This window comes from Brassica napus, chromosome C9 (genome assembly GCF_020379485.1).
Source record: "Brassica napus cultivar Da-Ae chromosome C9, Da-Ae, whole genome shotgun sequence".
Lineage (NCBI taxonomy): Eukaryota > Viridiplantae > Streptophyta > Magnoliopsida > Brassicales > Brassicaceae > Brassica > Brassica napus.
In genome coordinates, this window is record NC_063452.1 from 47,405,267 (window position 1) to 47,539,454 (window position 134,188).

A 134,188-nucleotide genomic window follows, 5' to 3' on the forward strand; every position below is an offset into this window, starting at 1 on the left:
AGCCAATTTTGTGAAAAACCATTCTCAAGAAGGTTCATCTTCAGCATCTACGATCCCCAAAGCCAATGGAAATATCTGAAAATTCTCATCTTGTGCGGCTGCAACTAACATAACCCCTCCATACTTCCCACTTAGGTGAGTTCCATCCACCACAATGACCCGTCTCTGATACTTAAAACCTTTGATAGAAGCTCCAAACGAGAGAAATAGATACTTAAATCTGTTAAAAGAATCAAGTTCTATAGCTGTGATAGAATCGGGATTTGCTAAGGATATTTGCTGGATATATGATGGCAGACGCGAATACCCATCTTCTGATGATCCTCTCACCAATGTTTGTGCATATAAAAGTGCTATGTATGAAGTGGTGTAATCAAGATTCATGCCAAACATGTTCTTCATTGCATCAGTGATATGCTGCAGATTCAACCCATCAATGATTCCAACACGATCAATGAAAAGCCTACCACTGTCTCCGCTGAGCGATTCGATCTCCCACTGAGCATGTATATTTTTCCACATACTTTGTTACCCAAAACGTGTTTGTCCCATGTTTCACACTCGCTCTGATCTTCCATTCACAACCACTTACCGGACATGTTGTCACAAGGAGAGTTTCCGTTGACTTGTATATTCTGAAGGAGAACCTAAGCCTCACTGATGTCAACCGCGGCTCTGAAAGCAGTGTATCCTTGCTAACAAAACTCTGGTTGACATAGATACTGTTACCATTCGATCTTCCTCCTTCAATCTTTTTGAAATCTTCAAAACACATATCATCATCTTCCTCATCCTCATCTTCAACATTTCCATAAACACTGTAATCCTCACCATTCTCGTCCGCTTCAGCAACAATAGAGATATCAGCATCCTCCTCCCCATCATCCTCCTCCCCATCGTCCTCCTCCCCATCATCCTCCTCCCCATCATGATTTTCATCTTCAACCAAATCATCATCATCATCTTCAAAACATTCATCTGCTTCATCAGCTTCATCATCTTCCTCCCTGAACTCTGAAACCGTTTCCACCTTGCTACGGCTTGATACACAAAGCCGTACTCCATGCGTTTTGGTTATCTCGAGCAAGTTTCGAACTTGTCTATCACTTGTAACATGAATAGGAGGGGTGTCTGGAGCCAGCATCATTTCTGCTGGTAATGAGTAGGTTATCTCCACAGATTATGTGCTCATGTCCAGGTTATAATCTTCTTGAGCCATTGCAAGAAGTTCAGCATGTGTCGAACCTTCACTCAAAAAAACATTCTCGCTCCTTTGACATTATCAACCACAAAATCCCAACAGCAATCTTTCAACAACCATTCTCCATACACTGCATGTAACTGACGCATCATCTGCAAAATTCTAAATAAAACACATTAGTAAACATAGAGAAAATGAAAGTTTACTAAACATTGACGCAGACGACATACCAGTAAGTCGTCTGGACGACATACCAGTAAGTCATCCAAACAGGTCATTTTTCCAATTGAATTTTAAATATGACGATTTTCAAGTAAGTCATCCAGCTTTGTTTGTTAAAAAAAAAACTCTAGACGACTTACCAGTAATTCGTCTGGGATAAAACGGGTTAGTTTTGCATTTGACCGAATTGTGTCAGATATTTGACTTTTCCTGGACGACTTACCAGTAAGTCGTCTCTGGGTAAACAAAAATTTCAATATTTTATTAAAGCTAGACGACTTATTTGTAAGTCTTCTCAGGTTTGTTTGCAATTCAAAAAAGAAACTTAAATATTTAACTTTACCCAGACGACTTACTTGAAAGTCGTCCAGGTAGATGACTTACGAGAAAGTCGTCAGAGATAAGCAAGGTTTGACCATAATCTAGGAAATAAATCTGGCGACTTTGCTTATCCTGGACGACTTTCAAGTAAGTCTGACGACTTCAAGTAAGTCTGACGACTTTCAAGTAAGTCGTCTTACTTGACGACTTCCGCGTAAGTCATCTGGGAAAAGTTAAATATTTAAGACTTATTTTCCAATTGCAAAAGTAACCTGAGATGACTTACAGATAAATCGTCTAGCTTTAATAAAATATTGAAATGTTTGTTTTCCCGGAGACAACTTACTGGTAAGTCGTCCAGGAAAAGTCAAATATCTGATACAATTCGGTCAAATGCAAAACTAACCCGTTTATCCTAGACGACTTACTATTCTCTAGATTTTATTTAAGAAACAAAGATGACGAGTAAGTCGTCCGTTTGACCAGAAGACTTACCTGTAAGTCTTCTACAGCCAGACTACTTACGGGTAAGTCTTCTACGCGAACAGATCTGGAAAAAAATCCAATTTCATACCTTAAACTAGTGAGATGACTTCCTTAGCACACAGAGTCTTCTCCAACCACCAAGAACCTCAAACGAAAGTAACCCACCAAGAATAGTATGCTTGAATGGCTCTATCAACCATAAAAAAATTTGAATCAAAAGCTTGAGATTTTTGGATGAATATGGAGGAAAAGTGGAAGAGATGTTGTTTTTAGTTCACAACAAGTGAGAAAGAGAGAGTGTAAATCGATTTTATGTGCATTAAGAGCTTCAAATTGGTTGTTCATGGTGGTTGGAGTATTGATGACAATGACAATCTTGTAATTACTTGAAGATGATGAGGGTGAGAGAGTAAAAAATTTATTTTCGGAAAAAAAAAATATTTGATGGCATTTTCGTGAATTATATGAACTTGTGGGGTGAATAGGGTAAAACCAATTTCCAAAAAAAAAAGGTTAGTTTTGTGTTTGAATTTGAATTCTATGTCAATTTTGCAAAAAATCCTAAAAATTATTGTATTACTAGTGGTGTTTCCGCGTTACGCGCGGGGCGTTTGTCTATTGTTTTTATAAATATTTTTTTATGTTGTACAATTTTTTATTATGGAGATTAGTATTTTGTGTTTTAATTCTTCATGAAATTAGCAGACAACATTTTGCCATATGTGCTGATGATGAGCTCGTTGTGGTTTGAGTAGTGAATATATATTTAACTTAGAGAACATAAATATACTATTAATAAGTATTATTTCGATAGCACATAATATTTACTGCATTTTAAATTTTGTTACTGAGATTACACTGAATTAAAACGTTTCAAATGAAATATGCGAACATTATGTGAATTTTACACTGAATTTGTTCAGGATGATCAAACATGATGAATGTTATTATTGTATCGAGGGATGTGTCCACTCTTTGGACGGAAATTAATTAATTATTTAAGTTTTTCATTTCACAAATGTCTAATATGGATGTTACTTTTTTTTTTAATTTTGTATCAATCAATTATTCTTATATGAACTTTTTTTATTTGGGAAAATCGCATAAAAAACTTTCAAGGTAGCAACCACTTACACTTTAAACCCTGAAAATATTTAACAACCAATTTAAACCTTCAAAGTGACACTTTTATCAAAATAAACCTCCAACTTGGCTTACTTGTACATCAAGTCAAAACGGTAACCGCTACTGTTCAAAATCGATGCCGTGTCGATTTTTTTTTTGATTTTTTTTAAATTATTTTATTAATAAAATAAATATTAAAATAAAGAAAAAATAAAAATTCATAAAACAAAATTCAAAACAAATCATAAAAATCACCAAAAAATCAAAATATTCACCATTTTTTTTTAAAACTATTTTATCAATAAAATAAATATAAAAAAACAAAAATTTTAAAAATTCAAAACAAATCATAAAAAGTAAATAAAATTCACAAAATTCAAAAAATTCACAAATAATATTTTATCTTATTTTATTAATAAAATAAATATAAAAATAATCATAAAATTTACGAAAATAAAGATTCACAACAATATTTATATTATTTAATTAATAAAGTAAGTACAAAATATAAAAATCCATAAAAAATTCAAAACAAATCATAAAAATCACTAAAAATTCAAAAAAATTAAAATATTCACAAAACAATAAATTATTTTATTAATAAAATAAATATAAAAATGCAAAAATATAAATAATTCATAAAAAGTCAATACAATTCACAAAAATTCAAAAAATTCACAAAAAATATTTTAAATTATTTTATTAATAAAATAAATATAAAAATACAGAAGATATTAAAATTCATAAAAAAATTTAAAACAAATCATTCACGAGAATCTTTTGAAGATAATGAAATTTTCTAATCTGAATTAGAGTAATCATAACCCAGAGACTGACTGTTATTTTGGATTTTTTTAATCTTTTATGTTCTATGTGTGTGTTGGTTAGATTTGGAAAAGTTCAGGATTGTTAAAGGGAAGAATGTATATTAATGATAGCTTGAGGGTACCCAGTTTATAGCACTCAATGCATGTTATTCCTTAGTCGCTTTTATAAAACCACATATAATTGTATTCTTGATTTCTGTGAATTTTTGTGATTTGTTTCAAATTTTTTAATGATTGTTTTATATTTTCTATATTTTATACTTATTTTATTAATAAAATAATATAAATATTGTTGTGAATCTTTTATTTTTGTAAAATTTTATGATTATTTTTATATTTATTTTATTAATAAAATAATTTAAAATATTTTTTGTGAGTTTTTTGAATTTTTGTGAATTTTATTGACTTTTTATGATTTGTTTTGAATTTTTTATGAATTTTTTATATTTTTATATTTTTATATTTTTATATTTATTTTATTAATAAAATAATTTTAAAAAAATTTGGTGAATATTTTGATTTTTTTGTGAATTTTAAGTGATTTTTATGATTTGTTTTGAATTTTTTTTATGAATTTTTATATTTTCTTTATTTTAATATTTATTTTATTAATAAAATAATTTTAAAAAAATTCAAAATAAAAAAGAGAACCGACACGTCATTGATTTTGAATAGTATCGGTTACCGTTTTGAGTTGATGTACAAGTAAGCTATGTTGGAGATTTCTTTTGATAAAAGTGTTACTTTGAAGGTTTAAAGTGTTTGTGAAATACTTTGAGGGTTTAAAGTGTAAGTGGCTGCCAACTTGAAGGTTTTTTATGCGATTTTCCATTTTTTATTTATTGTCATTCATTAGCATCATATTTATTTGATTAACGAAAACATAACTTAAGTTATATATTTATATTTTTGAATAAATAAATGGGGTATGTTTTAGATAGTTAAATGGAAAAAATAACTTTAGATTAGCTCTTTACATTATTATATTTTTCTATTTCTAGAGTTTCTTACTATTCATGAAAATGTATTTTTTATATTTTTATTGCTTGTTTCTGACTTCTCAGGTTTTTGTTTTAGTTATGCATTATTTTTGGTGATGGTTTTCAATAATTTCTTATTAGTTTTTCTTTGCCTAAAAATAACTAAGAAAAAAGAAAAATCGATGAGTTAAACTATTTTTAATTTTAATTTTTGTTCACCTTGGTTTGATGCAATGCAAAAAAAAAATTATGGTAAACGGCTTCGTGTATTCTTTGTTGTTATGAATTTCTCCAATTTTTTCTTAAAATTTATGTATTCAGTGTTATATTATGTATGTTTTGGATAAATTATGTGTTTTCGATAATTTTATTATTATATTTGTTATATCTTTTTTTGTCTGTAAAACTAATTTTTATTTTGATTATATATCAGTCATTTATTGAAATTTCGTTACCTTTTATTCATTTTTCAAAACTTGTGTTTAGTGATTAAAATGGGGGAAGTTATGTCAGCTTAAATTCATATATATTTTAGTTGTCTTGAGTTTGATAAAATTTGAAAATAATATTATAATGTATTTTCATCTTTTTGTTTTTCTTTGTGAAAAGTATTTATTGTACGCAGAGGGTAATCTGTTAAGTAATTAATAAATTTACAATAATTTGCAAACCATCTTAAACTATGGTTAGGAGTGGTAGAGAAGAGTATCATAACTTTGGAATAGCTTAACCCTAAGACTGGAATACAAAGGGCACATCAAGAACATACATGAAGAATTGGACCTCTGAGGATCGATAAGCAAATCCTAAGATAGGGGTGGCCACTTTATCCGATATCCTAAGCCGTACTCGAACCCGATCCGAAAAACCCGAACCGAAATCCGAACCGAAGTAGCAAAATATCCGAACGGGTATTGAATTAGGAGAGATTGGATATCCGAACCCGAACGGGTAATATCCGAACCCAAATGGATATCTGAAGATAACCGAACATATGTATAATTAACCTTATATTTCTAGTTTACATCTCTCATTTTATATAAAATATTTATATTGATACTACATATACTTTAAGTTCATATGATATACATATAATTACAAAGAAAATGATTTGCTACTCACTTAAAATGCATGTCAAATTTTTTATTTCTAGAATTAACAAAAAGTTACATTCAAAATTTAAAAAGAATAACCAAATTAATGTCTTTTTAGTTTCAAAATGTTATGTCGAAATCTATTAACCATTCAATCTATTAAAAATATAAAAAAAATAGTTAAGTGAAAGTTATATTTTTAAATACAAGAAATTTAAGAAATTAAAAATTTAATATTTTTTCAAAATTTAAATATCCGAACCCGATCCGAAATAACTGAATTCGAACTAAAAATACTTGAACCCGACCCGAAGTACAGAAATACCCGAACGGGTTCTACACCTCTATACCGAAATACCCAAAAATCCGAAATACCCGATTCGAACCCGAACGGGTACCCGAACGTCCACCCCTATCCTAAGAGATGAATTCGTACATAACATGAAAAGACACTAAAATGAGGAGATTAAAACGTGAAACAGAGAGTAAAGAATATTGAACAATAAATCTATGTGGTTTGAGATTATTGTGCTGCACATGCAAACGCATCCTCTTATGAATCATGAAAACCATATGAATCAAGTATGCCTCAACTCTCTTCTGCTGCAAAGGTAATTACTAAAGCTCTAACCTTGATGCAGCCGTGATGGCAAGTGGTATTGAATAGATTATCGTAAATGTTTGGAGACTGCACATAGATTGAATAATATTATGTTTGGAAAATTCAAGACTGAGAAGAAAATGAAATATATATGCAACGGAAATTACCCGACAGAGAGTACAGATGTCTTCAGTTCTGGATTGGTAACAGTGATTAATATTATAAGTTCATATGACCACCACTATAGACAGAAACACATGAAAATATTTTATAACAAAACAATGTGGTGGCATCGAGAATCTGAAAGGCACATTGAAAAGAGAAATACCAAACCATAGTGCTAGAAAGAAGAGCACATCAGAAGAACTCTCCAACACCATTAAATATATCCACCATAGAGGGGGGAACTTGTCTCAAAACATGAAGAGGAGAACCACATGATAGATCCAAGAACGGCACAAAGCCAGCTTGACAAACCCTTAGCCAAGGCTCCTCCGAGAAAACCAATCCCTGACTTGTAAACCAGAAGCCTACATAGAGGAACGTGGAGACATAACACAAATTTAGAGGTAATGAGGAGGGGTCTGATCATTCTCTGGTTCCGGAAGTAGCGAGCGAGGGGCTGTAGAACAGGGTAAGAGAAGAGCCCATGGATGAGCCAGACAACATATCTGCCGGCTTGGACAAGGAAAACAAAAAGCACTATGAGTCTACACTTATAAATAAGGGTTCTTGAATATCTGGTCGTAAGCCAAACCGAACGAGATTATATGCCAATGTTCACTGTTATCCCACCTGAGTCTTGTTTGCTATCAATCAAAAGTCTTCACCTTTCATCGGTTCAATTCTGGGGGGATGAATATGTTGCAACGCTTTTAAAAAGGTGTGCAGCTCTTGAAGATATGGTTATAAGCCGAACCAGATATGACAATGTGAAGTTATATAGTATCAATGTGCCTACTTTGAAGAGCTTAACTATTAATAACTCCAGAGAGAAACGTGCCGACGACGACAAGGAGAATCATGGGTTTTGGATAAATACTCCTGTTTTGCAGACTTTGAACATTAAGGATACTGTCAGTAACTTTCTAATGCTTGAGTTTACGCCAGAGGTGACAAAAGCGAATATCCAACCAATCTGACAAGTTCATTGGATCTCTTACCTCAGTCCAACATCTTTCTCTATGTTCTCCAACCTCCGAGGTAAGAAAACTTTGTTTTCTTCTTCTATGTTTGGTTATTCTCATTCTCAGCACAGTAAATCATATAACTTCATTTGCAAATTCCACATCGCCGTGGCTCTGTCTTTCCCTGTCTTGAACATCTAGAGCTATATATGTACATGTTCTGCGGATGGGTCAATCTTCTTGCTTCTATACTCAATGAGTCTCCAAGATTCCAATCTCTCAAGCTTATGTCGGTATGTAGTAATAGTATAGACTTGTTTATTTTACTAACATGTTAATTAGATTTATAACGATGGATATAATTGAATGCATAGAATACTAGTATACCATTAATCCATTTTATGTTTATTTTTGAACGATCTACACTTGTGAGTCTTGGGAGCTACCAAACTGCTCTAGAAGTTCTTCATAAATTAGTTGGAAGAATGAAACATGTAGGTAGTTCCCACAAAGGGCGAACACTAACTCACGTAATGTTTTTTTTTGGTGGTCTCAGAATCATAGTGCCCAATACAATGATCCGATGAACTTTTGGGACGAACCAGCAGTTGTTCCCGAATGTTTATTGACGCATCTAGAGATCTTTGAATGGAGACAATATGAAAACACAGTGCAGCATAGGAAAGTGGCTGCGTGCAGCGCTACTTGTCTAAAGATGGCAACATTGTCAGCAAGAAGTAGAAACAGAGATGATCGCATGGTCATGAAGTTAAAGAAACTGAAAAGAATTTCGAAGACATGCCGGTTAGTTTTTGAGTAAACACTCTTATAATGGTGTATGTAGGCCTGGGCGTTCGGGTACCCGTTGGCATTCGGGTCGGGTTTTTCGGGTTTTCGGATTTTCGGGTTTACGCTTTTAGGTTCCATACTAAAATTTTATTAGTATGGGTCGGGTTCGGATAATAACACTTCGGGTTCAGTTCAAAATTGTATTGCATCATAAAACCCATAAAGTAATCATATATCGTACGGATTCGGGTTATATCGGTTCGGTTCGGATATAACCAAAGTAAAAAAACAAAATTTTGAAGTAAAACATAAAGAAAAACATCTAAATTAAATAAAAATTAATCTATCATATATAAAATTGATAAAATAACAATAAAATGTTAAATCAAGCATGAAAACAAACATCATTTGTAAACAATATGTATTGCCTTATAGAGAGTAGACTTTTTATTTCAATGAGCAAATTATAAAATACTTATTTATAACTAATTGTGTACTTAAAGCATTTATTAGAATTTTAATATTTATTATTATATATAATATTACCACAAATATTGAATTTAATAATTGGAATACTTATATATATTTCAAAATATTTATATTGACTATTAATTTCGGATTTTTCGGGTTATCCGTTCGGGTTCGGTTAATAACACTTCGGGTTCAGATATTTTTTGTACCACCCTACAAGACCGTTCGGGTATTTTTACGTTTCGGGTCGGATAACAGGTCGGGTTTTTCGGTTCGGGTTCGGTTCGGATTTCGGATTCCGGATTTTATGCCCAGGCCTAGGTGTATGTCTCTAGAAGAGATAAAAGTTTCTTCTTCCTTTTTTCTCTGGCTCTACTTTTTATGTTTGTGGGATTTTTTCCCGAATCTCCATATCTTCTTCATATTATGAAAACAAAGCCAGTCTTTGATTAATGTTTGAAAAGGTGCACACTCTTTATGCATCTCAAGAAGGTACTCAGAACAAAGAAATTCGTATAATTAAAAATCACAAAATTGATGGGATTTTTGCAAAGATTTTGTAGAATATATGAAATATTTATACCCTTGTACAAAGTCATATGAAAGACTGTGAGCAAGAATTTTCTTGACCAATTTCATTAGTAAGTAAATAATCATTTGACTTATATTCTAATAAACATGAATCGGTTTTTGGAGTATGGACTCATGAGAGTGTCTATGACTCATCATCTCCTTGGATAGGATCTCTCAATTACATTTCTCGTGTCAACACTATGTTATATAGTTAGCGTTTGATTTAGTCTTTATGAAATGTCATAATCTTGGAGAACAAATAAGTTTGACTCATGAGAGTGTCTACCACGTATTCAACAAAAACCTGAATATTGCATATTAAAGAAGGCAATGAATAATAAAAGGGAAAATCTCATCCATTTTTGTTCATTAAGTAATAATAATCTTTTCCGACACTCGGACACATTACATATCATGTATCTTATCATATCATATACAAAATGCAGAAGAAAAAGGAGGGCTTACTTATCTAAGGCAGTTAACAGGTGGTTCCAGAGTTCCAACAAGTACCCCGAGATCAATATCCATGTCCTCAAACTTCTTTATGAATGGATGAGACTGGGAGCATTAAAAAAAACCGGATGTTTCATCAAAAGATCCTAAATGTTGTTACCAAGAGAGAAAAAGAGAGTCGTGAGTAAGAATTACTTACCAATAGGTCCAAGGATGATGCTCTTGCTGGAGGATCCTTTTGTAAGCTGTTTGAAATGTAAAGAAGAACCATTTTAACCATTACGATATTGCAAAGTATACGAAAAAGCTAATAATGAATTACCACTTACCAGGCTGATACAAAGGAGCAAAATTCAGGTGAGAATTGAACAGAAGGAGCAGTTGGTGGTGGACTCTCTATGATTGCTGCCAAAAGCTCATAAAAGCTAGGCGGGTTTTGCTGGTCTTCAGATTCCAAGTATGGGAATCTTCCTATTGCACATTCTAACACTGACATCCCCAAACTCCAAATGTCGCTGCTGTAGTCGTATGTGCTTCCACTTATCCTCTCAGGCTGTAAAGTAAAGGAGTAAAAAAAGACATGGTCATGTATGTTCACATCTCCTTTATGATTCACAAGAAGGTTTGATGGTTTAATGTCTCTGTGTATGACATGTCTTTCGTTGTGCAGGTACACAAGGCCCTGCAAAACCTGTTTACAAGAGAAAATAACTAAGATTGATAAACTCATGAGAATGATGGAAGTATCTTTAGTAATGGTTTGAATCAGTGGACCTGTTTACAGACAACAGCAAGGTAAGGCTCAAGGATAGTCTTCACTTGTCTTATGACATCAACAAGAGAGCCACGGTCCATGTATTCGAGCACAAGGGAAAAGGCTCCATTGTGATAGAAAGAATGGTAACAGACAGCAACATGTGGACACTGAGACGATGCTTGGTTTATTTTGAGCTCCTGGACAATTTGCTTGCGGATTTTCTCTTGTATGTTCATTTGTATGACCTGTAATTCATAAAAATGAACACTCAAACCTCAAATAAACAATGTCCATGTGAATTCTTTAACAAGTTGATCATATCATCAAAAGAGCAAAAAAATTGCACTAGCTATGTTTATGAATCCCTAGGGGTAAAATGGTGCCACATACAGTGCAAACTCTCGAAGATTCAAAGAAGAGAACAATTACTTATCAGTGAATCAAAACACTTACCCTTCATAGCAAATAACTTGCCAACCCATTTGTGTCTAACCAATTGTACAACTCCACTGCTGCCTTTGCCGATGACTCTCATAGTCTCCAAGTCTTCAGCAGTGATTTCAAAATCAAGCTCTTTGCAATCAGAAGGCTATAACCAAAGACAAACACACACACACACACAAGAAATTGATTCTTCTCTAGAACATTGATTGGTCTCTTAAAAAAAGATTAGGGTTTTAGATAAGTGAGATTACCCTCTATTGCTTATCATCTGACGTCAGCTTTAGCCCCTTCTGGTTTAGAAGAAAATCTCCATCGTGAAACGTTCCACTTGCAGTCCTGTATGCATTCACCAATTTTAACCCAAACACGTTTTACACTATGAGATCAAGGCGATTCAGTTCTTTCTTCTGGAATTTCAAATCGAAGATTCGATCAATTTCTCAGATGCAGGACATGACTCAATTCAAATCCAAATCCAAGAAAATGGTTCAAAATCAATTAACCTTTGTTCGCAATCAGAGATTCAGAATCCAATAAGATTCTCGAAGGAAGTGATAAACAATAAGATGTGTGCGATTAAGAATAGCGAAAACTGTGACAAATTCACAAGCTGATCACATTGAAGCCGATTTAGCTTTACCATTTTGCTTTCGGTTTAATAACTTGGGTTTTGTCCCATTTGCCTTACTTTTGCTTTCGCTTTTGACAGCTATTGAGTCATATGTGACCGTTGCTGATTTCCCTTTATATACTGCGTGACTGCCTTAGACAGAGTATCAATCAGAATAACAACTTAATCTTATCTTCTTTACTCTCTCATACGTTCTAAAGCAAACCCTAGTATCATTGAGATCATGCTCCTCCAAGGTGATCTTTCTTCTTTTGATCACTTTCTAGGCTTTATTTCCCCTACCTTAAACTCTTGGTGAGTTCTAGGCATGTTATCTACTCTGTGCTAACCCACACTGTTACATTAGTATCAGAAGTCATTGGTTCTCAGATCTACAACGATGGTAAAAACCAGACTACAGGAGCGTTCCCTAACAGAGCAAGTCGACGAGATCCGGTCCTTACACGATCTCCTCGCCGCCGAACTCAAATCTAGAGCTGACTCTCTGGACCTACGTTTCGACAGACTCGAAGCGCTGTTGTTCAACAACTCGACTCAGCTTCAAGCCGCCAGAAAAGCCCCAATGGACCCTGGTCCCTCACACCCACCCACTCCCATCTCAAACACCCACCACCACACACCAAATCAACCCCCTGACCCTCCAGATACGACTGGTTACTCCGACCGTCGCGATGGAAGAATCCCTCCTCCCCCCCCCCCCCCACTGGCTTAGCTTCTCGCCTCTCCAAATAAAGTTCCCTTCTTTCGATGGTTCACACCTCCGAGATTGGATCTCAAACTGCGAGCAGTTCTTCGACTTGACGGTACCGCTCCGGAGATAAAGGTTCGTTTAGCTCGATGCATCTTACCGGTAAAGCCACCCCTCTCACAACCAATAAACCACAAAAAAGCCAATACCTTTCCCAATGTTAACGATAAACAACCTGAGAAGTACTCTTATCAGGAGATGCAAGATAGGAGAGCTAAAGGTTTATGCATGTTCTGTGATGAGGTTTACACCCCAGGTCATAGCCAAAAGCACAAACGCTCTCAAATCTTTGTTATGGAAGGTGATGACGAGGAAGAATCACCATTCTCTGACACTGAAGATGAAACTGACACACTGGCCGTAGTTACTACCGAAGACAAAGTAGAAAATACACCAGTAATCTCAGTGAACGCCTTAAATGGCTCCTCTACCTTTAATTGTATGAGGGTGATCGGTCAGTGCGGTAAACACAAGCTCTACATCCTCATCGACAACGGCAGTACCCACAACTTCATTGATCTGAACGTTGCCAATGAGATAGGCTGTCTGTTGGAGACAATCACACCAATGGCCGTCACAGCAGCTAGCGATAGCACAATGATGACACGATACAAGTGCATCGACTTCAAATGGAGAATGCAGGGTTACAACTACTCTTCGGAGGTCCGTACCCTTCCACTAGAATGTTGCGACCTTGTCCTCGGAGTTCAATGGCTTTCAACTCTTGGACCCATACTTTGGGACTTCCTTAACCCTCGAATGTAATTCAATCTGAACGGCGTAAAGAACGTCCTACGAGGAGTCACCAAGAACGGTTGCAAGGTGATCAAAGGGAGTAGCCTCAACAAATTGATGTTGCACGAACCTCAAATTGCTTTGCTCTAGGTCGTTGAGTTATCAGCTGAAAACAATCACTATCTCCAACCTGAAGCTCTACTGTCACATATCTCCACTAGTGGTACTGATATGACAGATGATCAAGACCTGCAACACCTCTTAGGTGACTTTGCTGTCTTATTTGATGAACCCACATAGCTGCCACCTTCCCGAGATGGGTTCGACCACTGTATCCCTCTGGAATCAGGAGCTAACCCAGTCAACCTCCGCCCTTATCGTTACTCATCCCTACATAAGGACGTCATTGACACTATGGTTCGGAAGATGCTTGATGAAGGGATAATCCAAGCAAGCTGCAGCCCCTACGCATCCCCCATCGTTTTAGTCAAGAAAAAAGACGGCTCTTGGAGGCTCTGTGTTGATTTTCGTGGTTTGAACAAACAGACCATCAAAGACAAGTACTCTATTCCCTTGCTTGAAGACTTGCTTGACGAGCTAGGTGGAGCAAAATACTTCTCTAAACTTGATCTGAGGTCTGGCTTCCACCAACTACGGATGTCACCTGATGATGTCTACAAAGCTGCATTCAAAACCCACCCAGGCCACTATGAGTATCTCGTGATGCCCTTTGGCCTCACCAACGTCCATGTACCTTCCAAAGCCTCATGAACAAAGTCTTTGAAGGAGTCCTCCGGAAATTCCTACTAGTGTTCTTCGATGACATTCTCATCTACAGCTCTAGTTGGGAAGATCACCTCAAGCACCTCTGCGAAGTCTTTCAGGTTCTCCAACAGGCACAGCTCTATCCGAAACCTTCAAAATGTACGTTTGGTGCCACAGTGATCGAGTATCTAGGCCACTTTATCTCTGCAGAGGGTGTGAGCACTGATCCTAGCAAGATAAATTCCATCGTGCAATGGCCTACTCCGACAACTCAGAAGCATCTTCGCAGCTTCCTCGGTTTGGCTAATTACTACCGCAGATTTATCAAAGATTACAGTTTGATAGCGAGACCACTCACTAACCTACTCAAGAAAGATGGCTTCTCATGGAGTCCAGATGTTCTTACTGCCTTTGAAGCACTGAAGAAAGCTCTACCTAGTACTCCAGTCCTCGCATTACCTGATTTCGAGAAAACATTCACTGTGGAAACTGATGCTTCAAACACAGGAATCGGCGCGGTACTGATGCAGGATAACCATCCTATCTGTTACATCAGCAGATCTTTGGGCCCTCGACATCAAGTGTTATCAGTGTATGAAAAGGAATTGTTAGCTGTTGTTCACGCTGTGCAAACGTGGAATGCGTACTTAGCTCACAAACCCTTCATCATTCGAAAAGACCAAAAGAGTCTAAAGTTTCTAATGGAGCAGAAGATGACAACCCCCTTTCAACATCTCTGGGTCTCCAAACTGATGGGTTACACTTTTGAGATCCAGTATAAACAAGGAAAAGAGAACGTTGCAGCCGATGTGTTATCTAGGGTCTCCGGTGCTGAATTCCTTCATATCACACTGTCTCAGTCTCACGAGGGTTTCTATGATTCCATCAAGAAGCTTTGGGAAACAGGCACCAACTTGAAACGTATAATCTCCAAGCTGAAGGAACGTAAATCATCACATCCTTCTTTCACTTACACAAACAACGAGTTGCGAAGAAAAAGGAAGTTGGTTGTTGGAAATGATACAGAAGTCAAGATGCACATACTGAGATGGTTACATGACTCGGCAGTAGGTGGTCACTCAGGAAAAGACGCTACCCTCCAGCGTATCAGATCTTCGTTTTACTGGCCAAGAATGTATGTGGAAGTTCAGAACTATGTCAGGAACTTTTCTGTGTGTCAGCGAAACAAGAATGATCTAGCAGCTAAACCTGGTATGCTGAATCCTCTACCTGTTCCTAATGGTGTTTGGGAATCGATCAGTATGGACTTCGTGGAAGGTCTTCCCCCCTCATCTGGAAAACATTGTATCATGGTTGTCATCGACAAGTTGAGCAAGAACGCTCACTTCATCCCTCTGTCTCATCCTTACACCGCAATCGAAGTGGCCCAGTTCTACCTTGACAACGTTTTCAAGTTACATGGACTACCACAAGACATCATCAGTGATAGAGACCCAACGTTCCTCGGTGAAGTGTGGCAGGAGTTGTTCCGCGTCCAGGGAGTTGACTTAAAGCACTCCACAGCTTACCATCCCCAAACTAATGGACAAACCGAAACTACAAACAAGACGCTCGAAACATACCTACGGTGCATGACAGCTGAGGCACCTAAGACTTGGAGCAAATGGCTCCCACTTGCAGAGTGGTGGTACAACACAACATACCACTCCGCAATCAAGTGCTCCCCTTACGAAGTGATCTATGGCCAGCCCCCTCCAACTCACTTGCCTTATCTCCCCGGAGAAAGCTCTTCTGCAGTGGTTGATCGAAGTATGCAGAAGCGTGAGGAGATCATAAACATGCTCAAGTTTCATCTCCTCCGTGCACAGAACCGAATGAGGCAGTATGCTGACGCTCACCGTTCCCACAGAGAGTTCAAAGTCGGAGATCATGTCTACCTCAAGCTGCAGCCTTATAGACAACACTCCCTCGAGAACAGACAGGTACCTCACAAAATGTCGCCTCGCTTCTACGGCCCTTTCCATGTGTTGGAACGAGTAGGCTCTGTCGCTTACAGACTCTTACTCCCCCCCTGATGCGGTTATTCATGATACATTCCATGTCAGTCAACTCAAGCTCTGCCCCAACCACTCAGTTACGGCCCCTGTCCTCCCACAGTACTGCCAAGATTTGGGAAAGGCTAAGGAACCGGAGTGTATACTGGAGAAAAAGGTGGTTAAACATCACAATACCGTAGCAACAAAGGTCCTCGTTCAGTGGAAGGGTTACCCACCAGACCAAGCTACTTGGGAGGTTTACAAAGACTTCATCACCAAGCATCCAAACTTTGATCCTTGAGGACAAGGATTTTCTGAAATGGGGAGTAGTGTGACAGATTCACAAGCTGATCACATTGAAGCCGGTTTAGCTTTACCATTTTGCTTTCGGTTTAATAACTTGGGTTTTGTCCCATTTGCCTTACTTTTGCTTTCTGCTTTTGACAGCTACTGAGTCATATGTGACCGTTGCTGATTTTCCTTTATGTATTGCGTGACTTCCTTAAGCAGAGTATCAATCAGAATAACAACTTAATCTTATCCTCTCTACTCTCTCATGCGCTCTAAAGCAAACACTAGTATCATTGAGATCCTGCTCCTCCAAGGTGATCTTTCTTCTTTTGATCACTTTCTAGGCTTGATTTCCCCTACCTTAAGCTCTTGGTGAGTTCTAGGCAGGTTATCTACTCTGTGCTAGCCTACACTGTTACAAAAACTTACAAGAAGGAAGAGATCGGAGTTTGCTGAGCTGGAACAGAGAGCTTAAGCTGCTTCAAGTTCGATTATCGCTCTCTCTATCTCTCTCTCTAGGGTTTCTAAATAAACAAACTTCTAAGAAAGAGAAGCAGAAGATTATTCTTAGTGGTAACGGACATAATTTTGAACGCGTGAGACCGGGAAGATAAAATATTATATTAATTAATAAATACGAAAAAAAAAACTAAATGTATGGGCTGACTAAATACGATTTAAATGGGCCCTAAGTCGGCTCATTAGTGTAAGGACGGTTCGAAATAATTCCTAAGCTATTTTATCGGTTACCTCCGGTATGTTGGATAGCTGGTAGAATAATTGATGTACTTGCTTTTTTTTTTTGAATCCAAAGAAAGTGGTAATCTTTTACATTTATGGAATATTTTGCTGTAAGATAAGCATATATTTATGATCGAAATTATCATCTTATTTCGAGAGCGTATAAACATAAATTACATGGGACCGGTCTCTTTTTCTTTCTGGGTCATATGGGACCGGTTTTGCTTTATAATGGGGTAGTTTTTGTGAATACGCAAATAGCGGGGGACAGAAATTAAAGTTGTGGAATACTCTCAAAGCTTAGCGGATTCGCAAGAAGTCTATCAAATCGAGTTTATTATACAGTCTGTGGCCCGGTTTGTTTCCGACCAGAGTCCCACTTCTGACAAGAAAAAAACAATATAGAAAAAAAACTAAAACTTTCTTGGCGGAGAGAGAGAGAGAGAGAGAGAGAGAAAAAGCTTTACACTTTTCTTTTTTGAGCAAAAAAGCTTTACACTTTATTCACAAAGATTGAAGAAGCTCGAAGAAGAAGAAGAAGAAGAAGCTTCCTTCTTTGAAGCTTCCTTCTTTCGAGAAAGGAAGCAAGATAGTGCATTCATTCATCAATGGAGAAGCTCATCTTCTCCATTTCTCTCCTGCTTCTGCTTCTGGGTTTGCCTCTCTCTCTCTCTCCCTCTACTATTCAGTGAACCCTTAAACCAAATGATTCTCCACTTCAGTGAACTTTATGAGACTTTGTTTTGCTACATATTCATTAGTTTCGAGCTTCGATTCATATCAATAGAGAATTTGATAGATACCATTATCTTCTTGTAATCTACTGTAGAGCTTGAGCTTATGTACAATTGCAGTTCTTGGAACACTGACAAATTTGGTCGGAAAAGAGAAACAATTGATTCTGTCTTCTTCTTTTTTTTGCAGACGGTTGCTACGGTGGCAAGGTCGGAGTATGTTACGGAAGAAGCGCCGACGACCTTCCGACACCAGCCAAAGTAGTCCAGCTGATAAAACAGCACAACATCAAATACGTCCGTATCTACGACTACAACTCCCAAGTCCTCAAGGCATTTGCCAACACAAGCATCGAGCTCATGATCGGAGTCCCAAACTCCGACCTCAAACCCTTCTCCCAGTTCCAATCAAACGCAGACACGTGGCTAAAGAACAGCGTCTTACCCTACTATCCAACCACCAAGATCACTTACATAACAGTCGGAGCTGAATCCACCGACGATCCACACACCAACGCCTCCTCCTTCGTCGTCCCCGCGATGCAGAACGTGCTGACCGCTCTCAAGAAAGTCGGTCTGAGCAGAAGAATCAAAGTCTCCACGACGCTCTCCCTCGGCGTCCTCTCAAGATCTTTCCCACCTTCCGCTGGAGCGTTCAACAGCAGCTACGCGTATTTCTTGAGGCCGATGCTCGAGTTCTTGGCGGAGAATCAGTCTCCTTTCATGGTCGATCTTTACCCTTACTACGCTTACAGAGATTCTCCCAACAATGTGTCTTTGGACTATGTGTTGTTCGAGTCTTCCTCTGAAGTGATTGATCCCAACACCGGTTTGCTCTACAAGAACATGTTCGATGCTCAAGTCGACGCGCTCTATTACGCCCTCACGGCTTTAAACTTCAGGACGATCAAGATCATGGTCACGGAGACCGGATGGCCGACCAAAGGCTCACCCAAGGAGAAAGGCGCTGCCTCTCCTGACAACGCGGAGACGTATAATAGTAACATTATACGCCACACGGTTACAAACCAAGGCACACCTTCGAAGCCAGGAGAGGCCATGGACGTTTATATCTTCTCACTGTTCAACGAGAACAGGAAAACTGGTTTGGATTCGGAGAGGAACTGGGGGCTGTTCTATCCCGACCAGACGAGTGTTTACCAGCTGGATTTCACGGGGAAGAACGGCGGGTTTCGGTCGAATTCGAGTGGGGGAAACTCGAGAGGGAGGAGTGAGAGCTGGTGCATTGCTTCTTCGAAAGCTTCGGAGATAGAGCTGAGAGGTGCTTTGGATTGGGCGTGTGGTCCTGGGAACGTTGATTGCACGGCTATTCAGCCGAGCCAGCCTTGTTTCCAGCCAGATACTTTGGTTTCTCATGCTTCTTTTGTGTTTAATAGCTACTTCCAGCAGAATGGGGGTACAGACGTTGCTTGTAGCTTTGGAGGAGTTGGTGTTAAGGTCAACAAAGACCCTAGTAAGTAAACAAAAGTCTCCAGCGTTCGTTTTTCCAAAATCACGAATCAACAGTCTTGGTTTAAATTGAATCTGGTTCTATGTTGTTACAGGTTATGACAAATGCGTATACATAACCGCAGGCGGCCGGTATGTCATTAAAAACAAACTTTGTTTCAGATTTGCAGATTGAAGAAACTATGCATACATATATGCTTACTGATGTTGTTGAAATCTCTTGTACAGGAACAACACCAAGGCGACGAATGCATCTGCATTGAATTCCTCTGCTTCTACTTCACATGGAAACGAATCTCTAGTATGGAATTTGAGTCTCTGTCTCGTGATCTTGTTGTCGTTCAGTTTGCAAACTACAAACTCACAGGCATTGTGACCCAGAATCTGAAAGAAAAGTGAGTCAGTGTTGTAGCAGGAATGTAGCAATAGTGAGAAAAGGTAAGATTTGTTCCTCAACGTTTGGTCTAGAAATTGTTACCATCTAAGGTTTTGTCTATCTTCCTGAAGTGAGTTGTTGTACAGACATTTTATCTGAGAACTTGTAATGCAATCACCTGTGTCTATGATCTAGTGATTGGAATCTATTTTGGTTCCAATTCACAAAAAAAAAAAAAAAAAAAAAAAAAAAATCAATCTGGGACCACTCGAACTCTAAACAAGCTATGCTACCAAACTGCCATTCACTAAAAACAATTTCAACTCGACACAAACGAAGAAAATACCAAATTTTATTATAAAATCATACAACCCCTGGTAAGGGGTAATACACAGTTGGACTATTAAAACGATTTGATCACATTCGATATATAAATAGGTTTTCTCTCAATATAAAGACAACATGAGCGACAGGAACATAGCAGCAGCAGCATGGGTTTCAGAGCCCTGATTCAATCAGGTAGTCACCAAGCCTCTCAACAACCATATTGCACTGTCCAGGAGTCATTGGCTCTTCGTAGATACCAAAGACCATGGCTTGTGTGGTCTTCTTGATGGTAACACCACCAGCTCCCTACAAGGTAAACCAAAAAGTAGCACTGGTTCATAAACAAACAACTGTCTTGGGAACAAAAAGGCAAGAGATTCAAGTTACCTTCTTCCCTCGAATAACAGCATTTGGTTCTCCTTGGATGACCATGTACTTTGTGCCACCGATGAACAATCCCGTTGGGGCAAGCGTTCCAGGCTCATTAAAGTCTTTGTTGATGCCATTGATTTCCTCAGGCTTCAACTAAAACAAAGCCAATACTAAAACGGGGAGAGAAACATTGACCAATACAAATGCTTAAACTAAAGTTGAGTGAACACTTCACTCTAAGAACTAAAACAGCTATGAACAAGTGAATCAGGTGACCAAGCTCAAACACAAGGAGATTCCCTATTTTCGAAGTCAAAAACTTTTTGCTTAAAAAAGCTTTAAAATTTGCGAATCGAACTTCTTCTACTGAATCTTACGAACATATGAAGCAGAGAAAACCAAATCAGGAAAACGTAAAAAGAGAGCTTAAAAGAGAGTTTCCAGGTATCAACACAGATCGAACCAGGAACAGCAAAGTCTAGACGAATCAAACGCGCATAGCTAATAACAATCAGCTATAGGAGAAGAAGCAAACCCTAACCTGAGGGAAATTTGCGCTCTGAGCCCAGACGCTACCGTCTTGACCAAGAATTGCGGCGGCGGTGAGGCGGTTGCCTTCGACATCGCACATCAAGTGATCGTCTACATAAGTCTGCCACGACATCTTCCTCGGCTCTGCTTCTTCTGTGGATAATCGGAATGTTCCAGAGATAGCGTCCAAGTGTAGCAGTGGCATATACAGAGAGATATACGTGAACGACACGTGCCGGTATGTCTTAATTTGATTAGTCAAATGGGTCTTCTTAATATGTCAGATCTTTCCTTTTATGGGCCTTTTAGATTTTTATATAGGCCCAATAGGACTTAAATTTACTCAAATGGGCCTCATTCGTCTTGGATGTTGAAGAACACCACTTTGCTTTTTCGAGTTTGACTTTGGAATCTCCGGCGGCAATGAAAGATGAAACAGAGGAAGATGACGAGACGCAGCGATCATCCCTAGACGACGGCGTTTCGAAAAATCACAAGAAGAAGAAGAAGGGTATAGGTTTCAAGGGTGATAAAGCAAAGAGAGCTGTAATCGGAGCGGGTGGTCGGATCCTATTCTACCCGACTCTTCTGTACAACCTCCTCCGCTTCAAACTCCATTCTCAGTTTCGATGGTGGGATCAAATCGACGAGGTTTCTTTTCTTTTTTTTTCTCTTTAATATTTTCATTTGAGCTAGCAAAAGTCGGAGTATTTATTATTGATTTGATGTTTGGAGCAGCTGAGAAATATCAGTTCTTCTTATTGCAAATGAATCAGCTTCTCGATCTTGAACTGTTTCTGTCTTGATAGCTTTTTCGCTCTAAACTGCTAAAACGTGAGCTCTTTTTCAAGTATCAGTTGTTCATTTGGAGTCTATTTCTGATGGAGAAATCATTTTATTTTATTTTATCAGTTTCTTCTGATGGGAGCGGTTCCATTTCGTAAGGACGTTCCGCGACTAAAACAACTAGGCGTTGGTGGCGTGATCACTCTTAATGAACCTTTTGAGACTTTGGTTCCATCTTCTTTGTACAATGTTGGTAATAAACTTCCCCAATCTTTTTGTCTACTTGTGGAGTGTTTGATGGTTGCAGATTTTTGTTTTAGGCTTATCAAATGGACCATCTAGTGATACCAACACGAGATTACCTCTTTGCTCCTTCCATTGAAGACATAACCCGAGCTGTTAACTTCATTCACAGTGAGTAAATGTTATGCTCTCTTGAATTTTACCTTTTTTGTCTGTTGCTTACTATTATGCATTCTCTTTCGTGTAACAGAGAATGCTTTTCTCGGTAAAACCACTTACGTCCATTGCAAAGCTGGACGTGGAAGAAGTACTACCGTTGTTCTCTGTTATCTGGTAAGTCCATTGATTAAATTTCATATCCCGCTAATTAGCTTAGGTTGGTCCATTAAGGAATGTTGTATTTCTCAGATTGAGCACAAGAGTATGACCGTAGCTGCAGCTTTTGAACATGTCCGCTCGATAAGACCGCGGGTGTTACTGCATCCTTCGCAGAGGAAGGTAAGTCTATGAGACAGATCCTGAAGCTAACAAAAAAACATGATCTACTTGTGTGTTTTTTTAATACAAAGTCTAGGCTATTGTTTCTGACAGATTGTCACTTGTGGTATAGATTGTTGAGGAATTTAAAACGATACAAAGTCTAGAGACCTCTGATGCCGTAACTTAATGGCAGAGACTATATATAGCTAAGCATTTCCAGCATTGATCGAAAGCTAAGCCCATTGTTTGCAAGACTTCTCTGCTTCCTTCTGGTTCGGTTAAAATCTCCGGTTTTGACCATCTGACTCGGTTTGGTTCCTGCGAAATTGTGACCGGTCTAATGGTTAATTTATGGAGTATATTCATTGTCTCAGTTGTCCCCAAGAAAAAGACAGTTACGTGATTGACCTCTGGTTGATTAAAAATTGTTTGTAATATTATTCTATTTACGGTATATGTTAATATCTATCATTTTAATAACTTTGGTCGTACCAGGATGGTGGAAACGTTAACCAGTCTGCGTTTTGCTCTGGAATTGCTTCTGAATTTTCCTACCAAGTTTAGACATTTGTAATTATAACTGGCCTTATTGTAATATGCCAAACACGGATCAATAATCACTTAGCCATAGCTTATACACCTATCTCAAAATTAATTGATTAAATATTTTATTAGAAGCTTACCTCTTCTGTGCAAGTAGATGTGCAACCCATGATTAAGTCTTCTAATCCCGAACCAGATGATCGACCCCTTAATTGTTGCTGCTGTCATTATTAAAAAAAAGAAGGAAAAAGATACAAGTAACATTACTTTATAGCAAAAATAAACAATTCACATCCCACCAATAAAAGGGTAGCAACATAAAGATCGTATACGTATGTGGTGGTTTTAATACATACTATACATACGTTTCCACTACCCATGTATACTTTACGTGTTACTTTTGCAAGCTAATTTACTTTTTATAAGATATGAATAAGATTGAGTTTGTGATAGATTGCATGATTAACTTTTTGCATGAGCCTGTAGATCCAACATCATTATAGCTTTTATTTAAATGAGTTGTCATGATTAAATGTCCAAGAAGACAAGAAACACTTCCTAACATATTTACCAAAAATGCTTTCGGAAAAAATAACATATTTACCAAAAAGAAGTCAAGAAACACTATACTCCTACTATGTATATCCATCCATGCACGTTACACTATATTCCTACTATGTATTTCCATCCACGTTCGCGACATATATACAAAATATATTTGGAATTTAATTTCGGGTTTCATTATCAAGAAAAATGAAGTAACGGGAACTTTACCTGAGACGGCACAGTACTTGTAATGTTGAAGATTGACTCATGATATGATGACGAAGATGGTATGTGAAATTCTCTTATTTCTCCAATCTGATGATCATGTTGATTATGATCATGAATCATATGATATGAAGTTGATGACGATGATCTTATGATCCCATCATGTACTTCCTCGCACGTGCCGGACACAAGCCGGTTTTCTCTTCCCTTCGAAGCTTCGGCTGTCCCCTTAATTACATACACATGTTAATTACAACACACACAAAAATATGGCCATTTATTTTTATGTAAAACTTGAGCATAAGAGAGAAATATACAGGAAATATCATATACCTCATCGAAGGCTCTTGTAAAGGGGTTCGTATTAACCCTAGAAATAACGTCACCGGAGCCAAGACTCTGCAAGGCGGCAGCAACGCCGCATATTTCATCTCCGGCACCAATTCCTATCAAGCCCTTGGAACTAACATTTTGTTCCGACCAATTAATATTACCAACACATTGTCTAGGTTGTGTCTGATAAAAGATCTTGGAGACCACAAGCTCTCCTTCTCTTTCTTCTTCGTTAATCCCTAAATGATATTGATGCATCACCCAATTTGTTTTTTCTGGTCGTCGATTTTTGCCGAAGTTTGTGTATAGTACTAATATCTTCTTGCATCCCCTTTGTCGACCGTTTATCATAACCGGTCTTGTTTTGCCGGTTTTGTGCCATCTCGTTTCGGATGACGATCCGTTTAACTCGGAGTCGTGTTCCGTTTGGATGATTTTGCGTCGTTTTCTTGTTCCGGTTGTGTAAGCTCTTGATGGTTTGTGGAAGAAATGTTTGCTTAAACCATCTTTTGTTACCCCTAATATAAAAACATGTAATATTTAAATTGACGTCAATTAGAAATTTAGAACTCTGGAGAACTAATGTAAGAGTAACAAGTTATTACGAAGAATGTGGTTTTCTTTCCAAACTTAGGTTACCAAACATTATCCAAGAGCCCTATACTACAACTTGCATGCACATTCATTGCTATATATATATATTATGAATAACTAAGAAGTTATCCAAGAAAATTAATCTGCCAGGTTCATTAAAGACTGAATTACCTATGTTGATAATTTAAAATTAGTTAAATATGTATCATTATTGTATTTCAGAATACCTTTTCTTTTGAAACTTTTTTTAACCATGTTCGATGTAGATGTTTCAAAGAAATATTTATCCTTTTCAATTAATTATTTATAATCTACATATTTAGCTAAAATATCAGAACTACATTTATTTTTATATATAACACGGAGAACATGCAAAAATATTCCAAAACTTCGTAGTACTCTCTCCGTTTCAGATTTCTTGTCGTTTTAGACTTTGGCACACAGATTAAGAAGACATTTGATTTTGTATATTTACAAAATAAAAAAACCATTTTCTTTACACATAACCACATTTCAACCAATTAAAAAATAGATAAAAATATAAAATCAATAAATTTTGCATTGAAATTATAAAACGACATTTATTTTGAAACAAAAATTTTACCCTACAACGACAAGTAATCTGAAACGGAGGGAGTAATAGTTAAGAATGATTAGGATATATATATATATATACATAAATAGAATGAATTTCAAAATGAATTCATAGTTTTATTAAAAATTAAGGCTGGTGACAAAAAAAGGTAAAGTTTTGGGTTAAAAAATAAAATATAAAAGAAGGCTAGGAACTAATAAAGGAGTGGTGATTTCTAGATTGATTTATAGTACAAGAAATATATGTCACCTCTAAACTATATAAATATCAAATCAGTTCATACTGTTTTGTGCTGATGATACGTACAGATCAAACTTCTGGATTTTGTTTTAATAAAACTTATAAAGTTTGTTGCATCAAAAAGATAACTGAACCTGGAAGCTTCTGTGGGTGAGTGTAACAGATCCCATCTTCTCCGTCAATGGTTGGGATGAACTCATCTATAAGTGGATGAGACGGAAACCATTTCTTATTTCCTTCTTTTCCCTTCACTTTTGCTTCTAAATGCTCAACAAGCTCTTGATCCGTCGGATCAAATTTCACTCCCGCCGGCAGTCCAAACCAATTCTTAAAAAAAAGAGAGAAAAGGGAAAGAGGATGAATGATGATGAAGAGCACATTTAAAGAAATAAAAGTTAAAGAGAATATCTTTTATTTATATTTCTGGTTTTTTGATGAGTATATGTGTTATGGAATAGGAATATTACTGGTTTAGTAGCGGCTTGAATCATGCGGCCACATCCAGGACAATGCTTTGATCCGCAAAGATAATGATGTTCCTCGAGCTTTGAATCAATGAGGTTAAATGTGTTCTTCATTTCCGTGTTCGAAAGCTAAGATGAATGATCTAATTCAGTACGAGAGATTGATCTGCAAGTTCATCAAAAATAAAGCTTCGACTCAACACATTGCTTGAAGAATAAAAACACACATATATATATATATATATATAAATATTCAACGCATAACAGTTAGTACAAAGTAGTAAATATATATTCAGATGACCAGATATATACGAGATCTACTGAAACTAGAAATGGAAAGAAAGAAATCAGATTAGCTGAGATTGATCTCAACATGTAAAGCTTGAGATTAATTAATGATCTCAGATTTTAAAAAAAAATCTAAAGCAATATTTTTTTTAAAAAACATGACCCAAAAAAGGTGAAAAACAAAATCAAAGGTACCCGAGTCATATCAGATCGACTGAACTAAAAGTGGAAGAGTAGTAGAAGAATTTGATAAAGACGGGAGTGATCTCAATATATATAGCTAGAGATTATAATATATGTTTTTATATGAACAACTTATTGTAAGTGTATATTTATGATTTGAACAAAGTTTAATTATTATAACTATTTCTTTTTGGTTGCAGAAGAGACACAGAAACACATGTGGATACGACTTTAAGTACTGGAAAATCTATGTCAAGTAGATAAAGAAAGGAAGAAGAAAGAGGAAGAAGAAGAGTAAAGGAAATAAAAGGAGTTGAGACTGAAAAGGTTAAACCCTAATTTTACTCTGTCTTGTCGTCTGCGAGTCCTCGATGACTTGACCAAACCTATTTTATTTTCTTTCTGTTTTTATTTTTATTTTCTTTAACGACGTAAAGTAGTGTGATCGGTGACTAAAAAATAAGAACGAACATTCAATTTCTTATAATTCCCATAAAAATACATCATTCATAAGGAATTAATTTTTTTTTTCTATTCTTTATCATTTTTTTGTTTTTGTAGAGAATAACAAAACAAAATTATTCTTCATTATTGAGGAAAAACAATCATTCTCATGCATTCTTTTAATTTTATTCATCTTCGTTCTTTTTTTTGTTTCTAGTGTTTCTCAAATGGTCACCAGTCACACAATACATTCTACAGCCATATATATGTACAATAGTTCTTGCGCAAACAATGCAAGCTGAGGATATTGTGAATAAAATAAATATTATAAACTGATTAAGATTTAATTTTGTTTTCAGTATTCTATTTTTTAAAGAATCGCTATTTTCTACTACAATCTCCATCATCGTTCATAAAAGGACTAGGTTATTTACCCGCACTTGCGGGATTAATAATCTTACTAATATTTGTAAATAGATATATTTTAAAGTTTTTATAAGGGATAAAGTTTTTTTATTTTAATAAAATATATTTTATTACGTAAAATAAATTTGAAAACATTCATATATATACATAAAACAATATACATGGATTTATATTTATTTTAAAAATATTATGATGTAAAGTATTTTTGGATAACATAATATATAATCTTTTTAATTTATGGTAATTATATATTAATAAATTAATCTAATATAATTATTTATTAAGGATAATGAAGATTTTAAACGCTCTAACTTTCAACGTGAGAAAAAAAATCACTTCGTAAATAATATATAAGTATTTTTGAAAATTTGCCAACTTTTGTCAAAAATTATCAAAATGAGTGATTTTGATTCTCTTAATAAATTTATCTTAAAAGATAGATGATTCATTATATCTTATATGATATATATACTAAAATTAAAACCGATTTAATATTACTAAACCAAATATAATGTAAACATATATATAATATTTTAATATTATTAAAGTAAATATAATATAAATTTAACTATGATATTATTGTTACAATTTTTTAGTTATTTTGAAGATAATGATAAATTATCAGCTAAATTACTAAAACTATTTATTAAAATTAATAATAGAGCATAAAATATAACTAAACCTAATCCAATGTGTATATCCTCGTATCCAGCAAATGAGAAATATGTTTTCAAGCAACTTAAGTAGAATCATGATTCACTAAATAGGTTTTAAAGAAGTATTGGATTTAAGTTACAAAAAAAGAAGTATTGCATTTCCACATTATTTTAAAATTATGAAGCGTTAACCTATAACTTTCTCCTACATATCAATATGAAATTTTTTGACTCCAATCACTTTCATTCAATTCACTCGATATATTAAAACATTAGCAAATTCCTTTTTAATACCATCAACAATATTCCTTGTTAATGTATGATCTATCTTCTCACCGTGTACTATTAGAAAACAATCAATATTTCAAAACTTTATAATATAAAAGTATAACTAACTATTAAAACTCAACAATCAATAAACATGTCAATATGTATTGCAAAATCAAGGGTTTTAAAATAGTCAATGAACATCAATACATATTGCAAAATCAAAGGTTTCATTATGTCCATCAATAAACAACAATACGTATATACATGTATCCACCAATATAAAATCAAGGGTTTCATTATATCCCAGTCCCTTAGCATGGTTAAACTTTTGTAATAGTTTAAAGCAAATTTCCCATATAAACTTAACAGCAAATATTATATAATCGGCAAATTCAAACATTATGCATTTAGTTTACAATAAATAAAATAATATCAAATATTTATATAATGATGATTTTTAAGTTTTAAATAATAATATAGATCGATTATTTAAACATAGATTCAATTAAAATAATTAAAATATGACAATAAGAAAATTATTAATTAAAAGTGTTGAAAACATGAAAAATAAGCAAAATATCTTAAAATCATGGAGAACATGACAAGTCAAATTTCCCATATAAACTTAACATCAAATATTATATAATCAGCAAATTCAAACATTATGCATTTATTTTAGAATAAATAAAATAATATCAAATATTTATATAATGATGATTTTTAAGTTTTAAATAATAATATAGATCGGTTATTTAAACATAGATTCAATTAAAATAATTAAAATATGACAAATAAAAAAATTATTAATTAAAAGTGTTGAAAACATGATAAATAAACAAAATATCCTAAAATCATGGAGAACAAGTAAGCCAAATCACTTCAATGGTATAGATAGATATATTTGTTTCTCAATATTGTGATTGAGATGTAAATTCTTGTATTTTTGTATTAAAAAAAAAGAGATTTTGATGAATAGGGGACCTTCGGAGATTCCACATCTCGTTTTACGTGTTTACGTTAAATTTGAGTTAGGACATTTTCATTAGTTAATTGATTAAATCATTTGACATGACGAACTTTTGAGCTTAATTCCGGATTAATTAATAAAACAGCATATTATATTATATAAAAAATAGATTATATTCTAAAGAATGCAGTAAAGAACATAGGAAAAAGCATTTAAGGATAATCTATTTGGATTATAAGGCAAACACATGTTTTACGAATCTTTTTCCATTTTACTTTGGCCACGTTATTTGATTTACTGTATACAGGAGGAAATTAATTTGTTTTGGTTTCTTTGGACTTCATACATTGATGTGGGTCCAATGATAATGTCGGGAGATGGGGCCCATCCGCAGATTTGTTTGAACAACGTATATAACGGTTATGATTTATTTGATCTCATGTTATTTTTTTTTTTGGTAAAAATCTCATGATTATTAGGTTTCACATTTTGCTCCCTTTGTAAAAGAGAAAGAAAAAAGGAAAAAAAAAATCCGCTCGAGAGACGAGAATAATTTATTAGCTGTAGTTCAATAAGATTAAATTTTTTTTTTTTTTGCCATCTATTATTTTATTAAAGGACTAAGCCCAAAGAGAGTCCACCTACATTCATAAAGCCAAAAACAAAAGGCCAAACTAAAGAACAAAAAACATTGGGCCAAGCCCAACCCGATAAACGATCGGCGCCATCCGTCGCCACGCGTACTGAAGCGTGCATGGACGCCCACGTGTTGAAACCCACCCCTTCCAGAGACACGCGTCACCTGGTCACATCACCGTGACCGACACCAAGAAGACATCGCCGGCGAAGACGAAACCACCTGTAGTTTCGCCGGAACACGCCGGAGTCTGAGACCATCTCACCCATCTGTTTCACCTGGACTCTTCAACGGAGAGATGCATCGAGACTATCTCGAGATCTCCTCTAGAGCCATCGAAACTACCACTAAGCAAATTAAGAACCGCATCCAACTCATCCTCCTTCACCGCTTGAGACCAAGGGTAGTCAAATCGACATCAATCGAATCACAACTGCGAGATTCGAGAGTCAATTGAGCAAAAAAAGCACAGAAGGCCTTGATCGGACGGAACCGGGAAAAGGACCCGGAGAAAGCGAAGAAAACGCTTCCCGGAAATAAAATCCGGCGAAGAAGAACTGGAGAAGCTTCTTCTTCCCAGAGTCGACAGCCCGATGAACGGGAACAACTCTGGCGAACCAAACCCAAAGCTTTCTCTCTCCTCTGTGTAAGATTTTTAGAGAGGGAACAGAGCTGAGAGATAATTTTTTATTTAACAAGAGCTTATCCAATAAGATTAACTTAAGAATTGAAAGATTATTTCGTTTATAAATTAAATCTTCTCTGGAAACACATGCATTCCCCATCATTTCAATAGATTTGATTAAGTTTTCGGTTTCTCATATCGTAATTCTGTATTGTACTTTGTTTCAACTTTCAAATAATGTCTTCGGTGTTGTGTATGTAAATGTTATTGGAAAAGTTAAGATTTATTTATATGTTGGAATAGAATAAGTTATCATATTATGAAAGCAATAGCTCGGTATTTATTATACAAGGTAATGAACCTAAGTTGATAAAGATGTAGATTAATATAATCATTATCTTAAACTAACTAGGAATTATCCCCAATACTCCTCCTTAAGTTAGAAGTGTGAGATTACGAACACCCAACTTGGATACTAATTCTTCAAAGAGAGAGCGAGGTAACGCCTTAGAAAGAATGTCAGCGAGCTGGTTCCTGGAAGACACATGCTCGGTATACATAAGCTTGGACTTAACAGCATCCCGAACATGATGACAATTCCTCTCGATAGGCTTAGTTCTTTCATGAAAGACAGGGTTGGCATCAATGTGAAGAGCAGACTTGTTGTCGCAATATAACTTCATTGGAGCATGATAAGAAATAGAGAATGACTGAAGAAGACCTTTCAACCACTTCAGTTCCTTAAGAGTATCATACATAGATCTGTATTCAGCTTCAGCGGATGAGAGTGCAACAACATCCTACTTCTTTGTCCGCCATGTTACGGTAGACTCACCAAGGAAAACGATATAGGCGCTAAGGGAATGTCTAGAAAGAGGGCATCCCGACCAGTCTGAGTCACAATACGCACTGATCTGAAGATTATCTTTAGCATTTAAGAAGATACCTTGGCCCAGACATCCTTTTAGATAACGAACCACCCGCAAAGCAGCATCCCAATGTGGTAGTAATGGCTTTTGCATGAACTGACTCAGAATGTGGACAGTGTTTCCAAGATCATGCCGAGTATTTTTCAAATAAATAAGACGCCCAACTAATCGACGGTAATATTGTGCATTAGCTAGAGGTCCTTCGGCTTTTGCCAGCTGATGATTGATTTCGATAGGGACTGGTGACGGTTTAGCGCCAAGAATACATGTCTCAGTAATGATATCAAGCGCATACTTGCGCTGAGAAATATAGAATCCAGACGCGTTGCGTGCGACTTCTAGACCAAAGAAGTACTTAAGTGTACCTAAGTCTTTCATACGGAAGCATTGTTTCAGATACTCTTTAAATTCTTGAAGAGCTTTAGTATCATTGCCGGCAATGACAAAGTCGTCAACATAAACCAGAATATGAATGCAGACATCACCACAGACCTTAGAAAACAATGATTGATCAGCATATTCATGTGAAAACCCAAAGTTGAGAAGTGTCATCGGTATTTTTGAGTACCAACACTGTGGGGTTTGACGAAGTCCATAAAGAGACTTCTTGAGACGATAGACCTTCGTAGGATCAGAACATTTAAACCCTTGTGGAAGTTTCATGTATATTTCTTCCTCAAAATCGCCATGTATAATGGCATTACTGACATCCATTTGATGGACAAGTCAGTTCTTCGATGCTGCGAGTTTTAGGATAATGCGAACTGTAGCTAGCTTCGCAACGGGGGAAAATGTTTCATTCAAATCTTCTCCTTTTGTTTGATTGTTGCCAAGAACCACAAGACGTGCTTTGCGTCGTCTTAGAGTATCGTCTGCATTGTACTTATTTGTGTAGATCCATTGGGTGCCCAAAGCTTTCTTGCCAGGAGGAAGTGTTGTAACGTCCCATGTATCAGTGATCTCGAAAGCTTGTACTTCATCTGACATAGCCATAATTTAACTATAACATCCTCTTTGTATGAGCGGGGTGCATCATCATGAACAATTGATGTCATGTACACACGATGCTTGTTTGAAAAGACATGGTCAGAAAGATAACTTGATATTGGGTAAGGATTCATACCTGAGACCGTTTCTTGAGGACCGAGATCGGGCAAGGAGAGAGTGCGAGAGGGTTTATTATTATCACTGCTAGCAGACGATGCAACAAAGTCTTTGAGCAAGATTGATGGAGTCTTAGTTATGTGTCCTCAACCAAGTACTTCTGGTATACCTGGTGATGTTGTTTCTGCGATGTCTGTAACTGGTGCAGAAGTTGTAGTAGAAGTTAAATTGCAAGGTGGAGAGGTTGGTTTCGGTATGGAAGGTGCCTCTGTGTCAGGTTGTGGTGGTGAGGTTACTTGTGGAGCAGGGGAAGAGGTCGTATCAACAATATCATTCGGAGGAGTAGAATTGTTCCTCCTTGAGTCTCTACCAGGGAGTAGTCAGTCATCGATCGTCGAGTCATAATGGTTGAGTGGTGGTGCAACGTAGTCTTCTGTGTCCACGCCTGGAAATTTTGATTCAGAAAATGCTACATCTCGACTATAGAAGAACTCACGAGTGTCCAGATCATACGGCAGCCTTGCCTTCTTCCCATATGGATATCCCATGAAGATGCAACGTCGACTTCTATCGCCAAACTTATACTTGTCTCTTGATTTTCGATTGGCATAACAAAGACAACCAAACACCCTTAATTGATCGTAATCAGGTTTCTTGCCAAAGAGTAACTCATACGGTGATTTCCCTTGTATCACCTGAGATGGTGTGTAGTTGATCAAGTGAGAAGCAAGCAGAATGCTCTCACCCCAGAATGTAGAAGGTAGTCGTGCTTGAAAGAGACATGCGTGAGCTACGTTTAGGATATGACGATGTTTCCTTTCAACACGGCCATTTTGTTGTGGTGTATCCACACAAGAAGTTTGATGCATGACCCCAAGTTTCTTGAAGAATGGCGAGAGTACCATAAACTCGGACCCATTGTCAGTTCGAATCTGTTTTACTGTCGTACCAAACTATTTTTCGCAGAGAGCAAAGAATTCTTTTAGAATTGTTTACACCTCTGATTTTTCTAACATAAGGTATGTCCAAATTGCCCATGAGTAGTCATCCACAATTGTAAGAAAGTATCTAGCATTACATGAAGAAGGAGTGTGATATGGCCCCAAACATACAATGTATTAAACAAAACGGTGCCGAAGCCTTATTAGAACTTTCAATAAAACCAAAATGTGTTTGTTTAGCACAAAAACAGGTTTCACATGAAGAAGAAGACTGATCAGAATCAAAACACAACTTGTCTAAAATAGGCAAAGATGACAAAACACGAAAAGAAGGATGTCCAAGCCGTCGATGCCATAGTTCTGATGTAGAAGCAGTCCTACCAGCAGTCTTATTAACACTTGCAGCTTTGACTCCAATAAAATAATAAACCCCCTCACGTTCTTCACCTGTTCCAATCAGGGTCTTCGTAAAACGGTTCTGCAAGACACATAAAGTATCAGTAAATATGGCAATACATCTCGTTTGTCTGAGCAATCGAGAGACAGAAATCAAAGTGCAGTTGAAATCCGGAACGTATAACACATCATCTAAGTAGTAATCTCGACTAAGAACAAGTTGGCCCTTTTTAGTAGCTTTAGACCCACGTCCATTCGGAAATTTAACTGAAGATGGAAGAATATCCATGATATTGCTCGAAATAAACACGTTTCATGTCTATGGTGTGGGGCTCCTATATCTATAATAACATCAGTTAACTTTGCTTTACCAGACAGACGTTCAAAAGAGATGTTTGAACGGGAAGACTGCAGAAGTTGAACCAGCTGTCCAATTTGATCATTCTTGATGGACGATGTAGTATAGGCATTGTTAGCTGAAGGACGTGTGGAGTTTTAACGGCCATGTCCATGGTTGCTTGAGTTTGAGAAACGACCACCACGTCCTCGTTGAGATCCTCCAGTATTGGTATTGTTCCTATGTTGTTCGTTCCACCATTCCGGTAAGCCATGTAAAAGAAAGCACTCAGTGACATCATGACCTTTCCGTGAACAATGTGTACCTGGCCTATTTGGGTCACGACTCCGAACTGCAGAAATTTGAATTGTCTCTTAGGTGTATCTGCTTGAGTATTAAACCCAATAGCTTCTCCCTTAAGCTCAATTGATTTGGTTGTATTGTTGTGTTGCTCTTCGCGTATGACTCGGGAGTAAACATTATTGATGTCAGGCAGAGGATCCTCATCAATGATTTGAGATCTTATATTACAAAAACGAGACTCGTCGAGACCAAAGAGAGACTTATGGACTCGAATCTCTGCATTCTCCTTTTCAATATCAGCTGAAGCCTCGCACGTACACGGTCGCATTGTGCGCAAGTTATCCAATTCTTCCCATAATTTAGTGAGTCGTCCATAATACTCAATCACAGTCTGGCCGTTTTGTAGACAAGTATTGATGGATTCGCGTAGTTGATGGACACGAACACCGTTTTTGACAGAGAAACGTCGTTGAAGACTTTCCCATAGTTTGTGTGCATCTTGGACAAAGGCTACTGTTGATCGTATCATTGGGTCAATAGATGTACGTATCCATCCGACCAACATTGAATTAGTTGCCATCCATCGAGATAGATCTGGTTCTGCGGATGGTTTGGTAATGGTTCCATTGATGAAACCAAGCTTTTGTTTCGCCTGAATTGAGTTAGACAATTATGTTGTCCATTCTGTATAGTTATCATCTTGAAGTAGAACAGAGGTAATAAGAGCACCCGGATTGTCTAACGGATGTAAGTAGTAAATAGAAGAAGTATTTGAGTTGATGATCTAGCTCAGACTTGAATTCGAAGATGAATTCGTACCTGACATGTTCTTCATGAGAACACGTTAGAGAAAAAAAATTAATAAGATATAGGTTCCAGAATTTTACGCTCTGATACCATGAATAAATTGGAATAGAATGAGTTATCTTATTATGAAAGCAATAGATCGGTATTTATACAAGGTAATGAACTTAAGTTATATGACGCAGAATAATATTATCATTATCTTAAACTAACTAGGACTTATCCCAGTAAATATAACATAGCTATCCATGCGGTGGTGTGTGGTAAATAATGTATACAACAACCATGATATGTCACCTGATCGATCATATCCCAGATACTAAAAATTCTTAGTTGATGATCAAAGGACTAAAAATTTAATAAATCCACCAAACATTATACGATTTTAATTTACCATTTCCATCACACTTGGCATTTTTTCAACTTCTGCTTTTGGAATTTGACTATTGGCAAAAAGAGTTAATGAAACTAGTTATCAATGGTTTCAACGTTCGTTTTTTCATCCTTCATTGTCACCTTTCCTTTCACTTTCTAGACCATACATACACGAGAATACTGCATAGGCTGTCCCAATACATATACATATACATGTAAATGTGCGACAGTGAGAGTGTATGTATGTACGTATGTATGTATATTCTTCTCTTTCAGGAAAGGGAAAAAGAAAAAGAAGCAGAATTTCCGCTAGCAATCTGACAGACAACCATGAAATGCTATTTTACCTATTTAAGAAGGATTTTTAATGTTAATTAAAACCTCTCCATTAAGTTTGTTTAGAGTAAAAATCCACAAACTAAATATTTAACGAAAAACCTCCAAACTAATTTTATTTAATGAATTAAACTCTAACAGATCATAATTACCATTACTACCGGTAAATTTTTAGTTTATGAGTTTCTACATTAAGTAAACATAATTAAGGGGTTTTACCATTTAAAAAAAAATTAGTTGAGAGATTTTAACGTTAAAATCTATTTAAGACCATTATTTTATTTAAGCAAAAAAAATTAGTTTGTTAAGTACTTAGTTTGAAGATTTTACCGAAAACAAATTTAGTTGAGAGATTTTAGCGTTAATAATTCATTTAAGAACATTATTTTATGTAAGCAAAAAAAAAGAACTTGGTATGAAATACACATAAATAATACGCAAGCATGAAGCAAGGAAATTACTATTTCTCATCGTGCCTTCCGATTTGCTTTTTTATATCACACTTTTGCTAAATGTGTCGTCTATCAAAGTCTGAATTGATTCGTATGCATGTTTCAACTTATGACTGAACTTGGCAAGTGGGCATTGGACTTTGCTTCATGGACCTTATCGTTGTCCATATGTCATCCTTTAATTAATGCTCTGCTATCGCAATAGCCCATGTAATTTCGTTTTGTTTCTAACTTATGGTTCACGTCAGTAGACAATGCAGGACATAACATCGATCTACCATTTAACTTTCATTATTTTCCGTTGACCGTCGATCAATGGATATGATTGGCTGCTCTCGTCGATTCCAGAACACTCGAAGAATCAGGCGACTACACGTGTATAGCTTTATTTAACACGACGTGAGCTGATTCCAAAAGTAAAATATTTTTATAATAAAAATGAATAAGCGAGTATGTCATCTGATAGCATCATGAACTTATAGGCTGTTTGTCAACTTCTTATTGTGCATTTTGAAAATATTAAAACCATGCTCTCTCTTCGCAACCAGCAAATAGATTTAAGAAAAACTATTAAACAAAATATTCAAACACATAAAATAGATATAACCGACACACAAACTGGACTTGTCTTTCTCTCTTTCAAGAGATTCTGTGTTTCGGTTTTATTAATTTAAACGTCTGAATATTCTTCAGATATAAAATATGATAAGTAAAATTTTGAAAGGAAATATGGTTTTTACAAAAAAAAAAAAGAAATTTGAAAGGAAATACCGAATAGATGTAAAAATCATTTTAAATAATCATTTTCTTGACAAAAACATTAATTTATGAATTACTTCTTTGCCAAGGCCCAAATCAATAAACGGAAAGTTAAAAAGATTCTAGAATAATACAAATCATCTTCTCCAAGTTTCAACGTTCTTTTATTTTTTTTCCTTCCACCACTATTTTCATATATATACCCGAGAATCATGTAGCGAAGTGGGTATACATACACATGTATATCTGTGTATGTATATATTATTCCTCCGTTCAAATTTTTTTATTTAGGTACAAAATCATTGATGCCTACCACCTGTTCGATTAAATTCCCCATCTAAAAAAAAGAGCGAGAAAGTTCTTCGTCTTTATTTTGGGTCTCTCTCTATCTTACCACTCCTTCAAAAACGGGTTCTCTTTTATAGGATTTGACTTGTTTTTGATTCAACCTCTCTCATTTTCCTTCTTCCTTTCAAAGTAGTTTCTGTCTGATTTGATCAACGTTATGTCTAATCCAAAGAGTAACAAGCCAAAGATCGTCAACGGTCCTGGTGGTTATATACTACAGGATGTTCCTCATCTCGTTGATTACCTTCCTGATCTTCCTGTACGTTGATCTCTGATTGTTTTGCTTAATTTGATTTGAGATTAACAAAGGTGGAATCTTTTCCTTTTGGGTTTCAATGTTTTTGATCTGTTTCGTGGTTTGTGCTTTTTGCAGACTTACCCAAATCCATTACAAGACAACCCAGCTTACTCTGTTGTTAAGTAAGTATCTTCAACTCTCTTGCCATTGTCTTAAGGGTTGAAAGTTTTGCTTTTGTTCACGTGAGTTTCTTCGTTTTATTCAGGCAGTACTTTGTTGATGCGGATGATAGTGTTCCTGAGAAGGTACAAATCATCTTCTTTTCTTGAATTGTTTGAAGGATGGTGTTAGATGATTATGTTTCTTGTTATTCAGATTGTAGTCCACAAGGATGGTCCAAGAGGAGTCCATTTCAGACGCGCTGGCCCGCGCCAAAAGGTTTACTTTGAGTCCGATGAAGTCCACGCTTGCATCGTCACATGTGGAGGTCTCTGTCCTGGTCTCAACACCGTAATTAGAGAGATAGTGAGCAGCTTGTCATACATGTATGGAGTAAAGAGAATTCTTGGAATCGATGTAAGCTTTTGTGAATCTCTTTTCATTTACGGTTTAGAGTTTTTGTTGACTATTGTTCTTATGATTGTTATTTGTCACAGGGTGGATACAGGGGATTCTATGCCAAGAACACTATCCCCTTAAACTCCAAAGTTGTGAACGATATCCATAAACGCGGAGGAACGATCCTCGGGACCTCACGAGGTGGACATGATACCACGAAGATTGTTGATAGCATCCAAGACCGAGGAATCAATCAGGTTTACATCATTGGTGGAGATGGAACACAGAGAGGAGCTTCAGTTATATTTGAGGTAACTCACATTGTGAAATCATACGACACAATATTAGCAATCAATAGCTGAATTAGATAATATAAAACCATGTAGGAAATTAGAAGGCGTGGACTCAAAGTTGCTGTGGTTGGAATCCCTAAAACAATCGATAACGACATACCAGTGATAGATAAATCTTTTGGGTTTGATACTGCTGTGGAGGAGGCTCAGCGAGCTATCAACGCAGCACATGTTGAAGCCGAGAGTAACGAGAATGGTATCGGTTTCGTTAAGCTTATGGGTCGCTACAGTGGTAAGTTTTTGCTTTGAACGTTACAGTTTAAGAACCTTTGGAGCTGTTACTGATTAAAGGCTATTCAATGTGATTTAACTACAGGATTCATAGCGATGTATGCTACATTAGCTAGCAGAGATGTCGATTGCTGTTTGATTCCCGAGTCACCGTTTTACCTGGAAGGAGAAGGTGGACTGTTGGAGTTCATTGAGAAACGGATCAAGGAGAATGGTCACATGGTGATTGTTCTTGCTGAAGGAGCAGGGCAAGAGTTGATGTCCAAAAGCATGGAATCCAACACTGACGCCTCTGGTAACAAGCTTCTTAAAGATGTCGGCTTGTGGCTATCCCAAAGCATCAAGGTAAACAAAACAAATACAAAAGACTCAAAACTTTCTCTTAGTCCATTCCAGAAAACTCATCTTAGTGTTTTTCTTCTCTGGTGATAGGATTATTTTAAGAAGATTAATATGGTGATGAATCTCAAATACATAGATCCTACATACATGATCCGGGCTGTTCCAAGCAATGCATCAGACAACGTTTACTGTACACTTCTTGCTCAGAGCGCGGTTCATGGTGCAATGGCCGGTTACACTGGCTACACCAGTGGTCTTGTCAATGGAAGACAAACATACATTCCTTACTACGTAAGTACCACCTGACACATATCAAATGCATTTTTTCTGGCTTTCAATCCCGAGTTTTGACTATGATAGAATGTGGATGTTGTTGCAGAGGATAACAGAGAAGCAGAACAATGTGGTGATTACGGATAGAATGTGGGCAAGGCTGTTGTCTTCTACGAATCAACCAAGTTTCTTGGGCCCTAAGGATATACCTGAGGAGAAGAAAGAGATGCCGGAGAAGTCAACTCTTGACGGCGAAAACTGTGACGGAGTTGTCGATATTCCTCCGGTGACTAAAGAGATCACTAAGTGAACGTCAAATAAAAAAGCTTTGGTTAGAAAACTTCCAGGCATATATATATATATATATATATATATTCCTGAAACGAGACCGTTTTGAAGGAAAGTGAAATAATTGTTTATTCTGACGATATCGCCTTTCTGTTTGGCAAACGCAAGTTTTTGGTTTCTTTTAGATGTTTAGTTTTGTGTAACCTTTTTGCACCTTCCACATCATATGATTATGAATGTATGAAGTTATCTTTTTTTTCTTGGTTTGTTGAGATTTTTTTTTATCATTTTTTGATTTTTGTTTTGCTTTATTTTATCCCAAGTGTCACTGCCCCAACCAAAAATTGAAGGGATATATTTTTTTTACACGAACTTTTTAGGCTCCCCATTTAATACACAGACTAAATTGCATTACCCAAAAAATACATCAACTTTTGAATTTCGGAAGTTTCACACCTCGATTCTAACAGCGTTAACTCTGTTTAACAGAGAATCAAGACGACGTTAATTTTTTAATTAGACACGTGATTGAACCGTAAAATCCTCGGGTTCCTTCATCAAAAGCCCCAAATTGAAAGAAGAACAAACCCTAATTTCATTCAACTCTTTATTTCCCATAAATCCCTCAAATCGATGGCTAAGAGTGAAGGCTCGAGTTCTAGTGCAAGGTCATCCTATAAGAAGAAGGTCGACGGTCCGTTATGCTACTGTAATAAGAGATCGACTCCGGCGAAGGCATGGACAGATGAGAATCCGGGTAGAAGATTTTGGTGCTGCGGTTCTCATGGGTTTGTCGATTGGATTGATAAGCAGGAGCAAAATGAATGGCAGAAACAAAGTTTACTGGAGGCGAGAGGCGTGATGGATCGCCAGAGAGAAGAAATCAGAAATCTGAAACAGTTGCTTAGCACAGCTTCTCAACCAGCCACATCTGAAGATTCAACTGCATTATTGTTGGAGGAAGGGGACAGACTCGCAGAGGAGAAGAAAAAACTTGAAATTGCTCTTATCACATCAGTTGGAAAGGAGAAATTGCTAAGGCAATTCATTGCTCTTTCGATGGGAGGCTTCGCTGTTGTCACAATCATCCTTGTCATTACCATTCTGAAGAAGTAGTTATGGTTTGTCTCTTTTGTTGTAATGTTTCATTAGGATCTGTGTTTCTGTTTTGTTTTGTCATGTTTGTGTCTTTTGCTGGTCTTTCTGTTTCGGATTGTCATGGTTTGTGTGTGTCTTTTATTGTAATGGCATCATTTTCATCTCTCTTTGATCAATGAATTTTATGTTTGTTGTTGTTACATTTTGAGTCTTCTTTCTGTATAATTTCTTAAAAATACATATCATAGATCATCCAAACAAAAGATCATCCTACAGAGTTTTAAAACATCCAAACAAAAGAAGATCATCCTAGAGAGTTTTAAAACATCCAAATAAAATAAGAGAAGAAGATTATGAAGTTATAGAGCCTAAGAGTCTTCAGGTTGTTGTTGAGAGGCTTGTGAATTCTGATCACTCACAGCAGCAGACCCCCATACCTCAAATACACGACCAGAGTAAGGAGCAATATAGCAACCAGACTCTCTTGGAACAGGAGGCACACACTCACGTCCACGGCCTCGAGCACGCCCTCTCTCCCTTCCCCGTCCACGGCCACGGCCTCTAGCAGTTGGAGCAGTTGGAGCAGTTGATGGCTGTGGATCAACACAAGGTTGTGTGCTCACCGGATTTGGTGTGGACTGGCTTTGAGCATTCCTCCTCTTCGGTGCATTTCTGCCATTCATTTTGCTCCTGCTTATCAATCCAATCGACGAACCCATGAGAACCGCAGCACCAAAATCTTCTACCCGGATTGTCATCTGTCCATGCCTTCGCCGGAGTCGATCTCTTATTACAGTAGCATAACGGACCGTCGACCTTCTTCTTATAGGATGACCTTGCACTAGAACTCGAGCCTTCACTCTTAGCCATCGATTTGAGGGATTTCTGGGAAATAAAGAGTTGAATGAAATTAGGGTTTGTTCTTCTTTCAATTTGGGGCTTTTGATGAAGGAACCCGATGTTTTAACGGTTTAATCACGTGCTTAATTAAAAAAATAACGTCGTCTTGATTCTCTGTTAAACAGAGTTAACGCTGTTAGAATCGAAGTGTGAAACCTCCGAAATTCAGAAGTTGATGTATTTTATGGGTAACGCAATTTAGTCTGTGTATTAAATGGGGATCCTAAAAAGTTCGTGTATTAAAGTAGCAAAAGAAATTCAGTCTGGGTATTTTTAAGGAATTTTCCCATTATGAATGTATGAAGTTATCTTTTTTTCTTGGTTTGTTGAGATTTTTTTTTATCATTTTCCGATTTTTGTTTGCTTTATTTTATCCCAAGTGTCACTGCCCCCAACCAAGAATTGAAGGGATATACTTTTTTATTTTGTCACGGCAAAATTGAAAGGATATACAATCAAGTAAATAGAATGTGAGGCAGTCGAAATATGATGGAGATCTCAAAAACATATTTGCTAGTCATCTCTCTTGTAGACATGATTTGTTACTTGCAAGTCAAAGCAACGGAGAGTGTTGTAGTTATAAGTCTTACCGTCGACGTTACCGCCAATACATTGTCCTGAAAATTTGAATTCCAAATACATTTTTTATGAAGATTGCCATAGACCCATTTGAAAATTATAATGCCGAAATAAGTATTCATCATCAAGTTTCATAGTGTCTATTGTACCAAAGATCATTGTTTTGCATAGTGCGGAAACCAAACTGCAATAGACTTGGCTCAACCTGTTATGATCAACAGTTCATTGGAGTGCTTTAATGCAAAGGGTAATTAAGAATTTAGTCTACTATCAGATTATGACCTTTTCAGAACAATAGTATATTCGTCGGTCTCATACCGGGTACTTGTGCTAGAGAGTTTACTTGGATTAAAACAACGAAGTTTTCTATTCAATTCACACAACTGGTCCTTTGTACTGAGATGATAGACTCCACAGAGAAGTCTTCGACTCTTCGAGTAAATATGTAATCTAGTTCTCAAGTTCTTTTAGAAGTGACCGTTCTTGTCGCACCGGAAACAAGTGATCTTGGGACAGATCACGATCACAATCCTAGTTGTAGCATCCATGGCCTCTTCCCTGTTATAGTATCGTTCACCTCGTCCCATGCCTCTACATTCGTTATATTCTCGATTTGATTGATTCTATTGAGTTTCTTGGTTTGCATACATCAACTTGGTTTGATTGTCTTGTGCTTCCCTTTCTTCTTCAGTTACCCGCTCCTCATATGTCTTAAGACGTCCAATGATCTCTTCAAACATTGTGGTTTTAAGGTCGAGTACCTGTTCTAAGGAAACAACAATATGTATATATTTTCTCTGTGAAAGGATTTTAAGAAACTTCTTGACTAGCTTGGATTCTTCGATATTATATCCTAGTGCTGCAGCTTTGGATGAGATTTCAGATAATTTGCCAACGAAATCATCAAAAACCATAAGAGTTTGCAAACGAGCTTCTCGAACCCTTTCTGCTCCCATATGTCGTGCTTTGATTGCCTCCCAAACTTGTTTTGCTGTGTCTAATTCTCCTACCTGCAAGATTAGGGCTTCAGATATGGACTGGAAAAGAAGAGCTGTAGCCATGTCATTCTTATCGCTATCTTTGGATTCATTATCGATAACTTCCCACACCTTGTGGACTTTTAATAACACATTGATCCTCATAGCCCAAACTGTATAATTAGTTGAATTTAACATTGGACAACTAATTGATGAAGGACCTCCTCCTTCCTTCGGTTTTGTGGTCGTCGTTGTAATATCTCCTATGGTGGTCGCTTGTTATGATCGTCTCTGCTGGCTCTGATACCAAATCTTGTTCTCAAGATCATATAAATATAAAGTATAACTCACTTTATTATGCTTAAGAAAATCACTCAAAACTTAAGCTCTCACAACATATAATCTCTCAAACTCTCAACACAATGTCATTACTCGACATTGCTTATATTATCTAAATCCTATTTCTAATAGTAAACTCACATGATATATGATTCTTATCTCTTAAGATCATAATCCTATTAGAATTGGGGTTCCTTATCACAATATATTGTGCACAAAATTGGACTTGAGACCATAAACAATTTTAGATTAATACTAATAAATAAATAAATTTGATGATTTGGAAACTGTGCAACCTAACATATATATAATAATTTAACAAGTTAAGAAACCAAGATGAATGTTTTATCTGACTATGCTTAAAAGATCTAATTGTGCACATGTGGAATATGTCTCGAGAAAGTAAAATGCCGCGAAAGTTCTATTCAAACTTGTGTCTGGATGATTGTACATTTCTTCGCAAGGAAGTGTATCATCCTATGCGGCACTGCACAATATGATGCTAATTTATGTCTAGTTCACTACTATATTAGTGAACTAGATATGAATGCGCAAGAGTAAACTGGTGGAAGAGGAAGTAAATTGAAGGCTGTCCTTTTTTAACTATCGGATATTTAGCAAATAATAACTTTGAAACTAAGATTATTACTATTGTTAATTTGTGGATGTTTAGTTCGTTGTGCAATGGTTCCTGTTACTCGAGAAAGTAAAATGCCGCCAAAGTTTTAAAAACGTTATTTAAAGAAAGAATAATGTGTGTAATAGCTTTCCGATAAAAAAGTAAGGGGGTGGTATTCAATCTAAAATTTGAGGTGATTTGATTTTTAATGAGGTTTTAAACGATTTGAATGAATTGTAGAGATTAAAATGATTTTTATTAAACCACTTTACAATATCACCTAAAACCATGAGATTCGAGTTTTAATTTTTTTAACTAATAAACTTCACACAAACATTCTAAAATCACTTGAAAACTTTAAAACTCCACAACTTAAAATATTTTTAATAACAATGAATTTCAGATTACTTTATAAAATAAAATGTAAATGAGTTTTTAAAATTCATATTTGAGTAACAGCAGATTTGTTATTTTGATACAAATCACATAAATCTCTCAATTGAATACATTTCCTCTTAAAATTAGGAAAGATGCGAAATGACGAAATGTGTTACTTTTTAATTAAACTAAATCGTTGTCCCGATGTTATAATTGACAAGTTTTTCATGTCGTTGATCTAACAACAAGATCCATGATACTATTTCAGTGAATAAAGTTAAAGAGCTTAATGTTAAAATATTAGGCCCATTAGTGTCATAGTCTCCATTAGTCCCGGGTATATTATATGTAACTCGAAATCTGAACCGAAACCGAATTCTGGATCTTATAAGTTGGTACAAAATATATCTGAACCCGAAGTGTTATTAACCGAACCTGAACGGGTAACCCGAAAAACCGAAAAAAATCGAAAAATCCAAAAAAATATCTGAAAAAACCGATCCGAATGTCCAAAATAATATACAATATAATTATATAAAACATGAATATATACTTCAAATATTCAATTTCATATTTATTTTGATATGTTATATAACAATAAGTATTTAAAATTTAAATAACTACCTTATTTATAAATTTAATTATATATAAATAAATATATATTTCTTATGTTTTACTTTAAAATTTTAGATTTTATTTCAGATAACCGATCCGATATAACCCGAATCCGAATAATATATGATTACTTTATGGGTTCTATGATGTGATACAAAACCGATCTGAACACGATGTGTTATATCCGAACCCGACTCGTACTTGCAAATTTACTAGAATAGGACCTATGAGGTGTTATAAAAGAGAACCGAAATCCGAAAAAACAGATCCGAAGGCCAACGGATAACCAAACGCCCTGGCCTGGTCTCCATCTACTACATTGATCGAGTGGCGTCAACAGTTAATCACAACTCACTGTCTTCTCCTTCTTCTTCTTCCTCATCACATGGCTAATCTCAACAACCTTTTGCTCTTCACTTTGACTTTCCAACTTCTCTTCTCACTTCACGTTTCATCGGAATCTTCACACACCACCGGCGATGCATCTCAATTCCCGAAGAAGTTCCTCGAACTCGCGAAAACTCCGGAGGTTTTCGATTGGATGGTGAGAATCAGAAGGAAGATCCACGAGAATCCGGAGCTGGGTTACCAAGAATTCGAGACCAGCAAACTCATTCGATCAGAGCTGGACATCATCGGAGTCAAGTACAGGCATCCCGTCGCTGTGACCGGCGTGATTGGCTACATCGGCACCGGAGAACCTCCGTTCGTTGCGCTGAGAGCTGACATGGATGCGTTGACTATGCAGGTGTACGATCATTGATTCGAGAATGTTTATAAGTGTATGATCTGATTGATAATCTTTGAAAATTCAGGAAGGTGTCGAGTGGGAGCACAAGAGCAAAGTTGCTGGTAAGATGCACGCTTGTGCACACGACGGCCATGTTGCTATGCTTCTTGGTGCTGCCAAGCTTCTTCAACAACATCGCCACGTGTTACAGGTTTATTTAGTGTACCTGGTTCTCTATTCAAGTTTTATACGTATTCCGGGGTTCGGTTAATAATACTTTGGATTCGCTCTTAACCGCACTTTTGACTTAAATAAGACATAATCAGTATTTTTCTTTTGGTAGGGAACTGTGGTGCTTATATTCCAGCCAGCTGAAGAAGGTTTGGGTGGAGCGAAGAAGATGATTGAAGAAGGAGCTTTGAAGCATGTGGAAGCCATTTTCGGGATTCATTTTACCAACCGTGTTCCTTTAGGCAAAGCAGCTTCACGTCCAGGTTCCATGCTGGCTGGATCTGCATTCTTTGAAGCTGTAATCACAGGGAAAGGAGGTCATGCTGCCATCCCGCAACATACAGTAGATCCAGTTATTGCAGCTTCAAGTGTTGTCCTCAGTCTTCAACATTTGGTCTCACGTGAAACTGACCCTTTGGATTCAAAGGTAACCTTTCCTATACATGGCCTAGGCTTTTCTTGTAACGCAGCTCATGCCAATTGCTTCTGTAGGTGGTCACAGTTTCTAAGGTTAACGGAGGCGATGCCTTCAATGTAATCCCTGATTCGGTCACCATAGGAGGAACTCTCCGAGCCTTCACCAGTTTTTCTCAGCTTGAACAGAGAGTCAAAGAGGTGATATGTGATTCAAGATTGACACTATCATCATTGCTTCTTTCTATAAAAACCAAACCCACTGTTTCATCCTTTGGTTCCAGGTTATTACCAACCAAGCAACAGTTCACAGATGCAATGCATCAGTGAATCTAAGACCAAACGGCAAAGAACCACTCCCACCAACTGTGAACGATGTTGGCTTATACAAGCAGTTCAAGAACATGGTCGGAGATTTGTTGGGTGAAGAATCTTTTGTGGAAGCATCGCCTATTATGGGAGGAGAAGATTTCTCCTACTTTGCGGAAGCAATCCCTGGCCATTTCGCTTTCCTAGGAATGCAAGATGAGACCAAAAGTTACGCATCAGCTCATTCTTCGCTCTATAGAGTCAACGAGGATGCGCTTCATTACGGTGCTGCTGTCCATGCGTCAATGGCCGTACAGTACCTCAAGGATCCGATAAACCAAAAGGCTTTCATGACGAACTTTGAAGTCACTCAACGTCAGGTTTTTCATTGGTAATTGCTGGTTGACGAGTACTTCAAAAGCTTCTTGGAATATAGTATTAGTTTTTAATGCAAAATAAACGATAATATTAGTTGGTGCAAATAAGTAGAGTTGAATCAAACTTTTGCGTCTAGATCAAGATGTAAAAAAGTTGTATTTCATTTCATAGAATTAAAACATAAGTTTGGTGCCAAAGTAAACGTTGACTAAAACAAAAGAAGAAAGGTTACAAAAATAGCCAAATGAGAGAACCTTTCACACAAAGGTCTCGCTCCAGCATATCTATCTTGTAACAGAAAGGTGGTCACAGAAAGGGCTTCTACTTCTCAGAAGAGTTGGGTCCTCTCTTCTTACCGAAACCAACAACTGCAAAATATCAATCAGCAACATATAAATCAATGTGCATATACTAAGCCAAGTGATTCAACTAAGCACTCGAGTAGCATGACCACCAGTGTGCTAACCAAAGAGCAAATAAACATCCAGTTTTATTCAAATGTTTCTGTAGATAATTCCTAACATTAATCCTAATTCACAGCTAAACTGAACAATGTTAACTATTATAGAGTATCTCTGGAGCTGAGAAAGTACCGGCGGTAACGAAACGGCGATTGTGTTGAAGACGCTTGTGAGCACGTCCTCTGGGTTTCTTCTTCTTATCTTGCTTTGCTACTTTCGGTGTCTGTCCTCTCACCTTACCAGCACGCGCTAAAGAACCGTGAACTTTGCCTGAACATCATCAACAAACACTCACCGTTAAACAGATCCAAAGGCAAAAAAATACCAAAAGATTCGTTATACAAAAAAAAAAAAAAAAAAAAAAAAACTATAGAAGCTCTGAGGATTACCCATGGCTGATTTGCTTCTCTGCTTTCTCTTCCGACGGCTGCAATAAGCTCAAACGAGTGCGTAATCTCAGAGTTAGGGTTTCGAGCTGACAATATATATTTACACCTAAACGAAATGTGTTGGGCCTTACACTTAAAAAACTTCTTCATAAGTGGGCCTAAGGTCGGAAGGCCCATTAACAACATACGTTTCAATATTTCCCAAATTCGCATAATATACCAATTAGGGTTTTAACATCGCCGCAAAATTTCTATCACGAACAACAATGGGTGGAGACATTCCGCCGCCGGTAGATGAACTAGCCGCCGTCTCCTTGACCAACGATGAAGCCTCCTCTTCAACAGTGCAGAAAGCGCGTTTTTCCGATCGGGTACGCATCCAATCGATCTTGGGCCGACCCGACGGAGGAGCCGGACTCGCGGGTCAGAAGGTCCGAATCAGCGGGTGGGTGAAAACGGGGAGGGAGCAAGGGAAAGGGGCTTTCGCTTTTCTCGAGGTGAACGATGGGTCGTGCCCGGCGAATCTCCAGGTTATGGTGGACGCTTCCGTATCGGATCTCTCAAAGCTGATCGCGACGGGGACTTGCGTGACCGTCGATGGGTATTTGAAGCTTCCTCCGGAAGGTAAAGGTACGAAGCAGAAGATTGAGCTTAGCGTTGTGGAGGTGATTGATTTGGGTACGGTGGATCCTGGTACGTACCCGATTCCGAAGACGAAGCTGACTCTTGAGAGATTGAGAGAGTTTCTTCATCTTCGTGCAAGGACCAACTCGGTGAGGAGAAAAAATCACTTCTTTTTTTTAGCCTCATTGACATTGATTAGAGATTGTTTAAAGCCCTAATCGAAAAAAAAACTATTACTTGATCAGAAAGTTACCGACTTTAATTAGGGTTTCAGTGTAGTCTCCTTTTTCTTTTTTTTTTCAGATCTCAGCTATTGCAAGAATCCGTCACGCTCTTGCTATTGCAACCCACACCTTCTTTGATGAAGAAGGTTTCCTTTACGTTCAGACTCCGATCATCACCACAAGTGATTGCGAAGGTGCTGGTGAAATGTTCCAAGTGACGACATTGATCAGTACAACTGAGAAGCTTGAGAGGGAACTCATTGAGAACCCTCCTCCTACCGAGGCCGACGTCGAAGCTGCGAGGGTCGTTGTCAAGGAGAGAGGCGAAGCTGTGGCGGAGCTCAAAGCTGCTAAAGCGAGCAAGGAAGCGATCCTCGCTTCCGTTGCTGAGCTCAATGATGCGAAGGCGAATTTTGCCGCGACTGAAGCGAGGTCAAGGCTCAAGCCTGGTTTGCCTAAAGTCGATGGGAAGATTGATTACTCGCAAGATTTCTTCGGTCGCCAAGCTTTCTTGACAGTCTCTGGTCAGTTGCAAGTGGAGACTTATGCTTGTGGTCTTAGCGACGTGTATACGTTTGGTCCCACCTTCAGGGCGGAGAACTCTCACACCTCAAGGCATCTTGCTGAGTTCTGGATGGTTGAGCCGGAGTTAGCTTTCGCTGATCTTGAGGTAATAAAACATTTCATTTTTGTTTTGTTTTGTTGTTGCAGTGTCTTAAAACTGGTTTACTTTTGTGTAGGACGATATGAACTGCGCAGAAGCATATGTGAAATACATGTGCAAGTGGCTGCTTGAGAAACGTTATGATGATATGGAACTCATGGCTAAGAACTTCGACAAGGGATGCATTGACAGGCTGAAACTTGTTGCCTCGACTCCTTTTGGTCGTCTAACGTACACGGAAGCGATAAAGATACTTGAGGAAGCTGTGGCTAAAGGAAAGAACTTTGATAATGCTGTGGAATGGGGTATCGACTTAGCATCTGAGCACGAAAGGTTATATTTTTCTGTAACCCTTGGAACTAGTTATTAACTGGAAACACTTGTAAGAATAAGGTTACTAATGTTGTATCTCCTCCTATCTTGCAGATACTTGACAGAGGTTGTGTTTCAGAAGCCTCTTATTGTGTACAACTACCCGAAAGGAATCAAAGCTTTCTACATGAGACTTAACGACGATGGAAAGACAGTTGCTGCCATGGATGTCCTCGTTCCAAAGGTAATAAAGATCATCCATCATCTTCTCCTAATACCGAGTTAAGGTTTTCTGCTTTTTTTTTGTGGAAGAATACACATGAATGGCGTCTTTTGCTATGCCTTTTAGGTTGGAGAACTCATTGGTGGAAGCCAAAGAGAAGAACGTATTGACGTCATCATGGAAAGGTTCGTGAAAGTGAAACCTATTTGTTCAGTGTTGGCTAGTTTTTGGTTATTTCCATCTCTCAATGTTTTTTTTTTGTTTACAGGCTTGAGGAGATTGGTTTACCAGTAGAGCCATATGAGTGGTACTTGGACTTGCGACGTTACGGAACAGCGAAGCATTCAGGGTTTGGACTTGGGTTCGAGCGTATGGTTCTGTTTGCTACGGGGATGGACAACATCAGAGACGTTATTCCCTTCCCTCGCTATCCTGGAAGAGCTGATCTTTGAGATTTCCTCTCTCTGCCGCCAAAATGGCGAAAAACAATCTTATGTTTTTTTTATGTTGCTTGCTGGGTCTGATGGTTTTGATAACCTGCTTCGGTTATAGCTCTATACTCTTTTAAAAAGGTTTTTGTGATGAATGAAATTTGATTTTTAGATATACTAATGAAACTGGTTTTGTTCGGTTATCTAGGCAAATCATTTCAGCTATTCAGAAATCTGAGAATATTCAGTAATACCACAAACCGGTTGTTAGGAGTGAACCCAATATTCAATAATATCACAAAAGTATAATCAGCTACAAACTGATTTTTCTCTCTGCCTTTTCTCATTTAAATAAAAAAAAAACTAGAAACAGTTACAGAAGCAAATCACGTAAAAACATCACTTGGTACGTTGGTTTAGATTTCTTCGTACGGTTTGATTGCCGGTTCAGTGCTACGGTGGTTTTGCTAACTAGCCAATACTGAGATCTCTCAAGTTATTAAAGCTTAAAGGAGCAGGTGTGAACAAGAAGTCGATATGTCCGAGTGGTTAAGGAGATTGACTCGAAATCAATTGGGCTTTGCCCGCGCAGGTTCGAATCCTGCTGTCGACGTTTCGCTTTTAGCTTTTATGTTTTAGCTACTAGGGCGAAGTAGTGAGAGTAGCGTATAATAAACCCAAAAAAAAAAACATTACAGTGTTAGGCAGTGTCATTGTACCATTCATTTTAATCTTACGAGATTTTTAGCATTTGATTATATTTTTCATATATAAGAAGTCACTGAACACCATAACGCTGTAAAAAAAAAAAACACGATAACCATAGCTTAAAAAAGAAAGCTCATGCATCACATTGGTCATGACTTCTGTATCACCTTGTTTAACACCATCATCGCTTCTGTATGTCACCTTGGTTATCACTTATCACTCTGAACCATGGAAGGCGAGCTCCAAGCAAAATTCAGAAGATAAGAACAAAAAAACAGATTCATATTTAGGTCTTTGGAGAAGAAAACGAGTCTTTCCAATAAACTGCATCAGACAATTCAAGTAACACTACAAAGAAACACGAAGACTCTTTGAATGAAAACAACGCAAGAACTTAAAAAAGAAAGCCCCAAAACTTGTCAAAGTGACAGACTAGTCCAACTCTTCAATCCTCCTCGTCAATGACCTTTGTACCGAGTCCACTGAGTCCTTCGGCAGGGATCTCAGCAACGGTGACAAGTGAGAAAAACTCTTCCTTTGCGTCTTCATCGTCGTTTCTCTTACGAGCAACACGCACCCTAATCCTCCTTGGAGGACCTCTGATACCTCTGCTCCATATCTGCTTGTTCAACTTAACGTCTACCCTAACGTCCTTTGTCCCCATGGCTTTCTCTGCAAACTTCCTTATCTCCTTGATGGCCTTTGGTGCCTTCTTCTTAAAGGTACTGTTACAACGTAAATTCTTTTATCAGCAGTAGACATTAAATCTCGCAATACCAAATTTAAAGACGATGAAACAAAACAGTAGTACAAATAAAACCTTGAAGTGAAATAATTCTATAAACTGAATCCGAACCAGCACAAGATTAACTCTTTGTTAAGCTCGTAGAAAAACTTCAATAGCAACAACGAGCTTAAATTAAGGATTGAAAACATGTACTTAAGAATTCAATTACACAGTTAACTTAAAAAGATCTCATTTTCAAGGCCGAATGTATGATTACATTTGGAAATATATAATCTTGAGACACTAATCATATAACACACAACCCTATAAGAAGATTGGTACAATACTATGGCAGGAAGAGACTACATTTCATTACAACACTATGAATAAGCAGCTAACACATGAGGAGTTACAGAAGAATATTAAGGTTTTCAGAAAGCTAACCAGCTGTGAAGGCGTCTGTGGAGGTTGATGGTGTACTCTCTGGTCACCACTTCCTCTTTCCTTCCCTTTTTCTCAGACATCTTCTCTTTGGTCTGTGATGCACTTCTTCAAACTCTTACCTGCGCTTATCCCAAACCAAGAAACAATTAGAACAAAAGATTCTCTTACGGGATACTAAAGAGATCTGTTCATTTACGACCAAAGAACAGAGAATTGAGCTTGATGAAAGTACCTTTGGCTCGAAGAACGTCGAGAGACAGAAAGGCGACGACAGAGGATAAGTTAGGTTATATGTATGTGACACTGAATTTAACCTAGATCATTTATTTGGGCTTTATTGGGCTGAGACTGCTTGTGCCATTAAACCACCACTCCTTCGGGATTTGCTAGCCCTTTACAGGCCTAATATACCCTCCTCTAGTTAGAAATATAGGGGAAAAGAAACCAAAATGCTTAAGCTAAGCTAAAAATCAGAAACTCAACTGATTATACATTTATCATATAACTTATCAAGTTAATAGTTTATCATATAAATAATTTTATACCAACTTATAACCTAAACTAAACCAGAAATTTAATTTACAAAACCGAGCCAAAACCAATTTACAAATGGGATTGTCTCCCTCTGAATTAGGGGGGTTCGGTTCGGGTTTATTCGGGTTTCAAGTTTTCGGGGTTAAATATTTCATCTACATTCGGGTATTTCTAAATTTTGGTTCGGGTTCGGTTCGGATCTTCGCGGGTTTGGTTCGGGTTTGGATAACTCATTTAAATGATTTTTAAAATTTTAAAATTCAATATATAGTTTAAATTTCTCAAAATTTGTAAATAAAATACTATATTACATATAAATTTGAATAACATATGTCAAAATACTTAAACTTAACATATAAATTTGTTTGATTTGAATATTTTGATAGATAATCAGTAGATATTTTTAAGTATTTTTGGTGTTTTAAGTATATTTTAGCTATTTTAGCATTTACTTTTGACTAATTGTATATATTTTCAAGTATTTTAGACAACTTAAAACTATCTTATATATTTTAGATGTTTTTAATATATATTAAATCTAAAAATAATTAATATATTTAGATATATAAATCTATTTTAGATACATTCGGGTACTCGAAATACTTCGGTTCGGGTCGGGTTTGGTTTCGGTTCTCTGGATACCAATATTTTGAACCCATTCGGATATTTAATCAATTTCGGTTCGGGTTCGGTACTACGTTTTCGAATCGGGTTCAGTTCGGTTCTTCAGATTCGGGTTTTTTTTCAGCCTTGAATAGTAAACTTCTCATTATGAACCAAAAATAATGTTGTATGTTTTAAAAACCGGACCAACAACCGAACCGCAGAAACTTTTGGGTCATTGAACCATGTGGTCCAACCGGATTCAACCAGGTTTAGTACTTTTATTAAGAATAATACCATAATTATTTTTATACCTATGAATATATAAAAAGTTTGAGGATCTTTACTCGGCGACGTTTCTTTCCATATATTATTCATTGGCTTTGTTGTATGACTTAGGTTTTTGTAAGTATCAGGTTACATTTTTCCTCTTTCTCAGCTTTCCACAGATACCTTTCCTCTTTCTTGGTTTCTATAGCTTTATAAATTAAACTTTGGAATTACATGAACACCCGTTCGTTGCTTGAATACATTTTACTTGTTAAGAAAAATGGAGGTCGTCGGAGGAGAAGTTGATTATACTTTTGTTATTCAGAAATCTTTGGTACTCTTGTTATGCGTTGTTCTGTCATGGAAAATGATAGTATACATGTGCAATTTGTTAAAGATTGAGAAAGAACCTATAAGGGTTCTGGTCACTGGTGCAGCAGGTAAAATCAACCAAGTACTTAGGTTTATGTTTCTTTTATGCTCTTGACTCATAGTGAATAATAATATTGAAATATGAATTAATTATAGTGAATTATTATTGAACAGGGAACATAGGATATGCAATAGCTCCAACGATTGCACGAGGTATGATGCTAGGTCAAGACCAACCCATGATTCTGCATTTACTTGATATAGAACCAGCTTCAAAATCACTAGAAGCTGTGAAGATGGAGCTTCAAGATTCAGCCTTCCCTCTCCTCCACGGCGTCTTCGCGACAACAAATATTGACGAAGCATGTAAAGGTGTGAATATCGCAATAATGATCGGCGGATTCGCAAGAAAAGAAGGCATGGAAAGAAGAGAAGTGATGTCAAAAAATGCGGTGATATTTAAAGCTCAAGCTTCAGCTCTAGAGCGATATGCATCAGATGATTGCAAGGTTCTCGTTGTAGCAAACCCAGCGAACACAAATGCCCTGATTTTAAAAGAGTTTGCACCGTCGATCCCGGAAGAAAACATCACTTGCCTGACACGTCTCGATCATAACCGAGCTCAAGCTCGCCTCGCAGAGAAGCTAAGTGTTCCCGTCAGCAGCGTGAAGAACGTGATCGTCTGGGGAAACCACTCTTCAACTCAGTATCCAGACAGCAATCATGCAACGGTCTCTACAAAGACCGGAGATCAACCGGTGAACGAACTACTTGTCGCTGATCAGAAATGGCTGAAGAACGAGTTTATTACAGAAGTTCAGCAACGTGGAGCAGAGATTCTAAGGGCACGGAGACAGTCGAGTGCTTTATCAGCTGCTAGCGCAGCTTGTGACCATATTCATGATTGGTTTCTTGGAACACCTAAAGGGAATTGGGTTTCTATGGGTGTTTGTTCTGATGGCTCTTACGGTATACCACCTGGTTTGGTTTACTCGTTTCCGGTTATCTGCGAGAAAGGGAGTTGGAAGATCGTACAAGGACTAAATATTGACGAGTTCTCCAGAGAGAAAATGGATGACTCTGCAAGAGAGCTAGCTGAAGAGAAGGCTTTAGCTTATTCATGTCTGAATGTATAGACGAAAACTGTTAAAATATTACAGTCGTGACACAAAAAATGTAGCAACAAATAAGTTTGTGGTTCTAAATCTCTTGTAAAAATGTACGAGAACTTGAATAATAAACGCCGAGGTTCACTAAAAAATGACAAGAAAGAGAGATTAGACTTTTACTTGCGAGAGTATCTCCAGATGCTAAAAACAAGAACAGCTAGACCAGCAATGCCTGCCAAAATCTGGAAACAAAAGAGACAAACTCATATATAAATGATCCATTTGTTGTTACATTTACTCAGACAGCACAAAGGCTGACCTTGGTGTCACGAATGTAGCGGGTCTCCGGGCTAGACGCAAATATAGAGGAAAGAAAACCAAAACGTGATCTCTGAGGCATGAGAATGACAGCAGTGTACTGTTTCTTGCAAGGGTGAGGGAGGATTCTCTGTAATGCGGCTTGTGCTGTTTGTGGTGCAAGTGACTCTCTCATTCTCAAACGCCCTTCTTCTAGAATCTAATAAACCAAGAGCATTTTCTTACTTTTCATAAAACTGTGTTTCTCTAGTACAATCGAAACCTGACTAGTTAAAAGGTTTTTTTTTTTAACTGACCTGGCATGAAGCGCCCAAATCGCCAGCGTAGACCCTTGACTGGTATCCACGTAGAATCCTGTCTAACCAGTAATAGTTTTCCTGAACAAAACAAGAAGGAAACAAATTTTTTTGTTCCTAAGTAAAATATGATTTTACTTTGCTGTGAGGATTTGTAACTGAATAATTGGCACAAAAAGAAAACCTGCAGGCCATTTTCATGAGCTCGTTGTTCTATTTCCAGGATGGCTGAAATGTCTTCCTGCGAAGGGCCTTCCTCTTGAAGCCGTACAATTTCTTCCAAAGCTAGATCAACCTGAAAGACAAAGAGGTTGCCTTAAGGCAGCGAAAAGATACAGAGAAAGCGTTTATAGGATCATGTGGGAAAAATGAACGTACCAGTTTAGATGAGATTTCTGGATCACACGAAAAATTTACACTGATGTCACCACGCAAATCCGCTGTTCTAGACGGTTTATTCCCGCCAAGAAACACTGAGACCTCTGCGGAATATATCTGCTTAGGTAGGAAAAGTTAGGTCACTAAAGGTTGGTGATCATCATAGATAGAAAACAGAGACATGGCAGAATATACCTGCCCATGCGTGAACCTGAGAAACTGGATTATCTTGGTCTCTAGAAGTTTTCCTAAAAAGCCGATACAGTGAATTTCTTCGATCTATCAATCAAAACAGAGGTATGAAGCAAATGCATTAGACAGTTTCTTAGTAAAGGCAAGAAGAATATATCATCAACGTAATTAGCGTGGGTTATAGTTCAGATGACAAAGCAGAGTCACTTACCATTGTTCCATTTGTTAACTGCACTGGAAAGCACAACTGGACTGAACACTGGGCCTCGACCATTGGACTTCGTACAAATTCTCTGTAATATTCACACATTTAAAGTCAATATGGAAATATCAAGGGAAATACATAGTATCATTGTCTCTGTTTAGTCAATGGTGTTTAGCAGATATCTAACTGATATTAGTGCATTTAGAGTTTAACTTGTATATTTGGATTATGATTCAACTGCAACCAATCGCCAAACTACACATCAATATTTTGGAAAAGCATCTAGGTGGGTGACACGGAAGCTAAACAAAGATTCACTACGTTGATAAACTTCGATAATGACAAGACTAATATACAGCTTACCTTGTTATCTTAGTAGGGAAAGTGAATGGTAAGCCCTTGAGATCATCACGGTTGAAGTTGAGAATCGGTTGAGAAGGCTTAGGTATTCCACCCTGCATGGAACGAATGCAAGAATGCAGTCAAGTCCGAGCTAACTTTTTGTGTATCACAAGTGATGTGATCCAACTTACCAAATACTGAAGAATTAGAGGAAGAGCGATACTAGGATCAAGGTTCCCTACAATCACAACTGTAAAAGTTGATGGATCCCTAAAGCAACTGTTAAAGTATTCGCAGGCCTTCACCGGGTCAACTTTTCGTAGTTCATTTATCCGAATAGGCTGCAGATTAGAGACTAAGTTAGAAATGTGGCTGGTCGTTCAACAAGATATAATTAGTCATTTAGCTCACAGAAGATATTACCCTAAAGAAATAAGAATTTCCATAGTTGAGTTCCTTCACCCTGTTGGCGAAGACAGTATAAGGGTCTCTCTCTCGAGCACGGACTGCTTCTTCTGCCATTTGCATCACTATTCCAACCTCTTCTTCTTGTGGCATCACGTTTGTAGTAAAAAGTTGATATACAAGCTGGAAAGAAGTATTGATAAGTTCAAGTGAGTACTAAATTACTGGATGAGAAGAAGAGTGAAGACACAACTGTGAAGGAATGCGCACGAACACGCTCCTCAATAAGTTAAATTTCCATCATTCAAATGTTAGCAAAGCTATACGTCAAAAATATTATGGAAACGGTCAAGAGACACCTAACTGCCTAAGTGCTTATATTCAGGAGGAAAAACCCGAACCTGCAAAGCAGTTTCAAGGTCTGTGGGTGAACAATCACAAGAAAACGTTCTCATGTATGGCCCGAGTCTTGCGCTAACTTCAACCCTCTTACCAGCAAGCATATCCATAAGCATTGATGGCTTATAACCAAACATACCAATTTCACCTGCAATCGTTGATCCCATCGAACATGATATGTAATCACTCTCAGGGAGTTCGGAAAGTCCTCCATATGCGAACCCTGTAAAAAGAACCTGTACGGAAAACACACAAAGGACAATCATAAAGTTACCGAACACAGTATAGAAATAAGGGTAGAGCTTAATACACTGACAACACACACAAATATTGTAGCTTTCAGTTAATATGGCACCTGGTCGTCCAAGAAGTCTGTGGACTTGTAGCAAACTTGCATTCCATTTGATAAAGTCAATTCTGTAACCCCAACTTCTGGATATTCAAGCTGGTGGGTAACATCCCTTCATTGAACATTATTCATGGATGAGAAATAGGAAATGGAGTATATATAGGCACGTCAACCGAGCCAATTAGTTTAGTACAAGACTTAGAAATAGGATCAGTCTGAAAACTTAAGTCAACAGAACAAACATCCAAGATTGAGCTTACCCTGGAGTTGGCTTCTCATCGACAACTTCTTCTGGAATTTTTTCCTCATCCCACGGAGCAATCTTCATTTCTTCCCCAAGACTATTAACCTTTGAGACAACATTTCTCATGTCATCAACTGTTGCAGCAGATCTAGGTTCCATTGTCTTGATCACACAACCGCACGATGTTCTTAACTTTTCAGAGTACCTGGATACATCTGAAGCTGATATTTCTGCATGAGAGGAACCAATATAATTTAGATGAGTTTACTAACAAAAATGGAAATAGACTAAACTATAAGCAGAGTATGCATCTTCTCACGGGGTAGAAGGCTCTTTTGAAGTTGCGCCTCGTACTCAATCCCAATAACAGGTTCCTTGTGAAGGAAATGCTGCAAGATAAAACACAAATATAAACAAGATTTGTAGAGGGGAAAGACAGAAAACTGGACAAGAAAGTTCATCAGAGAACTTACCTGTATATATTCATCTCGCAAGCTAGTTGATTGGATTTGATCACGTTCCAGATAGGCAGATTCAATCTCCGACATCATGAGAGCTCGAACAACAGATATTTCACGGTCTGAGAACCCGTGAAGGCGTACCCTAGCAACCTTAAACACAAGAGAACCAATGAATGGGGAGGGAGGAGACAATGTCAAAAACTTGAGAGAGTGAAAGCAGAAGAGACCTCGAGAAGCATAGACTCTAGGGATGCCAGGGTTCCTTTCTCTTTACAAGAAGAACTCATTATATAGGCCTTCAATGGGCTCACCAGGACATCAGCAGCAACAGAGCACGCAAAAAATGGAGGGTCCTTTCTACGAGATATTTTGAAGAGTCTCTGGTTAAGAGCATGCAGAAACATTGATTCTGCAAGCATATCCCTATAATCTTTCACCGTCTTCAGATCACTTACGGGCATCTTATAGCTAATCATGACTGCAGACTACAAGCCAATACCACGAAAAAAGCTTAGGAGTTTGGAAATGGATATCAGGATAATGTCTGAAGAAGTTTTGGATATTTTTAAAAGTAACTAACCCCAGCTGCTTCAGACTCAACAAAGCAAGAGAACCGTGTATCTTCATGAGAAGGAACAGGAAAGAATGGTATCTCTGGAGGATTACTACTTGATCTTTTATCCTCGAAGTGTGTCTTAATCAAATCAACTACAGTCTAGAAAGAAATCAGGAAGGGTTACAAACGAAGTCTGACCGAAACTCATAAATGCTTTGAGTAGCTAATCATTAAAAATAAAAAGTAAGTGTACCTTTGTATCTGGAAAATCACCAACAGCGACAACTGCCATATTGCATAAATGATACCACTTCTGGTAGAATTTCTTCACAGTTGCAGCAGGAACAGACCGGATCACTTTCTCCAAACCAATAGGTAAACGTTCAGCATACTGCAGCCAAATGAAAGTATCATAAGAACACACTGGAGTCTCTAAATGATTAAGAAAGCCTCACAATACCTTTGAACCTTCCATCATCAACTGCCAATGCGAATCCTGCATCCTTCCCGTAGCATTACGGTTGCCTCGGTACTCTTCCATAACAGCACCTCTTTCTTTTTCCAAATCTTCCTTGGAGACTCGAATCTAAAAAACAAAAGCAGATCTCTAACGAAATAGAAAAAAGAAAAAAAAAAAGGTGATGAAACAGAGTCAAAGAGACATTATTACCTCGGAGCTGAACTCTGCTAAAATGGAAATAGCCTGAGATAGCAATTCAGGCTTATCGACCGGGACGAACAATTCGTATATGGTCTCATCCGCTGTAGTCATTGCGTTTTGACAGGGCCCAAACTCAGCGCCGATGCTCTCTAAGAACTTGACTATATCATGATTCGTGTATTTCGTTGTCGCACTAAACGCAAGATGCTCTACAATATGAGCAACTCCACGCTGATCCTCGTCTTCCAAAACTGAACTGCCAATGAATCAAAAGGCGTGTCAGCCACACGTTGCGCATTTCAGCACAAGTTCTTCCAAATTCATGAATTTCACCAGATCAAATCAAAGTTGGATCAATACATTAGAGAACAGATTAACCATCACCAATTCGACTCAGAACGATCATCACTCTAAAACTCAAATTCGAGCAAACACAATTCACAAAAATCGAAACCAAGGTTATTATGTGCCTATTACCCAACTTTGACGGCGAGAGCAAGAGCGGCTCTCATTCTAGGTTTGGAGTTTCGTCGGACGTAGTAGACGAGGCCATTGTCGAGTCTTCCGTAGTCGGCACCGAAAGGCTCAGGCTCGTTTCCGAGCTCCTGCTCCATATCCACACTCATCAGTTTCAGCGATCTGAATCCTTGTTTCCTCAACACCTTCGAGCTCTCTCCCGATATCAAATCCATCTCTCTCGATACCTCACTCTTGTCAAAAAAAATCAAAATCGATTCTCAACAGAAGACGATTACAAATTCTTTCTCCCTCTGGTGACGCACAAGAGTCCCCACCACCTTCTAGATTTGTTCTTCTTATGTTTTTCTTTGCCTTGATAATTAATTTTCCCGGTCCATCTCGTATATTTGGTTCGACCAGCACCGGTTTCCTTAACCGGATTTCTGATTTTTGGTTGAATATAGATTATTCCCTTTTTTAGTGTACTGACTGAACCGAAATTTACGGATATCGGATGTAAATTGTGCTAATAATGCCATAACCGGAATAAACCGCTAAACCGGAACTATATAAGTTTACTCCATAACAGATCGGATAAAAACAGATCCGTCTTTTTAAAGATCACATCGCTCGATAAAAAAAATTTTGTGACAAAAATCTTTCAGTCTTTATTCGAATCAGATCCTTAACTTTGAGACTTTCCCAGCAACCAACTTAATCTCACGAATCCTTTCTTCAACCAATTGCTTCAGCTGCTCCTCTTGATCCGGTTTGTTTTCATCAACTTGAACATCATTCCCATTATTAGCTTCTCCACTGAGACTCTTGAAAACCACAAACGATGCTTCAGCTGCATACGATGTTGGAACATCCACGACTTGTTTCTTTGGAGCTTCTATATCTTTTCCAAGAATGCCAGCTCTCACATGGTTCGTGATAACAGATGTGTAATCGTCCAAGTATTTGTCAATAGGGTCAAGCGCGAGATATATCAATATCTCCCAGCATTTGAGGAAATGTTTCTTGTTGATCTTCAGAGTTTCACGGACTTTATCAATGGCATTCAAAGGCGGAGTGAATCGAGGTATCTGAGCTTTCTTCGATAGCTTACCCTTTGTGAGAGTCTCAACAGCTGAATCAATGGCTGGTTTGATAGGGTCGAATGCGCGCAAGCGGTTTATGTCTATGCAAGTGCGAATGTGTTGGAACTTCTCGGATGGCTCTTCTACTGTTAGATCGTAGACGTTTTCTGCTGTGGCCACTTTGTTTACAACCTCCACGAGATAGCTTCCAAAACCTTTTCCTTGGAAGGAAGGCAAGACCAAGATCTGAAATCAAAATGAAGAAACTGTCAAGTCGAAAAGAATTCAAGAACTGAGGTATATTATATTGTACCTGGCTGAGTCGCATCCTTAACCTGTCGGGGTAACGATAGAATTTATAAACTGCAGTAAAGCCCACAATTTGATACAAAGGCTCCTCTTTATGTTCCTTCTTTTGGATTAAGAGATATAAATGCCAGTCAGGATCAGTGACATCAATAGGGTTGCTGCCTGATATAATGGACCCACGTCTAGTTAATACTAACAAGAGAACATAAAAATTCAGGAGCCACTTGAGCATCAATGCTGCTTCTATCTATAACTCCAGAATGCACTACCTCTCCGTTTGAGACCATATTCCTAAAACACTCAATGACAAAGTACAAAATTATACACAAGGACTATAATGAGAAGCACATCTTAGAAAACACAGGAACAAGTTTGATATAAGATGAGAGCATTCATTAGGTGTGTGTGTACCTAATAAAATCTTTCTCTGTTGAAAAAGTTTTCATAAATTCATCCTTGTTATCAACAATAGTCTCAGCAAATATGTTCTGGGTGGAATTGAAAGAGTTAATCATAAGAATAGAAAAATGCTGGGTCATTAGATACTATGATGAGACACCGAAGTTGACTATATTACCTGTAAAGCAGATTTGAGGTCCGTGATGCCTTTGTCTCCCTTGAAAGAATAAACAAAAAGGCAACAGAAAATGATGCTCCAAGATATATATATATATATACTAGAGGTATTCCGGCGCGTTGTATTTTTATTCTCTAATGAGTTAAAAATTTTTTTTTAATCCATTTGATAGTGGTTAGTGACAGTAGTGTAAGTGATGATTCAATAAAAATAAAATAAATACTTGCATCAAAGTAAATATAATTAAAATTAAAATATTTAAAAAGGTGTAATTATGTGATATTATGACAAAAAGACCGATTTGGCTCTCTGAATCGGGTGGTTTAGTTGCCTAGTTATAGTTATTGTTGTCAAAAAAAGACAAAAAAATATATAATATATAATATAGATGTATAGTGTAATTATCTGACAAAATAACATTAAACGTTAAAATGTTGAGAAGTGGATTTATTGTGGATATATATAAACAATAGAATACTCTTATGTTTATATAAACTTGATATATAGTTATTATTAATTTATGATACTAATGAAACTATATATTTGTAAAAGATTCTTCAGAAACTTATTATCTTTTCAAATTTAACATTCCCAACTCAGTATCAGAAGAATCTATTAATTTATTGAGTAGTAATTTATAAGTTTTTACTATATATATATTACCAAACAAAGTTAATGGTATAAATTTAGAAATAGTTGATAGTTCGAACAATTTTTTCACCTTGAAGTTGTTCTGTCCAATATTGTTTGGCTTAGCCACATGAGATTTTATCATCCGAAAGGATTTTATCGGCCTGAAAAATAATCAAGTTGATATGAACTTCACGTACAATTATTACAGGCACGCATTGGAGAACAACAAATTGGCATGTATATAAACTCAAACCAATTTATTTTTCTTTCAAAAATGCATATATCGGATGGATAAACTACTAAAACACATCAACTTTAGTTCAATCAAAAACCAGATATGTAAAAAGCGAGAGTTGCGTTTATATTTGGAGTTAGAAAATTAGAAAGCTAACTTATAATAATAACTGGGGGAAATTTTGTTAAGTTTAGAGATTTTAGAAATATATAACGAAAATAGTGTTCAAACAACTTTACGAAACACATCAACAGTAAAAGCTTTTTTATCATAGATATATGGTAGCTTTTACTGGTAGAAAACAGCACATGTTCTACCAATGCATTAACCACTGCCAGTTCTTCATTTTACATTTGAACTCATGGTTTGAGACTTACTTGCTCTTCGTGTGCACAACTTGTGACGTGCGTGATCAGGCACTGTGAATGGAAAGAGTGCCCACACGGAAAATACATAGAAAGGAGCCAGTGATCCAGCTGAAAAATATCACTGGGGTATTCTGAAATCCCCAGTCATCGTCAAGATTTTACGTTTACAAACCTGATTTTACGTTTATCCTTAAAGTCATCATCAATTAAGGCAAAGTCGGGAAAGAATGGCAAAATATCTTCAATCTTTAGAAGACCATCCATTTCCTTGAGAAATACAATAGTTTTCCTTATGTTTCCCTTTTGGCTCCTTTTTCCTGCTTGGCGACATGCTTTGCAATCATCAGCCACAACTTCTTTCTCAAGTCTTCATCATCTTCAACCTTATCAGCTTCAGACATAGCAAGCTCTGGGTCAATCTGTAAAAGAGAAAACACTTTTCAACCACTACCAGAAGAAAGCTCTATAAAAATGTTCAACCAAACCTAAAGAGACAAACTGGAACCATAAATGTAGTGAATTCAGTATATCTTTCAGTAGCAGTTTTGTTTCAAAATATCTCAATGATCTAAAGATTAGAAGACACAAAGAAATAATACCACTCTTTGATATAATGGAATTATTACCTGAAAGGGCTACAGCCTCTTCATGCATAGACATCATGCTGTATATATGGACACAGGCACGACTTCTCTTTTCCTTGAGACACAAGCGCAACGCATGATGTGGGATCATAGAAAAATTCATGACCGTTCTCTCGACCTTTCCCAAATTTGCATTGCAGGAAACGGAGGAGAGCACTATCATCTTCCTAAATGGATATATAAAAAGAAAACCGTTATTTATCATGTTCATAACTTATTGTCATAATCTTACAAATGGAAAAGAAGACAGTAACCCACTATGTTGCTTTTTTGATTAAGAACATGCTATTAAGAGTTTATGACTAAGTCAAAGAAAAAATATTGAAGGGAACCAATAAGACTAACATTGTGTCAAGCTCTTTCCACTCTCTGTCTTTTTCTCTACTGAGAAACTTCACAGAGAGAGAAAGGCAGCAACCATAAAGATGCACTGTAATCTGTCTTTTCTATACGCACAGCTGAACATATGAACAGGCTGAAGATGTCAAAAGAACATTACTGATTCCATCTACCACTTTGGAGTTACCTATTTCCACTGAAACTATGGCGTTTCTCAGCTTTTTGGTGCCAGGAGATGAAGATAAGATTCTGAGGTGTCATCGATTTCATGTAACTGGAGCTTCGCACATGTAAAAAGTCAAGTCAGAAATCTTAGTTTGATGTGGTTGAATGAGAATATTAGTGGTGAATCTAAAAACTTGAACATCAAAGTGAATTATGTCACTATTTATACATCTTATCATGAATGGTGATCTAAGAACTTACATTTCACCTATTAAGAACTCAAACAAACCAAAGATATATTACCTTTGTGACTATGATATCAAAGATATCAGCGTCGACCTCTGATGCCAATAGGTCAGCCCCTATATGATGGCTGCAAACAAAGAATCAAATACACAAATTATCAGGATGGTGAAATCTACGAATTTGGAAAAGATCTGTTCATCTGAAGTAATAGCAGAGACCGAGAGGGATGGTGGATCTGTTTGTAGACTGCAGGGTCAAGGAAACCAATATGATATGGTTTTGGAGTAACGTCAACAGTCTGATCCTTTTCTACCACTGAAACGGAGCACCTAAAATCTATGCCCGCGGCGAAAGCATTTGGCTGAACTTCTCAATGATGCATCGTTTCTTCCCAACAAACAAAAAATAAAATGAAATTTATTAACACCTGATCATCAAGATTTGAACAGTGAATGGAATGGTCAATTTTTATGAGGTCAGATCTGACTAAATCTTGGTAAACATTAGTCTCAATCACTTTGAACCAAATGAAGGAGAAATTATTACAGATACTGGCTAAGTATCACAATCCCACCAATCACATACACAAACCCTTAGAAATTATGAATAAACTAAAAAGCGGAAATAATAGATGAGACAAATATCTAAATACTCAATGAGAACAAAAAAACAATCTTATACTGACAAAGAAATTTCTAGTGCTATGAGGAATTGTGAGGATGATGTTGAAGGTACGAAACTTTACCTTTAACTTTACGAAACTTTCTGGAAGGAGATATAAATCAGTGATCGTGGTTGTAGTGAGTTGAGAGAGTTAAGAAGGCGTTAATGGCATTGAATCAATGGAACACGTTAGGGATTGGTAATGGCGTTGAATCAATGTAAAACGTTACGGCTTGGATGAGAAGAATCGCAAACGAAACGACACGAACCAAGCTAAACGCATAGATTCCTCACGGAGACACGTCTTACACAACCTTTCAGAACCTCCGTTATTGTTTGCCTAATCACAGTTTGCAGAAGAGGATGAACCCTACTAATCAATGGCGGCTTTTTATGAAGAAGAAAAGTCGACATACGGGCTCCGCTTTTGTTTATTTTTCAGACGAATTCATGTAATTAAAAGCCCACAAATAATTAACTCGTCAAAGCCCATTAGAAAGCCGAACAAAAGCAAGTATATTTTTTAATAAGAGGGTGCCACGTGTCCAAAAACGCCCCATCTTCTTTGGTGACGTGGAAGGCTGTGGGCAAAGCACAAGTCTACTTTATATATAAAAGATATATATTTTCAGTCTAGAAACGCCATACATAAACCAATCCAATGGATTAAAAGTAAGTGAGACACTTACATTGGTTGTGCTCTTGTATGTAACATCAGCATATGAATGCAATGATGCTATTGATCCATACATTTATCTGAAACAAACGAAATTGACAGCAGCGTTAAACACAACAATGACAAAAACCAAAAAAATTAACAAAGAGCAATGTAACTGTAAAAGAGTAAAACTACCTTCAAACCTTGGTAGCCATGTATTTTTCCATCTCCATCAAAAAAATCGTTCAAATCAACTGGATTAACACATGGAACTTCAGGAGAACCTACTTCCTCTTTGCTGTAAACTAGAAACCAACCCACAACACAAAAAAAAAAAAAAAAAAAGAAAAAGAGAAATCAAAATTATGACACAAAAACCAAATAAACTCCAATGAGACACATTCATAACCATGAGCTTATAATCAGTAGGAATTAAGAAAAAAAAAATTCAGCACAACCTAAGGCAAGCACGACCTTTTGATATCAACTATGTGTACTGAGATAATGACGCAGAGTAAGGACTAAATTGCAATCATGCACATACTCGAAACAGTTTCATCTCATGGCCTTCTTCTCCAAACGAATATATCAGCCATCCGAGATACAAAATTGCCATTAAAATTGCCGATAAAAGCCAAAAACTACACACATGGAAGGCGTAAACATAGACCGTAAACCCTAATTCCGTACCTAAAATAAAATTAAACATCAAAATCAAAATCAGATACGTACCGAGATAAATTTTGATGCACTCGTTAGCCTCCACACCAGTATCTGTTACCGAAAAAAAGAGAGACCAAATTAGAAGAAAAATACGAAAAGCGGAGCTACAATTGGAATAGGAGAAGAAATTACTTACCGGCGGGAGAGAGTCCGACCCGGCGGCGCTTCTGAACCATGGAGAGTCAAGGCGGGGAAGAGAGTGAGACAAAGGCGGGAAAATTGTGGAGGGCTTGGCTTATGGAAATGTAGAGAGTGATGCGATACTTTCAGTAAGCTTTATGTATTCTCTTCTCGAGAAGAACGGTTAGCGGCCCAGATATAAGAAGGTTTAAATACCTCTAAAATCAATGAGGGCGTTTGGTCTAGTGGTATGATTCTCGCTTTGGGTGCGAGAGGTCCCGAGTTCGATTCTCGGAACGCCCCCTTTATTTTTGTTTTTTTCAAGTTCTGTTGTCAAATAATCGAGATTTTCAGAAAAGTCCGTAATTGTGAAAAGATGCAATAACTGTCCACCATATTTGCACACTAGGCTTATTACGAAATGTGCCCAATGTTATGTCCATCTATATAGAAGGTCAACTTTTTCAAATTATAATTTTGCTTTTATTCGATTCTGTTTCTTCACTCAATTGTTCCCATAATTTTTTTTAGATTCAAAATGCATTTTTAAATGAATTATTAATATTCGCCGAAACAGAATAAAAAATGTTTTTTGTTTTTTTGGGTTTTTTGACAGTTCGAGTGTGTCATGTTACAAGTACCGGCGTCTATGGAGAAATCACCGCAAACTTTTAAAGAGAGAGAGAGAGAGAGAGAGAGTGAAGGAAGAAAAAAAAAAGAAAAAGAAAAAAAAAACTAAAAATCGGTTCTTTTTACAGAGAGGTCTTAATAGGAGAGAGGAGAGAGGAGAGAGGAGAGAGAGGAGAGAGGAGAGAGAGGAGAGAGGAGGGATCGCTTTGTGTATAAGCTAAAGAAAAGCCAAAACATTCTAGAGGTAGCGAGAGGAAGAGGAAGAGGAGAGGAGAGCCTTCTCTTGTTATCCCGCAGCACATAAAGGCAACGACGGCGGCGGAAACGGAGGAGCTTTTATTGCCAATGGCGGAGTCAAACGACTCCGTCTCCGTCGACCTTGGAACGATCTATCTTGGTGGCAAGGTCCTCTCTTCTACCTACCCTTTTCGAATTTTAATTGCAATTCTGGCTTCTTGAAATTATAAAACTGGAGTCTTTGTTTCTGGGTGTATCTTAATCTTTGCTTGAATCTTATTGATATCTTCTGATTGAGATTATGTGGACGAATGTTATGGTTTTGTTATTCATTACCCATTGTTAGATTTAATTGATTTGTAATAATGAATGAGATTTTCTTTTGGAAGAATGTAATGGTTTGTTGGAAAATTCTTTGCTTGTGGATTATTCCTGGGATCTTCTCTTTGCAAAGTTATCTTCTTCTTCATCTTCTTCTTCTTTTGTATTCCTTATTCTTTGTCTTATTTTCTTTTCATTCTTTTTGTATAAAAGAAGAAAAACTCCAGCTGTTTTTGTTTACCTTTAACCCTTTTCTATTTAACGATTAAAGACTAATGCATCTTTATCATCTCCTTAACACTTATATTCTTGCTCCTCTTTTTACACTGTCGTTCCTTTTTTATTAAAAAGAAAAAGACTCACAATGATTAGAATTAGGCCATTCTTTGGATGATGATGAAGTTTTGATTCTGTTTATTGCCCCTTAAAGTAGAAAGCTGCACATGGAATAGTTCTAACAGAGATGTTTTCTTTATTGTCTTCCTATATATATACCTAAAGTAAGTTGTCAAATTCTCAACTTTAGTATACAAAATACAAAAGAGAAGTTGATGAATTGTTTTACTGAAGATAATGGTAAAGAGATAGTAGTGTATGGTTAAAAGTTTTATGTTGGTGGTGGTTGCTTTTTTGTTAAAACTTGCTGGTTTTTTCTTCTGTTCAGGAGCATCGTGTTAAAACAGCTTGTGGTGTTGTGTCTGTCATTGTCTATGGAGATCGAGAAAAGCCAGCATTGATTACTTATCCTGATCTGGCCCTTAACCGTAAGTCTTTACAGGATCCTCTTGTCTGTTTTGCTGACATTTTAATGGTTGTTTGCTTCTTCTTCTTGTTCTTCAGATATGTCATGCTTCCAAGGATTATTCTTCTGCCCTGAAGCAGCTTCCTTGCTACTTCATAACTTCTGCATTTATCATATCAGTCCACCCGGTCATGAGGTCCATAAATTTAGTTTCTCTTTTAAGTTTGGTAATTCATTTGCCATATGTGATTACTCACATGATTCCTCTGTTTCCACGAAGAGTTCTTGCAGTTAGGAGCTGCTCCGATTTATCCTACTGATTCAGTCCCTTCTGCTGATGGTTTGGCGGATCAGATCCTTGAAGTGCTCAACTTTTTCGGGTAATGATTGAATGAAGCCCTTATTGAAGTTTACAGACATGTAACTGATGACGTTTAAGCTTTTTTTTTGTTCAGCCTTGGTGCTGTGATGTGTATGGGAGTGACTGCAGGTGCTTACATCCTCACATTATTTGCGGTATGTTCCTATTTTACCTTTACTCTTCTCCACAATCATTTTCCTCAGACAGACATTGTTTTTTAATTATATGTTCTGTGTTTTGAAACTATTCAGATGAAACATAGAGAAAGAGTTTTGGGTTTGATTCTTATCTCACCGCTATGCAAGGCGCCGTCTTGGTCTGAATGGTTTTACAACAGAGTTGTCTCAAACTTGTTGTATTTCTACGGAATGTGTGGAGTGGTAAAAGAGTTTTTGCTTCAGAGATATTTCAGTAAGGTGCGTTAACTGCAGTCACCATTACTAGTTCTGCTCTAATAAAAAATTGGCTGTGAAAAAATGCTTCTTCTTGCAACAGGAAGTCCGTGGTAACATAGAGATTCCAGAGTCAGATATAGCACAAGCTTGCAGAAGAGTCAGTGTTCTACCCTTTCCTTTTCTTGTGTCCTGCTTCATATATATATATATATCTGTATATCAAGTAGTTGACATAGCTTTTGGTAATGTCCACAGCTGCTTGATGAGAGGAAAAGTGTAAACGTCATGCGGTTTCTTGATGCCATTGATCGGTAAAACAACAAACATCTTAGCAGCATTTTTGTCGAATATTGGCTTTCTTAATTTGACGTAGAACTAAACATTTGCTCTTGCAGGAGACCTGACATCTCAAATGGATTGAAGAAACTAAAATGCAGGACGCTTATCTTTATCGGAGATCAGTCTCCCTTCTATTCAGAAGCTGTTCACATGGCAGCAAATTTGGATAGAGGATACTGTGCTTTGGTTGAGGTTCAGGCTTGTGGTTCGATGGTAACGGAGGAGCAACCACATGCAATGTTGGTTCCAATGGAATATTTCTTGATGGGTTATGGATTATATAGACCATCTTATTTCACAGAGAGCCCTAGAAGTCCTCTTAGCCCTTGTTGCATTTCACCTGAGCTTCTCTCTCCTGAAAGCATGGGATTAAAGCTTAAGCCTATCAAAACCCGAGTTTCTACTTGCTGACGTTAAAATCTTATTAGGGCTGTTGTAGATATAGAACAAACACTAGGGGAGATCTGAGGAGAAGACGAAGCAGGGAACATTCAAGCCATCCTTATAACACAATTCTTTTGTAGCCAGCCATGATAAAAGACAACAGTTCTTTCGTTGAGAAGCCACACATGTTGTTTTATTATTTCATTTTTTTAATGCATATATGTAAAATGTTCTGTTGTTGTGACATTGTAACAATTGTTTTGTGATGGGACACTGATCTATTTCAATAATAAATTCATGTTGGATATGAATATTTCCACCTCAACAAGAATTCGATTTTATCACATCGCCTAGCTTCTCTGAAAGTTTCTTCACCCTTATCAATGAATTCATTTAGGTTCTTAGCATTTCAATTAGAGTCAGACAGCCAACTAGCTCTTTGGCTATCAATAAGTAATATTAGAAAGTGAGAAATAGGCGTATACGAATGGCCTTGTTTGGCTCATCAATTCCAACAAAGAAAAAAACGGAAAGATTGGAACATGATAATAGATCTTATACGAATGCGGGGCTATCCTATTTCAATTGTTGTGTTTCTCAAATTGCATACGGGCCTATCGATATAAGCAGAGTTGATTATCATGCCTCTTGAAAACAAAGATTTGGTCATGTGTAACGTTCAAAACTGGTAAGCCCATGATCTACACATTTGTCCATGTACCAGTAGAAGAATCATTCTTGAGATGGAACTCCGGGTTGACGAGTTACTCGGATTGGTAGTTAATAAAGAATGATGTTGCATAGGAACAAGAGGTAGTAAACTCTTAGATGACTAATGATCAATAACAAGATCAAACTTAAACCCCTTCCTTATTACTGCATTGAACATCTTAACAATTTATAAATCCAACAAAAAATCACTCAGCCATTCTACCAAACTCAACCGAACAATCAATCGCTTTCAAAAACACATTAACAAATATAATATTACTTCAAATAATGTAATCTGACCATTCCGAGATGAATGAAGTGTGATCCATCGATTCTCCAGGACACTCCTCATCATGCATCGTTGGTTTCTCTTTTCCTCCGACAAGCCTCGCCGGATTCCCAACCGCCGTCGCTCGCGGAGGAACATCAATCAGAACAACAGAGCCAGCACCCACTTTAGCTCCTGCCCCGATCTTAACGTTCCCGAGAATAGTCGCTCCAGCTCCGATCAAGCAGCCGTCACCAATCTTCGGATGCCTGTCTCCACAAGCTTTACCTGTCCCACCAAGCGTCACGTGGTGGAGGATCGAGACATTGTTCCCAATCACAGCTGTTTCTCCGATCACGACACCTGTCGCGTGGTCGAGAAGTATCCCTTTCCCGATCTTCGCTGCTGGATGGATATCGACGGCGAACACGTCGGAGACTCGTGAGTGAAGAGCTAAGGCTAATGGCTTACGCGATTGAGTCCATAGCTTGTGCGAGACACGATGCGCCTAAAAAACAAATCAAAACTTCATTTAAATCGTACGGTGCAGATTCGCCAGATTGAATTTAAAACCAAAATCGGACGGTCCAGATTCACCTGAATTGCGAGGAAGCCTTTGTAATTGAGAAGGCACTGTGAGAACGAGATACAAGCCGGATCACGTACGCGAGCAGCGCGCAGATCCGCGACGGTGGCGTTTTGGAGAGAAGGATCGGAGGTGAATGTGTTTAGGAAGAGATCGTATAGAAGCGTGGAGAGGAGCGTCGAGGAGCAGAGCTTGTTTCCTAAATGAAACGAGATAGATCGCTCAAGAGATGAATGAGAGAGAATCGTCGAGAAAAGGTAGCTAGCTAACGCTGGCTCCTCCTCGGCGTCGTGGCGAGCTTCCGCTTTGATCTGTGTCCATAATCCTGCAGCCTCCGCATCCGCCGCAGCTGCGAAAATCTCCGCCGTGGCTTCTGATTCGGAAGGTTGAGTGTCGTTAGATTGGTTACCCGGTGAATGTTGGAGTTCTCCGGCCGGCGGCATTTTAACGACGGCGATAAAATGACGATTTGAATTCTCATCGTGCGGGATTTAAACCATCGTGCGCATGATCAAAGTAAACAAATCTGAGCCGTTGATTATTCTACCTTGTTACGTTAGATTAAGTTCATCCTTCAAAAAGTTGACGGTGGTGATTCACTGTAGGAGAGCACACCTCATTGAATTTATTATTTAAATAATAAAAAAAATAACAATTAATTCGGTACAGAAAATGGTACAATAAACAAACAAAACCGGTATGGTACAAACAATTCCGGTTAGGTGACAGCGTAACTTAACCAAGTCATGAAGGGATGATGACTCTCATTCCCTTGTGCTCTTCACATCTTTTACGTCCTTTCACCGGAGATCTCTCACAGACCAATCCATTACTCACTTTAACACCGCATATCACTTGTGTTCCGGCCACCGGATGAACCTTTACCGGCAAGCTATCGCCGGAAGTTTTCTCCTTATGTTGCCAACACCTTTTGCTTCCTTTAGGAGAGCTTCTTGTGCAAGGTACACCACTCTTTGTTGTAGCTTCACAGAAGCGACTCAAAGCTTCTTCTTCTTCAACTATGTTGCATGTAGGCGATTCAGGATCAGGTTTCTCGGTTTTGACTGTTCTCTCACGGTCTGTCCGGTTAAGAAGAAAGAGGAAAGCGTTGATCCTCATGCCTTTATGATAATCACATCGTTTTCTTCCTGGAACAGGTCTCTTACTGCAAGTTTCCATGTTTGGTAAGATCACTCCACATGCGACATCAGAGTCTTCGTGTTTGTAATCTTGCCCGGCGAAAATCTCGGGCTGTGGCGGGTTTTTCACCGGTGAAACACGGCAAACTCTCTGCCCTTTATGCTCTTCGCATCTCTTTCTTCCTTTAACTGGACTTCTGTTACAACGACCACCATTTCCAAGTATGACTCCACAAACAGAACCATCTATCTCATCAAGTTTGTCTGAAACCGGCTGAGGTCTAGACTGGGAAAGTTTGATAATGGAAGCGAGGAAACCGAAACTCTTCTTCTTCTCTTCAACAACATCAGAGCTTAGCTTTCTCTCTTCTTCAAGCACATGCTTCTCCCCTTTGATTCTTATACCAACTTGATTCCGGAGGAAAGGAAACATCACTCGTGATATCCCGGACTTTCTGCTCCTCGTAAACTCGCGATCACCGAGCTTCATCAGCAGATCAAGCTGGCGTCGTTCCCCGTTGCTTCCTTTGTTCCACGCATAGTCAAACGTGCTCAAAAGCATCCCTTCCGTTGCCTCAGCTTCCCTCTTAGACCCCATCTGATACGTCACACCAGTTAGCCTCAAAGTTATTACAGAAGTAAAGAGATAAGATAAGAAGACATAATTAATTACCGGAGCCCATCTATACAGAACCGAGCCATCTTTGATGAATATGTCCTCAAACAAACCAGTGGTCACAGCTTTCTTATCAGGAGACTCGATGGCTTCACAGTGGTTAAGGTTGTTATTGCTAACATTGCGTAAATGAGCACCGGATCTTCCATAACTCTGAAGTCTAGATCTAACGTTTTCAGCCTGTCCTAGATATGCAGCGAGGACATCATCCGAGTCAAGCTTCCGGGCTTGGTCATGACCGATGACTACTACACCGAGCTCATACAGACCAGGACAAGATCTACGAGGTAAGTTCTGGACTCTGTATCTAGCTACACCGTCTTTCCCGTTTTTGAAATCCTCCCAATCGTTGGATCCTATCAGAACCTGTGTTTGAAATTTTAAGTTTAACACCAGAGTCCCAAGATTATATGATAAATAGACAAGATTAAGATCAAACCACTTCAAGTTGCAAACTAATTAGGTGTAATAAAGTGAGAAACTAAAACAAAAAATCAAGAGGAGTGGAAGCAAGTAAAAGCCTGCAATAACATGTGACACAAATTTATTCAGGGGTTCTTGAAAGACCATAGCTTAGATTATTTCATAGATATTCAAGCATCTACCTAGGTCGAAATCGAAGATGATTTATTTCAATTCGACTGAAAAACAGAGGATACAACCCAAGATCCAGAAAAAAACCCCAATTGAGGGGGAGAGAGGACCTTCCACTTGGAGAAAACGGCGTCGTGCTTGGTTCGTTTATAGTCTTCTCGCTTGTATACAGTGGAGACAACGGCGAAGAAATTGCCGTCGCCGAAATTCATTCCTATGATACAATAAGTTACGGTCTGTGTTTTTTTGTTCTTTTTCTCAAAGCTTTATTTTATTTTTATATAATTCCAAGTCACAAACTGATAAAGAAAGATAAGAAAGTCTCCCTCCAAAAAAAGAATGGTTTGATTATTATATGCTTCTTTCTTTGTGTGTCATGTTACCGTTAGAACTGTGAAGCTTTCTCTGTACGTTTTAAGGATTAGTGACTGTCATCTCGCAGTCAGTGCTGAGAACGTAATTAGCATAAATGTAGCATTATTTTCCTATGAACAGTTAAAAAATTTATTGGTTAAATTGTTTTCCATGGTTGGGATTTTTCTTCCCATCAACCGAATAAACGACTGCAAAACCTCCAAGTGCTCATCGATTAACGAATTTCCTCTTACCAGTCCACCAACTCCAGTTTTCGTAAGTCAACTGCTTGTTTTCTTTTTCTTCACTCATCTCTATGAATAGAAAATTCATTGGGCCTTGTCTATTCTTCATACTTGCTTCACTTTGGTTTCTTATTTTTGGGCCATGTTTACTATAATGGGCTGCCTCGGTAGATTTAAATTGAGCAAAAGTTCAAAAGGTAACGAACAAAAAAATGGAGGAAAGAATAATACTCATGTTCTAAAGCTGTTCAGTTTGAATTTTCTCTGTGAAATGAATTTTACTATCAAATGGCTTAGTCAAGAACAATAGCCCACATCGTTGCATAGCCAAAATATTTCTTTTAGGTCATACATAATACTAGAACTAGAATGCCAAAAATGAACAACTGACATAAAACAATAGTTAGTTACTAGTGTGCTTTCATGCAGCCATTAAATCCAAAAAAATTGTTTGCAATATTCTTTCACTTCAGTAACAGTATATGTTTTTTGTATTACAAATCATAAAATATTAACTAGGACTCATTTCTAATATGACACATGATATATTCGATTACATCACTAGAGTTGATTTATTGGAACACCTTTCATGCTTTAATAAAGTACAAATCATCTTTATCCAACTTTCTTTTGTCACTTTCTCCACTGAAATAAATAAAGCAAACATGATGAAAAAAGCATGCAAGTGCAACGTTCACCTCCTTAGTTATTTAGTACTATCATTTCCTCCCTTCTCTTTAATAAGTATATGTTTTGAATGAATTTTGAGAATCGATTCTATAATGTTATTCTTTGTCATAAAGAATGAAAACTTGGGGCCATAACTTGACAATGAAGAAAGAAACGGTCTTATTTTTAAAAATCAAGAAGAATAAGTATTATCCTTTGACACAGCTCTATTGGATTCTTTTTCCTCTTCTTTAGAATAAAGCAGAGTCCTTTGTGAATATTTTTTTTATTCTTTCTTTCTTTCTCCTTTTTATTATAATAAAAATAAAATTGCAGAGAGAAGAGTTGAAAGAAACTCCAATCATATAATAATAATTAGCCATTGTCTCTTCCTTCAAACAGAGCTTATTACAAATCCTAAAAACTTCTTATTTGTCTTTTACTCTGATATTTTCTTTCTTCAAATCTTCCTTTTGGAGCTTTCCTGTTCTCTCCAACCAAGTTCCTCTGTTTATTTTTTTTGTCTAAGAAACTAGTGTTGAAAAATCCAAAATCTTCAAAATCCAGCTTTTGGCCCCACCAACCAACAAAGGATGAGCAAAGTCTTCTTGTTCTCTACAGCAAAGCAATGCTCACACCGTTTTCATGGAGCTTAAAAGTCTTCGAAACCTAACCAAGGCTTTGAAATTCCTCAGAGAGAGAGAGAGAGAAAGAGAGTGAAAGAGATCTACTTTTAGAGTATAGGGATTCGATCTGTTAAGAGAGAGAGAACGTAGTGTGTGGGTTCTTGTGCTGTTGTGTTTTGTGCATCTGTTGTTGTTCTTGGGTTTCTCAGATTAAACAAAAAAAAAATAGTTTTTTTAGAGACATTGAATCTCACACACTTCTTCACACTCACACACGCGTAAATTTCTCAACTTTATTTTTATTTCTTGAGCTTTTGGGTCACTTCTGAAAGCATCTTGGGTTGCGTGATACTTCCACTTTCTCATTTCAGGGAAACAAAAATGGGTTTAGATTAAGTGGAAGTGCTAAAAGCGTGTGAAAGCAAAGGTTGAAGAAGAAGAAACTTGAGGGAGGTTTAGGGTCTATTTGGATTTATCTAATCTAAGAGAATGAAGCAGAAGGGTAGTAGAGAGAGAGGTGTTGTGGTAGGGAAGAAAGTAATGGTGGCTGTTAGAGCTTCAAAGGAGATCCCTAAAGCAGCTCTTCTTTGGACTTTAACTCATGTTGTCCAGCCTGGAGATCGAGTTAGGCTTCTTGTTGTTGTTCCTTCCAATTACACAAGTAATCATCTCTTTTCTTTTCTGTCTTTAATTCACAAAATCTTGCCGTCGTTTTGCAACTTCTTGGTGGTAAAGGATTTAATTAGAAAGAAAGGCATTGGTTTTGTCTTGTTATATTGATTCTTAAGGTAAAAGATTTCAACTTTTTGTGTCGGTCTTTCAGGTAAAAAGATTTGGGGATTTTCGAGATTCACCAGCGACTGTGCTTCAGGTTATGGTAGATTCCTTGCTGGAACTGATACGGATCGGAAAGATGATATTCATGAGTCTTGTTCTCAGATGATGTTCCAGTTACACAATGTTTATGATGCAGAAAAGGTACATGACGACTCCCTTTCTAAAAGATTATAGCTTTCTCTTAGTTAATCAGATCAATAAAAGAGTTTCATTTGCTTTTAATAATAATAATGCAGATAAATGTCAGAATCAAAATTGTTTTTGCTTCACCTGATGGAGTCATTGCTGCTGAAGCCAAAAAATCCAACTCAAACTGGGTCATTCTTGACAGGTAAACACTATACATTACATATCATCTGAGATTTACTTTTGAGTGGGTTCTTGACCTTGCAAAGTTCTTAAACAGGGGACTGAAGTATGAGAAGAAATGCTGTATGGAGCAGCTAGAGTGCAACCTTGTGGTGATCAAGAAGTCACAGCCAAAGGTTATTCGTCTCAACTTGGTGAAAAATGCAGATACAGCGCATCCACAAGCTGTTTCCACCTTAACTTCAAAATCCGTGAGGAGCTCAAGACAAGGAAAAAAGCTGAGGGAGCCGTTTGTGACTCCAGCTAGCAGTCCAGACCAAGAAGGTTCTTCTTCACAGACCACAACCGATATGGGAACAACTTCATCTATATCTAGCTCTGATGCAGGAGCTTCACCGTTTCTTGCCTCTCAAGTCTTCGAGGGACTCAATCCATGGGTCAGTGATGGAAACAAGAGTTTCTTTGAATCTGATTCCGACTCTGATGGTGATAAGTGGAGTCCCTTATCAATGGCTTCCTCATCTGTCACAGCATCTGTTGTCGTGAGTCCTAGTGGGGACTTGTCCAAACCTCACACAGAAACTCCAAGAAAATCAAGATTTGCTTCGGTTCTAAGACTCGGTTCATCGAAGAAAGAGCCTGAAGCGGGAAAGGAGATCCGTAACTCTGATACATGCTTAAACAAAAGCGTGAGAGAAGTGGTTTCATTATCAAGAAAGCCAGCTCCTGGACCTCCTCCACTGTGTTCAATATGTCAACACAAGGCACCTAAATTTGGAAACCCTCCAAGATGGTTTACTTATGGAGAGCTGGAGACAGCGACAAAGGGTTTTTCTAAAGGGAGTTTCTTGGCTGAAGGTGGGTTTGGTTCTGTTCACAGAGGAACTTTACCAGATGGTCAGATCATTGCTGTCAAACAGTATAAGATCGCTAGCACACAAGGTGACAGAGAGTTCTGCTCTGAAGTTGAGGTCTTGAGCTGTGCACAGCATCGGAACGTGGTGATGCTTATTGGACTATGCGTGGAAGATGGGAAGAGGCTGCTTGTTTATGAGTATATCTGCAATGGGTCGTTGCATTCTCATCTCTATGGTAAAAGCTTTCTACTTTTGGTATGTATATAACATTCTTGTTTATTTCATTAAAAGTTGCTAATAAAGGAAAGTTTGATATAGGTTTGGGGAAAGAGCCGTTAGGATGGTCAGCGAGACAAAAGGTTGCGGTTGGAGCAGCTCGTGGGTTGAGATACCTTCATGAAGAATGCAGAGTAGGTTGCATTGTTCATAGGGATATGCGCCCTAATAATATTCTCCTCACTCATGATTTTGAGCCTTTGGTACTCTTACTTTTTTGCTCAATCTCTCTCTCTGCTCTTTTGAGTGTGTGCAAAGTTTGAAACTTTACAACGTATTCTAGGTTGGAGATTTCGGGCTAGCGAGATGGCAACCAGAAGGAGATAAAGGAGTTGAAACCAGGGTGATTGGAACTTTCGGGTACTATATTTCTTCTTCTTGATTTACCTGTTGAACACGTTAATGAAGCTTGAAGTGTTCTGTTTTTTCTTCAGGTACTTAGCACCTGAGTATGCACAAAGTGGACAGATTACAGAGAAAGCAGATGTTTACTCATTTGGGGTTGTTTTAGTTGAGCTTATCACAGGAAGAAAAGCTATGGACATCAAACGTCCTAAAGGTCAACAATGTCTCACAGAATGGGTAAGAAAAAACTATGAATGTCAATAAAAGTATCAGTCTTTAAGGCTCTCTGATGCTTACAGAGAAGAAACATTTTTTGTTTGTTTTTTTTTTCAGGCAAGACCGTTGTTGCAGAAACAAGCCATTAAAGAGCTGCTTGATCCACGTCTAATGAATTGTTACTCTGAACAAGAAGTTTACTGTATGGCGCTATGTGCTTACCTATGCATTCGCCGTGACCCTAACTCCAGGCCACGAATGTCTCAGGTTTGTTGCCGTAGCTCATCTGAAAAATACTTTAAAGTTGATAACATTTTGTCAATTTCTGTGCTTACTTATGTCTCAGGTGTTACGGATGTTAGAAGGAGACGTTGTCATGAACCCAATGTAGAAGCTTCAGAGGGAACGGGTCTTCTCATGGAGTTTGTAGACTACTTATAGCTTTCGTGTTTAAGAGTTTTGTATTTGTAAAATGTAAAAGTCAAAGATTCAAGTCATGTCTGTTTGCTGAGAATTTTGTGTTGGTTAAGTTTGTAATGTAGTATGCATGTATTTTATAAGATTGCTGCAAAAACTATTATGAACATCATAAATATGTGTTTGTCTCGTCTGCCACCTGATCTAACTCACAAGGTAGTCGACAAAAAAAAAAAAAGTGCTACTCCAAATAAGTCTTGAACTTTTTTTTTCTTAAAAATGTTGTTTATTTTCTAGTTTTGTCATCGTCTTGTCCCCCAATGAGAAATACAACAACTTTGTAGATGATTTGCATTTTTTGGGTATTTATGAGTTTTGTCTGGATTCTTGATGATAGGGATTAGGATTTGTTATGTTTATGTTAACCAACTAACTTCGGTTGGAATCTAGTAGTTCTATAGGGGTGGACAAAAAAACCAAAACGAACCAAAACCGATTCAAACCGAACCAAAGACTATTTCCAACCATTCGGTTGATGATTTTTCCAACCCGAATGGTTCGGTTTAAACCGAACCGAACCGAAAAACCGATGTATTTTTGTAATTATTTAAATTAAAAATATTAGTAATACCAATATACTAAAATTCTAATACCAAACCAATTTTTTTTTTTTTGTTATTCATTAACTTATATTCTTCTAACCTAATATGTAATCATCAAAATGTTTTGATTTAAAATATTTTATTTATGGAAAATACCATATGATAGCACTAAAAAAGTTCATGTCACAAATATATACTCTAAGGATCAAAATGACCAAAATGTTTCATTAAAAAGATAAATATACACTTATACCCATAGGGTTAACTAATCCAAACTTTAGGGTTTAGAGTTAAGGGGTGGAGATTTGCGATTGAGATTTAAAATTTTATAAAATAAAAATAAATATTAAAAATTTGAAAATAAAATTTTTAAAAATAGTTTCAAATTTTTTTTTCGAATTACAAAAAGAAAATTTGAAAAAAAAAATTAAAAAAAAATTTATAAAAAAGTTCGAAAACATATAATCTAAAACTATAAAAAAATTATTTTTTTTAATTTTTATTTTATTTTATTTTATTTTTTTATATATCCAGGGTATTAGGGTCCTTTTACATATTAAATGAAACATTTTGTTCATTTTCCTCATTGTGGTCTATTTTTGTGATCAAAACTTGAAAATTGTCTATTTAGGAGAATTGACCTTTATTTATTGCAGGCTTTTTAATTTTATTGATATAAGAAACATTACTAATGATGTTGGTTTTTTTACTTCAGTTAGCTTTCATTTGTTTTAATTTTTATATACTTTTTGTGATTTTTTAAAGGTTTTTGTTTCAGTTTAATATTGAATTTAGTTCACATAGTTTATGTTTACATAATCTATGTTTTAAAACATAATTTTTCTTAGAAAAATGAAACTAAAAATAATCTAATTAAACCAATCCAAAAAAAACAAACCATACAGAATACAAACTGAACTGAATATAAGCCAAACCGAACACAAACCGAAACAAACTAACTATGATTTACATCAGTTGGAAAAATACTAGAACCGAACTAACCAAACCGAAACGAACCCGAACCGAACCGAAAAAATAATCGAAGTGCCCACCCCTAGTTCTTCTACCAAGACATGAGTTGTTACCAGTTACCGATTTTCTCTGTTTTATAGAAATGCTATTTTAACATATATCGAAAAGTTAATATTTTAATTTTAGAATCTTCATTGTTTTTTTAAAATGATTATAAATTATTGAAACCACTAAACATTCCAAATTAAAAAAATCGTTAGTGTAAAATTTTTTTACATAAATATGCAAATAATCATAAAATCGTATGAGTAGAAACTTCATTAAATAAATATCCATATCAAAAGTATACTATATATCTATGCTAATATCATTAAAATTTAATTATATATCATATACGATAGATAAAATTGATTGTTTTGATTTATTTATCCTAAAATAATTGCGAATAAACAAGAGAGGTCTTTTGATTTATAAGAGGATGCCATTTTATTACATAATAGTAACTAATTTCTTAGTTATTTAATATATAATTATTATTTTATTATTTCATAATATTCAAAAAACATAAAAAAATAAATATAAAATATTTATTCTTCACAAGACACATATCTTAATCTAAGTATGTATCTTTTAAATAATTTTAAATCTTAAACTTTTTCTAAATCTTAGGCCAAAACAAAATAACAAAATAAGAATAAACTCAAAAATCAATATTTATATCGAGCAATAACCAAAATGAAAAAAACGACACAAAAATGAGAAAAAATATTAAAGATAGATAGAATTGACACGTGAACGTAAACTTCCCATAACCATAATTAACTTTTAAATTGCTAAATCATGATATAAAACCGAGCTGACATAGTTTTATTGTAACCAAATTGTAGGCTTGAAATTCTTCGGCCTAATTGTTAGGTTCTTATGCGATAAGTGATTTTTGACCTAAAATATTTTTAAAAATAAGATCAGGTCATCAGTAAACAAATTATGTAATTGACAAAAAAGTTTCTAAAAATTGTTTAAGGGCCAAAAATATTAATTTGATCAAGAATATAAATTTTATTTTCCCATACGATATTTCTTAAACAATTTTCATATAAATTTACCCTGCGCAAGACGTATATCTTTTTTTTGATCAAAAAAAAAAAAAATTTACCCTGTGCAAGACGTAAATTTACTCTGCGCAAGACATATATCTTATCCTAGTATTGCAAGTATAAGGATGCACAGGAAATTTTAATCATTACTTATGTTTGACCCGCAGAAGGGCAGATGTGGGTTGGTCCATTTGAAATATATGAAACTAGTATATTACCTCGTACTTCGTACGGGAATAAAAATGATTAACTTGTTATGTTAAAGTAGTATGATTTGTAGCAAAATTGATCGTGGGATGTTAATTTTCCATGTATTATATTGCAATATTTGTAGATGATACTTGAGTTTAATTTTCCATGTATTATATTGCAATATTTGTAGATGATACTTGAGTCCTATTAAAAATTATAATTTTAATAACATCAAATTTTGATAAAATTATAGAATATTAAAAATTAAACTTTTTGAATAACAATAAATTGTATATGTTACCGGACATTATCAAACCAATAGCTCTTGATTTTAATAAGAAAATTAGAATCATACCAATAATCATAGGACTTGAAATTTTTAACAATTATATAAGTTTAGTTCCTACTAACACTATATTAACATTCTCTTCTTCTCTATTTTGGATGATTTATTTGTAATATAACAAAAATAAAATATTATACTTTTTAAAAAAATTACTGAAATTATTTATTCAAAAGTTTTGTAATCTTCCTTGTAGAAATATAAATGCCAAATTAAAAATAAAAATAAAACATATTTTGCGATTTTTTTGGTTGAACTTGGACTTTGAACCTTGAAGTTCAGATAAGACAAATATATATATATATATATATATATATATATATATATATATATATATATATATATATATAATCCTCAGTCTGTATAATAGACTTATAAATGGATTTGTAAAAAAGTTGAATATGTTCTGTTAGAAAACATATTTGTAAAATAATTAAACCATAACAAACCAATTTGTACTCAATTTGATATAGTAGATTCAGATATATGTATTGTTACCTAAATTGCTGAAAAAATTCTTGAGTTTTCCTTTTTTGTTTGACGAAAGCTTCAGAGCTGGATCATATTAAATACCATTTTGAACATAAATCATGTAGAAAGAATTAAAAAGAATGAGACATCGTCATTGAATGAAAAATGAAAGAAAATTAAGTTTGAAAAGGCTAAATATAAACGTGTATAGATTTAACTACACCCAAAACTCAGAAAAAGGAAGAAGAAGATACGATGGTCTTTAACAAAAAAGAAGAAGAAGATATGATGGTAAAGAAAAGAGATATGGAGTAAATTAGTTACTTGAAGTTATATAGAAGTTAAACCGTAAAACAGACCGTGACATGATTTTTAATTATAAATGACACAATTTTTCTTTCAAAATTTGAACGTGTATAATCGGTAAGAGAAAATTTAGGGATTCAATTTTATAAATGTTTCTGAAAATTCAAAGATTACTTTTAACTGATTTTGTTTTTTAAAACATAAAAGTATATGTCAGATTTTCATTGGGCAAGTGACTTGTGATTCAGTATATAAAAGATGTGAGTGTTTTTTATACGAGGTTCAAGTGAGCTGAATGGATATCTGCAAAAGAAATATTTTCTAAAAAAATAATTTTTATTAAATAAATAGTAATGATTTGTTTTATAAAAGCTTAATTGCAGAAAACATTTATATTATCTTTAACAAAAATATACAAAATATATAATTATGTTATTATTTATTATATGAAAGATATATCATTATATTATTATATACTTTTCTTACCCGTTATTCTCTAAGAAAATTAATTGGAAACAACACAATTAAATATTAACTATCGGTGTGTATTTATTACAGTAGTTTCGAAAATATAGATATCAGTTTGTTTGTTCCTTGTGAACCGAGGATAAGATTTTTGACGAAACTAGAAAAAAATAGAAATCATACACGAACCTGATCAGAAAAGGATTAGAGATTTTTAAACGTGATTCTTTCCTTATCCAGGTTAGAGATGAATCTTTTTTAAACGGTTTAGATCATTAAAAGGAAAAATAATGTAAGAAAAACAGATTTTTAAAAAAAGTAAAAATAGGATTTGTAAAACCTTATAAAAGGTTACAGTATTATGTTTTGTATTTTTTGTTTTTTTTTGATAACTTTGGTGTGATTCCAAAGGCTTTCTAGGCCGAAGGATAATCACCAAAAGGCCCATAGAAATCCGGGTTTTTTTGCCACTTAAGGCGTCTATGGGCGGCAAAGGGGAATCGAACCCAGAGCGGAAGCTCCAGCTGGAACCTCTTTACCACTAGGCCAAGACCACTTGTTTCATGAACACATTTCATCAACGCTCTCATTTAGCTAGTTTAAAATTTGCTTCCTTCGATCATACTTTATGATCTTTCTTGTTCGTCTTCTGTAGATATATAATGGCGACAAGAACGAGAATCTTCAGCTTCGTGTTTGTGATGATGATGATGAGCTTCACGGTTCTTTCGGGTCACTGCTCGGCGAAGATCTACAAAGTCGGAGACTCTGAGGATAGACTGCCAAGGACGACGTCTACTACGCTTGGGCCGAGGCTGACTATAAGGAGTTCCACGTGGGAGATTCTCTCGTCTTCGAATACGATCCCAACATCAACGACGTGGCTCATGTTTCCGGCCATCAGGAATACGAGTTATGCGACTATTCCTCTCCCAAAGCCGTCTACAACACGAGACACGATGTCGTGACTCTCACGGAACCGTTTTCACTACTTCATCACCTCAAATCAAGCTCAATGTGCATTGGGACAGAAGCTCGATGTTCTTGTCATTCATGACCCCTCACGTCCGGTTCCTCCACCACCACCACCGCCTAGCAAGATCCTTCCTATCGGAAAGACCGTACAAGGTCGGAGACTCACAAGGATGGAAAGTCTATGATAGTGACTTCTATAACAAGTGGAGCGAGGAGAAACAGTTTCGTGTCGGAGACATTCTGCTTTTTGCCAACGAAGAAGGCAACGACGTCTCTGAAATCAACGGTGACCTAGAATTCATGACGTGCGATCCAACGTCTCCTGTAGCTGTGTACAAGACAGGACATGATCTTGTTAGACTTACGGAACTAGGAAATTATTATTTCATAACCCCACGGTCTAGTTATTGTTGACTCTTTCTCTTGTCTCGTTTAGCTTCATTAGTGCTTTATTTCGAGAATACTTCTCTGTTGATATCGTTGTATAGTTTATTTGATTCAAGCAGTATTCAATAAAGTTTCATGCTTGATTAAACGTAACTGAAGCACAAAACTAACATACAAATTGCATGACAAATATACCAACATTACTTCAGTTCCTTTTATTAAAAAAAAATATGGTAAACCATTCCCCGAAGAGAGAATGTGAAAGCCCCAGTTGATGTGCCGCAGTCCACGGATCAGTACATGGAACCAGCTCAGCATGGAGTTCAGGACGTTCTGAACATTTCAACCAAGGTTCATGTTTTTCACCGTACCAGATAGACTGACCGTGCAGTGTACTGGACCGTCCCGCATGCATCCGGAAAGGAGCTTTGGCTGGAACCATGGCCGGATGACCGATCTAACCGTTCTGGAGCTTGCCTTTCCCGTCCAACTTCACATTTTAAGACATGGTCGAGCTAGAATCCACATTGGACGAGCTGGACGAAGTGACATTTACTTGGGCGAGCTAGATGAGCTGAGTGAGCTAAGCGACACTACTCTGGAGGTGGATGAGCTGAGTGAGCTAAGTGACACTATGTTGGAGCTGAATGAGCTAAGTAACACTGAAGATGGTGCTGGTTCAGCTGCTGGGCGAAATGGGCCTTTTCAGCCCAAAGAAAAGTTCATAAAAAGTTCATTATGGGATTGTTTCTTTCCAAATTCGACCAGCCCTTTCCTCAGTCCATTTCAAGCCCATTCTCATCAAGAATACCAAGAGGGAGTCAGCAAGGAAGTCTTGGTCGTGCATGGGAAAAAGAATTCAACAAAAATCATTAATTTCAGTCTTTAGTCAAAGTTTTCATTTCTAGTTTCTATGTCTTGTTTTTAGCATGTTCTTCTTTGGATTTCTACAACTTGTAATCCTATAAATAAGGCCTAAAAGCTACGAAATAATACAGATTGTTTTACCCTTTTTATGACTTTATCTCTTTATTCTTTGTTTAGAACACCTCTTAGTTTCTTGGTGAGGTTATCTCCAAGTTTCGATCCTTCTTTTGTTGGACCAGTGCGTCACATCCGACAACGATCGAAGTCTGGTAGTATCAAGAGGTCTTTCCGCAGCCTTTTGTGTCACCATTCATCCCATCCAGTTCTCCTTTGGAGTTCATATCCATTCCTTATCAATCCGGTTGAGTGTTCGTTCCTTAGGGTTCTTCAAGTGGTATCAGAACCACTCTTCCGGTATTGTCTATTTCATTCATCTGTCTCATCTTCCATTTTCTTATAAACACTTCTTCTTCTACCTTTCTTAAACCCGGGCCCCTCATTACCATCCACCATATATATAAAAAAAGAGAAAGATCTATAAAGAAAAAAAAAGAGAGAAAAAAAAAGAAAAGAAAATCGAAAGTTTCATTTGGGAATTGGTGGTGGAAGAGAAAGCCTGCTGGCTGAGGAGAAATCCAGCCTTTGAGGTGGTTAAAACGGATTTCAAAAATAAAAAAAATCTCTTATCTTTCTATCTTGAGAAAATTCCCTTGTTTGCTTGGATTTGCCCATTGGGATTCTTTGATTTGTTCTCTTAGAACATTGAGTAGAAACTTGTGTGCGATCACCTAAATCTGAGAGAAACACTTGAGTGGGTGAGATTAAACACTTGAGAGTGTGAGGTTTTATTTCCTAACTTTTGTGTTGAGATTTTCAGGTTATGATGTTTCGTCTTCAAAGGAAAAGTAGCAAGGATAAATCCCCACGACAAACTGTCTCTCAATCTCCATTTAAATATTCTTTGAATAATTTTGATGAGTTTGTTAGTGTGCAGGAACGGCTAGACATAAGGTGCAAGGATCATATCAAAACGACCAGAGATGTGGCTGATCCAAAAAGGCGATTACTTCAGTTTGATGTCCAAGAAATTTGTGACAACTTTGAGAAGGGAATGATGAAAGCCCTCAAAGACATCAGCAAAAGCCATAAGAAGAGCACATCCACACGTGCACCTGTAGCTGAGCCATCATTGTTCATCAGTGAAAAACCTAAAGATAAATCTGAAACCCATGTTGAAGAGTTTAAATATTTTTCAGATTCTTTACCCATCTTTGATTTATCTGATGACGAGCCAATTGAAAGCTTGTTTTCTTGTGAGAAAAATTGTGATCTTCCTTCTCTTGAATCTGAGTTTATGAATGATAATGAACAGACTATTGTAGAAGTAACTGTTTTGCAACCGGAGCATCCGAGTAGTCTTGTTTTGTCTCAACAGGTTTTTGAGGAAGAGCCACTGGACTATCCAGATCAAGGACCACGTCTTGACGCTAGAAACCCCTTGGATGAGGATCTAGGTCCTATCTTTGATGAGGAGGACAAACCTGGCCCAGTCTTTGATGAAGAAGCAAGCATCACCTCCATCGTTATGGAGAGCCATCTATGTTTTGATCCCGGCACAACTCCTGCCCCTTTGACTCCTGATCTTCAAGAGCACTGTGAGAAATCCGATTTGATTAATGCTCAGCCTAATATGTTTGTGAGGATCAGTTCTCATGATGTGATTCGTTTTGGTTTTGACAAGATGAAAGATTTTTGTGTTTCAAAATCTGTTTTTGAAAACATGATTAATTCTTTTAAAGTGTTTAAACATGATGAACGTTTTCAAAATGTCAATGGCATCAATTCTGGAATTATTTTGAGCTTTGATCAGTTCTTGGACCATAACAAAGGTTTTCATCCTCTTGAAAAGTCATTTGATCTTGATTTGCAACAAACTGATTTTTGTGCTAGACAATCTTTTGATTCGTTTGTTTTCAAAGGAAATGGTTTTGATCTGAGTTCTTCTAAACATGCACTGATCACTGATGATTTGTTTGCATCGTCTCTTGCCTTTGACGGTTTCTTGATTAAACAGTTGCTGGAAAATAAATCACTTAGAACTGAAAATGATTTTTGTGATCTTGATTTTGGTTATTCTGTTTTGCAGCCTGATCTTGTGTATTCTGAAACTGATAAAACTTGGCATCTTCTGAGATCATTTCGTGATAATTGTGTTGTTTTGAGCCTTGATGATATTGTGGTTTACAACACTTTCTTTGAAAAACATCTTGAGTCTTTGATAGTTGTTTCTCAATGTGAACTTACTCTTTTGTGTTCAGATATTAAGAAGGATATATGTACGTCTTGCAAATGAATAATATTATTGCATATCTTGATAGATTCTGGTCTGTAATGTCTACTTTGATGTGCATCTTGACAAGCTGAAATGTGTGCTACTTGTTCTTGGAAAAGATATCTTGATTTTTGATTTGAACAAGTATTTGTCTTGCACATTTGATCCTGGTCTTTTAGTGTTTGTTTTGAGTATCCAGGAACGACAGGTTCAGCCTCTGAGAAATAAAAGCGTTGACCGTGCCCAACAGCCCGAGATTTGGAGAAGCTTTATTGTCCAAACCGGCTGCCTTGGAGATGCTAGCGACAGGGGTTCAGTCCAAAACGGATATCTCAACATTCAGAAGGTCTTTTGTCATGAATCCAATTTTCCGGGAAAGCCAACTCAACAAGGATTCACTGAGGCTTGGAATCACTTGGAAAGCTTCACGGAGGAAGGAGTTATGAATTTTCTAAACTGGAGGTTCTCCAGCCCGTCTATCCGCGAGTACCAGACTTCTAAAGGAGATTCAGGCCCAAGAAAGAAGCGGCTTGAGTGATATACCATGGATTTCACCCATTTTTAGTCAGGGTATATAAGTGTTTTAAGATATATTGATTATGTTTTAGAGTCTTTTCAAAGCAATTACAGGTTCAGTTACTTGATAGAAGGAAATGATGCTTTTGGGACACTTTGGAGTACTTTTACGTGTAGAGAGTCGATCGACGCTTGAAGAGCAATATCGATCGACAAGAGCCAATTAAAATCAACCGACAGCCATTGAGCGCCATCGATCGATATTGGATCACTCTAGGATTAATCACAAAATTAGAAGACTTCATTTCGATAAAGTTTATTAATTGCAACCTAAGCCCTTAGCCGCCTATGAGGCTATATGTACTAGGGTTTTGTATCATTTTAGAGGCAGACTGGCCTAAAGACCTAGTTTGGGGAGAAGAAGCATTTTGGCTACCATTAGAAGAGCTTAGGAATGGAGAGATAGATATGAGACTGCATAACAGAGAAGATCTTGAACTTCTTTATTTCTATTACTTTTATTTTCTGTGTTCAATATTTCATTTGAGTTATATTCAAACCATCATGACTTTGTCTTTCATGAATATGTCTGAGTAAACTCAATTGTTAGATTTAGGTTTCTCATAAAGGTTGAAAGTATGTGCTGCTAATAAGCCTGTTAAAAAGGTGTTTTGATTGTTCTTTCATGCTTGTTAAGCTTAATGCTAAAATTAGGATTGATCACCCTCATTTTAGGTCTTAGGATTAATTGAGATAACCAACTGTTACCCTCAATACCTGAAATAGCCAGCATGATCTAACTGACTAGATAACAACGAGAGTTGGTCTCGAAAGTTAGAGAACAGCTTCAAACCCTCTCGCAAGGCTTGCTAGAAGAACCGTCGATCGACGCGACTATCGTTGTGTCGATCGATTGTTTGAAAGGTGTATCGAGCGATGTGAATCACGTCGCATCGATCAACTCTTTCTAGAGATCAAAAGACGACAGTTGAGATCCGAGATCTAGTAAAGAAAACCTATCTGGTTTTACCATTGTTTGAGTTCAAAAACCGTCAAACCCTTTAGTCTAAACTAAGTTGCATGCTTTCATACCTGAGAATTTGCCTAAGTCTAGCTGTTTTCCCATCCTTAAAACAACTTCAACTTAAACAGCCGAACAATTGCCTTGTTCGACTCATCATTTACTGCTTTTAAACAAACAAACCTCTTAGTCTATCTTTATTTCTAATCCCTTAGATCTGTTGAGTAATCCTAGAGTCCTTGTGGATTCGATCCCTAAGTACTGCATCTGAACCTCTTATTTGAGAGAGTAATTCACTCCTTAGGGAAATTTGAGTGATATCAAATTTGGCGCCGTTGCCGGGGACTCTTTCTTATTACCATTAGATTTAATTTGGAATTTAGTATAGACTTGTTACGAAAAACTTGCTAAGTTTTCTTTCTTTCCCTGTCTACGCAGACACTAAGAATGGAGAACATAGAACTCGGCCGAGCATCGATCGACGAAGATGTAATGTTATCGAGTGACGTGGAGACCGAAGAATCAACTGACACGGAGCTCCCGACATCGATCAACACCACCCAGCCGGAAGCAGGTAAGTCTTCTCTTACCGTGCTTATTGATGAGGAAGTAGTCCAAACTGAACCAATAGGTCAATTGAGCAATGAGACTAGCCAAACTAAACAGGGGACTGAAATTCCTGTTGAGATAAATCCCACCTTGATAAAAGATGAAGAGATAAGATTGCCTTTGCAAGACTACCTAGACCCTGGTAGAACCTATTCCAATAGGTCCGCTATTAAAATACCAGGAGACGATACCAAGAAATCTAAGTTCAACGCATATTAAAGTTTTATTTAATTTTATGTATAAGCTTAAATTTTGTAAACAAAACTTAAAATATTTATGAGATATAATTTTTATAAGGATTTAAACAATAAACAAGAAAATATTTATGAATCATAAATGTGATATGTAATTGTAGGGACCAAAATGCAAATAAAAATATGAAACTTCAAATTTGAAGTTTTGAATAGTTAAATTTCAAATATAGAGTTTCACTCCTCAAAACTTCAAATTTGATGTTTTGAAGTTCATTTTTGGAGAGTAAAAAACTTTATATTTGAAGTTATAGAGTGTCTTTTGGAAATGCTCTTAGTGATGCTATGAAAAATAGCACCTTCGATAAAGAAGTGTGTGAAGGATATGACGTCTCCAAATTATCCAACTGCGGAACAAAGCGTGATGATGGTGTCAGAGGAAGTAAGTGCCATGATTCGAGGAGAAATTCCAACTAAGAGGCCTGATCCTGGTAGTTTCGTCCTAGATTGCAATATACAGAACACGCGTTTTCCTCGATCACTATGTGATCTTGGCTCTAGCGTGAATCTTATGCCTTACTCCGTCGCAGTAACCTTGGGATATAACGAGTTTATGCCAACTCCGATAACCTTGGTTCTAGCTGATCGGTCTATCAGGGTACCTGAAGGGATTCTCGAAGACGTTCCCGTAAAAATTAATGATTGCTTTGTGCCTACGGATTTTTTTGTGTTAAAATACAGACAAGAACCGAAAGACCCCCTCATTCTGGGTCGGCCATTCCTACCTACAGCTGGAGTGAAAGAAGGACGAATAAATTTGAACACCAGGGACATTTCGATGACCTTTGATATGGAAAGGCTAATCAAGCAACCCTTGATAGATGACCAAACCTTCTATGTGGAAGAAGTTTCTGAGCTAGATAAGGAATCTTTCATAGACATGTGCTCAGACGACCCCTTAGAAAATGCTCTTACCAATATGGAAAAGGAAATCTTCAGCATAGATAAAAGGACAGACGATTACGTTCGACTGATGGATGCAAGTAACGAAGTTGCGAACATCGAAGAAGATGATGACTCAGACATTATCGTCGATCGACTAGAGGAAATTAAATGCCGCTACTAGGAAAGATCACTTTCCCCTGCCCTTTATTGATCAAATGCTGGAACGTTTAGCCAATCACCAGTATTACTGTTTTCTTGATGGATATTCCAGATTTTTTCAAATTCCCATACATCCGAATGATCAAGAAAAGACAACCTTGACATGCCCCTATGGAACCTTTGCGTATCGCAGAATGCCATTTGGTCTTTGTAATGCCCCCGCCACTTTCCAACGTTGCATGATGTCAATTTTTACAGACATGATCGAGGACTTTATGGAAGTCTTTATGGATGACTTTTCAGTCTACGGATCAAATTTTAAGAGTTGCCTCGATAATTTATGCAAGGTATTGGAAAGATGCGAAGAAAAGAACCTTGTCCTAAATTGGGAAAAATGCCATTTTATGGTTAACGATGGCATCGTATTAGGACATAAGGTTTCCGCCGCTGGTATAGAGGTAGATAGAGCTAAAATCGAGGTGATGACCGGTCTACCAGCACCCAAAAATGTAAAAGACGTGCGAAGTTTTCTCGGATACGCCGGCTTTTATAGGAGGTTTATACAAGACTTTAGCAAAATTGCTAGACCTTTAAATAACCTCTTGTGCAAGGAAGTAAAGTTCGATTTTACACCAGAATGCATGAAAGCTTTCGAAGATTTAAAAAATCCCTTATAACTGCCCCCGTCGTTCAAGCCCCCGACTGGAATCTCCCTTTGGAGATCATGTGCGATGCGAGTGATTTTGCGATAGGAGCAATTTTGGGCCAAAGAAAAGATAAAAAGCTGCATGCCATCTACTACGCCAGTTGTACGCTTGATGAAGCGCAACGAAATTATGCAACAACAGAAAAAGAATTACTCGCCGTAGTTTATGCATTTGAAAAATTCCGTCAATATCTAATTGGCACACATGTGATAGTTCACACTGACCACGCTGCCATTAAATATTTGATGCAAAAGAAAGATGCAAAACCTCGACTCATACGCCGGATTTTACTACTCCAAGAGTTTGATATTGAAATTAAAGATAAACGAGGAGTAGATTAACGAGCTTGATGAAATCAAACATTTAGCCTATGAAAATTCGAAACTATATTAAGAAAGGACTAAAGCGTACCACGATAAGAAGATCTTATCCCAACATTTTGAACCGGATGATCAAGTCCTTCTTTATAATTCTCGGCTAACACTATTTCCTGGAAAGCTTAAATCTCGTTGGTCCGGACCATTCACAGTAACAGACGTAAAACCCTCTGGAGCCATAACTCTACAAACTGATAAAGGGGATGAATTCACAGTAAACGGCCAATGAGTGAAACATTATTGAGCCAAACCGCCAGCAAATCAACCCATTATTCTAAAACCCCCTGATAACTAGTTTATTCCGGAAGTCGAGCTAAAGACTTTCAAATTTAAGCGCTGAATGGGAGGCAACCCATTTTCTTTAATTTTTTTTGTTTTTTTTATTGTATTTTTATTTATATTTTATTATTAGTAAAATATTAGGAGTAATAGAAATCAGGAGTCGTTTATTTGGAGAAATATCGATCGATGTACCTGTCTTGCCATCGATCGATGCGGACATATCGAGGGTTAACCTCATTTAACTCGACATCCGCCTCTTTCTCCTCTCATTCCCGAAACCCTAACGAAATCAAAACCTCTCTTTTCTCTCTCGATTCTTGACGGAATTCCTCCGTTTCTCGCCCTAATCCACTCGATTTCTCATTCTCTATCTGTTTAGTTCATTCACTCACCTGATCTACAAGGCTTGACTTCAAAATTCTCTATTGTTAGGAATTTTTAGAGTTGAGTTTTGAGATGAACTAGAACTTATGATTAGGTGCGGATTTGGGATGGTTTTGACGTTTCTAACGATTATCTAGTGTTAGGATTGTGGATTTTATGCTGTTAATTCCCTGAAAGTGCGATTTTGAATTGAGTGATCTTTGCAGGTTTCGCGATTCAACATCGATCGATGCGAACTCTATAGCGTCGATCGATACCCTTATTGTCGACTAATTCTTAACGACATATATCGATCGATGTCTCACATACTTCATCGATCGATATCACAATATATCGACAACACTATCTCACTTCTACTCTCTTTTCTGTTTGTTTTCAGATTAGCTCAGACGAATATGCAGATAGACGTGAGAGGAGGACGAAGAGGAAATACGACGAAGCTAGCACATCCATACAGCACCGCGACCCTTGGCCTCGTGACGATAAAACACCCATCGACACATTCGAGGAGTTCGCTGACCCGAAGAAAGCGGTCATCGGCAAGGAGTGCATTAACCGCGTGCTCAAGGACGAGTGGGACGACTACGACAGCTTGTTCTACAACGCTTGGCTTGGCGTCTCTATCGAGCCCACACGGTTCATCGACCCATACATCTTACGGAAGCTCCGGATCGAGACAGACATCAGGGAGATGATCACGCAGCTCGGACTTGGTACCATGGCCACTCGCGCATACGATCTCCACGTCGACTTGGTCAGACTGTTTATGGCCACAGTCGAGCTCACCTACAGCACCTCGAAGGCGAGGGTAGAAGGAGATGGTACACTGACCTTCTTCGCCAGGGGAATTCGATACAGGATCTCCATCCCCGAGCTCTGCCGCATCTACGGTTTCGATGAGGCTGCAGCTGCGAGAAAGATTCCACCCTTCCTAGGCCTCAACGGATTCTGGGAGATAATCGGCTCGGGAGCATGGGACTCCAACTCCGCTACGCAGACAGACATCCATCACCCCACCCTCTGGTACTTTCTACGGGGCTCTTGCAAACACGTTGGTTTGCAAGATGGAGCCCAACAAGGTCAGGATACAGGAGCTTACACTACTCTTCTGTGGAGTAAACGACTTGGTGAACCTGACTTATCTCGATGAGATCGACGACGTGGTCACTCCAAACCTCGGAGCCATTTTTTCTGCGCACTTGGTGGACCTGAAGAAGAAGCCCTTCACGTGCAAAGGCAGGAAGAAGGAGACATTTGGGAGTTTGCTGACACCAATCTTTGAGTATCTAGGCATCCGCCTAGACCCGAGCACAGCCGACCGCTCCCACCGCTTCTTGGATGAGCAACACCTGATGAACTCAAGTTGGCTCAAGGAGGAACTTCTCTGGAGTTTTAGGATCGGGAACCAGCACCGTCTACTACAGATGCCGAAAAGGATGATCACATACTTCGATGACCAGATCGTTAGGCTCCAGTTCATGCCCGATCCCCATCTCCTCCGCGATCTTCCGGCCATCCCGCGCAGGCCTCCCGGAGTGTGTCGAGCCAGAGCTACATAGGGACCACCGGACGCACCTCTTCCTGATTTCCCGATCATACCAGACATCCCTGCGCGATCAGGGAGACTTTCAGAGGGTAGTTGTGGATGCTCTTCGTGCCATCTGGGCTAACGTATCTTGCACAAGCAGGAGGGCCATCAGAGCTCACTCACCAGCAGCAGCATGACCTTCTAGGCAGCGCAGGGATCCTTCGTCCGGGAGCGACGACGAGTCCAGCGAGGCCACCGACTAGTCCTCCCATTTCTATCTCTTTCCCTTATGAACTTGTTTTTCTATTTTTCGAACTTGTAGGATTTATATTTTAGACATATCTATGCTTTATGTTTGAGACTGTTTACTTATTTCTTATGTTTGGAGTGTCAAACATAGCTAACTACACTAACAGATCAAATGAGTTAGATTCCAGACATGACACAGAATTTTCGGTTCCTCGCCATCGATCGACACGGAGAGGATGGTATCGATCGATGTGCGGGACATAGAGGTACGACACTTTGCTCTAACATCTCAAACATCTAACTTTGCTTATCACCACCTTTGGACACTTTACACCGAGACGGTGTAATTTAAGTCTGGGGGCGGCTGTACTAACACCATCTTCTTGAGTTTTGCCAAAAATAGTTTCAAAAATAATCTTATTAAGTCAAGAAGGGGACTATGAACTTATGATTTTTACTTGAATGTCTAACCAATTTTTAGCACCATTCTAGATTTACTGATTGCAGATAGTACTAAAGATGCTAAAGTGGATCAATCTGTCAACTATACACACTTACCTAGCTTGTTTGAAAGAACCAAAGCTAACCTCCAACACTAAACCTGACACAACTGCTTGTCTTGGGGCTTGGTATACACGGGATCAGATTCTTCAAACAAGTTTGGAAGGTAAATCCTTATGTAAATTTATCACATTTTCTCTCTCTATTTCGACCCTAGATTTATAGGTAGAGATATTTATTTTCTAAAAAAAAAAAAAAAAATATATATATATATATATATATATATATATATATAATAGGTGACTAGTTACGTGGAATCCGAACAGGACTTGGTGGCTACAACCATTAAGGCTTGCTTCATAAGGATTCCAACAAACAGAATTCGAACGAGACTTGGTGGCGGCAATTTTCAAGGCTCGATTCATATGAATTCTTGGATATAGGTCAAAAAGAAATGAACATGACTTGGTGGCAACCACCATTAAGGCTTGATTCATGAAAGTCTGTCCAATCTTGGTCAATGATCTTGCAATATAAGCAGACTTTGACTAAAGAGAGAAATTACTAGAGAGAAAAGATATGAACTAAGTTTTACCTGCAGATCCAGATACTTGTTTGAAAATCCTTGCATCCTGTGATCGATACTCCCAAGGTAAAGCCTGCACTTTTATTTATGCTAAGAAATGATGTTGGTAGAGGGGAATGTCAGATAAGATTTGCTAAATTGTTGACTAGATGAATTTGGTTGCTAAGTTAGGATATTGCATAATGTGCTTTTGTGATTAGGAATTTTTAGATGTGGAATGCGATATTGTAGAGGTGATGACTTCTATGTTTTAATCTGTGAGTCCCTGCTATTTCCAACCCTCTTTCAGAGAGACTGTCCGTTTGTTTTGCTTGAGGACAAGCAAAAGGATAAGTCTGGGGGAGTTGATATACCATGGATTTCACCCATTTTTAGTCATAGTATATAAGTGTTTTAAGATATATTTATTATGTTTTAAAGTCTTTTCAAAGCAATTACAGGTTCAGCTACTTGATAGAAGGAAATGATGCTTTTGGGACACTTTGAAGTACTTTTACGCGTAGAGAGTCGATCGACGCTTGAAGAGCAATATCGATCGACCAGAGCCAATTAAAATCGATCGACAGCCATTGAGCGCCCTTGATCGATATTGGATCACTCTAGGATTAATCACGAAATTAGAAGACTTCATTTCCATAAAGTTTATTAATTGCAACATAAGCCCTTAGCCGCCTGTGAGGCTATATGTACTAGGGTTTTGTATCATTTTAGAGGCAGACTGGCCTAAAGACCTTGTTTGGGGAGAAGAAGCATTTTGGCTACCATTAGAAGAGCTTAGGAATAGAGAGATAGATCTGAGACTGCATAACAGAGAAGATCTTGAACTCCTTTATTTCTATTACTTTTATTTTCTGTGTTCAATATTTCATTTGAGTTCTATTCAAACCATCATGACTTTGTCTCTCATGAATATGTCTGAGTAAACCCAATTGTTAGATTTAGGTTTCTCATAAAGGTTGAAGTTTTGTGCTGCTAATAAGCCTGTTAAAAAGGTGTTTTGATTGTTCTTTCACGCTTGTTAAGCTTAATGCTAAAATTAGGATTGATCACCCTCATTTTAGGTCTTAGGATTAATTGAGATAACCAACTGTTACCCTCAATACCTGAAATAACCAGCATGATCTAACTGACTAGATAACAACGAGAGTTGGTCTAGAAAGTTAGAGAACATCTTCAAACCCTCTCGCAAGGCTTGCTAGAAGAACCGTCGATCGACGCGACTATCATTGTGTCGATCGATTGTTTGAAAGGTGTATCGAACGATGTGCATCACGTCGCATCGATCGACTCTTTCTTGAGATCAAAAGACGACAGTTGAGATCCGAGATCTAGTAAAGAAAACCTATATGGTTTTACCATTGTTTGTGGGAACTAAAATTCGCACTGTCGATTTACGTTTAAATTAGGAAACTAGGAAAACACTAATTTCCCAGAGGTCCCAGATCTCTGCGAGAGTCAACGGCAAGTGACCAAATATATGCAGAAATCATGAAAAGATAACAAACGAGTTTAGAGAAAACAGTTGATCTTATTTCGAGTCCGCGTGAGAGCGTTGCGATCATTACAAGAGATCATAAAAGCTTTGGCTGCAAAGGCTGTCAGCGAGTTACCTAGTTCTAGTGGCCTAAAAGCTCAAACCTAATTGACTCGCAGCTCGATAACAAAAGACGAAGAAAATACAGAAAAGGTTTTTGATTGATTTCGGACTGAACCTTATGAAAGGCTGCCTACGTACCCCTTTCGAGGATCAAGCCGAATGTAGTTCAAGAGTGAACCAAGAGATCAAACTGCTTGTGCACGTTCGTCTGGTAATCGGGTGCCAGTCATGGAAACAGAGCATGTCGAGAATAATGCCTCAGAGTTTCTAAGTGCCGATAGTTCTAAGTCTAAAAAGTTGTCCCTCATGCCTCTCGCCTAGGACTCCTTATATACTCGCTCCTATGTCGGTTTACGCTTTTCCCCTTCTGCCCTTAAGCCGTCATAGCCTAAAAGTGGAGATATTCCATTTTTCCCGATCTTCGTAATTATCTTCAAAATTTCGTATTTATCTGCGGAAACTTGACATTTATCTTTCCTTGCGAACCAAGCGTAAAATGTCCCACGGTTTATGGGCTGCTGGTTAAGAAATCGTAAGGTGGGCTTCGAGTCATGCCTTAGGTCCCTTTGTGCCGTCTTTCGACTTGAAGCGTTTATTACGACTTCTTTCGATAAAAATGAACTTTCCGCGGTTTTTATCGTAAAGTTTGATTGATGACTTCGAATGGTGGAAAACATGAAATAGGTTCGCTACGGTCTTCGGGAGACAGCATCGAAGGGTAGACGAGAATGCATGGATTCGTGTCGTATCGACGTTTTGGAAGAGCTCGGTCGCTACATAGCGACCGAGCGGGACGGACGCTCGGTCGCTACGTAGCGAACTAGCTTGGCTTAGCGACCGAGCGGGACGGACGCATGGTCGCTACGTAGCAAACTAGTTTGGCTTAGCGGCCGAGCAGGATGGACGCTCGGTCGCTACGGACGCTCGGTCGCTACGTAGCAACCGAGTAGGACGTGTGGTCGGTCGCTACGTGGCAACCGAGCTTGGCTCAAGCTCGGTCGCTACGTAGCAACCGTGCGACCTTTTTTCGGGCTTTTCTCCGATGTCTCGTGTTTCTTCCGCAGGGCTCTTCGTAAGAATAAATATTTTCCAAAGATTTATTTTTCGTAAAAACGTTCATGCCGATTTTTACGGACTTTCAGACATTGATTCCGTCGTGACCGATTTTGACCCCAACAGTTAGCCCCCCAGCTTGTTAGAACCATGAGCTTCTAGCGTGAGGTTCTAGCGAGTGGCTTGGCAAGTTAGGCAAGTTAGGTGAGTTAGGCGGAATTTATGGTCGAAAAAGTCTGTGTTAAGTGGTCTTCTCGCTCTTCTAAAAGTAGAACGCAATAAGATTGGGGCTGCGCCTTATGACAGCTGCCTACGTACCCTTGTTGAAGGGATCAAGCCTTTCGTAGTTCGTCTTGGAGTTAAGGTTTGTATGACTAGTTTTCCAGTGAGACCTTTACGGTCTGGTTTTTATGTAGAGGTTATCAGGCGTGTTGCTGCCGATGGCATTTTATATGGGTGTAGCAGGAAGACTACGAGTTGTCATCTCGTAATCTAACTCTGTGTGAACTGCTATATCCGTGATCTGTTTCGAGAGTTTTCCGTAGTGTGTAAACTTGCGGGATTTCTGAAGACGCTCGAATATTGGCAAAGAGATAAATTTTGGGATCTCGTATTAAGGTTTTTGATACTATGCCTAGAGATGTTAGAGACCAGTGCGCTGGGTTTAGGGCAAGACCTAGGTTTACTCCTGGTTTTAGAGGGTGCGATGACTAATTCACTTACGTATCCCGTTTCAGTTTCATCCTGATTCCATACCGATTTAAAGTCCGCGATAGGTTCTCGGCTTATACGACTTGTTTGGTTGGAACCGAGCATCTCTCCAAGGACAATTTTTAAGCCTCCTGGAAGTGCTGACCAAAAATTTTGGGTTTCTTTTATATCGCTATTATCCTTGTGTCGGATGTACGAGAGTCATCTCTACGAGATGGCTAAGTCTGTTTAGGATGTTAAGAGTTTGTTGTGATCAGCAACAAACTTAATGGTTAAAATTATCGTTTCGAGTCTTCTCGAAGGATATGTTTTGAGAAGATGTTAGTGCGTATGACTGTCTGGTCTTCCAAGAAAGTGTTTTTATCGAGGAAGGAAATTTCGTCGAAGAACGAATCATCAGGCGTCTGCGACGTCTCATGATGCTGAAGATTTGTTATTCTTTCGTATGCCGCGTTTCGTGCTTGAAATGTTCGCGGGCTTGAAGATGTTTCGCGATGTTGCAAGGGATTAGTCTTAGCCCTGCGTTTGGGAAACATTCTGGTTTGACTACGGATGTTTGCAGCCAGAATTGTTGTTCCTGTTTGGGTTTGATTTGCGATCGAGGAGTTAGGACCAAGGGGTCGCGTAAATTTGTCCCCGGAAAGAGGCATCCTCCTATACTGTGCTTTGTGTGGTGTTGGCCTTCCTAGATTTCTTTCGTGTCTATTTGAGGATGTTCCGTATAGCTATAGGAGCTCTGTTACGAGTTTTCCTTACATGCCGCATTTTACGAGTTAAACACAGCGGGCTTAAAGTGAATCGTAGTATATGGAACTTGGTCGATTTTTGACAAGGGAAACCTTTCCGTTAACTGTTTGGTTGTTAGGACTGAGTTTTGTTATGACGAATTTACCGTATGATTCCCGTTTTTGGGTGGTACGATAATTGTTTCTGTAATCGTTACTTGGCGTTTCAAGACAAATTCCGGATTACCGTTTAGCCGTCAAGTTATTGGAGCGGTGGTCGCTCAATTGTTTTGGCTTTGCATGAAAGATGTGCTCAGCTTTATAGCCAAGGACGTTGTTACCAAAGGATTAGACCATGACACTTTCGTGCTGTCAATAAGGTCAAGTCGGTTAGAATCATCCTTAAAGGGGATGCTGTAACCTAGTTCGGCTTCGAAGGAAAGGCGTAATTGGGCGAGTGACGAATGGCGTTTATCGAGATTGATAGGCCGAGTATGCCCATGGTGGTAGAAAACGTTTTTCCACATTAGGGTTAATTTATACGATGAAAGTTTTATATAATGTTTCCTTTATTCGTATGGAAGTTGTTTCCTTTGTTTCCGAGGGAGATAAAGCCTAAGAAGCTCGATACAGAGCCCGTACGGAGTCAGTTGCGGGGTGATTTCCTGCTCGTACGTGACCAAGCGGAATGAGAGCGGATGCCAGTGAGTCGCGGGGCTAAAGAATGAGACCTTTCAGGTCGTGGTGCGAGGAAGTAAAGTTTATATTGGTCGTCCAATGTCGGATCATACAGCTTGGTTTTTTGCTATAAGGAAAGTACTTTTTCGTAAAACCTGTTACGTTTACTTTCGAAAGTTACTTCCTATGACATGATCTGATTATACGAAGGATTTTTTGCGTAAGTAACGGACGACCGGTTTTTACGAATTTATTAAATTGACGTGACATATGGAGATAACGATGTTTCCGCAGATTTTTGAGAAACGTTTTCGCTTTTGTTTTTATTCTTCGGTGAAAGTTTCTCTGAGTCACTCATGGAGTTTTACCAAAGGTTATTTCACCGAGATCTAGTCGCGAAACGTTTTTGCAGGTTTCTTGAATGAATCAGTTAAACAGCGATAGACTTAGTCGACAAGCGGGGAGGACGTGTTCTCTTTGTCGTATTTTCTGTTACTTTTGTTCTTGATTTTGCTTTGTCGCAAATGTTTTTGATGTTTTTCCGTGAGTCGGTTGGTTCAACGGAAAATGAGAGTGATGCCTTGATGCCTGAAGATTTCTCGTATAATGATTCTTATACGAAACTCGTTTTATCAAATCGGAAAAGATCTTTATGACTTCAGCAAATCATCGACTTTCATTCCGAAGTTTGGCAGAGGTTTTCTAAACGAATGATTGCTATGATAGATGCTGTTTAGTCTTTGAGAATTTTTCCAACATGGTTTGGATCAGTTCCTAGCGTTTAGACGAATCTCAGATTGTCGTTTGCTTTTAGGATGATCTTGACGAGACATCGCATTGTATGAATATTTTTCCGCATATTTCTGCGAGAGTTTGCTTTGTCGAAAGCGTTTTCTTGTCGAAAGCGTTTTCTTGATCTTGAGGAGACATCGCATTGTTTGAATATGTTTTTGAAGTATGGGAGTATACGAGTATAGTATACGCACCTACTCCGTCCCTTTTTTCTCAAGGAATAGAATGATCGACAGTCCGAGTCGGTTTGAAGACGACGCTTGGACTGTGATTTGGTTGTTTCCAGGTTGAAGACTTGGAATATGTCAGTTCCGAGAGAATTTACAGAAACGAATCGGTTTTAAAACGACGGTCATGTCTCTAGTTTTTTCTCTCCTTAAGAAGCGAGCTTGATATGCATGGCGATCGTTTCTCGATTTACGGAGAGTTTAGATCGGTTTGCAAGATCTGGACGAACAGTTATGGGACAATATATCGAGACAGGAAAAATCACCTAAGACTTAGTTCGCTAGACTATCCACCTAGGTTTTACGTTCCCTAAAGTTCTATGGCAATCTCAAAGGCGGCTGGACCAGATGCAGTACCAGCCGCGAGCCAACCTTGCGACTTCGTACCCGTACAAGTCATCTCCATGGTTGCTTGACAGTGGGTCAACTCATCACCTTACCTCAGACCAAAGTAATCTCGCCTTACATCAACCTTATCAGGGAGGTGATGAAGTTGCTATTGCGGATGGATCAGGTCTCCAAATCTCTCATAGTGATTCTGCTTCTATCCCTACTTCCATAAAATCTCTGCATCTTAAAGCTATTCTTTGCGTTCCAAATGTCCATAAGAACTTGATATCTGTCTATCGTCTTTGCAATGCTAATCGGGTATCTGTGGAATTCTTTCCTGCTTCTTTTCAGGTGAAGGATCTCAGTACGGGGGTCAAGTTGCTTCAAGGCCAAGCGAAGGGTGAACTGTATGAGTGGCCTATGTCTGCGTTAACCTCACCTGCTTCCTACGCTATCTATCCAGACACCAAGGCCACCTTCTCTCAATGGCATCATCGCCTAGGCCACCCTTCACCCGCAACCCTTAAGACCATTGTTTCTTCATTTTCTTTACCATGTTTTAAGAACTCTGTTACTTCTCCTTGCAATGATTGTCTTCTCAATAAAATTCATAAACTTCTTTTTCAAACAAGTACAATCATCTCATCTAAACCTCTCCAATACATATTTTCTGATGTCTGGCAATCTCCAGTTACATCCTCTCAAAACTTCAAATACTATCTCCTCTTTGTTGATCACTATACACGTTATATGTGGTTATATCCCCTCACAGCCAAATCCCAAGTAAAAGATGTTTTTCTCTCCTTCAAACCTCTTGTTGAAACCCGTTTTGAAACCAAGATCCAACATCTTTACTCTGATAATGGAGGAGAATACTTAGACCTGCGCCCTTACCTTTCCACCCATGGAATCACTCACCTTACAAGCCCACCTCACACCCCAGAACATAATGGGATCTCTGAGTGTAAGCACCGACATATTGTCGAAACATGCCTCTCGCTCTTATCTACAGCTACTATGCCACTAACCCTATGTCCACTTGCTTTCGCAGCTGATGTATTTCTCATAAACCGCCTTCCTACACCTACCCTCTCCAACCAATCTCCTTTTCAAAAGCTCTTTCACCAAAACCCAAACTACTCCAAGCTTAGAACCTTTGGCTGTCTTGCATATCCATTGTTACGACCTTATGCCCAAAATAAACTGGAAACAAGGTTAATACAATGTGTTTTTATTGGATACTCTATCACCCATAGTGCTTACCAATGTCTGGATCCAGTCACAGGTTGTGTCTACACTACTCGACACGTCCGCTTCAATGAAACATAGTTCCCTTATGTCAACCTTACTAGACCCAAACCATCAGCTTCTCCCGAACCTTCATCAACCCCAGCATCATTCCCACCTTATACCACCGTCCCTGCGACTTCGACACTCATACATTCCACTCCGCTAGCTACGAACACTCAACCCCCGGGCTCAGCAACTTCACCATTGTCGCAGTCACCGGCCTTGAGCTCCTCTGCTCCCGTCTCGCTACAAACCAACAATAACGCTGTAGTGACCTCTGACACGGTACAAACCAATGAATCTACTCAGCATACATCTGCTGATTCTTCTGCAACTATGCCACAACCAGAGCCCAACATTACACAAGCGGAACCAGCTCCACCTCAGCCAGCTCCTCCGCGCCATTCTATGACAACAAGGTCGCAAAATAACATCTCCAAGCCAGCGACAAAGTATAATCTCGCGGCTACAGTTCAATGTGATCCTCACTGGATTCCATCTACATGGCAACAAGCCATGAAACACGCTCACTGGAGAAAGGGGATGAGTTCTGAATTCACATCGACAACAGATAATCATACTTGGGACTTAGAAGCTGTGACACAACAGATGAATGTAGTTGGGTGTCGCTGGGTTTTCACTATCAAATACCATCCTGATGGGACGATAGACAAATACAAAGCAAGGATTGTTGCCAAAGGATATCACCAGAAACAAGGAGTGGACTACACATACACCTTCTGTAATAACCCTCACGAGCCAATAAATTTTTGGTTGAGAAAAAATCCCACTCGACCAGTTTTTAGTTGGTACGAGAAGGATTAATAAAAATAAAATCGACCCGGTACATTAATTTCTCGACGGGACTGTCTTGTGGTTGAAAGACCTTCACTTGATAGTTTGGTCGAGTCATAAATATTTTGGTCGAATTTATTAAGCTGGAGGAGATTTTCCGAGAACAAGAAGAGAGCCAAAGACAAGGAATATCTGGTTGAAAAATTATTTAAAATTATCGACCAACTGCCTAATTAATTTTGGAGCAGACTCATGTCTTCCACCAGCCTGCTTGTTCAGTATTCAGTCACTTGACTTGCACCTGCCTGCTTACCTAGCTTCTTCAGCACATGACAATCACAAGCTGCCTGTGTGCTTGCTTCCTCCTTTAATTATTTATGATTGGCTGGAACTGCTTCATGGGAGGGAAATGACAGTATGGTGTAGATGATGAAACAGGTTGCCAGCTGTCTGCTTTCAGCCAAGCTTGGTTATGAGCTAAACCCTCATATGAAGTAACCACAGGTTGTATTTCTTCTCCAGCTGCTTCCCACGTTCTGAAACCTACAGAAAAACCTAGAGAATTTCAGAGAGAAAGAGAGAAAAAAGAACAGAAAATCAGTGAGAAAAATCAAGAAAAAAAATTGGTGGTGATCTAATCTTCAACCCTAGCTCAGTTTGTTACCTTGAGAAAGATCAGAAGGTGAGATTTTTAAATAAAACCCTAGACCTAGTTGAGTTCAGATCATAATCAGACCTTAATATTTCTCTTTGATCAGTCCAGCCGCAAGCTTACCTTGGAGAAGAGGATCAGCTGAGGCAATCTAGTCCTTTGGTTCGTCTTGGTAAGCTTTGGTCTCCTAGCCTCAGTCAGTATCTGATCAGAACAGTTCATGGCTACCTTAGATCTGGGTCGGATCAGTTGTATAAGTTATGATACAGTTCGGTTCTTGTTTAGTTTCGGTTTGAATTCATCTCTTAAAACAGTTTGCTAAGCTGTTATGGATTGATTGGACTTAAACCAAACTGAACCCAGTCTGATCTTGTCCTGAACTGTTGTTAACTGAATATAACTGAACTGATCTGATCTGGTATGAGAGGAACCGAGCTTGAACTTAATTGATTTAAGTTGTTTAGCCTGAACCGAACTGTCGGATTGTTGATGTTCTGAACTAAACCTTGCCCTGTTTTGATCAGCTAAGGTGTGGAGCTTTGCTAGTCTCATCCTGTCCTTTCAGCTTTGTTCAAGAGGAACTCAAGTCTTGTCCAAGCCAGTTTCAAGACTGTTCTTTAGGTGAGTCTAGACAGAAGATGAGATAGATCATGAATGAGTACATGATTGAGTTTAAATTGTAGTATCTCAATTAGATAGTAACGTCTTTGAATCCTTTAAGAAGTGTATGGTGTTTACTTAGTGTAAACACTTATACTTAAAGATTAATCAAAAGGTTAAAGTGAGGTTAATCATAATCATAGTACTTGTTCTCAAGTACTAATCTTAATTATGAAATAATCATGGTTTTGATTATGGATTAATCTTGGTTTAATTAAGAATTGATCTTGGTTTAATTGAGAATTAATCTGAGATTAATTAAGGAGTAATCATGATTAATTAAGTACTAATCTTGGATTAATTAAAGATTAATATGAGATTAATTATGGATTAATCTGGGAATAATTAAGAGTTAATTATGATTAATTAAGGATTTATTATGGATTAATTTTAGAATAATTATGCAAGTAAAATCATGTGAAGTCTTATTATTATTCACTATCCCTAAAGTCCCCGCATTACCGTGACTTGGTCCTGCGAACGGAACAAGGTCATGAAGACACGATGATGGGGTAGCTCCCTGGAGACCGTGTACTGCATGACGATGCAGTGTCGGATTGTTCATACTGGACATTCGACAATTCACTAGTCTCGGTCAGCCTTAGTGGTTTCTCGGGTCTAGTATATATATTGTATTATATGAGTATGGTAACGGGTGGGTGTTGGGTGTTGTGGAAGTGATGTTTAAAATAAGAATTCACAATGATGATCGATATTAAAGTATAGTACTAGTACTTGCATGATCATGTATAATTATTTGATAATTGTTTGGTTTATTATTGATTGTGTTGTGATTCTAGATTCACTGAGTAAACTAGTTGCTCATGACTCATTTGTGTGTGCAGGTAACCCTTAGGCGGGAGACACTTTACTCTTTTGGACGGAAGGAGCGGCCAACCAGCGGTAGTATTTTGTTGTCCTTGCAACGTACGTTTTGATGTATATTTACTTAAAACGTTGTTGGGCGATAGGCCGTAGGGTAAACTATAACAGTTTGTAAGATGTTTAAAGTAAATAAATAATGTATAAAAGATGTTTATAAATCACGAGTTCTCATATGATATTAGTCCTTGTCCGGGATGAACTAATTATCGAATATTGCTTTATCGGGTTGAAAAGCCTAGAGTAATATCCGATAGGAGTGTCAATGTTCTTTGGTTGTTGGTCTAAGGCGATCGGATTTATCTTGAGAACCTCGGGTCGACCATCAGGGAACATCGACCGTGTCATTTCCGGTTATCTACGATTGGGGGTGTCACAAAGGTAGTATCAGAGCATTGTTATACGATGCTAGAATGGGACTTGTTTCAAATAATTTTCGAGTAAAAAATGTGTCGCAAGGATAATTAGGATATGCTGGTTTGTTCCTTCTTTTTGAAATAGATAGACCTGGGTAGAAACTTACCATGATCTTTCGTTGCAGATGCCACCGAGACAGGCCAGACGTGGTGGAAATCATCTACCGATACCTATTTCATCATCTTCAGACTCTTCGCCACCATCTACTCCGGCACCACTTCCAACTCCTAGCTTTGAGGCTACACCTTCGGGCTATAGCTTTGAGACTGACCCGTCTGAAGGGTCATATGATCAGACACCAGTGCACATGTATTTGTCTCCAGACCCGTACTTTATGGACATCGAGGTGGATGTGGTACACGATAGTCCAGTGCATGGAGATCATCCCGCATCTCCTGCCGCTCATATTCCACCAGCCCCTGCCGCACCTATTCCGGCAGCACAACCTGAACCAGCGCCAACTGATCCAGCTATAATAGCACTTCTAGAACTGATGGCTGAGATGGTGAATTTGCAACATCAAGCACTGAATGCACAGCGTGACGCACAGAGTGCTCAGCCAGGTCCAGTACCTACCACTTCTCATCCGGACTTCCTGAAGATCGTCATGATTATGAAGAACTTGGGGACGATGCATTACAAGGGATGCACTGATCCCTTTGAAGCTGATGTGTGGCTTCACAATCTCGAGCAGAACTTTGCTGCAACCCGTTGTCCGGAAGAATTCAAGAATGACGTGGCTGTTTACTATCTGGAGAAGGATGCCATCAGTTGGTGGTTATGTGTAGAGAGGAACTTTGGAGACTTTGATCTGAGTTGGGCTGACTTCCGTACAGCGTTCGTTCGAAAGTACTTCCCACCGGAGGCCCGTGATCGTTTGGAGATTAAGTTCATGGAGCTAGTTCAGGGAGGATTATCTGTTAGGAAGTCTGAGGCAGAGTTCACCTGTCTCAAGAAGTATGTCCACTATGGTCGGGAGGACGAGATGATGATTATCCGTAAGTTCCTTCGAGGACTTAACCCATATATCGGGAGCAGACTTGAGGCAGTAGAGTTTCATAGGCTTGCTGATCTTGTTGAGCGTGATGTGAATGTTGAGGAGGCCATTGCTGCTGAGAGAGCTTCTTCTAACCATTCCTCACCACCGAGACGACCATCTGTTCCGTTCCATCCTCAGCCGCATTCTGCTATGCAGCGAGGACGAGGAGGTAGAGCTTATCGGGGAGGTCGTTCTGGAGGTCCTAGACCTAGAACGCCGACTTGTTTCACTTGTGGCCAGCTGGGCCATGTTAGGCGAGATTGTCCGAACGTGGGACAGTTCCAACAGTTTGTACCATCTCACATCACTTGTTTCACGTGTGGAGAGCGAGGACTTTACGCGACATCATGTCCACACACTCATCTTGCTCAGCCTGTTGTTTTGAGTGCTTGACCCATTGGACCAGTTAACCCACCTTTACCCTTATCTCCTGCTAAGCGTCAAGCCACCACTGGTAGGGCTTACGCTTTAGAGTTACCCGGACCATCCGGACCACCTCAGGGTCCGATTTCAGGTTTGTTTTCTTATCCAATTGAGTGTTGCATAATTTTTTAAATGATTGGTGAATTAGTGGTATAAAAATATTATAAAAGTGGTTGCGTAAGTAATTGACGGCAAAGTCTTATTGTCAGGGACTTTGCTTGTGGGTGGAATATTCGCCCATATCCTTTTAGATTCGGGAGCAACACATAGTTTTGCAGCTCCCGAAGTAGCATCCAGATTTGATGGAGAATTCACTAAGGTGAATTTATCCATTCCCGTTCTAACTCCCGGAGATCAAGTTCTTGAAACTGAAGGCTGTATTCTAAGAGTTCCAATCATTATCCAAGATATGATTTTCCCGGCTCATCTGTTAGTTCTCCCATTAGAGAGGTACGAGGTAATCTTAGGGATGGATTGGCTGTCAAGTTACCGAGCTCACCTTGATTGTGGACGAGGGAAGATTGTTTTCGAGAGAGATACCCCACCCCTTTTAGCTTACCACGGCATATACCAAGTGTTGGAGCGTCATTAGTATCAGCCTTGAGAACTGAAAACCTTTTGGATAAGGGTGAAGAAGTGTACTTAGTGACCTTGGTTGCTGGACCAGTAGAAGACGAGAAAGAGGAGAACATGGAAGAAATACCAGTAGTCAGAGAATATGAGGACGTGTTTAAGGCATTAGAGGGATTGCCGTCATCTAGGAGTAACCCCTTTAGTATAACCTTAGAACCCGGATTAGCTGCAATAACAAAGGCACCAGCAGAACTTGCTGAGTTGAAGCAGCAGTTAGCTGATTTGTTAGACAAGGGTTTCATACGTCCTAGTTCATCACCATGGGGAGCACCCGTGCTGTTTGTAAAGAAGAAAGCCAGAAGCATGCGGTTATGTATTGATTATCGTGGAATCAATAATGTAACCATAAAGGACAAGTACCCACTCCCAAGAATTGATGAGCTGTTAGACTAGTTACAAGGCGCAAGCTGGTTTTCGAAGATTGATTTAGCTTCGGGTTATCATCAGATTCCGATTTCCGAAACCGATATCATGAAGACTGCCTTTAGAACCCGCTATGGACACTTTGAGTTCGTAGTGATGCCTTTTGGTCTTACCAATTCCCCGGCTGCATTTATGCGATTGATGAATGAAGTATTTTGGGATTACCTGGACGAGTTTGTTATCATTTTCATTGATGACATCCTCATATATTCCCGAAGTGCAGAAGAGCACAGAAGGCATCTACGACTAGTTCTGGAGCGTCTGAGAGCTCAAAAGCTTTTTGCTAAGCTTAATAAATGTCGTTTCTGGAAAAGAGAAGTTGGCTTCTTAGGACATCGAGTGTCAGAAGATGGAGTTGTCGTCGATCAAGAAAAGATAGCTTCTATTAAGGAATGGCCGCATCCGACTTCTGTTACCGAGATTCGAAGTTTTCTCGGATTGGCTAGCTATTACCGAAAGTTTGTCGAAGGATTTTCAAGCGTATCAAAGCCTTTGACTCGTCTTACCGGTAAAGGGATTACTTATGAAAGGAGTATAGAAATCGACGAAGCGTTCAAAAAGTTAAAAGAAGCTTTAACGACTGCATCTATCTTAGCCTTGCCTAAGCCAAACCAACCATACACAGTGTATACGGATGCATCTCATGTTGGTTTAGGTTGTGTGCTGATGCAGGACAATAAGATAATTGCCTAAGAAAGCATGAAGTGAATTATCCGACACATGCCCTAGAGATGGCTGCAGTGGTATTTTCCCTTCGGATTTGGCGATCGTATTTGTATGGTGAGAAGATCCAAGTGTTCACTGACCATAAAAGCCTTAAGTATCTTTTCACTCAACCTGATCTGAACCTGAGGCAAAGACGATGGATGGAGTTCATAGCTGATTACGACATGCAGATCCTATACCATCCAGGAAAAGCCAACGTTGTTGCTGATGCGTTGAGCAGAAGGAAAGTTGATGTAGATGTCGAAAAAGAACTCTAGAACCTGGAAGCAGAATTCAAGTTGATTAGTTTGGCTGCCTTAGAAGGAGAGGAAAGAGAACCTCTAGGACTACAAGCAGTAAGCCAAGCTGGTTTACTTGCTCGTATCCGAGAATATCAAATGAGAGATGTGAACCTGAAGAAGATACGAGAGCAGTTGAATGAAGGAAACTTCGGAGGATATCAAGTTGCAAGTGATGGAACTTTGTTACTCAATGGTCGAGTAACTGTTCCGAAAGAAGAAGGACTTCAAGAGGAGATTCTAAGGACTGCACACCATTCTCTCTTAAGCATTCATTCCGGGAGCACAAAGATGTATCGAGATATCAGAAGATATTACCACTGGCCAGGGATGAAGAGAGATGTTTCCATATGGGTTTCTCAGTGTCAGACTTGCCAGCGGATAAAAGCTGAATGTGGGAACCGGAATTCACACCGTCGATTTTAATGAATAAGTATGGAGGAAAACCAAGAAAACTTGATTTTCCCTGAAGGTCCGAATTCTCTGCGTAATCACTTTCAGAGCGTAAAAAGATAGATAACAAGATAAATATAAATAGTCACTCGGAGGCGTTTTATTAATGAAATAGTATGAATACATGACTTATCCGAGAGGAGTAGAGATATGCTAACTAGACAAAAGTAGAACAGAACGGCGGCAAAACGTTCTAACCCTTGCCTTGCTAGTCTAACCACCTAAGTTCTAAGTTCCCTAAGCTAGCAGGAGTTCTCTAAGTCTAAATTCTCGGATCCCTTTTCTTCTGCTCCAGCTCTCCTTATATAGTTGTTTTAGGTCGATGGTCCATTTACTCCTTTGACTTTGGGCCCAAGTTTATCTCTTTTGGGAATATTCCATTTTTCGTCGATCTTTGTAGTTATCCTCGAATCTTGATATTTATCTTCGGAAACTTAACGTTTATCCTACTTCTGCGAGTTAGGATAAACCGTCATAACTCCCATTGGGCTCGAGTCCCTTCTAAATCGTAGATCGGCCTCTAGACACGTTTAGATCCTCTCGGGCCATTTTTAGGCCTTCGGGCTTTTCTACGATTTTAGTCGTAAACTTCGAGATTAACTCCGATCGAGACGAAACGAAAGGTATATGATCCAAAAGTCAGATATCACAACTATACGGAGGACACGAGAGTCGAAATGAGTCGGAATGGCCGGGATTGGATTGTCCTCGCCCTAGGGCGAGGTGAACCGGACGCGGATCGTCCTCGCCCATGGGCGAGGTGACCGTGGTGCTGGTCGTCCTCGCCCATGGGGGAGGTGACCTTGGTGATGGTCGTCCTCGCCCATGGGCAAGGTGACCGTGGTGCTGGTCGTCCTCGCCCATGGGCTAGGTGACCTTGGTGATGGTTGTCCTCGCCCATGGGCGAGGTGACCGTGGTGCTGGTCGTCCTCGCCCATGGGCGAGGTGACCGTGGTGCTGGTCGTCCTCGCCCATGGGCGAGGTGACCGTGGTGCTGGTCGTCCTTACCCATGGGCGAGGTGACCGTGGTGCTGGTCGTCCTCGCCCATGGGCGAGGTGACCTTGTGAGAACGGTCCGGCTCTCGGGTCTTGACCTGTCTCTTTTCATACCGATCTTTCTGGAGACCCTCGTCCATAAGTATTTGTATTCTTTCAATCTTTCTTTCGAGAAGTCCTTCGTGAAGAATTTGCTAAAATGATAATCTTAGCCGTTGATTTCGAGATAACCGTTTTCGACCCCAACACTGAACACCAGGTCCCAGGTGGCTTACTTCAAAGCCTACCTATCCCTGAATGGAAATGGGATGCAGTAGCGATGGACTTTATTTCTGGTTTACCTCGAGCACCCGGCCGTGGGAATGATGCAGTTTGGGTGATTGTCGACCGTCTTACCAAATCTGCTCATTTCCTACCGATGAAACTTACAGACAAAGTTGAGACGTTAGCAGATCTGTATTTGGAGGAAATAGTAAAGCTTCATGGGGTACCAGCAATTATAGTTTCAGACCGAGACCCGCGCTTTACAGCTGAATTTTGGCGAGTCTTTCAACAAGCCAAGGGAACTGATTTGCATATGAGTACAGGGTTTCATCCAGAAACCGATGGCCAAACCGAAAGAACCATTAGAACTCTGGAAGATCTGTTAAGGTTGTGTATCCTCGACTGGAATGGTCCGTGGGAAAAGTTTTTGCCGCTGATAGAATTCTCCTACAACAATAACTACCACTCTAGTATTGGTATGTCACCATACGAAGCATTGTATGGTCGACCTTGTAGAACGCCAGTCTGTTGGGCAGAAGTTGGTGAGAGAAGAATTATTGGTCCAGAAATAGTAGATGAGGCTGCAGAGAAAGTAATTAAGGATAATTCAAGCCAATATGAAGAACGCTCATGACCGACAAAAGAAGTATGCAGACCGCGGTAGAAGAGAAGTCTTTTTTGCAGTAAATGATTTAGTCTTCTTGAAAGTGGCTGCACAGAAAGGAAATGATCGATTTGGAAAAATTGGGAAGCTAGCTACCCTTTATATTGGGCGATACCGAATTGTCGCCAGAGTTGGAGAAATAGCCTATAGACTAGAACTTCCACCTGATATGCCTATGCATCCGGTATTTCATGTATCGATGCTGCGTAAGCATATACCAGATCCGAATATGGTCGAGCCGCAGCGACCAGAGAACTTGCAACCTAACCTCACCTATCTTGAAGGTCCTTTGCGGATAGGTGAGCATCGTATCAAGAAATTGAAGAATAGGGAAATTTTGCAAGTTCAAGTATTTTGGGGAAAGCAAAAAAGAGTTGTTATAACATGGGATGATGAAGACAAGTTCTGAGCTGATTACCCAGAACTCTTCTGAGATACCCCAGTCGTCCAATAAAGGGTGTACACTTGTATTTTGAGAATGATGGGACGAATTCTTTTGAGGGAGGAAGAGTGTAATAACCCTCACGAGCCAATAATTTTTTGGTCGAGAAAAAATTCCACTCGACCAGTTTTTAGTTGGTTCGACAAGGATTATTAAAAATAAAAATCGACCTGGTACATTAATTTCTTGACGGGACTGTCTTGTGGTCGAAAGACCTTCACTTTATAGTTTGATCGAGTCTTAAATATTTTGGTCGAATTTTTATTAAGCTGGACGAAATTTTCCGAGAACATGACGAGAGCCAAAAACAAGGAATATTTGGTTGAAAAATTATTTAAAATTATCGACCAACTGCCTAACTAATTTTGGACCAGACTCATGTCTTCCACCAGCCTGCTTGTTCAGTATTCAGTCACTTGACTTGCACCTGCCTGCTTACCTAGCTTCTTCAGTAAATGGCACATGACAATCACAAGCTGCCTGTGTGCTTGCTTTCTCCTTTAATTATTTATGATTGGCTGGAACTGCTTCATGGGAGGGAAATGACAGTATGGTGTAGATGATGAAACAGGTTGCCAGCTGTCTGTTCTCAGCCAAGCTTGGTTATGAGCTAAACCCTCATATGAAGTAACCTCAGGTTGTATTTAACTCTTCTCCAACTGCTTCCCACGTTCTGAAACCTACAGAAAAACCTAGAGAATTTCAGAGAGAAAGAGAGAAAGAAGAACAGAAAAATCAGTGAGAAAAATCAGGAAAATAAATCAAGAAAAAAATTGGTGGTGATCTAATCTTCAACCCTAGCTCAGTTTGTTACCTTGAGAAAGATCAGAAGGTGAGATTTTTAAATAAAACCCTAGACCTAGTTGAGTTCAGATCATGATCAGACCTTGATCTTTCTCTTTGATCAGTCCAGCCGCAAGCTTACATTGGAGAAGAGGATCAGCTGAGGCAATCTAGTCCTTTGGTTCGTATTGGTAAGCTTTGGTCTCCTAGCCTCAGTCAGTATCTGATCAGAACAGTTCATGGCTACCTTAGATCTGGGTCGGATCAGTTGTATAAGTTATGATACAGTTCAGTTCTTGTTTAGTTTCGGTTTGAATTCATCTCTTAAAACAGTTTGCTAAGCTGTTATGGATTGATTGGACTTAAACCAAACTGAAATCAGTCTGATCTTGTCCTGAACTGTTGTTAAATGAATATAACTGAACTGATCTGATCTGGTATGAGAGGAACCGAGCTTGAACTTAATTGATTTAAGTTGTTTAGCCTGAACCGAACTGTCGGATTGTTGATGTTCTGAACCAAACCTTGCTCTGTTTTGATCAGCTAAGGTGTGGAGCTTTGCTAGTCCCATCCTGTCCTTTCAGCTTTGTCCAAGCCAGTTTCAAGACTGTTCGTTAGGTGAGTCTAGACAGAAGATGAGATAGATCATGAATGAGTACATGATTGAGTTTAAATTGTAGTATCTCAATTAGATAGTAAAGTCTTTGAATCCCTTAAGAAGTGTATGGTGTTTACTTAGTGTAAACACTTATACTTAAAGATTAATCAAAAGGTTAAAGTGAGGTTAATCATAATCATAGTACTTGTTCTCAAGTACTAATCTTAATTATGAAATAATCATGGTTTTGATTATGGATTAATCTTGGTTTAATTAAGAATTGATCTTGGTTTAATTGAGAATTAATCTGAGAATAATTAAGGAGTAATCATGATTAATTAAGTACTAATCTTGGATTAATTAAAGATTAATATGAGATTAATTATGGATTAATCTGGGATTAATTAAGAGTTAATTATGATTAATTAAGGATTAATTATGGATTAATTTTATAATAATTATGGAAGTAAAATCATGTGAAGTGTTATTATTATTCACTATCCCTAAAGTCCCCGCATTACTGTGACTTGGTCCTGCGAACGGAACAAGGTCATGAAGACACGAAGATGGGGTAGCTCCCTGGAGACTGTGTACTGCATGACGATGCAGTGTCGGATTGTTCATACCGGACATTCGACAATGATGGTGATGCAAACTCACTAGTCTCGGTCAGCCTTAGTGGTTTCTCAGGTCTAGTATATATATATTGTATTATATGAGTATGGTAACGGGTGGGTGTTGGGTGTTGTGGAAGTGATGTTTAAAATAAGAATTCACAATGATGATCGATATTAAAGTATAGTACTAGTACTTGCATGATCATGTATATTCATTTGATAATTGTTTGGTTTATTATTGATTGTGTTGTGATTCTAGATTCACTGAGTAAACTAGTTGCTCATGACTCATTTGTGTGTGCAGGTAACCCTTAGGCGGGAGACACTTTACTCTTTTGGACGGAAGGAGCGGCCAACCAGCGGTAGTATTTTGTTGTCCTTGCAACGTACGTTTTGATGTATATTTACTTAAAACGTTGTTGGGCGATAGGCCGTAGGGTAAACTATAACAGTTTGTAAGATGTTTAAAGTAAATAAATAATGTATAAAAGATGTTTATAAATCACGAGTTCTCATATGATATTAGTCCTTGTCCAGGACGAACTAACTATCGAATATTGCTTTATCGGGTTGAAAAGCCTAGAGTAATATCCGATAAGAGTGTATGTGTTCTTTGGTTGTTGGTCTAAGGCGATCGGATTTATTTCGAGAACCTCGGGTCGACCATCAGTGAACATCGACCGTGTCATTTCCGGTTATCTATGATCGGGGGTGTCACACCTTCAGTCCTGTTATAAATTCTACAACGATCCGCATTATCCCTGGTTTGGCGGTGAACTGTGACTGGCATGTACGCCAGATCGACGTCAACACTGCTTTCCTACAAGGCCACCTGAAAGAGGAGGTCTTCATGTCTCAGCCACCAGGCTTCCAAGATCCTAATAATCCTACTCATGTCTGTCGCCTTCGGAAAGCGATTTATTGATTAAAACAAGCTCCACGAGCTTGGTGTTCTGAACTCAAGACGTACCTTAAGACCATTGGTTTTCGCAACTCCTTATCTGATACTTCATTATTTATCCTGAAACATAATGGTCATTACATCTATCTGCTAGTGTACGTTGACGATATCCTTGTCACAGGAAGCTCCTCCTCGCTAGTTCAACGGATCATTGAAGATATTGCTCGCAAATTCTCCATTAAAGATATGGGTGCTCTTGGTTACTTTCTTGGGATAGAAGCTATCCGGACACCTAAGGGCTTGTATCTGATGCAAAGAAAATATATCACAGATCTCCTCGGCAAGGTTAACATGCTCCATGCGAAACCAGTACCAACTCCATTGCCATCGTTGCCTAAGTTGACTCTGCTTTCGGGCACAACACTCTGATCCACATGAATATCGCAAGATTGTTGGTAGTATGCAGTATCTAGCCCTTATGCGTCCTGACATCTCCTATGCAGTTAACAAGCTTTCTCAGTATATGCATCGTCCCACGACTGATCACTGGCAAGCGGTCAAACGTGTCTTACGTTACCTCTCTGGAACCCTAACTCATGGAATATTTCTTCCACAACAGAAGCACTCTATGCTTCATGTTTTCTCTGATGCAGACTGGGCCGGTGATTCCGACGACTATGTATCTACTAATGGGTATATCATCTATCTTGGAAGCCAACCTATCTCCTGGACTTCGAAGAAACAAAAGGGTGTTGCTCGATCATCTACGGAAGCTGAGTACCGCTCTGTTGCCAACACGGCCGCTGAAGTTCGTTGGGTTGTTTCTCTTTTACGTGAACTCGGCCTTCTGATTCAGCAAACACCAACGATCTATTGTGACAACATTGGTGCAACTTATCTATGTGCCAATCCGGTTTTCCATTCTAGATTGAAGCATATCGCGCTAGATTATCAATTTGTCCGAGCACTGATACAGCAGGGGATTCTTCGTGTCTCTCAGGGTTCGACCCATGATCAACTTGCCGACAGTCTCACTAAACCATTACGAAGAACACGTTTTCAGGCTCTGAGAAGCAAGATTGGTGTTCAAACACTTCCACCATTTGAGGGGGCGTGTTAAGTCAATAATATATAGTTAAGGGATCTCTATGTAATTACTTTACAATACAGTAACCCTACTTGTATAAATACCTCTCATTACGTTAATGAATATTATTCTGCCTCATAACTTCTATAAAAAAACACATACATTAACAAGTCATACAACACTCTACTTGACTTAAAAAAGTCTAAACCTCTCTTTAAGTTGGAGTGAACTTCCACTGCATCCCATCTGCAACATCACCATTGAACGGCACCACAATCTCCCTATATTTACAAGACAAACATAATAGAGTAGCAAATTAGTAAGCTACCAAGTTGACCATAAAAACATATATAAAAAATGACAGGTTATAAAATGGGTGTTACAAGAGGAAGGATAAACACCTTTCAGTGACGGCACCAGATTCTGAGTGCCTAGCAATCTTCTCCTCAACAGTTTGTACTAGTACAAAGCCAGCACCGATTAAGAAAGAGACTACGGATAATTCAAAACCACCCAAGAGATAAATGTAAGAAATAAACAACTGGTTATATATAGATATACCTCTTTGCATTGAACAGTACCTCCATATCCAGTAGCTTGGCAGAACGTTCTATACCATGGCGCAGCTGCACAAGTTAACCACACCATGCCAAAGACAACGGCAGTGAGGTATTCAAGCATTTTCTTTGATTTGGTTTCTGTTATTGAGTGAGTAAAATACTGGCGATGAGCACCACCAAGTAAGAACGATTTAGCAGCAGCAAGCGAATGGGAATTCAAAGATAAAGCGAAGATACATACTTCATATTTCTTGGTTGATTCTCTTGACACCATATATATACTATTATTTACGAAGTGATTTAGCTTATTTGTCATGATTTTAAGTAATTTTGCTTATTTGTCATGTTTTAATTAGGTTTAAGCTGAGTCATTAATTTATTAATAGTTTTTAGTTGAGTCCATAATTTATTAATTTAAATAATATAACTGAAAATACGTAATTAGATATATAATTATTTTGATTTTGCTTATTTGTCATGTTTTCCATGATTTTAGTCAATTTTGTTTATTTGTCATGTTTTTATTAGGTTTTAGCTTAGTCATTCATTTATTAATAATATTTTAACTGAATCACTAATTTATTAATTTAAAAAATATATGTAATGAAGTTTATATATATGGAATTTTGATTTAATAATATTTAAATACATATGTTATATTAAAATTCTTTTTTCTTATTAGTCATATTTTATTAGGTTTTAAGCTTTTATATAGGTCACTGATTTATTATTAGTTTTTAACTGAGTATTTATTAATTTTCACAAAACCCGTAATGAATTTTATATATAATAAAACACGTATTTTATTTTAATAATATTAAATTGATATTTTATTAAATAATTAATTATAACCTAATATAATAAAATTGTGAAAATATATTTAAAAATTAAGATAATTCTTATATATATTGTGTTGCTATCTGAAAACAATATTTTTTATTATAAAGTTAAAAAAACTAAGATATAAAACAATTTATAATTAAATATTAGTCAAACAAAAATATTTATATAAAGATGTTTTCTAAACTATTTCTAATATATGAGTGTTTTAAAACTTTTAACACAATAATAAGTACATAGTTTGATGATTGTTTTTTTGACATATATAAATAATTTGATGTTTGATTTAACTATTTAAAATCATAAATAATAACTTAACTTATGACTGAGTTCAAAACAAATTTTCTTTCTTTTACTTTAAACCAGTTTAAGTTTAATCCGTGAAACACCATAGGTTCAGTTGGTGACCACTAGAATAATGAAAAAAAATGAACAAAATAAAAAATAAAATTTCATTTGAGGAATTGAAAAAAAAATATATGATTTTTTGTTAAATTTGTTCCGTATCAAAATTGCATAGGGAATTTTTTTCTTATGAATTCATTCCTCCATGGGGAATTTTGAAGAAAAAAGTGGGATCTACCTTTCAATAATTTGACTAAAATTTCAACATAACTGGTATAAATTTTGAGGAACAAAAAATTCACTATAATTTTTTTTGTTCAACATGTTCACCGATTAGAGTTTTATAATGCCGATTTTTGGATTAATAAGACATAAAATAATAAGTATTTGTAAGACGATTATGTCCGCGTGTGCGGGCAAAACACCTAGAAATTTGCTATTTTATTATAGTCTTAAGTTTTCTAGATTATTTAGTTAAATAATGCTCATATCTTTATAATCATTTATTATTTGCCACTTAAATAGAAAGAGACAACAAAAAAAAAATTGTGCTGATCTTTTGAATAAGTTGGCATAACCATTCTTGTTTTGGATTTTCTAGATATATGTTTAATTAAATAATAGTCTTTTTCCTCCTCATCTATTACTCAGCCACTAAAATACCGAGAGATAACAATATTTGTGAAAATCTTTTCCTTAAAGTTGGAATAAACATCATTTTTTTTTTGTCAACAACATTAAAGACTCATATAAACCCTGTAAACCACAGCGGGAGATATTGATTCATGTGGACGACGAAAGACGGCTGTTTTCTGACACTGCGTGCTAGATTATCCGCCTTTGTATTTTGCGTCCTTAGTACATGTATAATCTCTGAACGTGTAAAACTTTCTTTCAGACTCCTGATATCTTCCAAATAACTTGCAAAAGCTGGTCAGTCTTCTGGTTCCGAAACCATCTTCACCAATTGAGAACAATCTGTTGCAAACGTAACCTGAAATTGTCTTAAATTCCTCATACATTCCATTGCCCATAGTAACGCCTCGAACTCTGCATGCAGAGGAGAGAGAGACGCTCTTACGTTCCTTGCTCCCATCAGACCCTCAAATCCAACAAAAGTATTGAACCAGCCCTGACCAGAGAACATATCCCCCTCTTTCCATGATCCATCTGTGAAACACCATCTGCCGGAAATTGACGGAGGAGTCGTAACCTGAGTCTCTGTTCCCATCTTCTGATCTTTCATCAGCTGTGCATCAGCCTAGAGTGTTGATTCTGTCTCAGCCAATTTAAGAGTGTCCCTAGGATCTATATCCAGACTACTAAAAACCTTATTATTTCTTCATTTCCAAATGTACCAAAGTATCCAAGCAAATTGATGATCCTCCATCGGTGGAGCGACTCTACAGAATAGGTGATCCATATTTGTAAATAAAGAGTCTGTCGGGAAAATAGCTTGATTTGTTGGAATCTTTGACAGAGCCCACACCTGAATAGCTGGAGGGCACTCAAATAATACATGGTTAATCGATTCCTCGTCCGCTCCACATCTTGCACAGCATATATCCCCTTGCATCCCTCGTGCCTGCAAATTCTTCTTGACTGCTACACATCCTGAGATCAATTGCCAAAAAAAATGTTTTATCTTTGGTGGACACCGTATTTTCCACCAAAAAGCCTTTAGAACATCAACTGTAGAGCCAATTATTAACGGTACTCTGTCCGTAACCGGGTAAATCCTCATTATTGTCTTGGGTTTTGAGATTATTTAGTTACATAATACTCCTGTCTTTCTCCTTTACTACTTTAACGTAAATGAAGTTAAATGATTTAGCGCTGGGATGAGTCGAATCTTAAGTCTACTAGATCCTTTCTCCGCGCTAGAGCGGATAATATATTTAAATTTGTTACATTTATCATTTTTATTTATATGTAAATTTTTGTATATTAAATTATATATAACTAATTTTTAAATTTGATTTTTTTATATCTTTAGTTTGAAGTAATATTTCTATTATATGTAACACAATTAACTAATAAAATATAAAGAATCAATTCTGAAATTTCAGAGTTATGTAAAAAAAAATATAATTATGTATAGAACATAAATTATCTTAATTTAAGAGATTGGAATCTCATCTCGAATAAATTCACGAAAATAAAAAATACTCCAATGACTTACTTAAAATATAAAACACCATTTTCCAAAAACAAAACGTACTTAATAATATATTTTTTTACATGTAATAGTTGAAAACTGACAATTAAATATCGATCTATAATATTATTTTAATATATCTAATGGTAAAATATTAATTGTAATAAACAAACTTTGAATTTTGTAATATTACATGAATTAGAAGTTTTTAAAATCTAAAATCTATTTTATTAACATAATATATTTTTATTCATTTATTATTTTGATGTTACAAAATATTGCTTTAGTTTTATTTGTATATTAGTTTTTTAATAATTTAGTTTCTTTTTAAATAATTTTAAAATTATCAAGAATATAATATATTTAAAATTATTTATTTAAATATATCCAAATATGATGTATCATTTTTATGTGTGTTTCCATTGAGCATATTTAATTTGTAGTTTGTATATTTAATAACACTTTGTTGCGTGCCGTTCTATGGTTTTAATAAATGTGTTGTCATTTCATTTTTATTATTACTAACATGATTTTTTAGTGATCAGTGATAATGTTTTTTTAACATTATGTATTATATTTTATCGTATATTTTCTAACTCTTCATGCTCACACTTTTTTTAGAATCATTTTAATTAGATAATAAGTTTAAAGATGTAAATAAAACTGTGTATGTTGTAAATTTAGACTTTTTAGTGTAACTAAGCATTATCAATTATGGAAATTATATTATGATTTTATTTACTAAATCTTTCTTTCTGTGTATTTTTTTGTTTTATTTTGTATTTTTACAATTTTATTGTCTTATTCTTTAATTGCAGAAAATTGCTATTTCCAATTTTTGTTTCATATACCTTAAAAGTTTTCGGTTGATTTTTGTTTGTTTTCTTTCACCAATTACAATCTATAATTCGACCGTTTCTTTTTTTTTTTGGATCAAACTACTAATATCATCAGATAGAAAAACTTAAACTCCAAGAATGGATGGAGTATTTGTGCTAGAGAAAACTGATTTAGCCACTTATATAGTGAGATATTATAATATTAGAAGTTATGGAAACTCTTCTATGTTGTCCTACGCTGGACATAATTAAGTTTTTGTCAATTGATTCTATATTTGTGATAACTGGAAATACATGCATATTTATGTCCTCCTTACATCATCCTTAATTGGTTTACGGTTTGACCATTTTTAATACACTGAGAGTAACATAATATTACATGTTGATTATCTCCTTCCAATTAGGAATGCACAGAATGAGAAAAATTCAAGGTGGGACCACTTTACAATTTTGTCCTCATATCTATATAGAGTTAGTCGTTAGTTTATAGATTACTCTATATGTTTCAAAATGTAATCAATTTTAATTAAAATCTGTAATATTTATAAGTTATTACTTTAGAAAACTGTCATTTAATATATAAATTTAATCAATTACACAGTATTTTACATAATTTAATTGACCATGCAATATCCAATAAATATAAAGTTACATTAAAATATAAACACAATTTATATAGTGAAACAAAAAATACTTTTAAACCATTATATTATAAAACAAAGGAAATATTCAAATTATATTGAAACATTAGAATAGTAAGATTCAGAAAAGCTAAAATCTCAACGTCGATCATTTACGTCGGCCATGCCTTAGACCATTTCCAATGTATTTCTCTATTTTTTTTCTCTAAAATAGAAAAATTTCATAATAGAGATGGATTTGTCTCCAATGTATTTTTCTATTTTCTCTCCTAAAAACAATATTCTTGATATATTCTTTTCTAAGTTTACAAATAATATTTTTTATTTGTGAAAGTTGAAAACCAGCCCAATTTATTTTAGTATTTTATAAAATTATGATATTATTTACACTAAATATTTATTTATAAACTATTATGTAAATAAAAAAATATAATTATATTTATATAAATAATATATTTCACTAAAAAAATATTTCCGGTTATAATTGTTTAAGTAAAAAGTTAAAGGATCATTTTGTAAAAACAAATAGAGGAGGTGACATGGCAAAAATATAGTTTCTCATTGGCCGGTTATTTCGCCTACGTGGACACTCCATCTGAGGCTTATATCCTCCAGTTTTAATTAAAATATGTAATATTTAAAAGTTATTACTTTACAAAACTGTCATTTAATATATAAATTCAATCAATTACACAGTAATTTACATAATTTAATTAGCCACATAATATCCAATAAATATAAAGTTACATTGAAATATAAAAATAATTTATATAGTGAAACTAAAAATACGTTTAAACCATTATATTATAAAGCAAAGGGAATATTCAAATTATATTGAAACATTAGAATAGTAAGAGTCAGAAAAGCTGAAATCTCAACGTCGATCATTTACGTTTGCCATGCCTTAGACCATCTCCAATGTATTCCTCTATTTTTTCTCTAAAATAGAGGAATTTCATAATAGAGATGGATTTGTCTCCGATGTATTTTTCTATTTTTTCTCCTAAAAAAGAATATTCTTGATATATTCTTTTCTAAGTTTACAAATAATACTTTTTATTTGTGAAAGTTGAAAACCAACCCAATTTATTTTTGTATTTTATAAAATTATGATATTATTTACACTAAATATTTCTTTACAAACTATAATGTAAATAAAAATATAATTACATTTATATAAATAATATATTTCACTAAAAAATATTTTCGGTTATAATTGTTTAAGTAAAAAGTTAAAGGATCATTTTGTAAAAACAAATAGAGGAGGTGACATGACAAAAATATAGTTTCTCATTGGCCGATTATTTTCACGTATGTGGACACTCTATATAAGGCTTATATCCTCTTTTTTATTACTTGTTTGATCAGTTGTCCCCAATGTGAACCAGTATCAAACTATATATCTTTGACCAAGTTAATGTTTAGCTTCAATCTCTTATTATGGATGAAGATAAGTGTCGGTTATGATGTTCATGCTAAACATTACAAGGATCATTGTAAGCTCCAATTTTTGCCATTTAAATCAATCCTAAACCCTAACTTGTTAATGAAGGTTTTCTAAAATGAGAAATTTTATTGATTTGCAAAGATCTCTGCGGTTGCCTCGTATGGTCGACATGTCATGACCATTAGAACTGTATAACCCAGCTGTTAACTCATAAGGGTATGATCTTAGCCTGGGCCATGGGTATAAGAGAGGCAACTTCCCAAATAGAGACACCCCACCGCTAAATGTGGAGGAAGCAACAGAGAGGACTTGGTTTGCATAGGAGGTGAGAATAGACGAATACCAACTCAAGAAAAAAACCGCCATACTGAGATTCCCAGGATCTTTGTATGAGAAGAAAGAAGTGGAATGAGGCTGTTGGTCGTAGGTAGGGGCGTTGTGCGGAGGACGAAGTCCCCAAAGAGGGTTTCCTGTGGATACGTAATGTCTAAGAGTGGAAAACATGTGTGTCTTGTTGATGAGAAGGAAATCTTAGCTTCCCGTCTGGTCCCAAACCAAATTTGATTATCTGAAAATCATGTGAAAAAAAATCAGAAAATAAAACCAGAGGGAACAAACTGGGAATGCAAGTGCCAGAAATGACATATATAATACTTTGATAATGTTGCTCATATAATATGAAAGCAGAGTTGACGCTCTTGCAAAAATCACTTAAGAATTAGAATAAGAAACACAACTAATCATGAACTGCATTTAAATTATAATTCAAGGATGATTTTGATTAAGAATTTGGTTTTTTAATTCAAGAAAGTGTATTTACATGATGATTCAAACATGGAAAGATTGAATACTCTGCAATAACCTGCAATACAGCTAAAACAGATTAGTAAAAAATCATCATTATCAACATAAGATAGAAAGAGAGAGTGGTGAAGTACATGCTGCAAGACAATTGCTTCTTGAGAACAGGCAGGAAACTGTATTATCCTGATTTCAACCATTAGTAGACACTACAAAGCATATCAGTATCTGGTGCAAACCAAAACATGGTTACATCTAAAAAATATTAGCTGGTTGAGAACAATAAGTAGCAAAAAAATGACAAATCAGCAGGGTCGTTTACTCACCAACCATGTATGAGCTTGCAGAGTAACTGCAGCAAAAAAAAGAGCAATCTTGAAGGTAGAGACTGCCGCCAACAGCCTCAAGATCTTCACCACGTGCATCATTGTCCTTGAAACAAAGATTATGTAAGATGTAAGTAAGGTATGTAGACAGCAGAAAACAACACTAAAGCAATGCACTTTCACAATGACCCCCATAATTGGAGCTGGTTATAAACACAAAAAACTCAACTTAAGACTATAGAAATTGCGTTTGAGCAATGAATCCCTTTGGATCAAAAAAAAAAGCAATGAATCCCAAGCTCTAGAGCTAACCTCGGTCTGAACGCCACCGCCTGAGTGTTGCGTCCAGAGTGCTTGCAAAGATAAGACCAGCCATGACTCTCTTCCCCGTAATCTTTGCACGTCGAAGAAACTGCACACTCATAAGAATACCTGCATCATTCATCGAATGCGTGATTGCAGCCTTCCAAACCCATAAGAATACAAAGCTTAATAGAAATTTAGACAGGAGAAAAGTAACTGATTTTATAAAAAGAGCAAGGGCATTTGAGGTTCATGTCTATTCATTGCTACGGTTAGATTGACGTGGAGACTGACTCACATGTTCAACGCCTCCAAAGTCAACTTTCATCATTAGAAGAAAACATCTGCAAACCAATATATGCACACAACTCAAAGCTAAATCTCGGGTTGATCAGTGAGACAAAGTGTTTAAGCAAATTAAAGGTGTTACTATAAAGCTGAAACATGAAGTTCAAAAGCTAATTAACATATTCAATTAGCATATAAATTCTCAGTTAAATCAGTGAAGGACAGAAATTTTATGCATAAACTTGAAAACCAAACCACTAATTGGTACGAAAGGTATTACAAATTTGAAACATGACGTTTGAGACTTGAGAGAAAAGAGAATATGGATTTTTTATCTACCTTATGGTTGAGACTTTTATCTACCTTATGGTTGAGACGAATATTCTTCCTGCAAAAAATAAAAACAGAGCAGGATAAAAATTCAAAGATATTAAACAAAGAACGGAATAAAAAGTTTGATTATGAGATTAATCAAAAGTAATAACTTGTCACCGGAATGGTTAAAATACTATGATTTTGAGATTTAAGATCAAACACACCTGAGCATCAAGAGGAGAACGCTTGACATTTCGAGCCGCCCATGTTCTCAGCAATCGGACCTCCACTGTCGAAGACATCGGCCAGCCTTAAGATCACGAAGAAGAACATATGAAGTTTCCATTCTACCTATTTATAATTCTAAATTCACCGCCTTGAGCAGGGTAAAGTAACATAGAATGTGGCTTTGAAACGGGGAGAATAGGAATGAACACGAAACGACTGTAATGAAGCGTAAGTCGAGTCTCAGCGTAGAGAATCTCAGGCGTCACCGCCGACCATCGAAGCCTTGTAGGGTTTCTTTTGAACTGGGCTTTTGGACCAAATTTTACATCTCACAGATCGAGTAAAGAAAACAGCCCCATCCCCACGTGACATGGCAAAAACACAGCTTTCCATTGGATGATTTAATTGGCCAACGTGGACAACCTCCCTATGACTTATATTGCCCATTTAGTATTGTGTATTGATTAGGGGAGTCCAGACTGATCAACAGGAAGAGGTTAATGGGCTTCGAGATAACCATAAGGAGCCCATTACAGAGAACAGCTCTCAGCCAATAAAACACAGCTTTTACACCTCCTTGTCTCACACTGTAAAAGTGTTCAACGTTCGACATTAAAAAGTGTGTACCACAAATGACCAACGGCTCCAAAATAAGTCACACCACGAATAGATTCGCCCGTCTCAGCTAATGTGCTGAGGTGCTAAGGGATAAGGACAAACACTTGTAACGTCCTTTGTTCAAATTGTGACCAAATTTTTTTTTGATAAAAGTAACAAAATGTTCAAGTTGAAAGTTAATAAAAAGTATTAAAGTTATCTTCTTGTTTCTCTGAAATTCACGAAGTCTACCATACAACGTGTCTTTTCACTCTGTTTTTATAAGTTCAAAAATTGTATGATGTAATATTTGATTTTTTTTTCTTGATATAAATTTAATATTCGAACAAAAAACTACACACGCTACAAACTAACACAAATTCATGAACATTAATAGATTAGTATCGTACTTGGTAAAAATAAAATTTAAAAGAAAGCTTAAATTTGTACTATATGATTATAAAGTGGATTAGATTTATAAAAAAAAACATCATTTTTTGCAGGCACATAGTTTATGGGACAAATAGTCTTTTACAAAAATGCCGTTTTTGTAGCTAATAGGCAAATAGGCAAGAAAATATGTCTGTAAAAGAACAATAAAACCATTTTAGTAGTGACAAGTGTCCGAAATGTGATAAAACTTCAAAATGTGTAGTACAAAAATGTCTATTTTTCTTGGTAAGAGGCAAATAGGCAAAGAGGGTATGTCCGTAAAACGACAGTAAAACCAGTTTAGCAGTGACAAGTGTTCCAAAATGTGATGAAACTTCAAAATGTGTAGTGTACACTCAAATTAAAAGGGCTTATAAAGTCATTTTCCTTCTGACCTAAGTAGGCTACACAACAAATAAATTTTATAAATAGAAGGTGACAACGAGAGGTTTAGACCATCCTTATCGCTGGCGCTTAATGAGGGTGCTTAACATAATTACAATTAAAAGAATCAAAAATAGAAGAAAGAAGAAGAGACAGCCCCTAATTAAGCCCGAGAAGCAACGTTCTTTCTTGGACAGGTGTCAACAGAAGAGAGGGCAACGGTTACGCGTTGAACGCGACCAAAGTTGGCTTTTGGTCTCTCTCTCTCTCTCTCTCTCTCTCTCTCTCTCTCTCTCTCTCTCTCTCTCTCTCTCTCTCTCTCTCTCTCATCCTCTCATCTACGAAAGGCGAATTGTATCAATCGCGGTGGCTCTGGTCTCGGCGGCGAGGTGTCAGTCGGTGGCTCGCGTCGGTGAACTCTCTCTCGGTGGTTTTCTTCAGCGGCGACCTCTCTCTCTTTCGGTGGCTCTTGTCTAATCGAAAGGTAAGCGGCTTTTGTGTTCTTAGATTATGCATGTCTTACGATTTATGCATGTTCCTGTTCTGATCGGTAGTTTTTGTATCTTATTTGTTGGTTCTAGTTTAATATGTTGTACTTGTGTTGATTGAAAGTATGCCTATTTTTCTTTCTTTCTTCGATTCATTTCGGTCTATGGGTGGCGATGGAGCTCTCCTCGACGGCGAAGGAGCTCTCTCTCGGTGGCGACGAAGCTCTCTCTCGGTGGCGACGGAGCTCAAACGGTGGCTCTCCTCGAATCGAAAGGTAATGTTTCTGTTTCGGTATTTGTTTGATTCAGTATTTTCTGTCTTAAGATTGATGGAGCAAATATGAATTGTTTGTAAGTTGGATGTTCTGTGATTTGATAAAATCGTTTTTGATATGTTCTCAATTTCCGTTTGTTTGTATGTATCAATCCTTCAAATCGTTTATTTCCTCTGTCTCTCAAATATATTAATCATGTGATTTGTTTCTGAGTGTTTCAAATATAAAGCAATGGTTGTTTCAATTCGTTTCTTAGCCGCATGTGCTTCAAGTTATTGGAACTATGATAGCTTAGCTAGTGTTCTGTCGAGTTGTTTGTTGTCTGTTTCATATTAGTCTTGTCGCTGTTTCATGTTCTTCATGAATGTCTGCTTTGCTGCTTTTAGGACATTTGTGGATCCACGGTTCAAGACGAAGGAACATCAAAGCAGAGGAGTCAAGCCAGGGAACAATACAGGTAAATGTCTTCTCTTTATGGTTGAGTTAGCCAGTTAATGCTTTACTTTGATGTTCGTTGGTAATAAATGGTTAGTGTTAGATTATTGTTGAACGAGTTAACAAATAGATGTTTAAGTGTGGTTATTGTGGTAGCTATATGTCTAGTCGAATAGGTTGGGTGTGATGAATGCGGTTTTGAATGGTGATCGAATGCTCTTTCGTTTCTCTCATTTATTTGAAACACATTTCTTGTGGTTGTGTGAGTGATAAATGCTTTTATCTTTCTCTCCTCTATTAAACTGAATCCTTTAACTCTTCCATCTATCAAACTCGCCTTCTTCCATCTCTCTTTTCTATCATCTCTCTTTTCCATCACTTTAGACATATTCAAATATGGATTCTAATCCATATTTGAATTTAAATTTTGTTGATCTTCTTCAAAGTCAACAAGATAGTGACATAGGTTTAGAATGTTCTCCCATTCCTTTATCTGGCACGCAAGCTACACAGGTTCAAACTTCCAGCGAGACACTCCAGTGGAGCGTAAAGAACGGAGGTCCTAGCCGCCAACAGATGATGTAGTCCTCATCAGCTCTTGGCTAAACACCAGCAAAGATGTTGTTGTTGGGAAAAAGAAAAAGGCTGAGGCCTTCTGGAAGAGGATTGCAAACTACGTCGCTGCTTGTCCGAAGCTTGCAGGCTGTGCGAAAAGAGACCCATTGCACTGCAAACACCGATGGCACAAGATCAATGATCTAGTCTGCAAATTCTGTGGAGCATATGAAGCTGCAGCAAGAGAGAAAACTAGCGGCCAAAATGAGAATGACATTCTCAAGCAAGTTCACAACATCTTCTTCAACAACTATAAAAAAAATTCACCTTGGAGCATGCGTGGAAGGAGCATCGCCATGACCAGAAGTGGTGTGATCTATCTACCGACAAAACCTCTAAAAAGAGAAAATGTGAAGATGGTGCACAATCGTCAACATCTCACGCAACTGGTGAAGTAGATGAGGGAATGGCTCGGCCCCCTGGTGTTAAGGCAGCCAAGAGCCGTGGTAAGAAGCCACTGGAGGGGAAGGGGCTTTGTGAGTTTGAGCAGATGTGGAACATTAGACAAGAAGATTTGAGTAGGAAAGAAAGGCTCACCAAGATGGGTCTACTGGCTAAACCAGAGCCACTCCCTGAGTACGAGGAATGTCTCAAGAAGAAGCTCATTAATGAGCTGTTCTCCACTTAGTCTCCACTTAGTATGTTTAACTGTCTTTGTTTTAGGTATGTCGAGTCTCATATTCTTCTTTGTTGTCTGTCTCATGTTCTTCTTTGTTGTTAAGTTTCATGTTCATGTACTTGTCATGTTTCAGTAATGAGAATGATGAGTTGTTTGTTGTTTTGTTCTTGTTCCTAAGTTTATGTTTATGCATCTTCTTAAGTTTATGTTTTTGTTGTGGTTATTGATTTCATGTTTTTCTTTCAGGTGAAAATGGAGTCACGACGTCTTGTAGTTGTAGTCTTCTGTCACGGAGCAAACAGACGAGAACGAGTGGAGCAAGTCTTGTGTTTTGTAGTCTTGTACTTGTAGTCTTGTGAGGAGTTTTGTAGTTTTGTGTCACAAGTCTTGTGTTTTGTAGTTTTGAGTCACAAGTTTTGTATTGGTATGTCACGAGGAGTTTTGTTGTTTTGTAGTTTTCTCAAAGTCTTGTATTTGTATGTCACAGGTCTTGTATTTGTATGTCACAGGTCTTGTATTCTCTTTATAAAATAAGCTTGTGTAGACATGTTTTGATCGCACACACTTTCTCTCATTCTCCTAGTATTTTCTCAAAGTCATTCTCTCCTTAAAAGTCATTTTCTTCAAATTCATTCTCATCGTTTGATCACACACACATATTCTCCTTCTCACCTTACCAAGATCATTGTTTGATCAAACACACGTATTCTCCTTCTATCAAACACGCTTTCTCTCATTTCTCATCATCGTTTGATCACACACGTATTCTCCTTCTATCAAACACGCTTTCTCTCATTTCTCATCATCGTTTGATCACACACACATTCTCCTTTGAAGCACAAATATGACATCTTCCTCTCAACCCAATAATGATGGATCACTAGATGAAACATTTGATCAATATTTTGATTAATATTTTGATCAATATTTTGATCAAACATTTGAGAATTTTACCATTGGTGATCAACAAGAAGAAAGGAAAAAAAGAAAAAAACAAGCTTATATCGAAAGAAATCGTGAAGAAGGCCATGTTCGTCTATGGAATGATTATTTCAGTGAAACTCCGACGTATCCCAACAATTTCTTCCGCCGACGTTTTCGAATGAACAGGAGATTGTTCATGCACATTGTTGATCGATTCTCCAACGAGGTTCAATTCTTTCGCCAAAAAAAAGATGGGCTCGGAAGGCTTAGTCTCTCCTCGATCCAAAAGTGTACTGCAGCCATTCAAATTTTGGCATATGGTTCTGCGGCTGATATAGTCGACGAATACCTCCGGCTCGGTGAAACTACAACTCGGCTATGTTTGGAAAATTTTGTGGAAGGTATAATAAATTTATTCGGTGATGAGTACCTACGAAGACCAACACCGGCAGATCTTCAACGTCTACTTCAAATAGGAGAGCATCGTGGATTTCCCGGGATGATAGAAAGCATCGATTGTATGCATTGGGAGTGGAAGAATTGTCCCACCGCTTGGAAAGGGCAATATACTCGTGGTTTGGGCAAACCAACTATCGTTTTAGAGGCGGCTGCTTCATATGATCTCTGGATATGACACGCATTTTTTGGACCTCCAGGTACATTAAATGATATCGATGTTCTTAATCGCTCACCTGTTTTTGATGACATAATAAACGGTCAAGCTCCGCAAGTGACTTACTTTGTCAATGGACGAGAGTATCATATGGCTTACTATCTCACCGATGGTATTTATCCGAAATGGGCAACCTTTATTCAATCTATTCCAATACCAGAAGCGCCGAAAGCTGTTTTATTTGCTAAACATCAAGAAGCTGTCCGAAAAGACGTCGAACGTGCTTTTGGAGTCTTGCAAGCTCGCTTTGATATTGTTAAAAATCCAGCACTGTTTTGGGATAAAGTCAATATTGGGAAGATTATGAGAGCATGTGTCATACTCCATAATATGATCGTAGAAGACGAATGAGATGGATACACTCAATATGATGTTTCAGAGTTCATCCAAGGAGAAGAAAATGGAAGTTCACATGTCGATCTCGATTTTGATACCGATATCCCTACAAATATCGCCAATATGATGGGTGTTCGAACAAGAATTCGTGAAAGAACAATGCGTGAACAACTGAAAAATGATTTGGTTGAACATGTATGGTATAGATTTGAGGGTGATGAAGACAACAACTAAGCTCTGATGCTTCTTTCGAATGTATTTCGTTTATTTTACTAATCTTTTTTCATGTTTTATTTAAAAATCTATGTTTAAAATGTTATCTTTTATTATGTTTTACGTAGTAAAATTTTTTAATTTTAAAAAAAAAAATTTAAAATTTTTAAGCACCCTAAAATAAGCACCCTTGCAATGGAAGAGAAAAAATGTCAAGTTGCTTAGCTAAGTATCTTACCCAAATTATCTTCTTAAATACTATTATAATACAATTAAGCAACCCATTATGAGTTGTTAGGAAATGATGCTCTTATGGTGAAGTTTCCCGTAAGATATCATGCTTCCACTATCTATGAGCCAGGAAAAGATAGAGTGGTATGTATATTTATCTCTATATTTAATGCTGTTTTTTTTTTTAATTTCTAGATCTTTACAGACTTGTCATATAATGATGTTTAGAATAGATTTGTCATATAACATTTAGGCTCCGAATGGTAACATCCGCCAGTAACAAAAATCTCTACCATATATCTATATGTTTTTATAATTGTCAGAACCGCACCGCAATCAAACCGTTTGTCC

At 37.5% G+C, this 134,188-nt stretch overlaps 22 protein-coding genes, 1 long non-coding RNA gene and 2 other non-coding genes across 35 annotated transcripts; 15 read left to right on the forward strand and 10 right to left on the reverse strand.

Moving 5' to 3' along the window:
- Positions 1 to 6,575: 6,575 nt before the first annotated feature.
- Positions 6,576 to 9,023, forward strand: LOC125592986. Its single transcript, XR_007328847.1, has 2 exons — positions 6,576 to 8,277; positions 8,541 to 9,023. It is a non-coding gene; the product is annotated as an uncharacterized LOC125592986 (long non-coding RNA).
- Positions 9,024 to 10,155: 1,132 nt separating this feature from the next.
- On the reverse strand, positions 10,156 to 12,173 carry LOC106432808 (mitogen-activated protein kinase kinase 6). Of its 4 annotated transcripts, none has more exons than XM_022709810.2 (7): positions 11,975 to 12,173; positions 11,723 to 11,878; positions 11,481 to 11,616; positions 11,045 to 11,272; positions 10,600 to 10,961; positions 10,470 to 10,515; positions 10,156 to 10,375 (listed from the first exon to the last, which is right to left on the reverse strand). In XM_022709810.2, the coding sequence occupies exons 4-7, from the start codon at positions 11,261 to 11,263 to the stop codon at positions 10,283 to 10,285; spliced, it is 720 nt and encodes a 239-aa protein (XP_022565531.1). In that variant the 5' UTR covers positions 11,264 to 11,272; positions 11,481 to 11,616; positions 11,723 to 11,878; positions 11,975 to 12,173; the 3' UTR covers positions 10,156 to 10,282. The 4 variants fall into 4 exon arrangements, with proteins under 4 accessions (XP_022565531.1, XP_022565530.1, XP_048624736.1 ...); XM_022709809.2 differs by having other exon boundaries at positions 11,723 to 11,807; positions 11,975 to 12,136; XM_048768779.1 differs by having other exon boundaries at positions 11,723 to 11,807; positions 12,112 to 12,130.
- Positions 12,174 to 17,644: 5,471 nt separating this feature from the next.
- Positions 17,645 to 20,149, forward strand: LOC106432833 (glucan endo-1,3-beta-glucosidase 13). Its single transcript, XM_048768777.1, has 4 exons — positions 17,645 to 18,033; positions 18,304 to 19,587; positions 19,679 to 19,715; positions 19,812 to 20,149. The coding sequence occupies exons 1-4, from the start codon at positions 17,988 to 17,990 to the stop codon at positions 19,957 to 19,959; spliced, it is 1,515 nt and encodes a 504-aa protein (XP_048624734.1). The 5' UTR covers positions 17,645 to 17,987; the 3' UTR covers positions 19,960 to 20,149.
- A 144-nt stretch (positions 20,150 to 20,293) lies between these two features.
- Positions 20,294 to 21,457, reverse strand: LOC106432834 (profilin). 2 transcript variants are annotated; one of them, XM_013873678.3, is made up of 3 exons: positions 21,200 to 21,457; positions 20,674 to 20,811; positions 20,294 to 20,592 (listed from the first exon to the last, which is right to left on the reverse strand). In XM_013873678.3, the coding sequence occupies exons 1-3, from the start codon at positions 21,392 to 21,394 to the stop codon at positions 20,458 to 20,460; spliced, it is 468 nt and encodes a 155-aa protein (XP_013729132.3). In that variant the 5' UTR covers positions 21,395 to 21,457; the 3' UTR covers positions 20,294 to 20,457. The 2 variants fall into 2 exon arrangements, with proteins under 2 accessions (XP_013729132.3, XP_022565605.1); XM_022709884.2 differs by having other exon boundaries at positions 20,674 to 20,805; positions 21,200 to 21,439.
- A 112-nt stretch (positions 21,458 to 21,569) lies between these two features.
- On the forward strand, positions 21,570 to 23,178 carry LOC106432807 (phosphatidylglycerophosphate phosphatase PTPMT2). Its single transcript, XM_013873655.3, has 6 exons — positions 21,570 to 21,840; positions 22,102 to 22,224; positions 22,296 to 22,389; positions 22,469 to 22,551; positions 22,627 to 22,716; positions 22,829 to 23,178. The coding sequence occupies exons 1-6, from the start codon at positions 21,613 to 21,615 to the stop codon at positions 22,883 to 22,885; spliced, it is 675 nt and encodes a 224-aa protein (XP_013729109.1). The 5' UTR covers positions 21,570 to 21,612; the 3' UTR covers positions 22,886 to 23,178.
- LOC106432806 (NAC domain-containing protein 75) lies at positions 22,738 to 27,652 on the reverse strand. 3 transcript variants are annotated; one of them, XM_022709130.2, is made up of 8 exons: positions 26,722 to 27,652; positions 26,242 to 26,404; positions 25,909 to 26,101; positions 24,346 to 24,863; positions 24,016 to 24,240; positions 23,382 to 23,459; positions 23,191 to 23,249; positions 22,738 to 23,016 (listed from the first exon to the last, which is right to left on the reverse strand). In XM_022709130.2, the coding sequence occupies exons 2-8, from the start codon at positions 26,350 to 26,352 to the stop codon at positions 22,977 to 22,979; spliced, it is 1,224 nt and encodes a 407-aa protein (XP_022564851.1). In that variant the 5' UTR covers positions 26,353 to 26,404; positions 26,722 to 27,652; the 3' UTR covers positions 22,738 to 22,976. The 3 variants fall into 3 exon arrangements, with proteins under 3 accessions (XP_022564851.1, XP_048624735.1, XP_022564850.1); XM_048768778.1 differs by having other exon boundaries at positions 23,382 to 23,462; positions 26,722 to 27,651; XM_022709129.2 differs by having other exon boundaries at positions 23,382 to 23,462; positions 26,242 to 27,651.
- Positions 27,653 to 37,619: 9,967 nt separating this feature from the next.
- Positions 37,620 to 40,360, forward strand: LOC106432840 (ATP-dependent 6-phosphofructokinase 7). Its single transcript, XM_013873684.3, has 9 exons — positions 37,620 to 38,077; positions 38,192 to 38,238; positions 38,322 to 38,361; positions 38,432 to 38,632; positions 38,713 to 38,925; positions 39,001 to 39,199; positions 39,284 to 39,543; positions 39,631 to 39,831; positions 39,920 to 40,360. Exons 1-9 carry the CDS (start codon positions 37,976 to 37,978, stop codon positions 40,121 to 40,123), a joined length of 1,467 nt encoding a protein of 488 aa, XP_013729138.1. The 5' UTR covers positions 37,620 to 37,975; the 3' UTR covers positions 40,124 to 40,360.
- A 374-nt stretch (positions 40,361 to 40,734) lies between these two features.
- LOC106432810 lies at positions 40,735 to 41,217 on the forward strand. The gene has a single exon (XM_013873658.1). It carries the CDS (start codon positions 40,735 to 40,737, stop codon positions 41,215 to 41,217), a length of 483 nt encoding a protein of 160 aa, XP_013729112.1.
- A 4,650-nt stretch (positions 41,218 to 45,867) lies between these two features.
- Positions 45,868 to 48,043, forward strand: LOC106432831 (IAA-amino acid hydrolase ILR1-like 2). Its single transcript, XM_013873673.3, has 5 exons — positions 45,868 to 46,354; positions 46,422 to 46,547; positions 46,680 to 46,994; positions 47,060 to 47,182; positions 47,266 to 48,043. Exons 1-5 carry the CDS (start codon positions 45,992 to 45,994, stop codon positions 47,683 to 47,685), a joined length of 1,347 nt encoding a protein of 448 aa, XP_013729127.1. The 5' UTR covers positions 45,868 to 45,991; the 3' UTR covers positions 47,686 to 48,043.
- On the reverse strand, positions 47,812 to 48,661 carry LOC106432832 (40S ribosomal protein S30). The gene is made up of 3 exons (XM_013873675.3): positions 48,519 to 48,661; positions 48,262 to 48,399; positions 47,812 to 48,036 (listed from the first exon to the last, which is right to left on the reverse strand). Exons 1-3 carry the CDS (start codon positions 48,520 to 48,522, stop codon positions 47,990 to 47,992), a joined length of 189 nt encoding a protein of 62 aa, XP_013729129.1. The 5' UTR covers positions 48,523 to 48,661; the 3' UTR covers positions 47,812 to 47,989.
- An 83-nt stretch (positions 48,662 to 48,744) lies between these two features.
- On the forward strand, positions 48,745 to 51,199 carry LOC106432830 (asparagine--tRNA ligase, cytoplasmic 1). The gene is made up of 6 exons (XM_013873672.3): positions 48,745 to 49,291; positions 49,446 to 50,036; positions 50,107 to 50,363; positions 50,457 to 50,586; positions 50,692 to 50,750; positions 50,834 to 51,199. The coding sequence occupies exons 1-6, from the start codon at positions 48,785 to 48,787 to the stop codon at positions 51,015 to 51,017; spliced, it is 1,728 nt and encodes a 575-aa protein (XP_013729126.1). The 5' UTR covers positions 48,745 to 48,784; the 3' UTR covers positions 51,018 to 51,199.
- A 328-nt stretch (positions 51,200 to 51,527) lies between these two features.
- On the forward strand, positions 51,528 to 51,609 carry TRNAS-CGA. The gene has a single exon. It is a non-coding gene; the product is annotated as a tRNA-Ser (tRNA).
- Positions 51,610 to 51,965: 356 nt separating this feature from the next.
- Positions 51,966 to 53,270, reverse strand: LOC106432802 (60S ribosomal protein L31-3). Its single transcript, XM_013873649.3, has 3 exons — positions 53,108 to 53,270; positions 52,876 to 52,994; positions 51,966 to 52,429 (listed from the first exon to the last, which is right to left on the reverse strand). The coding sequence occupies exons 2-3, from the start codon at positions 52,953 to 52,955 to the stop codon at positions 52,150 to 52,152; spliced, it is 360 nt and encodes a 119-aa protein (XP_013729103.1). The 5' UTR covers positions 52,956 to 52,994; positions 53,108 to 53,270; the 3' UTR covers positions 51,966 to 52,149.
- A 1,239-nt stretch (positions 53,271 to 54,509) lies between these two features.
- On the forward strand, positions 54,510 to 55,915 carry LOC106432835 (malate dehydrogenase 3, cytoplasmic). The gene is made up of 2 exons (XM_013873679.3): positions 54,510 to 54,722; positions 54,829 to 55,915. Exons 1-2 carry the CDS (start codon positions 54,563 to 54,565, stop codon positions 55,788 to 55,790), a joined length of 1,122 nt encoding a protein of 373 aa, XP_013729133.1. The 5' UTR covers positions 54,510 to 54,562; the 3' UTR covers positions 55,791 to 55,915.
- LOC106432836 (zinc protease PQQL-like) lies at positions 55,751 to 61,382 on the reverse strand. Its single transcript, XM_013873680.2, has 21 exons — positions 61,047 to 61,382; positions 60,579 to 60,825; positions 60,369 to 60,494; positions 60,162 to 60,299; positions 59,933 to 60,067; positions 59,580 to 59,837; positions 59,365 to 59,502; positions 59,211 to 59,280; positions 58,908 to 59,121; positions 58,654 to 58,759; positions 58,301 to 58,534; positions 57,918 to 58,082; positions 57,686 to 57,835; positions 57,516 to 57,607; positions 57,159 to 57,240; positions 56,951 to 57,034; positions 56,756 to 56,872; positions 56,562 to 56,672; positions 56,378 to 56,458; positions 56,083 to 56,280; positions 55,751 to 56,005 (listed from the first exon to the last, which is right to left on the reverse strand). The coding sequence occupies exons 1-21, from the start codon at positions 61,259 to 61,261 to the stop codon at positions 55,940 to 55,942; spliced, it is 3,027 nt and encodes a 1,008-aa protein (XP_013729134.2). The 5' UTR covers positions 61,262 to 61,382; the 3' UTR covers positions 55,751 to 55,939.
- A 176-nt stretch (positions 61,383 to 61,558) lies between these two features.
- On the reverse strand, positions 61,559 to 68,017 carry LOC106432803 (histone acetyltransferase type B catalytic subunit-like). Of its 3 annotated transcripts, XM_048768909.1 has the most exons (16): positions 67,807 to 68,017; positions 67,680 to 67,721; positions 67,143 to 67,252; positions 66,979 to 67,045; positions 66,372 to 66,870; positions 65,845 to 66,013; positions 65,684 to 65,753; positions 65,403 to 65,495; positions 65,222 to 65,334; positions 64,859 to 65,043; positions 64,242 to 64,651; positions 63,718 to 63,790; positions 62,997 to 63,035; positions 62,689 to 62,710; positions 62,424 to 62,581; positions 61,559 to 62,356 (listed from the first exon to the last, which is right to left on the reverse strand). In XM_048768909.1, exons 12-16 carry the CDS (start codon positions 63,769 to 63,771, stop codon positions 61,706 to 61,708), a joined length of 924 nt encoding a protein of 307 aa, XP_048624866.1. In that variant the 5' UTR covers positions 63,772 to 63,790; positions 64,242 to 64,651; positions 64,859 to 65,043; positions 65,222 to 65,334; positions 65,403 to 65,495; positions 65,684 to 65,753; positions 65,845 to 66,013; positions 66,372 to 66,870; positions 66,979 to 67,045; positions 67,143 to 67,252; positions 67,680 to 67,721; positions 67,807 to 68,017; the 3' UTR covers positions 61,559 to 61,705. The 3 variants fall into 3 exon arrangements, with proteins under 3 accessions (XP_048624866.1, XP_048624867.1, XP_048624868.1); XM_048768910.1 differs by lacking the exon at positions 65,222 to 65,334 and having other exon boundaries at positions 66,372 to 66,629; positions 67,807 to 67,980; XM_048768911.1 differs by lacking the exons at positions 62,997 to 63,035; positions 63,718 to 63,790; positions 64,242 to 64,651; ... (8 more) ...; positions 67,680 to 67,721; positions 67,807 to 68,017 and adding an exon at positions 62,831 to 62,965 and having other exon boundaries at positions 62,424 to 62,710.
- Positions 68,018 to 68,021: 4 nt separating this feature from the next.
- On the forward strand, positions 68,022 to 68,093 carry TRNAP-UGG. The gene has a single exon. It is a non-coding gene; the product is annotated as a tRNA-Pro (tRNA).
- Positions 68,094 to 68,457: 364 nt separating this feature from the next.
- On the forward strand, positions 68,458 to 71,510 carry LOC106432804 (protein NDL1). 3 transcript variants are annotated; one of them, XM_013873651.3, is made up of 9 exons: positions 68,458 to 68,825; positions 69,643 to 69,742; positions 69,819 to 69,916; positions 70,012 to 70,100; positions 70,176 to 70,236; positions 70,333 to 70,497; positions 70,577 to 70,633; positions 70,732 to 70,787; positions 70,872 to 71,510. In XM_013873651.3, exons 1-9 carry the CDS (start codon positions 68,766 to 68,768, stop codon positions 71,224 to 71,226), a joined length of 1,041 nt encoding a protein of 346 aa, XP_013729105.1. In that variant the 5' UTR covers positions 68,458 to 68,765; the 3' UTR covers positions 71,227 to 71,510. The 3 variants fall into 3 exon arrangements, with proteins under 3 accessions (XP_013729105.1, XP_048624864.1, XP_048624863.1); XM_048768907.1 differs by lacking the exon at positions 68,458 to 68,825 and adding an exon at positions 68,900 to 69,478; XM_048768906.1 differs by lacking the exon at positions 68,458 to 68,825 and adding an exon at positions 69,505 to 69,554.
- A 537-nt stretch (positions 71,511 to 72,047) lies between these two features.
- Positions 72,048 to 73,309, reverse strand: LOC106432822 (serine acetyltransferase 5). Its single transcript, XM_013873668.3, has 2 exons — positions 72,776 to 73,309; positions 72,048 to 72,686 (listed from the first exon to the last, which is right to left on the reverse strand). Exons 1-2 carry the CDS (start codon positions 73,205 to 73,207, stop codon positions 72,192 to 72,194), a joined length of 927 nt encoding a protein of 308 aa, XP_013729122.1. The 5' UTR covers positions 73,208 to 73,309; the 3' UTR covers positions 72,048 to 72,191.
- Positions 73,310 to 73,380: 71 nt separating this feature from the next.
- BNAC09G33300D (protein EFFECTOR OF TRANSCRIPTION 2) lies at positions 73,381 to 75,518 on the reverse strand. The gene is made up of 3 exons (XM_013873653.3): positions 75,284 to 75,518; positions 74,577 to 74,945; positions 73,381 to 74,501 (listed from the first exon to the last, which is right to left on the reverse strand). The coding sequence occupies exons 1-3, from the start codon at positions 75,383 to 75,385 to the stop codon at positions 73,509 to 73,511; spliced, it is 1,464 nt and encodes a 487-aa protein (XP_013729107.1). The 5' UTR covers positions 75,386 to 75,518; the 3' UTR covers positions 73,381 to 73,508.
- A 1,274-nt stretch (positions 75,519 to 76,792) lies between these two features.
- LOC106432837 (inactive protein kinase SELMODRAFT_444075) lies at positions 76,793 to 80,517 on the forward strand. Its single transcript, XM_013873681.3, has 9 exons — positions 76,793 to 77,728; positions 77,891 to 78,045; positions 78,141 to 78,235; positions 78,311 to 79,305; positions 79,389 to 79,549; positions 79,630 to 79,706; positions 79,781 to 79,928; positions 80,025 to 80,174; positions 80,254 to 80,517. Exons 1-9 carry the CDS (start codon positions 77,557 to 77,559, stop codon positions 80,296 to 80,298), a joined length of 1,998 nt encoding a protein of 665 aa, XP_013729135.1. The 5' UTR covers positions 76,793 to 77,556; the 3' UTR covers positions 80,299 to 80,517.
- Positions 80,518 to 92,055: 11,538 nt separating this feature from the next.
- LOC106432813 lies at positions 92,056 to 92,796 on the forward strand. The gene has a single exon (XM_013873659.2). The coding sequence runs from the start codon at positions 92,056 to 92,058 to the stop codon at positions 92,794 to 92,796; it is 741 nt and encodes a 246-aa protein (XP_013729113.2).
- A 15,525-nt stretch (positions 92,797 to 108,321) lies between these two features.
- Positions 108,322 to 110,685, forward strand: LOC106432815. The gene is made up of 4 exons (XM_013873662.1): positions 108,322 to 109,546; positions 109,643 to 109,750; positions 109,869 to 110,116; positions 110,287 to 110,685. Exons 1-4 carry the CDS (start codon positions 108,322 to 108,324, stop codon positions 110,683 to 110,685), a joined length of 1,980 nt encoding a protein of 659 aa, XP_013729116.1.
- Positions 110,686 to 118,738: 8,053 nt separating this feature from the next.
- LOC106432816 (cytochrome c oxidase assembly protein COX11, mitochondrial-like) lies at positions 118,739 to 119,358 on the reverse strand. The gene is made up of 3 exons (XM_013873663.1): positions 119,106 to 119,358; positions 118,926 to 119,016; positions 118,739 to 118,805 (listed from the first exon to the last, which is right to left on the reverse strand). The coding sequence occupies exons 1-3, from the start codon at positions 119,356 to 119,358 to the stop codon at positions 118,739 to 118,741; spliced, it is 411 nt and encodes a 136-aa protein (XP_013729117.1).
- Positions 119,359 to 129,680: 10,322 nt separating this feature from the next.
- Positions 129,681 to 131,469, forward strand: LOC125592690. Its single transcript, XM_048768051.1, has 4 exons — positions 129,681 to 129,791; positions 130,178 to 130,248; positions 130,840 to 131,068; positions 131,185 to 131,469. Exons 1-4 carry the CDS (start codon positions 129,681 to 129,683, stop codon positions 131,467 to 131,469), a joined length of 696 nt encoding a protein of 231 aa, XP_048624008.1.
- The last annotated feature ends 2,719 nt before the right edge of the window (positions 131,470 to 134,188 follow it).

What these genes read in the sequence shown, in the direction of transcription:
- LOC106432808 (XM_022709810.2), bottom strand. Translation starts at nt 11,263, where the DNA reads ATGAACATACAAGAGAAAATCCGCAAGCAAATTGTCCAGGAGCTCAAA. An exon ending in TTGCTGTTGTCTGTAAACAG is followed by an intron (nt 10,962 to 11,044) that starts GTCCACTGATTC and finishes TCTTGTAAACAG; the next exon opens with GTTTTGCAGGGCCTTGTGTA. An exon ending in CATCATCCTTGGACCTATTG is followed by an intron (nt 10,376 to 10,469) that starts GTAAGTAATTCT and finishes TAATGCTCCCAG; the next exon opens with TCTCATCCATTCATAAAGAA.
- LOC106432833 (XM_048768777.1), top strand. Translation starts at nt 17,988, where the DNA reads ATGGAGAAGCTCATCTTCTCCATTTCTCTCCTGCTTCTGCTTCTGG. An exon ending in TCTCCTGCTTCTGCTTCTGG is followed by an intron (nt 18,034 to 18,303) that starts GTTTGCCTCTCT and finishes TTTTTTTTGCAG; the next exon opens with ACGGTTGCTACGGTGGCAAG. An exon ending in TACATAACCGCAGGCGGCCG is followed by an intron (nt 19,716 to 19,811) that starts GTATGTCATTAA and finishes TCTCTTGTACAG; the next exon opens with GAACAACACCAAGGCGACGA.
- LOC106432834 (XM_013873678.3), bottom strand. Translation starts at nt 21,394, where the DNA reads ATGCCACTGCTACACTTGGACGCTATCTCTGGAACATTCCGATTATCC. An exon ending in AGAGCGCAAATTTCCCTCAG is followed by an intron (nt 20,812 to 21,199) that starts GTTAGGGTTTGC and finishes GCTTTGTTTTAG; the next exon opens with TTGAAGCCTGAGGAAATCAA. An exon ending in CTGTTATTCGAGGGAAGAAG is followed by an intron (nt 20,593 to 20,673) that starts GTAACTTGAATC and finishes TTTACCTTGTAG; the next exon opens with GGAGCTGGTGGTGTTACCAT.
- LOC106432807 (XM_013873655.3), top strand. Translation starts at nt 21,613, where the DNA reads ATGAAAGATGAAACAGAGGAAGATGACGAGACGCAGCGATCATCCCTA. An exon ending in TTCCATCTTCTTTGTACAAT is followed by an intron (nt 22,225 to 22,295) that starts GTTGGTAATAAA and finishes TTTTTGTTTTAG; the next exon opens with GCTTATCAAATGGACCATCT. An exon ending in AGCTGTTAACTTCATTCACA is followed by an intron (nt 22,390 to 22,468) that starts GTGAGTAAATGT and finishes TTCGTGTAACAG; the next exon opens with AGAATGCTTTTCTCGGTAAA.
- LOC106432806 (XM_048768778.1), bottom strand. Translation starts at nt 26,352, where the DNA reads ATGAAGAACACATTTAACCTCATTGATTCAAAGCTCGAGGAACATCAT. An exon ending in CAAGTACTGTGCCGTCTCAG is followed by an intron (nt 23,463 to 24,015) that starts GTAAAGTTCCCG and finishes TAATAATGACAG; the next exon opens with CAGCAACAATTAAGGGGTCG. An exon ending in TTAACGTTTCCACCATCCTG is followed by an intron (nt 23,017 to 23,190) that starts GTACGACCAAAG and finishes ACAATTTCGCAG; the next exon opens with GAACCAAACCGAGTCAGATG.
- LOC106432840 (XM_013873684.3), top strand. Translation starts at nt 37,976, where the DNA reads ATGTCTAATCCAAAGAGTAACAAGCCAAAGATCGTCAACGGTCCTGGT. An exon ending in ATTACCTTCCTGATCTTCCT is followed by an intron (nt 38,078 to 38,191) that starts GTACGTTGATCT and finishes TGCTTTTTGCAG; the next exon opens with ACTTACCCAAATCCATTACA. An exon ending in GCTTATGGGTCGCTACAGTG is followed by an intron (nt 39,200 to 39,283) that starts GTAAGTTTTTGC and finishes ATTTAACTACAG; the next exon opens with GATTCATAGCGATGTATGCT.
- LOC106432810 (XM_013873658.1), top strand. Translation starts at nt 40,735, where the DNA reads ATGGCTAAGAGTGAAGGCTCGAGTTCTAGTGCAAGGTCATCCTATAAG.
- LOC106432831 (XM_013873673.3), top strand. Translation starts at nt 45,992, where the DNA reads ATGGCTAATCTCAACAACCTTTTGCTCTTCACTTTGACTTTCCAACTT. An exon ending in TGGATGCGTTGACTATGCAG is followed by an intron (nt 46,355 to 46,421) that starts GTGTACGATCAT and finishes TTGAAAATTCAG; the next exon opens with GAAGGTGTCGAGTGGGAGCA. An exon ending in AACATCGCCACGTGTTACAG is followed by an intron (nt 46,548 to 46,679) that starts GTTTATTTAGTG and finishes TTCTTTTGGTAG; the next exon opens with GGAACTGTGGTGCTTATATT.
- LOC106432832 (XM_013873675.3), bottom strand. An exon ending in TCGCCGTTTCGTTACCGCCG is followed by an intron (nt 48,037 to 48,261) that starts GTACTTTCTCAG and finishes GATATTTTGCAG; the next exon opens with TTGTTGGTTTCGGTAAGAAG.
- LOC106432830 (XM_013873672.3), top strand. Translation starts at nt 48,785, where the DNA reads ATGGGTGGAGACATTCCGCCGCCGGTAGATGAACTAGCCGCCGTCTCC. An exon ending in TAGCTTTCGCTGATCTTGAG is followed by an intron (nt 50,037 to 50,106) that starts GTAATAAAACAT and finishes ACTTTTGTGTAG; the next exon opens with GACGATATGAACTGCGCAGA. An exon ending in ATTGACGTCATCATGGAAAG is followed by an intron (nt 50,751 to 50,833) that starts GTTCGTGAAAGT and finishes TTTTGTTTACAG; the next exon opens with GCTTGAGGAGATTGGTTTAC.
- LOC106432802 (XM_013873649.3), bottom strand. Translation starts at nt 52,955, where the DNA reads ATGTCTGAGAAAAAGGGAAGGAAAGAGGAAGTGGTGACCAGAGAGTAC. An exon ending in CACAGACGCCTTCACAGCTG is followed by an intron (nt 52,430 to 52,875) that starts GTTAGCTTTCTG and finishes ACGTTGTAACAG; the next exon opens with TACCTTTAAGAAGAAGGCAC.
- LOC106432835 (XM_013873679.3), top strand. Translation starts at nt 54,563, where the DNA reads ATGGAGGTCGTCGGAGGAGAAGTTGATTATACTTTTGTTATTCAGAAA. An exon ending in TCTGGTCACTGGTGCAGCAG is followed by an intron (nt 54,723 to 54,828) that starts GTAAAATCAACC and finishes ATTATTGAACAG; the next exon opens with GGAACATAGGATATGCAATA.
- LOC106432836 (XM_013873680.2), bottom strand. Translation starts at nt 61,261, where the DNA reads ATGGATTTGATATCGGGAGAGAGCTCGAAGGTGTTGAGGAAACAAGGA. An exon ending in GATGAGAAGCCAACTCCAGG is followed by an intron (nt 58,760 to 58,907) that starts GTAAGCTCAATC and finishes TGTTCAATGAAG; the next exon opens with GGATGTTACCCACCAGCTTG. An exon ending in TCAGGTTCACGCATGGGCAG is followed by an intron (nt 56,873 to 56,950) that starts GTATATTCTGCC and finishes CTACCTAAGCAG; the next exon opens with ATATATTCCGCAGAGGTCTC.
- LOC106432803 (XM_048768909.1), bottom strand. Translation starts at nt 63,771, where the DNA reads ATGATAAAATCTCATGTGGCTAAGCCAAACAATATTGGACAGAACAAC. An exon ending in ACCTCAAATCTGCTTTACAG is followed by an intron (nt 62,711 to 62,996) that starts GTAATATAGTCA and finishes TGAGTGTTTTAG; the next exon opens with GAATATGGTCTCAAACGGAG. An exon ending in ATATGGTCTCAAACGGAGAG is followed by an intron (nt 62,582 to 62,688) that starts GTAGTGCATTCT and finishes CCATTATATCAG; the next exon opens with GCAGCAACCCTATTGATGTC.
- LOC106432804 (XM_013873651.3), top strand. Translation starts at nt 68,766, where the DNA reads ATGGCGGAGTCAAACGACTCCGTCTCCGTCGACCTTGGAACGATCTAT. An exon ending in TCAGTCCACCCGGTCATGAG is followed by an intron (nt 69,917 to 70,011) that starts GTCCATAAATTT and finishes GAGTTCTTGCAG; the next exon opens with TTAGGAGCTGCTCCGATTTA. An exon ending in TTCAGAGATATTTCAGTAAG is followed by an intron (nt 70,498 to 70,576) that starts GTGCGTTAACTG and finishes TTCTTGCAACAG; the next exon opens with GAAGTCCGTGGTAACATAGA.
- LOC106432822 (XM_013873668.3), bottom strand. Translation starts at nt 73,207, where the DNA reads ATGCCGCCGGCCGGAGAACTCCAACATTCACCGGGTAACCAATCTAAC. An exon ending in AAGGCTTCCTCGCAATTCAG is followed by an intron (nt 72,687 to 72,775) that starts GTGAATCTGGAC and finishes TTTGTTTTTTAG; the next exon opens with GCGCATCGTGTCTCGCACAA.
- BNAC09G33300D (XM_013873653.3), bottom strand. Translation starts at nt 75,385, where the DNA reads ATGAATTTCGGCGACGGCAATTTCTTCGCCGTTGTCTCCACTGTATAC. An exon ending in CCGTTTTCTCCAAGTGGAAG is followed by an intron (nt 74,946 to 75,283) that starts GTCCTCTCTCCC and finishes TTTCAAACACAG; the next exon opens with GTTCTGATAGGATCCAACGA. An exon ending in TTCTGTATAGATGGGCTCCG is followed by an intron (nt 74,502 to 74,576) that starts GTAATTAATTAT and finishes GTGACGTATCAG; the next exon opens with ATGGGGTCTAAGAGGGAAGC.
- LOC106432837 (XM_013873681.3), top strand. Translation starts at nt 77,557, where the DNA reads ATGAAGCAGAAGGGTAGTAGAGAGAGAGGTGTTGTGGTAGGGAAGAAA. An exon ending in CTCATGATTTTGAGCCTTTG is followed by an intron (nt 79,550 to 79,629) that starts GTACTCTTACTT and finishes AACGTATTCTAG; the next exon opens with GTTGGAGATTTCGGGCTAGC. An exon ending in AACAATGTCTCACAGAATGG is followed by an intron (nt 79,929 to 80,024) that starts GTAAGAAAAAAC and finishes TTTTTTTTTCAG; the next exon opens with GCAAGACCGTTGTTGCAGAA.
- LOC106432813 (XM_013873659.2), top strand. Translation starts at nt 92,056, where the DNA reads ATGACGTCTCCAAATTATCCAACTGCGGAACAAAGCGTGATGATGGTG.
- LOC106432815 (XM_013873662.1), top strand. Translation starts at nt 108,322, where the DNA reads ATGCCACCGAGACAGGCCAGACGTGGTGGAAATCATCTACCGATACCT. An exon ending in ACCTCAGGGTCCGATTTCAG is followed by an intron (nt 109,751 to 109,868) that starts GTTTGTTTTCTT and finishes TCTTATTGTCAG; the next exon opens with GGACTTTGCTTGTGGGTGGA. An exon ending in TCCCATTAGAGAGGTACGAG is followed by an intron (nt 110,117 to 110,286) that starts GTAATCTTAGGG and finishes CTTTTGGATAAG; the next exon opens with GGTGAAGAAGTGTACTTAGT.
- LOC106432816 (XM_013873663.1), bottom strand. Translation starts at nt 119,358, where the DNA reads ATGGTGTCAAGAGAATCAACCAAGAAATATGAAGTATGTATCTTCGCT. An exon ending in CCAAGCTACTGGATATGGAG is followed by an intron (nt 119,017 to 119,105) that starts GTACTGTTCAAT and finishes AATTATCCGTAG; the next exon opens with TCTCTTTCTTAATCGGTGCT. An exon ending in TCTGGTGCCGTCACTGAAAG is followed by an intron (nt 118,806 to 118,925) that starts GTGTTTATCCTT and finishes TTGTAAATATAG; the next exon opens with GGAGATTGTGGTGCCGTTCA.
- LOC125592690 (XM_048768051.1), top strand. Translation starts at nt 129,681, where the DNA reads ATGGGTGGCGATGGAGCTCTCCTCGACGGCGAAGGAGCTCTCTCTCGG. An exon ending in GGCTCTCCTCGAATCGAAAG is followed by an intron (nt 129,792 to 130,177) that starts GTAATGTTTCTG and finishes TGCTGCTTTTAG; the next exon opens with GACATTTGTGGATCCACGGT. An exon ending in CAAGCCAGGGAACAATACAG is followed by an intron (nt 130,249 to 130,839) that starts GTAAATGTCTTC and finishes GCTAAACACCAG; the next exon opens with CAAAGATGTTGTTGTTGGGA.